Source organism: Ictalurus punctatus, chromosome 7 (assembly GCF_001660625.3).
Source record: "Ictalurus punctatus breed USDA103 chromosome 7, Coco_2.0, whole genome shotgun sequence".
NCBI lineage: Eukaryota > Metazoa > Chordata > Actinopteri > Siluriformes > Ictaluridae > Ictalurus > Ictalurus punctatus.
In genome coordinates this window covers 275,142-419,320 of record NC_030422.2, presented here as the reverse complement: position 1 = coordinate 419,320, position 144,179 = coordinate 275,142, and the positions used below count along the sequence as shown (strand labels likewise).

Below are 144,179 nucleotides of genomic sequence, written 5' to 3'. Positions count from 1 at the left end.
AAGGGGGAAATAAAAATCTGATTTTTAATTTGCAAGCAGAATGTGAAGTGTGAAGTAAACTGGATAATACTGCTTTCCAGTGTCTATTATGAAGTGGAAAATTCTGGTAAATCACAGTTTTAAGTATTGACAATAGATGGCAACATGCACTTACTTTTTGATGATGAAATAAGTCACCTCAAACCCCCTGGTGGATAGGTATTGCAAAAACAAGCTTAGTACATATAGACATTATATATAACATCTAATTGTCTTGTTATGAATGTCCATAACCACTGGGTATGCAATTCTTTGTTATCATCTTCATTATCGATCTGTACCCATGATTCTCGCAAAAGTGTCGCAAGATTAGCATAGCAAGATGACCAGTAATGAGTATTATTATTAGCATAGCCAGATTAACAGTAATAAGTATGAGCAAGAGTAACATAGACAGATTAACAGTAATAAGTATGAGCAAGAGTAACATAGACAGATTAACAGTAATAAGTATGAGCAAGAGTAACATAGACAGATTAACAGTAATGAGCATGAGTAAAATAAATAAAAACATGTTTTTTTAATTTTCTTCTGTGATGGACTGACCTCTAATTTAGGACATATTCCTGTATTCTGGATCCACAATGGCAACCCTAACCAGGATAAAGCTGTTACAGAAGATGAATGAATGAATGAATAATGTTTCTATGCTTTGTTTAAAAACTGTAGCATATAGTCATGTGTGTGTTTGTTATAATTAATGATTATGTTCAAAAATAAATGTTTAATAATAAACATCCAAAGATCACTAATATATAGTAATAAAAATTATATTTTCCAGTACAGTTAAGTTACACAATGAAGTTTCAATACAACTAAATGAAGCAATAAAAAGTGATGTCATTTTTAAAAGTTGTAATTCATTTTGTGTTGTTTGTATTTATGTAATGCAACTTACTGGTGCAGGCTTGGTACATAATTAGCACCAGATTGTGCATGTGCAACCTTTCTTTATGCAAGATGTCATGCAAAAGGTGCATGCATCAGTTTTCCTGTCCTCATTTTTGTCACTACACACATACACAGACACCAACACACATCCTGCCTTGTTTACCTCTCAGCAGAGAAAAACAACCGCAGACGTTTCTGACGTAGGCAGGAAGTCAGCAGTCATTTCTTATTCTGTGCGCGCCCACTTCCTTAGGAAAATAATTCACTGTGGCAAAATCATCAACATATCTCACCCCACTTACCTACTTTTAAAATGACACCAAGATGAAAGTACATATGCTTTAAAGATCTATATCTTCCTTTACCAGATGTGTGTCACTCATCCAAACATAATAATTTAAACAAAATACATAAAAATACAGTATATCTATTATTTAAATAGAAAGTTAAAGTCAAATAAACCACCACTTACATATTGTACATAGACCTCATAGTACACACCTTAAGACATAAAATGTCACCAATATTGAGTAATATGTTGTTCTGCATGAATTCCTATAATTTAACTACATAGATATTCATACAAAATATTCACTGACAAATACAACACGATATAATTAAACAGCACATTTAGATATGTTGAATATGTTGAATACCAAAAACCTCCCAAATATGACAAATGTATCGCCCTAACAGTACTACAATAAACAGTGTATTATGGCAAGCAAGCATTCAACACTTTTGTTATTCCCATTCTAATAAACAGTATATATATATATATATATATATATATATATATATATATATATATATATATATATATATATATATATATATATATATATATCCAGTATTGTGCAAAAGCCTATAATTGGTTAAATAGGCTTATCTCAGATGTTTGTGGCACTTATATTAGAGTGTCAGTAGAAAATGAGCCATTTTGGGATTCAAAGCATTAATTTTCTGAATAAACATTATATGTTACAGAAAAAAGGTGAAGTGAAATAGCTAAAGTGTCCAAAAGAACTGTGGCAGGTTCTGCATGATGCATGTAAATACATGGACATGTAAATGGACAATAAAATATAGACTATTTTTATATGTAAAACTATTTCATTTAATCAATTTTGAATGCATCTTTGCTTTACAGAATTGCTTTCTATGTAATAAAAACTTTTGCACAGTGCTAATTATCATTGTTATTGTTAAGGGGGCAAGCACAAAATGCTTGGAACTCTTTTGTTTTCATTATGATTTTTCTTCTTTCTTCTTCTTTTTTCTCCTTCTTCTTATTTTTCTCAGCTAAAACTGATCATGCAGACCAAACCGTTGGTTCTGCAGACATGAATCGTGGTCAATAGGTGGAAGTCCCTCCTATTACACAGACAAAAGAGATCAGCCTGTTTGGCCTAACTGTGGAGCTATGATGAAGTGTTTATTGTTTTGGCTCATATCTCAGAAACTCATAACTCATACTGTGAAAATTATTTTTCCAATTATTTCTTGGGTTCACCCACCCACAATTTAGATCTGCCCACTCAGTTTGCACAATATGCAAACCCTTCTTTTGAGAATTTGTTTCAGGATTATTGTCCCATCTTCAAAAAACTGGTGTCTGGGGACTCCGGAAAATGCGACTTATCACAAACATTAGTAAACAATATGGCCACCACATACAAATCGCTTCCAGTGAGGTGGAGCCTAATTTACTCAAACATCTCTAGCTCTTGAGTCACACGAAACATAACAGCCATATACAGGACAAGATTTTGAGATTTGGGGCATGGTCATAAATAGGGGGCAGAGCTAAATTTAGATAAACTGTTTCTCAGGAAATGTAAGTCCGATCAAGCTCAAACTTGGTATACTGCATGTCTGGGCTTGGTATAGTGTATTGGCCATGGCCAATCAGGTTTCAGCAAGCATTTTTAAAGGCGCCAATTTGGCAACTGGGGTGGGCGCTAATCATGCTATTGCACTTATAAATAGCTTATCTATTGTAAAATAAGATGTACAGTGAGTCTTTATTTCTTCCCATGCTTTATTTTCTTACACAATAAAAAATTGCCTTTTGTACTATTTAGCTCACTGAGATTTATGATAATTTGCTAAATATGCCAAACTTTTCAATTTACTCAAGCACCTATAAGAAAGGGTTACCTTTCAACTGTCACACCAAACTTGAACGGTATGTTCTTTATAGATCAACTACTAGCTGATGCAATCTCTTTCAGATTAGTTACTTGGGGCACTATTCATGTTTATGAATGTAAAAAACCAAGCAATATCTCTTGTAAAATGAAATAAATTTTGAAACCTATTTTCTTTGTACTGATTCCTTGACTTACTGCATTAAACCTTGTTATTTTAACAGTTTAGCTCCCACATTCAAGTGTATGATGTTTCATAATATGCAAACCCTAGTATTCATCCTAGGATATTTTTAGATCAGGGGTAATCCATAGCATGTGGGGTGAAGTTCAAATGACTGTTTTTCCCATCAAGATGGAATCTGGTGTACTGCATCTTTGCGCTATTCTTTGAGCGTTATTCTACTGTTGACTAGGTTACATTAAAAAAAAACACGGCCAGCATCAGCACACACTTCACAGTGTAAACATTAAGTTACCATCATGAAACTTCAACAGTATGTTCCTCTATGCTTGCATTAGTGTTATATACAACGTGGCCAGAACTAGCCACTAGGGGCATTATATGCAAAGGTTGTTTGTCCCCCACAGATTGCAGACTGCTATTCATAAATTTTTCTTCTTATTATTATTAATATTATTATTATTATGATTATTATTATTATTATTAGTAGTAGTAGTAGTAATAGTAGTAGTAGTAGTAGTGGCGGGCGGCTGTGGATCAGGTGGTAGAGCGGGTTGTCCATTAATCGTAGGGTTGGCAGTTCGATTTCCCGGGACACATGATTCCACATGCCGAAGTGTCCTTGGGCATGATACTGAACCCCAAGTTGCTCCCGATGGCAAGTTAGCACCTTGCATGGCAGCTTTGCTACCATTGGTGTGTGAGTGTGTGTGTGAATGAGACACAGTGTAAAGCGCCTTGGATAAAAGCGCTATATAAGTGCGCCATTTACCATTTTTTTACCATTAGTAGTAGTTGTTGATGTTGATGTTGTTGTTGTAGCAATTCTCAGTTTGGTTTCAGGTCAGTTGTACAAGAATCGGTCGACACAACACTGAGTCACATATTCCTTGACCAGATTCTAGATCACAGAAAAACGTGTCACAAAGTTTAGCGAACATGAAAAAGAAAGTATGCTAATATGGTGTTACAAGAAATAAATGATGTCTGAAAAGCAGCTACTCTCGATATTAGTCATGGAATAAAATGTGCTTGTGAAGCAATCTATCATACACCTAAGCCAACTTGTTCTGGGGAAAAGATGTTCACTGTTCTGATAAAATAATCAACAGTTTAAGTTGGAATTGAAAACATCAAGCTTCATGGCCTAAATCAGTTGTGTTATGAGAAGGAAAAATGTGCAATGCACTGGGGTACAAAACACTGAATCTACAGTATAAAGTACACAGTAAAACTATTTTAGAGTTTATCATTGACATTACATCACTTTTCTGTATATTCCCATGCGACACAGGGATTTGTATTTTCTGCATATTTTACATGAATATCATGCAATTAAGTGCCATGCCTTTAGCATCATATAAATACAAAGAATACTAATACAATGAAATACAATGATTTGTAGTGACCTTCTTTTTTTTTTTATCTGCGGAAGTGAAATCGATTTATTTTAAAGTGCATATTTATAATGGCAGTTATTCCTGCAGATACAGATGGTAAAAATAGTAGTGTTTAAGGTAGCAGTTATTCTGTTATTTATTTAATTAGGAATCCCTAAATCTAAATTTTTATAATTATAACATAAATATATAATCATTACAGAAATATATGATTAATCATTATAACATAAGCTTAAAATAAAACAAATTAAAAGTGCAGAATTATATGTATTTTTTTAAAGTCTGTATTCTACTATTGCACTAGTGGTGGGGAAAGAAAACTTATCAGAGGTTAGTACAAAGATTTGTTCACTATAATGCCATATAAACATATAAATCATATAATTAAATATTTGCATAAAAATAACTTTAAGACTACACAAGCCAGCAGGAAGTGTGTGAGATTTTATTGGAATGGAAAACATGTGTTATGGATGTGGCCTGTGGGCTCTAAGCAGCTGTGTATGAGAAGAACAACATGCGGCACACTCTGCAGCTGGCTGAACTAGAGAGCACAGTTTCCGTTTCAGACACAGCTCTGGTTTTTATACCATGGAAAACACTGCACACTTCCCGGATGTTGTGGGCACAATCAGCATTGTCAGTAACAACTGTTTTTTCTAACATGTTGAAAATGTATAAGAACATAAATAAATATCATTCTGAGAAGATCATTTGTAATGTTTTTGGAATTTATTTTACAGACAGCAGCAGTACACAGCACATATAGAGCAGTAATGTTCTAAATAACACTAACACTAATAAATTCTAAGGCACTAAATAACAAAATAGTGAAAATCCATGAGGCTTGATATTAAATTCATGATATTAAAACAAACATTAAGCGTGGGTTGCACCAATAAGGATTAAATTAAGCACAGTTTAGAGTTAAGATAGGATTTATTGATCTGGGTGTTATTTTAAATCGAGTTGTGTTGCACCATTTAATTTTAAACACAGATTAATAAATCGGGGATTAGAATACTAACCTGCGATTAATACCTCCATTTATGAATAATTTTCTCCATCATGATGGATTTGCCATTGACAGCACTGCAGCAGTGCATGCGGATTTCATAAACGTGGAAATGTATCAATTCTCCAGCAACAATGTAACTCTTTCACTTCCACTTGAGTGACTACAAAGGGATCGTGAACTTTAAAGTTTGAATATTAAAAAAAAATTCAAAGTGCTGTTATTAACCGCTCATTCGCATAAACGATACAGTCTGAGAAAATAAAAAGTTTTAAGAAAAAAATTAAAAATCTGAGTTTAAAGTGATGGAGCAACAAGATTATAGTTAATCCAGGATTATTGTGAAATTAAATCCAGAATTAATGTGATGGTTTAAATGTAAGAGAGAGATGTACTTTGTATATTTTGTAAAAAAAAATATACAAAGGTCTAGGTCAAAGGTCAAGATCATTATCATCAATCCTATTTATTTTGACAGGTCTAGGTCAAAAGGTCATCTGGACAGATGTAGTTAAAGATATTTATTGTTGCACATTCTTTTCTATAGATTAATCATTGATTTTGACAGGCCTAGGAAAAAGGTTAATGATAGTTTTCCGGTGCATTCCATTCCACACATACACATTCACACGATCCTGTATAAAAAAGCAGAGCATTCCGAGAGTCAGGCCTAGGTCAAAAAGGTCATCACCCATTTGAACAGACAAAGTTAAAGATAATTATTGTTGCATGTTCTTATCTATAGCTTTCCAGGAAACCCCGTAAAAATCCCGTTCCGGTGCATTCCACACACACACACACACACACACACACACACACACACACACACACACACACACATACATAAGGCTGATGAAAAAGTAAGTAAATGATTAATAATGAATTTCCATACACATCCAACCAAATATGACACACACACACACACACACACACACACACACACACACACACACACACATACATACATACATAAGGCTGATGAAAAATAATCATGGGGGATGACCTTTTGAGCTAGACCTGTCAAAATAAATATGATTTATGATAATGATCTTGACCTTTGACCTAGACCTGTCAAAATAAGGGTTTACAAAATATACAAAGTACATCTCTCTCTCTAATGTAAGCCTGTTAATTTTTAAACAAGGTTTAAAGTTTGGGGCAATATAATTATTAGATAAACCTTGGTTTAATCTAGATTTATGTTTAATCCTTATTGGTGCAACCCACCCTAAGTGTTACACATGAAAATAAATTATTCACAGAAGCTTTCCCAAGTGTTAATTGAACACAGTCGCCAGTTTTTTTGACTGTTGTCGAAGTGTTGTCTTCTATTGTCATCTTTAATCAAAGCTCACAGACTTAAAAACATAACAATGGAAATGACTAAATAAATTGAGTCACTACTCAAATGTGCTTAAATGTCATATTTACTTATTTGAATTATCAGAACTGAGTCACCAAGCAGATTGTTTGAAGAACCTAATCTGATCGAATGTAAAGCGTTACCGAGAGCAAGCAAGCTGTTTAATTTTTAACGTAGCTCTATAAACAAATGGACTTAATTAGTTAATTCAACTTAACTCAGTACATTTATGTCAGTGTAACAAATAATAAGTTAAGTAAACTCAAATCTTTATAAGTTCACTCAAATACATTTTTTAGCTTAAATGGTTTAAGGCGATCAGTTTCCCTAAGTGATTTGTGTAAACTTAACTCAACTGGTTCTATTATAGTGCATCATATGCTGATATGTTTACCGTAAAATCTTTGGTAAGCCTTACTTTTCACATTTCCCTCACCTCTGTTGTAACTGTAATTTCTTTTTATTTTCATTTTTATTTTCATTTGTAACTATTTGTTACTTTACCATTTGTAAATCAGTGACCTTTTTGGAAAATTGATCAACATCAGCAAGTTCTCATAATTATCACAGTGTTATCAAATTTCGGAAATGAAGTTACACTGATGGGGTGAAGGAACATCTGCACATCTGAAAGGGTCTCTTGGAAAGAGACAATTCATTGTGATAAATATGTTTATGGATATCTTTACACTGAACATAGAGGCATAAAGCAGGCACTTAAGTACTTAAACTGTTCTTATTTATAATCATAGCCTTATACCTGTATGCAAACTGACTATTGAACCTGCATGTGAAAGCAAGCAACACGTTAAATAATTAAAATGTATCCATTGCCCTGCACTAATATTGGCACCCTTGGTAAATATGAGCAAAGAAGGCTGTGAAAAATTATCTTTACTGTATAACCTATATATAAGCTATTTTCTTATAGACACTTCCCATTTTGTAAACTTTTTGCCACAGGTCACAGCTATATTCCCGGGTCTTACCCATTATTATGAATGACTAAGGGAATTTGGCATATGTTTATACTAAACTATACCTCATATTTATACTATATTTTTCTGATATGAATTCATAGGAATGCTAATAATTGTTGCACACCTATATTTAAGAAAGATAAGGATAAACCTGCGGTTTGTTTGCAATTGTTTGACATTCATGAGAGCAGAGTATTTTTGTGAAACATCAAAAGGTTAAACAATAAAGATAATTTTTCACAGCCTTGCTTGCTCACATTTACCAAGGGCGCCAATACTACTGGCATATATATGTGTGTGTGTGTGTGTGTGTGTGTGTGTGTGTGTGTGTGTGTGTGTGTGTGTGTATATATATATATATATATATATATATATATATATATATATATATATATATATATATATATATATATACACACAGTATCTCACAAAAGTGAGTACACCCCTCACACTTGTGTAAATATTTGATTATATCTTTTCATGTGACAACACTGAAGAAATGACACTGTGCTACAATGTAAAGTAGTGAGTGTACAGCTTGTGTAACAGTGTAAATATGCTGTCCCCTCAAAATAACTCAACACACAGCCATTAATGACTAAACCGCTGGCAACAAAAGTGAGTACACCCCTAAGTGAAAATGTCCAAATTGGACCCAAAGTGTCAATATTTTGTGTGGCCACCATTATTTTCCAGCACTTCCTTAACCCTCTTGGGCATGGAGTTCACCAGAGCTTCACAGGTTCCACTGGAGTCCTCTTCCACTCCATGACCACATCACGGAGCTGGTGGATGTTAGAGACCTTGTGCTCCACCACCTTCCGTTTGAGGATGCCCCACAGAGGCTCAATAGGGTTTAGGTCTGGAGACATGCTTGGCCAGTCCATCACCTTCACCCTCAGCTTCTTTAGCAAGGCAGTGGTCGTCTTGGAGGTGTATTTGGGGTCGTTATCATGCTGGAATACTGCATACTGATCATGCTCTGCTTCAGTATGTCACAGTACATGTTGGCAGAGCAGAGCATGATCAGTGAACACAAAATATTGACACTTTGGGCCCAATTTGGACATTTTCACTTAGGGGTGTACTCACTTTTGTTGCCAGCGGTTTAGACATTAATGGCTGTGTGTTGTTATTTTGAGGGGACAGCAAATTTACACAGTTACACAAGCTGTACACTCACTACTTTACATTGTAGCACAGTGTCATTTCTTCAGTGTTGTCACATGAAAAGATATCATCAAATATTTACAAAAATGTGAGGGGTGTACTCACTTTTGTGAGGTACTGTATATACACAGTGGATAAAATAAGTACGCATCAACATTTTTTCCTGTAAATATATTTACAGTGAGGTTATTCACATGAACCTTTCTCCAGACATCAGTATTAACTCAAGAAATCCACAAATATAAAGAATTCACAACATTAAAGTCCATAAATGAAGTCATGTGTAATAAGTGGAATGACTCAGGAAAAAAGTATTGAACACACTAACTGAAATGTATTAAATACTTATTGGAGAATTCTTTGTTTGTAATGACGCTTCAAGACACTTCCTGTATGAAGAGATTAATGGTTGCAGTATTCAGGTGTGATTTTGGTTCATTCTTCTAAACATATTGTATTTAAATTTTGAAGATTCCAGAGGGCCCTCTTGTGAACCTTGAGCTTTAGCTCTTTCCACAAATGTTCAGTCAGGTGATTGACTGGGCCATAATAACACCTTGATTTTTTTTCTCTGAAATCAATTGAGAGTTTCCTTTGCTGTATGTTTTGGGTCGTTGTCCTGCTGGAAGCTCCACCCACGTCTCATCTTCATCATCCTAGTGGATGGCAGCAGATTCTTCTCAAGAATCTCCCGGTAAAGGGCTCCATTCATCGTTCCTTCAGTTATATGAAGTCTGCCAGTACCATGTGATGAAAAACAGCCCCACACCATGATGCTTCACCTCCAAACTTCACTGTTGGTGTAGTGTTTTAACGGTGATATGCAGTGCCATTTCTTCTCCAAGCATGGTGTGTAGTATGACAGCCAAAAAGTTCAGTTTTGCTCTCGTCTGACCAGACTACACTCTCCCAGTATTTCATAGGCTTGTACAAATGAGTTGTAGAAAACTTTAAATGAGCTTCGACATGTCTTTTCTTTAGTAAGGTCTTGGGAGCGCTTGGGAGAGCTCTTTGCTTTTACCCATCATGAGATCTTTCTTGTTTGACACCTTGGTAATGAAAAGCCTTTTTATAGACCATCACTTTACTAACCCAGCTGATATTAATCTGCACATATAGGGGGTATCATTACTTTCTAACTACTTATGGATTTCAGCTGGTTCCTTGCCTTACCTTGTCCTGGTGGAGAACTGCTTTTTCTTAGTGTCTTAAATACTTTTTTTCTGTGTAATTCCACTTTATTACATATAACTTTATTTAAGGACTTTAATGTTGTGATTTCTTTATTTTTGTGGATTTCTTGAGTTAATACTGATCTTTGGTGAAAATTTCATGTGAATATATATATATATATATATATATATATATATATATATATATATATATATATATATATATATATATATATATATATATATATATATAAAGGCAACCCGAGTACAGATAAAACAAAGGAAAAAAACAGTTTTTAAATAATAATCCTATTAATTGAAGCAAAAAAGTATCAATTGGGCCGGTGTGAAAATATATTTGCCCCCATAGTTACTAATTCCCTAAATCTTTGAAACAGCATTCATAATGGGGTTCAGCTGGACTAGACCCAGGCAGGCCTGATTACTACAAACCCTGTTCAATCACATTAACACCAATATAGAACTTTTTCAACAGCATGAAGTTGGTTAAAGGTCTTACCCAATAACACACTATGCCAAAGTTGAAAGAAGTACCACAAATGATGAGGAAGGTGGTGATTCAAATACAGCAGTCTGGGAAGGGTTCACAAAGCTATTTCAAAGGCTCTGGGACTCCAGAGAACCACAGTGAGAGCCATTATATCCAAATGGAAAAACAATAGTTTTTCCAGTACAGTGCACAGTAGTGAATCTTCCCAGAAGTGGCCGACCATTTTAAATTCCTCCAAGAGCATAGCGACGACTCATCCAGGAAGACACAAAAGAGCCAAGGACAACATCAAAGGACCTACAAGCCTCTCTTGAATAATAAAGGTCACTGTTCATGATTCCACTATCAGAAAGACACTGGGCAAAAATGGCATCCATTTTGGGAGAATGTTCTGTGGATTGAGGAGTCGAAAGTGGAACTGAGACAGGGGTCCCATTACATCTGGTATAAACCAAACACCGAATTCCACAAAAAGAACATCATACCTACAGTCAAGCATGGTGGAGAGTGTGATGGTGTGGGGATGCTTTGCTGCTTCAGGGCCTGGGCAACTTGCAATAATTGAGGGGTCTCTACCAGAAAATCCTAAAGGAAAATATCCTGTCTTCAGTCTGTAAGTTGAAACTCAAGCATAACTGGATTATGCAGCCAGACCCCAATGATCCTAAGCATAGGAAAATCCTAGTCCTAGAAATTAGTGAAAGTCTCCAGTTATCAGAAGGGTTTGGTTGCAGTTATTGCTACTACATGCAGCAGGGGCAGCTGTGGCTCAGGTGGTAGAGCGGGGTGTCCTCTTATCGTAGGGTTGGCAGTTCGATTCCTGGCCCACATGACTCCACATGCTGAAGTGTCCTTGGGCAAGAAACTGAACCCTAAGTTGCTCCCGATGGCAAGTTAGCACCTTGCATGACAGCTCTGCTACCACTGGTGTGTGTGTGTGAATGGGTGAATGAGACAGTGTAAAGTGCTTTGGATAAAAGTGCAATATAAGTGTGCTATTTACCAAATGTGGCACAAACAGAGTTTAAGGGAGAAATTAGATTTTCAAATGGGTGTTAGATAATTTACTTTTTTGCTTCACTCAGGTTACCTTTAATGTTTATTCAGGTAGCCATTGTTTTATGTTGTATTTCATTTGAAGATATATATATATATAGAGAGAGAGAGAGAGAGAGAGAGAGAGAGAGAGAGAGAGAGAGAGAGAATGTATATATAAATATATGATATGACTTACAGTATGGATGCTGGAATTCAAACAGAAAGTTGTTTTAGGTCATTCACCCTTTAGATATGGGGTCGGATCAAAACTTGTATCTGAGAAAAATAGACTAAGAATCAATTTCAAACAAAATCTACATTTCAAGTAGATGCACATTCATGGTCACTAATTGTTAAGAAAATTGTTCAATTAAAAAAAATCACATTCAAGCACACAAACGGAAAAAATCGTAATGTAATTCAGACATATACAACGAAATGCATTTATTTTTATGAGTCATCAGGAAATGATCTATGGAAATTTTATGGAGCATCATGAGGCACTACCAGAATTAATTGTTATAAAATTGCAAAGAATTTTAGGCACAGTTACAGTATAGTGACTTGTGCAAAATATTCACCCACAATAAATTTCTTGATTGTTTAATTCTGAGCACAGTCACATACTGCATTATAAACTTGTGTGCACACGTATGCAACCAGCTTATTGTAAGTTAATATTTTTCCCCTAAGGTTTTACACTGTATGATATTCTGCTCTATTTTGCTGCTGCAGGCACAATCGCACATCGTAAAGGATCATTTTCGGTCCTGAGTTGAGATCGGTGTTCTTACAATGCAAAATGTGACATGCTCAAACGGGGCCAATTTAGTGCTGTGTCACTGTGGACCAATTACGGCAGAATTTAGCAGCTATGTCCATTGTTTTTATTTTTCACTTGATTTTTTTTGCTTGCTAAATCACATTAAAGGTGGATAAAGATCTGAAACAATTTATCTTGGTTTAATTTTTTTATGTCCCCAAATTTTGCAATGTCAACAAGGGTGTGCTGACTGTTTATATCCATTGTACATTTCATAGTGTTACATCCTGGAACTGAAATGCACTTAACTGGGATTATATATCAAGTATGTACACAAAAGTGTTTCTAATATTCAAGTGTGGTGAACATTCAGCATAACCTGCAAAATAATTTTTAATAAAAAAATCTCTCAATATCTCTCTCTCACACACACACACACACACATACACACACACACACTGATCAGCCATAACATAAAAACCACTGACTGACAGGTGTTGTGAATAACATTGATTATCTCAGGATCTCAGGATCCAGATGTGCAAAGCATGTAGAGACATATCCCAGAAGACTTGCAGATGTAATTGCCGCCAAATGTGGTTCTACCAAATGATCCCAAGGTGTGATAGGGCAGTGGTAGCTTAGTGGGTAGGACATTGGACTCCTGATTGGAAGTTCATGAGTTCAAATGCCAAGCTACCACTGCTGGGCCCTTAACCCTCAACTGTTCAGTTGTATAAATGAAATGATCGTAAGCTGCCCTGGATAAGGGCGTCTGCCAAATGTCATGATTGAGTGAATACTTATGCATTGCACAAATGTTTGCTTTCTTGTTTAAACTTTGCATCACAGTGAATTATAATATATTCAAATGTGAGACATATTAAATAAATCCCAATTAAGTCACTATGAAATGCAAGACATTGTACAATGAATTACGATTCACACAATGAGTTATGTTAGCATTAAACACACATTTGTGTGGGCTTTTGACACATAATTATCCTTATGAAAACATTTCTAAGCTTTTACGCACTGTAGATATGAATATGAATATAAAATTAAGTTTCTCTATGTGCCACCTTGATTACTACCATAGCAACCAATGGCACTAAAACAAGCCTCTTTTCACTTGTATTGTCAACAGTTAAATGAATTGCCTGATTTTATTTGTTCTAACGATTATATTACAAATTTCAAGAAACCCTTAATGACTCAAAATTTTCCCTCAACAAGTGTGTAACTGTGTGTGGGTGATAACAGGAACTAACTTGTCTTGCAGATGTTCCATAACATTAAATGTGACTATGTAACTATAAATAGTTACATGCTTGCAGTGATGCTCCTTAATAACCTACAAATTGTCATTGCTTTTAGACAATGTCAAATTGCTGTGGTCTAAAGAGGAATTAAACACTTCATGTTGTGCTGGTATAGGAAAATAATAAACTTCAGCTTGGGAAGTGCATCACACCACCCCATCATGGATTCTTTTCTTATCACAGCAAGGCTCATCGTGTTTTATTCTTTAAATAACAGCAGCAGCACTAAATAACTCAGCAGCTGTTTATTAATATGCTCTTTATAATAATTGTTGTATCTATAGTAACATTATACATAGAGAGTTGCATGCTGGATGTTCCACATGAACAGATTTTGATTTTGTAAAGTTTTTCACTGCTTGAGCTTGAACTTAAATTGTATTCTGCCTCAGCTATAGGTTTTAAATAAAGTGTCTGACAAATTAAGAAATTGAAATGGTTTTCTGGAAGTTTTTGAACACTTGGATACAAACAAATGACAGCTGTATAGTACATGTGCATATGTATTAGAAGTTCTATTTACTTGTTTTTCTAATAACCTGCACTTGCTTCTGCAAGTGCTGCATGACCACACATTTAGTGTGAGCAAGAAAACCACTGAAAACATTTACCATGTGTAGAAAAAAAAGAGTGAGAGGAACAGTATACTGCAAGACGGAAGAACACAGTAAGAGTACTTGGTAAAAATAAAAAATAAAAAATTGGTCACTCTTAAAGCTTACAAATCTCTATCCACAATTTTGGTGAAAATGTATATACTGAATGTATACTGTATGTTTGTAAAGTGTCTGCACACGTAACAGCTAAAAACTAAAAGAATGGTGTAGCAGGTTACTGGAGACAAAAAGGGGTACTGACTAATCACACATTACTTACGAACTGTGGCTTTGCACTGCACAATGATAATGAAAGTCTGACAGATTTTTTCCTATAGTGATGTATACCAAAAATACAAGCTCTATATGTGCATTTGTCAGCTTTTTGTGTGCCCTGAAAGATTATTATTATTATTAACACTTTATAAAACTTTATGAAACAAGGTCAATATTATGTCACATAAGAAAACTGATTCATATATTTACAGTCCCCTCTGAAACTATAGGAACAGCAAGGCCGATTAATTTGTTTTTGCTGTAGACTGAATATATATTTGGGTTTGAGAGCAAAAGATGAATATGAGAAGACAGTCTGAATTTCAGCTTTTATTTCTTGGTATTTATGTGTAAATGTGTTAAATGACATTGAACATAGCACATTTTGTATTAGACCACCCAATTTGTAGGCGAGCAAAAATACTGACACCCATGTGTGTCCTGTTAGATTGATTGTCTAAAAAATAAATAGCACTGAAAAGCAACTCTTGGTTTTAGCCTTCACTTTCACCTATGAAGACTTTTGTTATTAAAGATTTTAAGCCAACATGAAGATCGGAGAGCCATTTTGAAGCTGAGAGATGAGGGAAAATCAATCAGAGGCACTGACAAAAAAAATTTAGTATAGCCAGTACAAAAATTTTGGCTGAATGGGTCAGCCAAGGAAATCAACAACAGCTGATCAAAAGTTTTGGAACCAAGATTAACCTCTCCAAAAGTGATGGAAAGACCAAAGTGTGGAGAAAGCTATTCATGATCCAAAACATACAAGCTCATCTGTGAAACATGGTGGAGGTAATGTCACTGGAACATTCTCACTAATCTTTATTAATGATGTAACTCATGATGATAGCAGCAGAAAAAATTCAGAAGTTTACAGGAACACTTTGTCCGCCAATTTACAGAGAAATGCATCCAAATTAATGAGGAGGAACTTTAGCATGCAGCGAGATAATGACCAAAATACAATGCCAACTCAACAAAGGACTTTATCATGGGGGAAAAAGTGGAATCTATTAGACTAGCCAAGTCAATCAGCAGACCTTCACCCAATTGAGCAACATTTCACCTCCTGAAGAGGAGACTGAAGAGAGAAACCCCCCCCAAAAAAACAACAATTGAAAGAGGCTGCGGTAAAAACCTGGAAAAGCATCACAAAAGAAGAAACCAACAGTTTGGTGATGTCAATAAGTCACAGGCTTGATGCAGTTATTGCAAGAAAGGGATATGCAACCAAATATTAAGTGTTATTTACTTTAATTTACTTCGGCTTAATTGTTTCTATACTTTTGCTCGTCTAAAAATTGGCTGGTGTGATACAAAAGGTTCTATGGTTATTGCTGATTGACACATCTAAATATAAATACAAGGGGGATAAAAGCTGAAATGCTAAACTCTCATTTCATGTCCGTCTTTTGAGCTCAAACCCAAATATCTTTGGTGTATGGCACAAACAAATGAATTGGCCTTGCTGTTCCAATAACTTTATAGGAGACTGTATCTCTTGTAACCACTTTATCCTGGCGAGTGGTGGAGCCAGAGCTTATTATGGGAATTACTGGGCTGGTCACTTGCATGACATCAAGCACACACATATACACATTCAAACATTCTTACACCTAGGGGAAATTTAGAGTAGCCAATTGAAAACACCGCAAAAAGAAAAATGTTAACTTGGTAAATAAACATATCATGAAAATAGTCTCATTTGTCTAGTACTTCCTATTATAAGATCACAGTAAACCAACTATAAAATTATTAAACCTATTTCTAGGCATTCTGTCTAATTTCAAGTTTTAAATGATCTTAATATATTGGCAGATCATTCTTCTTCTTTCTAGAAATAAATGCAAAAAAAAAGTGATAAATTATCTGCCAATAGAACAATACTATTTCAAACCTGGAAAGAAATTAGTAGAAAGAAATAGGTTTAATAATCTTATATTTGATTTATTGCAATCTTATAATAGGAAATACTGCATAGATTTGATTAAATCCAAGGTATTTCCACTTGCTAAGATGTCATTTTTGCAGTGCACTGATACAGTATGTTACTACTGTCTGACTGATATTCATTACCCATACATATGTGTTTAAGAAAAAAAGATTTTTTTAAAAATGACAAGAAATCTTTACTTTTTTCATATAATTATCATTTATTTTGATCTGCCAAAAGACAGTACCTAAATATAAATGAACAATGATCTATACATATAAAAACACATACATTGTATATGCATGTGCATGCATCTTAGCATATTCTGTTAATGATTTCAGTGAGATACCTATGCGGAAAGAGCCAATATGGGAATATAAATGATAAATGATAGATGAAGAAAAAAAAGAGAGGATTAGTAACACTGAGTAAAAAATAATAATAAACAGAAAAAACAGACATAACGTGCAGGCAAATGAAAGTAGAATTCAGATTTAACAAACAGTCAAAAGTAAACAGGTCTAGATTTGAATGGTACATTGTGAAAAAGTCTATTGTTCAAAGTGTAAATAAAAAGTATTATGGAAATAAAATTGAATTCTATTGAATAGTAAGTATATTTTTAATCAGATAAAAAGGAAAGCACTATTTCTTAAATGAACAAAGAATTGTATAATATTGCATTTCAGCAACCATGTTGTCATGTTATGCAGAACATTCCACTTTCTTCACATAGGCAGCACAATGTTCATCCAGGTCTTCCAATTTGGGATTGTGTCACCTTAAGAACATTTAAAAAAAAAAAAGATTTTAATATTTCAAACAAAAATATATTATCCTAATATTTGGTTATCTTTATCTTGAATTTTTTAATGATTGCATCAGGCCATTTTAAAAAACATTTAGTGATCAGAGGCACTGACTCAACTGATTGTCTGAACAACAGAAAAAACAACAACACCCCAAGACAAATAGGCAACAATTTGTCATGTTTAATAGAACAGACTGTATTCATGAAGTTGAAAATTTGAAGGTTACATAGGTGATAATTTATGTGCTGTATTCAGATTTGGGAACAAAGGTGTTAGTTATGTGTGATCCTGACTTTGGAATTAAGACTAAATTGAGTGAGTAAGGAGCAGTGTTAAGTCTAGTGCCACTGTCTTGACAGGTTGATGTTACTACAATATGTCACACTGAAATTCATGTTTTGGACTGTAAACATGCTTTTAAAGAATGCCATTAGGGATCAATATTAAATACATAAATATGCCTATAATAATTAATGAGAAGTATTGTCCTTCCATGAAATTAAATCATTTTTTTTCCTCATGGAGGAGACATCTTAATCAGAGCTGTGGTTACAGTACGGGTTACATTTATGAATTCAATTTAAGTGAGCTGTAAGCATAGTAGATGAATGCTTGGTCAGCTTATCCTTCAAACCTTAAGCACATGCAAACAAATTAACAAAAACAGTGGCATTGCTTTATTAATTTGACAAGTTACAATAGCACATAAAAAAGTGATTTAAAAAATTGCCTGAGTTTAATTTAGTATCTTGTGGCCACATTGTTTTGTGTGCTTGAGTAACTGTCAGTTCAAAATAGAAGATCAAGTGTTGTTTTGTACGACGCCAAATAATGAATGTGGAAGCCATGTTGTTAAATTCAACTAAATTTCCAATGATTAACGTGACTCCTGTTAGAAGGTTGTTTCAATGCTTGCTGTCTTCTCATTCGTATATCATCAATTGTGTTTTCTTTTTTTAAATTGTCTCTTGCTATTATGTTACATCACATTAAATTTCACAGAAAAAGAAAAGCAAAACACTATTTCCTTCTTCAGCCCACATTTTCTATCCATGATATTTGTCAGGTATAGAACATTATAGAGAACATTACAGTATAGAACATTATAGAAGTCTAGACGTTATTGAAAAACTACAATTTTATTGTATTAAATTGTATTAAATTGTGCATATTTTTTAATCCATAATCAAATGTGGTAAATGCTCTCAGGCCTTAAATGGATTGTTATTTCTGTTGTGAAAATAAAGACCTGTGTTGTTGGGCTTCATAGTTACTTCTTTAAATATGCCACTTGTGTTATTCTGTGTCTTATCAACATACAAGACAAACTTATTCTGCTATATCAACAATGCTTACCAATTTCAAAATGCACTAGCTCATCCAGACTTTCAGCGTCATCAAGATATTGAACACAATGGTCTTCAAGAAGAGAACCCTCAACCAAAAGATGCTCAGTCCCAAAAAGTTGGTCTTGGCATCTACAGAGAAAAAATTCCAACATTTGTAAGCAAATGTTTTGTATTCTCAAAATCCACAATTACTGATTTATATGTAAGTATAAAAATAAGCAAATCAGAGCAAAACTTCATTTACCTGATTTGAAACCCCCATCTTCACTCTTACTACTATCACACATGGTCTCTATGTATAAAAAAGAATAAAACATTAATAAATATAATGTAATAAATATAAGTTATATTGCAAAAAAGCAATGTAAGCAGTCCAAAATATTTTGTATAGTAATATTCTGTTACAATCATAGAAAAAATCTGAAAACAGTGTAATTTTGTCAGGTGTATGTGTTGTCTATAAAGTCTCACCATTTTCAGGACAGTCCTTGATATTCCGTAAAAGCCTGCTGTAATATCCCTCGCCTTCAAACCGAACTGCATCTTCTTTGTATTCGTTAGTTGGCCAAGTGCCATTGGTAGTATTGTGAACTGTAAAGCGCGTGGCCAGGCAGTATTCTTGTTCATCAGACGGAAGTTTGTAAATTGACGGCTCCCGTTTCTCTTCTGTAAAAACACAAGAAAATGCACATAGAACATAAAGTTAATAAAATGATTAAAGATGAGGATCCAACAGTATATTTCAAATAATGCATAAAGAACATGTTTGATTATGTACTGCAGGAGTACATAAGTGTTATGGTTTGTTGCTAATAACCATTATTAGACAAATGTCTGTATATATAACAAGGGCAGTTTTGTTCATTAAAACATTACATTAAAAGAAGCATTAAAAGAAGCTCTAAACATTGGTTGTACATGCAAAGGTCTTTTATTCAAACCATGCACATCTGAAAGAATGTACTTGAAAGTACATGTACTTGACCTCATTCACATTTATTACACCCATGACTGTATTTAAATGGCAAGCTGTATAAATCTACAGTCTGGGCTAGAAGGAAATGAGCCCCAGCATCTACTTCATAACATTCTATGTATTACATTAATGGTGCTGTTGTTCTTGGTTCCACAAAAGTCCAAAATAATCCACTTTAAGCCTTTTATTAGCACCAAATTATGTCAGAAGTTGAACCTGTAGACCCAGGTTCTAAAGTGACTGACCAATTGTAGCTTGGCAACTGTAATTATGTGCAGGCACTTTGGATGGACTTTTCAGACTAGTAAATTCTAGATAACCTACTTTAAAGTGTACACTAAATTTGATATGTCCTAAAAGTTAGAAAGGAGGAGTGCATTCCTGTTAATACAATTTTGTTTAGGATTACTTTCATCTGAAACATAGGAGTAGAGGTTTTTGAACTGGATTAGACGTGTACACCTGTTTAACGTTATATATGTAGCTAGATATTAGCTTGTTTGTTTGTTTTTTTACAACAACTTTTGCAGAAAATCGAACAAGGGCAACCGTATTCATCACTGGAGACAGGTTAATGAACTGACCTCAGTTCACACAGATATTGATCTCATAACTAAAACTCTAGCTACATTTATCATGTTAATTGTGTGTCTGCCAAAAGATTTTCTTAAAATTTCAACCAAGTAATAATAGTTGTGTCATATTTCATATAGATTTATAAGAAAAGCTAGGATATCTAAAGTTAGGGCATCCAATCTTCTCTTTAGCCTAATTTTTAACACTGCTAACTTTGCAACCTAAAGAAAATGCCACACCGATGGTTTATATAGCAAATGGTTTCTGATATCCAAATAAACACATTTTAACAAAAATAATAATTTAAGAAATCCTACTGGTTTAGTACAGACCTACTGGATGCATAAATTTCTACAATATATTGCATAATTTAAAAGCTTTGGAACTCAAACATCGTTTTGAATGACTTTATCCCTATTTCATTTTTGGTAATCTTAGACAGGCATCCTGCTGATTATTGAAACTACTTGCAATTTTTAAAAATACATACTCACGTAGTTGTATTATTAATTATGTCCCATGGCCAAAGATTACCCTTAAGTTTGTATCTGCACAGTTTAAGGTGTCATTACAAATAGAGTTTCAGTCAGCCATTCTGTATATTGCTAAAACACTGACTAATATGTGATTGTTTCTACAAATATTGGAAAAGTAGACAATAAACTATCTATCCAGACTCAAATAACAGTTTTACATGCAATAAAAGAACTGGCAAAACCATACTACATGCTCATACACATGTTCTATATTAATGTGCTTAATTAACTAACTAACTTGCCATACTTTATTATATTATGTTAGCTAACACTTAGCCTAGTCAATTAGTTTAACCAAAACATAAGCTTGGTGGGCTAGCTAATGGATTAATAACTTATCCACCCCTGCATGTGTAATACAGTTTTTGAAGAAAGACAAATTCTACTTACTTTTTTCAACAGTCACTTTTATACCCGAGCCAAATATTATTCTACTGTAATCATTCACACAGTATACAAATTAAGCACAGAAACCTTCAAAGGAAAGTCTTTCCTTTCCAGTTTTTCCAGAATCTGAAAAATATTTTGTCATCTATTTCTGTGTAAAGCATTTCATATTCATTTATTTTTAAGCATAGCTCATTTATTATATTATTATTTAAATTAATTATCGTTTTGTCACTTAAGTCAGGTTCAAACTTAGTAAGTATGCAAATAAGTACGCTTATTTGTATGTATGTTGAACTTCAGACTGCTAAAATTAAAGGAATTTCTCTCATTTTTAACTCTTTTATTAAGAGAATAGTTGCATCCGTAGCTTATATTTAAATCTTAAACTAAAAACTGCTGTTAATGTTTTACTAAAATTAATGTATATGCATTTAATAGGCATTAATTAAAATAAACAAACATTAATTAATAAATGTATTTTTCATTTGAAAATGATTTTCTTGTCATTCTTGTTATTTTTTCACATTTAATTCTGTCTATTAATTTCTACTAATCACTAAAATATACATGCTCGCTGTTTTGATTTTATTCCTTTTGGAATTCATTATTCTTATTTTTTATCATCATGGGATTGAAGATAGTAATATGTTGTAGGCTATAGGATCAGTGAAGCACATGTTTACAATTATGTAGTTGCTTACTTCAAATAAATTAAAACACCTAACACCAGCTAATTTAACAAAAATAGAACTTACTTGTATGAATAATTACTTCAGTTCCATGTCCAAATATTATCTTATTCCCAGTATTCACACAGACATTGAATGCACAACAAAAACATCAACTGTTTCCCCATAATCCTATTTATACAAAACTCACTTTATTGTGATTTTCATTCTAAAGTTGGACATCTTTTCATCTTTTAAAGATATTTTGTTTGATGCTTAATCATTTTATTGTACAATGAAATTTATTGTTTGATGTAATTAAACGCAATATTTTGTAAATTTTTAAAATTGTTTGAGTTGTTGGTTTATTTGTTATTAAAAGTTATTGTAAAAGTACTCACTAGGTGCAACTGTCATTTTGGTTCGAGTTCCCAATATAACTTTCCCGTTTTGAGATGCCACACATTAGTAGTTCTCTACACAATAATTCCCATATCTATAGTCTGTAGTTGATAATAAAGTAGCATATGCAGTTGACAAAAATTTTATTAAATATAAAAATGTAAAACAAAATGCAAAAAAAAAACCCACTTTAATCCTAGGGATGGATGGATGTATAGATAGATAGATAGATGTACTTCATTGATCCCCAAGAGAAAATTAGTGAATATACATTTTAGACACTTTTCACTATCTTATTTAAGCATAAACAATTAAACTTAGCAAAGTAATACACAGTATGTTGCACAGGAATTCTGGACCCAACAATTACTGCCTTTTAGGTATTTATATATTGATCCAAATTACTGTATGTTACGTATGTTTCTGTGATTTTGTTTCAGCAGTGAACCTCAACAAGTTAAATTACATTTTAATTTTTCTCAAAGATTAAACTTAAAACTAAAAATAAGCTAACAAACATATTAAATTTTACAACTACATACACTTTCACTTAAAATTATATCTGTACATTATTCCTGAAATAGAGAAACTTACTTGTAGGGATAATTAATTTTGTCCCTGATGCAAATATAACTTTCCCATAGCTAGGATTCACACAGCCACTGACCACAGAACAAAAAAACTTACTGATTTCTCTCATACTAAACAAATGTAAGGAAAAGTTTATATACACTACTGGCCAAAAGTTTGGAGTCACTTGACTGAAATGTTTCTCATAATCTTAAAAATCCTTTGATCCGAAGGTGTATGATTAAATGTTTGAAATCGGTGTTGTAGACAAAAATATAATTGTCCCAACATACAAAAAATTTTACTGGATGACTTATTCGTAGTGAAATATTGTGGAAAGCAGGAGATAAGAGTCCAGAATAGGTGAGAACTCCTTTAATACTGTTTAAAAAGCATCTCAGGGAAATTCCTCAAGGAAATCGGGTGAATACATACAATACAAGAATACATTTCTGGAAATTCTCGGCAAAAGGGGTGTCTACTTTGAAGACGCCAAAATATAAAATTATTTTGATTTATTTTGGATTTTTTTTTATCACAACATAATTCCCATAGTTCCATTTGTGTTATTCCAGAGTTTTGATGACTTTATTATTATTCTAAAATGTGGAGGGAAAAAAATAAATAAATAAAAAATAAAGAATGAGTGTTTCTAAACTTTTGACTGGTAGTGCTTATATAAAATCTTATTCTAATAAAACAATTTTGTAGATTTTTGTGGAATGCTTGCTTGCTCATTTTATTGGAATAAAACTAGCTAAGTAAAGGTATCAGTAAAAGTAACAAATTGAAATTAATTTTGAATTAAGTTCTAAAAATTATTAGAAATGTTTTTAGTATTGAAACTTCTAAATACTCACTAGAAGTAACTGTAAATTTATTTCCAGTTCCAAATATGACTTTCCAGCTTCCAGAAGTCACACACTGATAATGTTTTAGTGTAAATTTGCCACATCTATAGTATATTAAGCAAATCAATTAGCATGTGTGTTAATTGGCATACCTGTGGTTTGAAATAAGAATGTAAGACAATTTGGAATATTTTAAACCTAGATTATTCCTGATATATCGAAACTATGAAAAACTTACTTGTATGGATATTTAGTTTTGTCCCTGAAGCAAATATGATTTTCCCATAGCCGTCATTCACACAGCATGACACTATACAACATTAATGCTCCAGTGAATTACAATCCATGATAAGCAAGAAACATAATTTCGTGTGCAATTTTTTGAGCAACATAATGACAAATTTGGCTAATTGTTGCACGTTTTTAATTAAGTAAATTCTTAAATCAACAGCTTATTATTAATGCTGGCTAATTTTTATTGGAATAAAATTAGCTATGCGAACATGTTGAGAAATGTATTGAAAAGAAAATATTATGGTCTAAAATGATCAAAAATAGTAAATATACACTAACTAATATGACTTTCCAGCTTCCAGATTTCACACCTTAGCCGTGCTTTATAAAAAATGTTTAGAATTTTGTCATTTTACTTACTTAACTGAACTGTGAGCCAAGTTCCTTTGCCAAGTATTATTCTATAGCCATCAGTCACACTACCACTGTCATCATCTCAAAAACCACTCAGTATGGTGAAAAAATTGCACAGCAATTTTTAGATATTCATCTGCACATTTTCTTAAAAAGCTGTTTTTTTCTTAAAAGTAATATTATATGTTATACTCACATCTTTTAACAAACTTCACATAAGATTTCACATAGTGCTGTATTATATTAGTTTATGCTAAACAACAGCATATATTTCTTGTGGTTGTAGCTTTCATAATTGTTACCTTTGCTTTTAAAATAAAACATTCTGACAGGGCTGTGAGTTTTAAAGTTATAGAAGGCTAATAGCTGATATGATACAATATAAAGTGTTTCTGAAAAAGCTAATGATACACTTACTAGACTGAACAATCAATGATGTTCCATTTCCGAAGATGAGCTTGTCATTTGCATAATTCACACACTAACAAACACCTTAGCAAAAAGTTACTGAAGTCCAGTAGAGTTCAGGGTCTAAAATATGGGTTTAAATATGGGAATTACAATGTTCCTACTTGCTGAATCATAGATGTTTTTCAGGGGGCTTTTTTTTCATAGTTTGATCATTTGTGGGATATTGAGTATTTTTATTGGAATAAACAAGTTCAATAAATACCCTGTTGAATATAATACATTTAATTTTTTTGTTAAAAAAAAAATAATTAATAAGTACTCACTAGCTGTCACTGTCAATTTGGTTCCAGTTCCAAATATGATTTTCTGGCTTCCAGAAGTCACACAATACTAGTGCCTTAGACAATAATTCATATGCTTTGCCAGAACACTGTACATAAAGATTACGTAATACCTTTTAGGATAATATATGCATGTTCCCTTAAAATATGTACTCATATAATGTTTTGACCATTTGACATGTGATTTACTGTTTGTTCATGTTCATGGAAGTACCATGTTTTAAACCAAAAAGGAGAGAAAAATAATTCAAATTTGAGCTGTTGATGTTCAAAAATCATAAAATTCTTTCTCATTTCTGATACTTCCTTTTTTAATTTAGTATTTACACTAGCATAATTAGCTACATATGTATAGTATATTAATTTAAAACTCCCCTACTAATACACAATGGTATTAGCTTTATAAGATTTTTTTTTTAAATAGGCAACCTGTAAATACAATGCCTGGAATTAATCACAGGAAGACAATTAACTTACGTGCCATCACTATCAGCTTTATCACCTTTCCAAAGATAACATTATATCCTCCAGTAGTCACACATTATGAGACCACAAACCAAAAACTGCTTAGCTAAACAGATAAGAAATATTACTGAATATTTTTGTCTAAGCTTATAGTATACTTTTAAGTTCTTCACTTTACTACATTGTCATTTTAGTCATACATATTCTGTCAATGTGAATTAGTGATTGATTAAATATAAACATTTAAAGTTACCTATCTATTTAAAGAATTAAAATGCAATAATTGCTGTTTTTAATGCACAGTCAATAATAATGCATATAAAATAGTCAATGCGCTTACGTGATTCAATTATTAACTTGATTCCAGTAGCAAACAATAGTTTTCCCACTGCAGCTCCAGAAGTCACACATTATCAAACTACTCAACAAAAAGTACTTTAAGAACACGAGATTGATTTGTTCATATCTCAAACTTAGACATTTAAGCTAATTAGCAGGCTCATCTTATAATACCATGAGTACATTGTATGTGAATTATGAATGAAGAAGCAACAATTATACAATACGTTCATACACTAATATCAAGAATCATAAATGAACTGATAAGTACTTAATGGCATCACTGTCAATTTTATATATTATATAACATTTATTATAGAATGATTATTTGTGTAGATGTATTGTGTTTTATGTAATAAATGTATTTTTATGTAAATTTTATTTCGTATTCTTAAGTGGCACTTAATATCAGTCCTTAATATCAGTTTACACAATTGAATATGATTGATTATTTCTGAGCTTTTTTACATGCTAGAATAATGTTACAAGACAAGAAGAAACATGTTTTTCGTAATATTAGTTATATTCTATGGTAATATTAGAATAGTATGGTAATTAAAATATTAAACAGTATTTAACAAAAGTTCTATAAAATGTCTTGGAAACTGAAAATCTTCTATAGCTGAAAAGGTTGAAATAACAAATCATATTCTTCATTATGACCAACCTGGTGAAATATGCCATGTAAAGTATATTATCATGATAATAAATAAGTACTTACTATAATTAACAGTCAGCTTGATGCCCTGACCAAATATAAGCTTGTTTCCGAATGTCACACAGTGTTATGTTCATTACCAATATCTACCATTTTAGAGAATTGAGATTTTGCAGACCAGTACATCTCAATTTATTAATTTTAAGTTATTAATAATAAATATAAGTGTAGCTAATTATGTTCTTTTTCTTTTGCATTTATGACGTTTGACTTTTACTTAATACATCATAGGTCATAAACATTAGAGAATATTTAAGTTTAAAGTATTATATTTTAAGTTCTTCAGTTACCATTGTAATTTTACTCGGTACAACTGTAGTGTATTAATAGTGCATTAATTTAATACTCCCCTACTACTTTAAAGAAATTTAACCAAAAAAAGCTTGTCACATAATAGGTAAACCATAAATATATCATATAGTATGTGAATTATTGATGAAGCAGTAATATATATTCATGTTAATACAATAATATAACAAATGAATTAATAAGTACTCACTAGCTGTTACAGTCAATTTGGTTCCAGTTCCAAATATGATTTTCTTGTTTTGAGAAGTCACACATTATTAATGCCTTAGACAATAATTTCCACTTCAATTCAACATACAAATTAGCATATGCACTTCTCGTTTGATTATGCGCTTTGCAAAACTGTACCTAAATACTATTCACTACATTTTGATATTATAATAAATACATGGTACCTTGATGTATTGTTTGAAATGTTTTACATTTGACATGCGATTGGTTGTTCATGCATGTACAGTGTCTTAAAAAAAAAAAAGAACAAAAACTACAAAAACGTTTTTGAATTCTCGATATTCTTGATAATATCTGTCTCTTCACATGTTTATCTGCTATTAGCTACATTTAACATATAGCCAGTTTGCATTGTTACAAGTGTATCTATATCTATTAGCATGCAATCTAGATTGTATGCTAAAAGATGTCAATGTAATTTTTTAATAAAAATTTTATTTTGTACTTTTTAAGTGACATTTTAGAGTTGGGTGGTGTACCCCATCGAGTTGAGTATGCTTTTTTTTGTCGTAAAGCTTATTTACATGCTAGAATGATATCACAAGACAAGAAAGAGTTTGGAAATTTTACCACTTACTTGAAGAAATGATCAAACACTTATTTCTCTGATTAGCACTTAACATCTTTGATAGCTGACGAACAACCTGATGAAATATGCCATGCAATGTACATTATCAGGATAATAAATAAGTACTTACTATCATTAACAGTAAGCTTGATGCCTTGACCAAATATAAGCTTGTATCCTGATGTCACACAATGCTATATTCATTAGCAATATCTTTCAATTTAGAGTGTATATTTTGAAGACTCGTAAATCTCAACCTCTTTAAAATAAAAAGAACTATGACAAATGTTTAATAATACTGACTTTTAACTGTAAAAATTGTCATTGAAAATGTAGAACATTCGAAAAATGTTCATGTTCTTACTGTAATAGATGAATGAATTAATAATTACTCACTAGCTGTCACTGTCAATTTGGTTCCAGTTCCAAATATGATTTTCTGGTATCCAGAAGTCACACAATATTGCTGCCTTAGACAATTATTCCCACACACATTCAACATACAGATTAGCTATAGACTTGTTACTTTGGCATTGCAAAATTTATGTACCTAAATTCTACCAATTTAATTAATTTAATTAGTACTAATTTGTGTACTTAAAGCACATATGTTTATGAAAAACTAATTGAATGAAAAATGAGTTACATATACTCATTTAAAACTGCCATACTAAGTCCCAAATGATATTAAATTTAATGGTTAATAATTTTAGGCAACATGTAAATCAAACACCTGAAATTAATCAAGACAAGAAAATTAGCTTACGTGACAGCACTATCAGTTGTGTTGCCCTTCCAAAGATAATTTTCTCAAATCCTACAGTAGTCACACATTATGAGACCACATTCCAAAAATTAAGCTAAACCTAAAAATGTAATAAACATTACTTAGAATGATACTTATAGTGTCTTCCCTTAACTGCATTGCAAATTCAGCTATATATCTGTAAATATGAATTAGTGATTGATTTTATATACATATAATGTATATAAGGTTAACATATAAGTATGTTAACCTAAGCTATTATGTTCTTTACTTAATATGTTATTGCTCCGAGTATAGCAACTTAAATGCTAAAATAGTTACTGCACTTATGTGATTAAATTTTTTACTTGATTCCAGTAACAAAGAATAGTTTACCCACTCCACCTCCAGTAGTCACACAAACTACCCAACAATAAGCACTTTAAGAACACCAGCTTCATCTGCTTACACTTCTATCTATATTTCTCTTACTTTTATAGAAAAATTAAGTTCATTGCTAGCATATCATGCACTATGTATAGCATAGATATATTGTATGTGAATTATTTATGAAGCAACAACATGCATTCATGTTCATACACTAATACCCCACAAGCTGAATTAACTTTAAAGTAATTTCTGTGAATAATACTTTACAATGCCCCAGTCAAGTATAACTTTCCAAATTTGCCATTCATTTAGTTGAAAAAAAAAAAATGTCACTGAAAATTAAAAACTGTTGAAAATCTTACATCGCTGAAAAGACTGAAATAACCTAATGTGCTTCATATGGCCAACCTAGTGAAATATGCAATGCAAAGTATATTATGGTTATGATAAATAAGTACTTACTACAATTAACAGTCAGCTTGATGCCCTGACCAAATATAATCTTAGTTCCTGCTGTCACACAATGTTATATTCATAAGCGATATCTTTCATTTTAGAGAGTTTATATTTTGCAATTCAACTTGCAAAAAACAAACAAATCTAACAAATGTTTAAACATGTTTATGTTTTTGTAGTTCAGCGACGAATGATTAAACTTATTTTCTAATATAAAGTGGTGGGAAGTATAAAAGTACAATCACTGCTAATCTACTTAAGTATGGTTTATACTGTATATTTATGTTTAATTTGTTATTTTCTTATCACAGAAATATGTGACCTAATATACATTATTACAAATGTTTAACTGCTGTTAGCTACATTTTGCAACGTATGCATCTCAAATAATAAAATAGCTAATATAAATAACTTACGTGATTCAATCCTTAACTTGATTCCAGTAGCAAAGATTATTTTACTCAGGGCACCTCCAGCAGTCACACATTATCCAACTACCCAACAATAAGCTCTTTAAAAACACCACCTTAATTCTCTCACACCTTAAACTATTTTTTTAAGAACTGTAAGCTAAATCAATTAGCGTATCATGTAATTTGTAATAAACCAGAAGTATATGTGATTTGTTTATGAAGCAACAACATATGTTGTTATATCTGTTAACTCAGGTTTACATTTGTGAAAATAAGTAACGCTTGCACAGTTAATTCTTTTTTTACACAGCATTTTTGTCATAATTATTTAAACTTTTTTCATTTTAAATGTTACTTACTTAACTGAACTGTGAGTAAAGTTCCTTTGCCAAATATTATTCGAACACTATCAGTCACACTATTACTGTCCTCATATCAAAAACTTACAGCTGTATGTCCTATAATCTTCAGGATTTCACATACCATAGTGTACTGTATTGCTACTTATCATAACCAATTACATGTATAACATGTGGTTGTAGTTTTGGTCATTGTTTTACTTTTGGTTTAAGGGAACTTCAAAATTTATACGGTGAAAGGGCTTTGTATTTTAAGAGTAAAGTACACTAATACTTCATATGGTACATTTTAACAATACACTTACTAGACTGAACAATCAGTGTTGTTCCCTTTCCGAAGATGATCGTATTTGCGTAATTCACACACTAACAAATGCATCAACAAAAAGTCCTCTAAACTTCAGGGACTGAAATATTTTCAGTTTTTCACCCATATTTACTGTATATGCTAGGTTCACAAGAATATTTAATATTAGGAACATGAAATAAAAGTGGTCCTAATTTAATGAATTCCTAAATCTTGATCAATTTGATCAATTGTTGGATGTTGACTTGTTATATTGGAATATAACAAGTTCAGTTAATATCTTGTTGACTCAACCAGAATTGTAAAAGAGACAAATGAATTAGATTTGTACTCACTAGCTGTCACTGTCAATTTGATTCCAGTTCCAAATATGATTTTTGTGTTTCCAGGTGTCACACAGTGCTAGTGCCTTGTACTTAATTTCCGACATCTTTAAAAACACATCTTTAGTCTATTCAAAATACAATTTCGTTTATAGTTTATACGCTTCATGTTCGTTTATGTGCTTTGCAAAACAGCTGTACCTAAGGATTGTTTGTACAGATTTTGTGTTTTATTTAATTGTATTTTTATGTGCATTTTATTTGGTAGTTTTTAAGTGATATCTCAAAACTGAGTGGCATGACAATCCTATCCCTCATAACATTTTATGCCATCAAGTTAAGTATGGTTTATTTATATATTTTTAAGTTTGATTACATGCTAGAATGCAAGAAACATTTTAGTAACTATGCATAAATTCTATAATTAATTAATATGGGCTTCCTTTGAAGAAATTATCTTATTTCTATAAGAATGACACTTATTTCTATAAATACCACTTTGAATTACTCAAATCTGAAAACTGTAGCGAAAATCTGTGTATAGTTTGTCAATGAAAGACAATGAAAAAACAAGAACTACTGTTAACTAATAAGAATAATTTATCATATATCAAGACACAGGTAACAATAAAATCTACCAACCTTTTAAATATAAATAAATTTCACAGATTTATTTCTTGTACGTTTTTTAATCAGTTATTGGTCTGATTGCAACTTCTAAAATTCTAAAACAGTTCATGCACTTACGTGATTCAATTATTAATTTCATTCCAGTAGCGAATAATAGTTTCCCCACTCCAACTCCAGTATTCACACACTATTAAACTCCCTACAAATAAGTACTTCCAAACATATTTACTCTTTCTTTTTTTAAGAAATGTAAGCTAACTACCTGGACATGTACAGTATATGTGTATACTGGACGTGTGTGTGTGTGTGTGTGTGTGTGTGTGTGTGTGTGTGTGTGTGTGTGTGTGTGTGTGTGTGTGTACACCATAAGCATAATTTTTGTGAATTATTTACGAAGCATGCTTAAACATGCAGCCTTGCAGGTGTTCAAGTTCATAAACTAATTCCACCCATGCTGAATTAACTTTAAAGTAAATATAATAGAACTTTTTTTTAACTTTAACTTCAACAGGCAACGTTAACACCTTTATGAATAAATGTTGAAAATAAGAAAACATAATATCTTATAATATCGAATTATAACCAATCTGGTAAAATATGCAATGCAGACAATATTATTATTACAATAAATAAGTACTTACTATAATTAATGGTCAGCATGATGCCTTGACCAAATATAAGCTTGTTTTCGAATGTCACACTATGCTATGTTCATTAGCAATATCTATCTATAGAGTTCATACTGTCGATTCCAGGAGAACAAAATAAACTTTAAAAAATAAACCTAACAAATAATTTGCCAGTTTTTTTTTTTCTTGTACATATCACTTTTAACTTTTATTTACTGCATACCTGGTTATATGTCGTTGTATTTGCACATTTTACATGTGATTTGGCTGTTTGTACAAGTACAAGCAAGTACAGTGTCCTAGCCCAAAAGCACAGAAAAATAACTGAAATCTTAATGTTCAAGATTTATAGGGATATGTGACCTAATATCTATCCTCACACATATTTTTTCTGCAGTTAGTTACTTTTTGTGAATTCCAGTTTGCATTGTGAAAGGTAGCTACTGGCATGCAAGCTAGTTTGTATACTCAGAATTATCATGCTATATAATGTTTGAACGACTCCAACTAGCTGAATGTAGCTATCTCGACTTAATACTTGCCCACACTCTTTCCCACTTTGGCAAAAGGCTCAAAAATGTATCTTTAGTAACTGAAATTTTCCTGCTAATATCTAATTCTATTGACTTTAAAAGATAAAATATCATTTCAGGCAATCTGTAAACACTTAAAATTACTCAAGGGAACAGATTTAACTTACGTGACTGCACTATCAGTTTTGTCGCTGTTCCAAAGATAATTTTGTCATATCCTACAGTAGTCACACATTATGACACCACAAACCAAAAACTGCTTAGCTAAACGGACAATAAACATTAGTGAATATTTAATGTTTAAAGTTATATTATTATAGTTTTAAGTACTCTAAGAGAATTAGGGATTGAATAAATAGAAATGTTTAAAGATATCTCAACACCCTCTACACCTTTAAACATGAATGTATCTTACACATTGTATACATTGTTTCCTTGGTTATTTCTCTGATCGAAAATCCTAAAATAGTTAATGCACTTACGTGATTCAATTATTAACTTGATTCCAGTAGCAAAGAACATTTTTGCCGCTGCACCTCCAGTAGTCACACATTATCAAACTCCCCAACAAAAAGCTCTTTAGTATTCCAAATTCATTCACGCCTCAAAGAATATTTACTCTTTTTTTAAAAAAGAATTTCAAGCTAGCTAGAATTCTAAGCTATCACTTAGTAAGTTCGCCATAATTATATAATTTCTGAATTATTTATGAAGCAACAACATAAGTTCATATGCCTTCACCCATGCTACATTAACTTATATTTACAATACTTTATGGTAATAGGTTTAACTTCAATAGGTAAGAATGTTCTTATAAGCGCAAACACAAACTCATTTACTTACTACTTTCAACTACTTACTACTCTACTACTTACTACTTTTTAACATAATTAGTTCTCTTATAAATTAATAATAATTTCTTACTTGACTCTATGTGTAGTACTGTTCCTTTCCCAAAGATAATTCTTCGGGTCCCATCATTCACACAATGGCGAACCACACATCAAAAAGACTTCTGGATATAATCATCCATTTGTTGTGTTCTACAGCTGATATTGTATGAAATACTATATGAAGAATGTTAGGCATAAAGAAAAAAATAATTACTACTTAGCTTCACTACTTTTTATAGTTCTACTACTTCTTACTAGCCAAACGAAATATATGCTTATTGCCAATTCAATCAAAAGTACATACAATACTTTTGAATGCTGATGACGGCTGGAATGACTTTAAAAGTAAAACTTAAAAATCCGCGAAAACTGTCATGAAATTCAAAAACTATTTCCATTACCTGATGTTATTATATAATGAACCGTTTTGAAAGTTTAAACTTACATTATTCTTTTAAGTTCTTCACTTGATTGTTATCATTTTAGCCATATATGTAAATGTGAATTAAAGAATGATTAAATATATGTATTTAAAGCTACCTCATCTTCAATAGATTTAAATATATATATATATATATACTATTGAATAATAATTAGTCTAATTGTCATTTATCATAAAACAATTTTAACACTAAAATCCACAAATGTTCTAGGTATAAATGATTTTACACATACTGAAATAGTTAACAAACTTACGTGATTCAACTGTTAACTTGATTCCAGTAGCTAAGAATATTTTTCTGAATGAACCTCCAGTAGTCACACATTATTAAACTACCCAACAATATGCACCAGCTTAAATGGTTCACAACTCAAACATTTATTTTACAAATTAAGCTAAGAGCCTATCATGTAACTTTTACCATAAGTATATGTTATTTTTTAGTGAAGCAACACTACTTCATACATAACTTCTAATATTATGAATTAAACAAGTACTCACTAACTGTCACTGTCAATTTGATTCCAGTTCCAAATATGATTTTCCTGTCTCCAAATGTCACACAATGCCAGAGCCTTTGACAGTAATTTCACATCCTTAATCTATTCAACAAACTTATATAAACCAAGAAATGTATACGTTTAAGGATTATAGATGTACTGTATGTGACTTAATATCTATATTTACATGTTCATCTATCATTCCAAATGAACTTAATCAGTTCTCTAATCATTTACTAATCATTTCTTACTTGACTCAATGTGTAGTACTGTCCCTTTTCCAAAGATAATTCGTATTCCCCCATCAGTCACACACTAGTGAACCCTACAGCAAAAAGACTTCTGGATATATTCGTTCATTTGTTGTGTTCTACACATGATATTGTATAAAATACTTTATGAAGTGTTAAGTGTTACCACTTTTTATAGTAATCTTAAAAGCCACACCAAATATATACCCAACAAAAGTACATGGAATAGGAATATCTTACGTTAAAAGCAAGATCTTTTGAACAGGCTGATGATGGCTAAAATTACATTAAATGTAAATCTTTGATCATTGAAAAGAGGTGTGAAATTCAAAACCACTTCTTTTACTTAATTTTACTAATTCACTAATTCTGTGCCCTTTCCAAATATTCCCTTGTCCCATCCATTTCCATTTTCCTAATATCTATTCACAAGGAAGAGTGTTTTCCTTCAGGAAAATACAACTATTAAATTTCCCTGCTGGCAAATGTAGAACATGAAAGACATTTAACAATAAAATAAACTATAAATGGATTTAACAGATCGTAGGCTTTTTTTTTCTAATCAATTATTGATTTTAACATATAATATCTGACATTAATTTATGCACTTAATTATCTAATTCATTAATTTAGTACCCTAATAAATTCATAATAATTTCTTACTTGATTCTATGTGAAGTACTGTTCCTTTTCCAAAAATAATTCTTCGTCCAGCATCATTCACACACTAGTGAACCCTCTAGCAAAAAAGACTACTAGATATATTCATTCATTTATGGCATTCAACACCTGATAGTGTATCAAATCCTTGTGAGGTATGTTAAGTGTGAACAAAATTATGCCATACTTAGTCTTACTACTTTTTAATAGAAATTTCAGTGATCACACCAAAGGTATGCTTTTTTTTTTCAAGTCAATCATAAGTTCATTCAATGGGAATATGCAAGGTCAAAAACATCTTACCTTCAAATGCTGATGATAACTAAAACTACTTTAAATGTAAAACTTTCATTATTGAAAAATGCTGTGAAATTCAAGAACAAGTTCCTTTTTCCAATATTACTAATTCAGATACTAATTCCATGCCTTTTCCAAATAGTCACTTGTTCCATCCAGTTCCATTTTCCTAATATATATTTACAAGTAATTATTTTGAAATTATATGTGGCTTTATCAATCAATGGTATTACAAAATAACCATATGTTGTTTCATACTGTGAATTGTAGAATATAAAAGACATTTAACAATAAGATCCACCAACATTTTAAATATAAATGGATTTTACAGATCATAGACTTTTTAAAAATCAGTTATTACTCTGATTTTAACTGATCTCAAATGTGAAAATAGCCAACACACTTAATTAACTTACTCAGTTCTCTGATAAATTAATAATGATTTCTTACTTGACTCTATGTGCAGTGCTGTTCCTTTTCCAAATATAATTCTTTGTCGCCCATCATTCACACACTAGTGAACCCTCTAGCAAAAAGACTTCTGGATATATTCATACACTTTTTGGGATTCTACACCTGATATTCTTGACAAATCAACAATAAACATAATAGGAATATCTGAAGTCAGAGCAAGTTAAAAAAAACACAATGTGAAGTACTAAGACAGTCTTACTTTTGAAAGCAATGTAATGTAAAGCAATGTAAAAAATAATAATAATAATAATAAATTATTATCATTGAAAACCAGTGTGGAATTCAAAAACTTTTTCCTTTACATGCAGTTACTAATTCAGTTACTAATTTAATGCCTTTTGCACATATTCCCCATCCAGTGTCCACAAAATAAACATATAGGGTTACATATTACACGTATAAATAGACTTTTTAAAAATGTTTAGGTAATTTCTTACTTGACTCTATGTGTAGTACTGTTCCTTTTCCAAAGATAACTTTTTGTCCCGCAACATTCACACACTAATGAACCCTGCAGCAATAACACTTCTGTATATATTCATTCATTTGTGGCATTTGACACCTAATATTGTATGAAATAGTCAGAGAAGTTTTTTAATGCAATACTCAATCTTACTACTTACTACATTTTTGTAACGCACCAGATACACACAAAGGATATATAAAATATCTAGTTTTTGTTATAGTATTTTTTGTTATGTTATAGTATTTTAGATTAGGTTATAGTACTTTAGTACATAACATTTTTCAGTGTTAACGGCTAATGTTCAGTAGTTGTGTTTTGACATATTTACTGTATTCCAAGTAGATATTAATGAACAAGTTCAGGTTTGATAAAGTATTAAATATTGTGTGTAGTAATAGGAACTGTGATGAAGGGTGTAATGATAAATTTAAAAACAAAAACATACTACCTGAATTTACTATCAGCTTTGTTCCTTTTCCAAATATTAATTTAAATCCATCAGTCACACACTGTTACACAACCACACAAAAATATACTTCTGCTGCTAACTGAATACTATAAAGCAATCAAAGGCAGTAAAAGGCAAAGGTGGCATCCTGAAGTTTATAATTATTGAATGTTCTGTCCTCTTATGTCTATTAAACTGGCATTCTTAAACCTACATTCACTGTTACACACAAGAGATTTGGTAAAACTACGCATATTTAGGCTTTTCATCCCACAATTCATTCCAGTGATGTAAATTTAATAAAATAACACTATTTAACTGTGAACTATGAAAAGTAATAATGCATACGTACTTGTCTCAATTACCAGCTTTGTACCTTTGCCAAAGAAAAGCTTAAGTCCACCTCCAGTAGTCACACAATGTGACATTATCTTACAAAAAACTTCCACCAAGAGGGACACCTCACACAATGTGTCAAATACAAGCTGGCCCAAATTGCACTATTAATTTCTATTCTAGCTCTATAGTATATATGGTTATCTATCTAAAACAAGTAATACAATTAAAACACTACCTGATATTACTCTGAGCTTTGTTCCTTTCCCAAATATTAGTTTCTGTCCTCCGGTGTAAGTCACACACTCTTATACAGCCACACAAAAACGTGCAGGCCGACAGTGGCATACAGTGGCACAATATTTTCATTCATTCGTCTTTAGTAACTGCTTTATCCTGGTCAGGGTCATGGAACACTGGGCGCATGGTTGGAATACACCCTGGATGGGTGCAAGTCCATCCATAGCACGGCATCATTGCACAAATACTCAGACAGTAATCTGAGCTCAACTTGAACCAGGGACAATGGAGCTATGAGATGGTGATGCAACCCGCTGTGCCATCGTGCCACCCTTCAATATTTTCAAATAGTTTGAAAATATCCGAATGGCTTTGCAAGCCTGGTCAGAGATCACATTTAAGGGGGCAATTCAAGTTTAGGAATCAGTGTAAACCTTAATTAGGTTCTCTAGTGATGTCTTGCCAAGCAAGTGTCCTTCATCACTATAACTTCCATTATTACGACTAGCACTGTTATTTCGAAATCTAAAAAATTTTCAACAAACTCAAACATTAACACAATATAATTAACTTACATCTTTGACTATCAATTGAATCTCTTTTCCAAAAATTATATGTCTAAGTTCTGTTACAGCATATAAACAATAACCGTTACCAAACATTTCCAAACAATATCTTTTAGGATTAGAAATGCATTTCACTCCAAACGCATGCCTTACCAAATGTCAAATTTACAGGACGTTGCACAACATGTTGTCATGCGACACTGGAAGCACATCTAATATCAATATTAGTAATAATGGTATGTTATGTAATAATCTTTATAGTCCTGTAATGTACACGAATATGTTGTAGCACCTTAACAGAACAGAATATATATTTTTTTAATTCTAACGCAATACTTGTCAAAGACTTACCTGTTTCAACAATCAATTTGGTTGCAGAACCAAAATAAATTTTCGAATTTCCAGAGCTAGTCACACACTGTACAAACCAGGAACAAGAAGTGTGATCTTAAATTTCCATATACTACAATGGTGTATCGAGTTTTATGTATTTCATTGCTAATTACTTATATTGTGTGTCCTTTGATTGGTTTACATTTTTAAGGCATTTTAAATATTAATTAATTGAGATTGGAGAGACATAAAATACATTGAAATGGATTTGTTCGTTTAGAATATTTTGTAATAAAAGTTGTAAGATCAGAACTGTAAATTATACACCATTTAATTTCAGTAACTTACTTGATTGAACTGTCAGCACTACGCCTGTGCCAAAGATCATCTTATATCCAGTAGTCACACATTATGCGGACATGAAGCAAAAACATTCTTGCATAAGAACCCAATCTTATGTCATTATTGTTCTACTTCACCCTTTTGCCTTACCTTAACATTATATGCTGTTATATTTTAGTGTAGTTTGTACATGGTTGTAGTTGACTTTACATTATGCACAGATAATAAGTGGTTGTGATTTTTATGTAATTAATGCGAACAACCATACATAAATCCTAATGTAAAAGATTAGCTTTACTGTTTTTATCATTATTTCATATTTTATTTGAAACACTTACTTGTTTCAGTGATTAATTGGATTCCAGAGCCAAAATAGATTTTCCAGTCTGATTTAGTCACACACCGTACTATCCCTAAGCAATAACTCTTTAGCTACTCTGATACATTTGATTAAAATTCACTGTTGCATTTCATGATAGATATTTACAACTGTTAAACATTGACATATTTATGAAAGTATTTGAATCTAAACAGAAGTTTTTAGGCATTAAACTTTGCTAGTGAAAAAAGTTCATATTCTCACCGCATTCTCATTGTATACGCTATACAATGAGATATATAATGTATATATAATATATAATGTCTCTATGGGGTATAATTATCTATTTCATTTTTAAAATTTTCCTAATTAACGTTAGCCACTTACTTGTCTCAACAATAAGTTTGATTCCAGAGCCAAAGTAGATTCTCCTAACCCCATCAGTCACACACTGTTATTTTCCTGATCAAAACGTCTCTCTTCTAAAGCGGTATTCTAGATATACTTAATCAAATTTGACTTTAAATACTGATTGCATGGTAGAAATGTAAATAGAAGTTGTATTCTTTTACTATGTATTTTTGAGCATTACAATATGTTGATAGTAGATTTGCAATATCACATGCCAGTAGTGTCACATTTCTGAGTTTATTAAGGTATTTTTTTGTTTGTTTGTTTGTTTGTTTAGCCACTTACTTGTCTCAAGAATAAGTTTGATTCCAGAGCCAAAGTAGATTCTCTGGACTATAGTAGTCACACTGTTATTTTCCTGAGCAATACTTCTCAGGTTTAAAACCGTATTGGAGCCATATTTCATCAGATTTTATTCTAAACAATGATTGTCATAACTGATAGAGAGTGTTTAATGTAATGTTTGTTCTACCATTTAACTATCTTTGTAATGTGATGCTTCTCAATCTCACTTAGCACTTCATATACAAAGCAAATCATAAATGCCGCCTTCGTGCAAATTATTTGGGTACTAGCTAAAAATAGCTAAGCATTAGTTTAATCAGAGAACAAAGGAATTAAAGAATACAAAGTTGGAATATTGCTAGTTCAACAGATTTTACTGTCTTTTTGTTCAAAAGCTCAAAACTATAAATGATGCACCAGTAATTATCAGTAACTTACTTGTTTTAACTGTCAGCACTATGCCTCTGCCAAATATTATCTTATATCCAGCTCCAGCAGTCACACATTATCAGGACATGCAGCAAAAACTTTCTTGCATAAGAAATTAATCTTATCAGTCCTTATTGTTCCATTTCAGCAATTTATCTTACCATGTCACTATATATCCCGTATTTTGGTGGAATTTCTACTTGGTTTGAATTGGATAACTTTACATTATGCATGGATGAAACAATATAGCAATTTTATGTATTTAATGTGAACAACCATAACGTGACAATTTGAAAGATTACTTTAACACATTTTAAACATTTTTTCATAATGTATGTGAAGGACTTACTTGATTCAGTGACTAATTTGATTCCAGAGCCAAAATAGATTCTATTGTCTGAGCCAGTCACACACTGTACAGTCCCTAAGCAATAACTCATTGGACACATGACTACTCTGACATGTTTGATTACAATTCTCTGTTGCATTTCATTATATCTATCTATCTATCTATCTATATTATTTATTTATTTATTTATATAATGATTTCCATAAATTTTATGTTGTATGTTATATTATACATATATTATAATGTTATATTATTTTGTATGATTTATGTCAGTGATACACACAAACACACACACACACACACACACACACACACACACACACACACACACACACACACACACACACACACGTGGCTAAAAGAAAAAAGTACATAATAAAAACATATTACATTGTCTTTGAGTATATTTTACCTTATTACATTTTTGTTTTGTTTTTCTAATTTTTGTTATCCACTTACTTGTCTCAACAATAAGTTTGATTCCAGAGCCAAAGTAGATTCTCCCAACCCCATCAGTCACACACTGTTATATTCCTGATCAAAACATCTCTCTTCTAAAGCGGTATTCTAGATATACTTAATCAAATTTGATTTCAAATACTGATTGCATGGTAGAAATGTAAATAGAAGTTGTATTCTTTTACTATGTATTTTTGAGCATTACAATATGTTGATTTGCAATATCACATGCCAGTAGTGTCACTAACTTAAACTCAGTTAAGATTGAGAAAATGTATAGTTGTTTTTTGTTGTTGTTGTTGGTGGTGGTGGTGGTTTTGGGAAAGGTATAATAATAATAATAATAATAATAATAATAATAATGCAATATAACATTTCTGAGTTTATTACATAAGACTTTTTCAAGGTATTTTGTTATCCACTTACTTGTCTCAACAATAAGTTTGATTCCAGAACCAAAGTAGATTTTTTGGACTCCATTAGTCACACCGTGTTATTTTCCTGAGCAATAATGATGTGGTCTGAAGCAGTATTCTATACATATTTAATCAATTTCATCAAATACTGATTTCATAATAGAAATGTAAATAGAAGTTGTATTCTTTTACTATGTATTTTTGAGCATTACAATATGTAGATAGTAGATTAATAATGTACATAATAAAAACATGACAATATCTTTGACTATAGGGTATATTATCTATTTAATTTGTTAATTTTTTTCCCTAATATTTGTTAGCCACTTACTTGTCTCAACAGTAAGTTTGATTCCAGAGCCAAAGTAGATTTTCCCAAACCCCTCAGTCACACACTGTTATTTTCCTAAGCAAAAATTCCCTCTTCTAAAGCAGTATTCTAAGTTTATTACTTAAGATCTGCTTAGCATAAATGCACTTTTTGTTTATTTGTTAAAAGCCATAGCATGCACACTGACAACCATATATGTACAGAGAATGTAGAGAATACTTCTCAGAAAATGTATAGTAGATATTACAGCATATAACTTTTTTAGCTACTTACTTGTCTCAACAATAAGTTTGATTCCAGAGCTGAAGTAGATTCTCTGCAGTGCGTCACTCACACACCGTTATATTCCCAATCAATAATTCTCTGTTCTAAAGCAGTATTGGATACATATTTCAGCAGATTTTATTCTAAACAATGACTACATTGTGGAAATGTCATTAGGGTTGTATCTTTTACTGTGCATTTTTGCAATATATAGATAGTGGATTTTCAATATTGAAGTTAAATTCTGTCCAGTTTCTAGAAGCCTCAATGTTTCTCGTGCAACACTTACTTGGTTCAGTGATTAATTTGATTCCAGAGCCAAAATAGATTCTCCAGTCTCCTGTCTGAGTCACACATTCAAATTTCCCTAAGCAATAACACTTTGATCGCGTGACTACTCTGATCCATTTGATTATGGTGCACTATTGCGTTTCATGATTGTAAATCATTAACATGTTTACTAAAGTATTTTCATCTAAATGGACATTTCTGAGGAAATTTTTTAGCCAATTTATATTAATGACACACTTTCATAATATATACTAAGCATTAGGAAATACAACATTTCAATGCAACAGTCCTTACCTGAAATTTAATTTAGTTTAGTCATGCATAGTTACACAACCACAAAAAAAAACTTACATTTTTGTTACATTTTGATGAAAACTAATTCTGACTATAAATCAATGCATTATTCACCAAAAAATTCATATTCTTATTGCATACTAATCGCATCATACAGTTCATCTCATATGGCATTTAATTTGTGTCACTATCAATGGTTATTGTTATTGTTATTGTTTAGTTCTTTTCGTTTAGTGACATAAAATGTCGAATAAAAAAATCTTTCAGAATTTTAATACAAGCGGTGTATTTAAGATGGGTAACCATACGCATGTTGTAATTTGAAAGATTAATTTAGCATTTTTTAACATAACAGAATTCTTCATAATTAATGTGAAAGACTTACTTGATTCTGTGATTAATTTGATTCCAGAGCCAAAGTAGATTCTATAGTTATTCACACACTGTACTATCCCTAAGCAATAACTCTTTGGTCATGTGACTAGTCTCATACATTTGAGTAAAATTCGCTATTACGTTTCATGATATGTATTTGAAATTGAAACCGATGTGTTTGAATATGTCGTTTTGAGGCACTAAACATTTATTAACTAAACATTGTGTTTCTTTACTAAATATAGATTTATTTGTAGTAGTGACCTGCTCTTACAAACTTCAACAGTTAAGTTTTGAATAAAACTCATTCTGACATTGTAAACTTGGTATTTCAAGCATTGTGCTTACAACTATGCTAACTTTGATATTACTTAAGTATATTAAGCTAACTTAAGTATATTACTTAAGATCTGGTAAGGATAAATTAACTTTTTATTAGTTTTTAAATGTCATATCCAGCATGTATGAAAAATCCTAGATAATGTCTTTAAGATTTTTTTTTTTAATTTTTGACAAAGCATAACAAAATAATTTTTATATATATATATATATATATATATATATATATATATATATATATATATATATATATATATATATGTATATATATTTTTTTTTTCTAGCGACTTTTTTTTATTTATATTTTTAACTTACTTGTCTCAACAGTCAGTTTAATTCCAGAGCCAAAATAGATTTTCTTAGTTCCAGTGTCAGTCACACACTGTTATTTTCCTGAGCAACAATTCTCTGTTCTAAAGGAGTATTTCTGCTTAATTTCATTGGATTTTATTCTACACAATGAGTGCATAGTCAAAATGTAGATACAGATTGCATTCTTCAATAGATTTTCAATATCGGGTGCCAGTAGTGTCATTAACTTAAACATGGTACTGTTCACTAGAAGTAACATAAAGTTAAGAGCATCTTAATTGGTGGACTGTATGATGATATGTTTGTTCCACCATTTAACCATGATCTTTGTACTGTGATGCTTTGCGGCAACTCTCCAAATACAAAGAAAATATATCAATGTTGCTTTTGTACAAATTCTGTTGATACTAGCTAAATGTAGCTTTGTATTAGTTCAGAGATCAAAAGTGCTTAAGAATAGAAAGTTGCTACTTTACCTGATATTACTATCAGTTTTGTTCCTTTTCCAAATATTATTTTCTGTCCAGAATTTGTCACACATTGTTATACATCTGTACAAAAACATGCTTCCTAGTACTAGGAAATAATATTTGTTGCAAGGTTTTCATTGGAAGTATTATATATATATATATATATATATATATATATATATATATATATATATATATATATATATATATATATACACACACACACACACACACACACACACACACACACACACACACACACACACATAAAATTGTATATCATTGACATATATAAGTAACATATATTGAACTCAGCCAAGCATTTCAGAAAGTACTAAAGTTATGTGGACATTCTGACTAATGATACATTCTAGCTTTGTTTTCAGGTCGATGCACTTTTTGTATCATAGGACAGAAATGAAAACTGTAATAGGTAAAATTACAGTGATGTAAATATGCTCATATAAAGTGTTTAGTTCCAAGTATTGTATTTGAATTTAATTTATACTTAAGACATTCATTTGTATTTAATTCCAACTAGAGTTCAGTAATCACTGCAATTAAGTAATGTACTCACTGCAATAATAATTATTAATAATTTAAATTACTTACTTGTTTCAACGATTAACTTTGTGCCTGTGCCAAAGATGAGCTTATAAACTCCACCCTGAGCAATTACACAGTATGTAACCCAGCAACAAGAAGCCTCATGAGTTGCATGATGCATTGTATAATAATTTAATTATTATTAAATTACTCCATTTTTACCTAAATATTTAATGGCACACACCAGTAATTATGTACTACTTAGGTATAACACATCACAGCGTGTACACAAATAAATACAAAGTGAAATTTCTTTTACTCTTTGCACACTTACTTTTTTCAACAGTCAGTTTGATTCCTGAACCAAAGTACAGTTTAAAGCCTCCACCATCAGTCACACAGTGTTCTGACTCTGATCACTAACTCTACAAATCTTTTTATGATATATTCTAGCTACATTTCCTACATTCCGTTTCACTTTATTTAAAATATTATGTATAGTAGACACGTGGACTGTAGGTGTAGCCAAACACTATAATTTTAACTAAAAGGCCAGTCTTACAATATCATGTGCCACTACCTAAATGTACTAAATCTACTGTGTAATATTTTTTGTACTATATTCTAGAATAATATATGCACAGTTGTAACGTGACAACCTTACCAAAACATAAAAATCATTACCTTGTTTCTACAAGTTCCAAGGTTTTGTTTTGTTTTTTATCAATACTCACTTGTAATAAAAAAGGCCAAATCTGTTAAATATGAACAATTTAATGAGTAACTTACTTGTTTGAACTGTCAGCACTATGCCTGTGCCAAAGATAATCTTATATCCACCTCCAGCATTCACACATTATGGAGACTTGCAGCAAAAACTTTCTTACATAAGAAATAGGTCTTATCAAATATCCACTTTAACATTTTGCTTTACCTTATCATTATATACTGCCGTAATATTCCAAATATTAGTGCAATTGGCTCTAGTTGATTGATTTTCCATTATGGACCAACAATAACGTATAGATATTGTGTTTTTTATGTAATAATTTTTGGTAATCCTACTTGTATCACCATTTAACAGATTACATTTTTTCCCCAAAAAAATATATGCTAAACACTTACTTGATTCTGTGATTAATTTGATTCCAGAGCCAAAGTAGATTCTATTGTTATTCACACACTGTACTATCCCTAAGCAATAACTCTTTGGTCATGTGACTAGTCTCATACATTTGAGTAAAATTCGCTATTGCGTTTCATGATATGTATTTGAAATTGAAACCGATGTGTTTGAATATGTCATTTTGAGGCACTAAACATTTATTAACAAAACATTGTGTTTCTTTACTAAATATAGACTTATTTGTAGTAGTGACCTGCTCTTACAAACTTCAACAGTTAAGTTTTGAATAAAACTCATTCTGACATTGTAAACTTGGTATTTCAAGTATTGTGCTTACAACTATGCTAACTTTGATACTAAGTATATTACTTGGTTTGTAAATGTCATATCCAGCATGTATGAAAAATCCTAGATAATGTCTTTAAGATTTTATTTTTTTTTAGTTTTTGACAAAGCATAACAAAATAATTTATATATATATATTATCTAGCGACTTTTTTTATTTATATTTTTAACTTACTTGTCTCAACAGTCAGTTTGTAGTAGTGTCATTAACTTAAACATGGTACTGTTCACTAGAAGTAACAAAGTTAAGAGCATCTTAACGCTATGTGTTTAATGCTAAACACTTACTTGATTCGGTGTTTAGTTTGATTCCAGAGCCAAAATAGATTCTTCTGTCTCCTGTGTTAATCACACACTCAACTTTCCTTAAGCAATAACTCTTTGACCATGTGACTACTCTTTGATTACAATACTCTATTACATATTATTTTTTACTTCATCGGTATATCTCAAATTTCATACTTTACTGAAAAAAACTTAAAATCTTAAAATCTTAGAGAATGTTTATAGAAAATTTATAGTCGCTACTGGTTAAGAAAAAGTACATAATAAGAATACATTAAATGGGTATATACATATATAAAATATGACCTAACAACTTTTTCCCCGATTTTGTTATCCACTTACTAACATTTTGAATGTATTATTTGTTGCTAATTTTTGTTAGCTACTTACTTACTTGTCTCAATGATAAATTTTGTTCCAGAGACAAAGTAGATTCGTAATGTTTAATATAAGGTTTTTGTACCAGTTAACTTTGATTTTTTTTTATTATTATTATTATTGTTATGATGCTTCAGGGAAACTCAGTGTTCGAACTCTAGTCTAATATCTCAGTGATGAACTATACACAAATTATTATAATCAAGTCTTTAAAATACTATTTGTTGTTACACACTTACTTTTCTGAACAATCAGTTTGATTCCCGAACCAAAGTAGAGTTTAAATCCACCATCATTCACACAGTGTTCTGGCCCTGATCAATAATACTAGATACTAGATTCTAGATACTGTTTTCGTGAGCTATGCTTTTAGTTAAATAGATTAGTTAGAAACTATGTTTTTATTTACAAATGTGGAAATTTCATTATCCTGTGTCACTATCTAAATATAACATACAAATTGAATTCTATGTACGAAATATTCAAAACGTTCTATTGTTCGTGGATGATTAATCTGTAATATTCAAACAAACCATATGTCAATAAACATTAGGGTATAAAGATATGTAGTTATGACAGTTCTGTAGTTATGGAATTCAGTAAGTAAAATACCATTAAATTTGCCAATATGACAGGTTATTAGCAAAATGTATAGTTTATATTTAACATTTTGAAATTAATTTTACTTGACTAAAATTACTACATTTCTGCACATTCCTGTACAATGATACAAAAATCATCTAAAAATCATCTGAACTAACACTAGTGATGTACTGTGTATATAATCATAGAAAATGGTTTGTTCCAAGTATTAATTTGAATTTACACTTCATATGTATTCACTTCCAGCTAGAATTAAATAATCACTGTTAAAGTGAATTCACCTTTAAAAGCATACAGACTGCAGTAAAGCTTAATAAATGTAACTTACTTGTTTCAATGATTAACTTTGTGCCTTTGCCAAAGATAATCTTATTAATTCCACTTCCAGTAGTCACACAGTATAAAACCCAGCAACAAGAAGCCTCATAGGTTGCGTCATGTTTTTTCATGTAATTTGAGCCATTAATTGATTTTAAAATATGTAATGACTCCCATATGTAAATATACAGTGGCTAAAAATAACAGACAAAATTTATATTGTATTTTTAAGGCCATAATTCTCAAATTGGAAAGTTAAACATAGCCAACAGGTATGTTTGTTGTTAAAACCGTAGCAGAAATCACAGCCCATTATTAACATTATTATATTTGTTTTAGTTTAATTATGTTCATAATTCTATACTACACTATACTATACTATACTAAGGGGATCTATATTAATGATTTTACAGGTAAACTGATCCCTGGCTAAAAATTAAGAACCACTGTTTCAAGGTATATCTTGTATATTGTGATGAGTTTAATTTTTTATTTTTTTTTTTGCAACAATGCAACCTAGACTGTAAACAAATAAAATTTTAAACAAATTAAAATGCTATTTCTTTACTCTTTGTTGCACACTTACTTTTCTCAACCATCAGTTTGATTCCTGAGCCAAAGTAGAGTTTCCTGCCTCCACTGTCAGTCACACAGTGATCTGGCCCTGATCAATTATTCTATGGATATGGTTTTAATTTTATTTTAACGATCGCATGTATAGTATATATGTGCATTGTAGCCATATCCAAAAACTGCGCTTTAAATGTAAAAAAAAAAAAAAAAAGTAGATTTACAGTCCCCTGTGCCGCTTTGTAAATAAAACATGCAAAATCAGATATTTTCCATTGAACCATGTAAGGAATACATACATTTCCTATTATTGGTGAAATATTATTCTATTATATTCATATAAAGCATATGTTTAAGCCTTATATGTATATAGTATTATTCCCAATTAAACGTATATTATTCAACAGTGAAATGCCAGCTACAGTATAAAATGCATAACACAAGCCAAACAAGTAACAAACCCTGGAAAAGTTCAATGGAATATATAAAGAATAAGCCATTATACTCACTGGAATTAATTGTCAATGCTATGCCTGTTCCAAAGATCAACTTTCCATAGCCACCTCCAGTATTCACACAGTGTTTAACTACATATCATTAAGTCTACAGCAAATTGAATACGGGTAAAATAACTACCTTATTGAGCATTCAAAAATATTCCACTTAGTTTCGTGATATTCTGGTTAAAAAGGTCATTTTCCTGAGCAACAATACTTTGTTCTAAAGCAGTATTCTACATATATTTCATTGAATTTTGTTACAATTAGAAATGTAAATAGAAGTTGTTATATTATGCATTTCTGTACAACTTGTGGATAGTTGATTTACAAAATTGTGTGCCAGCAGTGTCACTAAATTAAACTGGGTCTAGTTTAAATATCGTAAAATTAAGATTGTTGTAACTGGTAAACTGTTTAAGGTAATGTTTGTTATATAATTTACTTATGGCTTTCTGCTATTATGCTTCAGTATCAATCTCACTTAGTTCTTCAAATATAAGGCTAATATGTTGATGCACCTTTTGCACAAATTCTGTGTATACTATCTAAAAGTAGTTATGTATTAGTCTAATCAGGCAACAAAAACCTTTCAGAATAAGAAGTTATATTAATTAACTTTACCTGATATTACTGTGAGTTTTGTTCCTTTTCCAAATATTACTTTCTGTCCTGAGCTTCTCACACTTAGTTATACATCTGCACAAAAACATGTGTCCCACTAATATGATGCATATTAGCGGTCAAATGTATTGGGAATATTTAAATAATAAATACTTTTTAAATCAGTTTTATGGAAATTAAATAAACCTGTTCCTGAATCGAGTCAAGCATTACAATTAGTTATATTTATGTTGACACTCCGGTTAATAACATTATATAAGGTTGTTAATGCAGGCATTTTGTGTCATTGGCCACAAATGAACATTTTTATACTTGGAACCAACACTAGTGGTGTATATATTGTCATATAAAGTAAGTGATTAGTTTAAAGTATTAGATTGGAGTTACACTTACAGAATTCATTTGTATTCCCTCCCAGCTAGAATTTAATAATCACTGGAGGAGTTAACTTAACATTAAACGGCAGTAATGCTAAATATATTTTACTTACTTGTTTCAATTGTTAACTTTGTGGCAGTGCCAAAGATGAGCTTATAAGCTCCAGTTCCAGTAGTCACACAGTATAAAAGCCAGCAACAAAATGCCTCAGGGGTTGCATCATGCATTGTTATTCAATGTACAAATTGAGCCATTAAATCATTGAAAACTATTTTAATAAGTTATATTGAGTTCATATAATTATTATCCTGGTTGACTGATTACTTGATTTGAAAGATTTTAAACAAAAACCTCAATACCTTAATGACTTTTAACTAACATAAACTTGAGACTAATGTATAAATAGAAAGTTCAGGATTGAAAAGCTGTATGGCTCCAATAGATGAACAGATCCGTTCATAAGTCTGTACTGAGGGGGGTGTATGGATTGTTTTTAACTATAAAATTGTAACTATAAACAAGTAAACAAGTTTAACTATAAACAAGGTTAACTATAAAACTGTTTTATAGTTAACGGAGTCCCCGGCTAAAATAAATAAATAAGAACCACTATTGTAAGGTACAGCCTGCATGTTATTATGAAGTCATTTTTCCACCAAGCAAACCAGCACGTAAGCAAATAAAAATGGGTAAGTTTTTAAAATGCTATTTCTTTACTCTTTGCGGCACACTTACTTTTCTCAACAGTCAGTTTGATTCCTGAACCAAAGTAGAGTTTCCAGCCTCCACTGTCAGTCACACAGTGATCTGGCCCTGATCAATAATTCTATGGATATGGTTTTCATTATATATTATATATTATTATGTATTTATTTTAACAATCATGTGTATAGTATATCTGTAGATTTTAACTATATCCAAAAACTGTTTTAAATTTTTTTAAAAAGTAGATTTACAGTAACCTGTGCTGCTTTTTAAACAAAACATCCAAAATCAGATATTTTCCATTGAACCATTATATGCAAGGAATATAAAACATATAAATATGTTATAATAAGTACATTTTAAACGTATTAATAAAAATTGGTGTATGAAGTTAATTAATTACTACAGAGTACACAGTAAGCATAATACCATAATTGACCAATATCACCTGTTATTCATGTCCTAGTAAAATATGCTGTTTATATCTGAGATTTTTTTTTTAAATTAGTCCCTTTGTTGTTGATTGAAATTACTGCATTTAAGTTTGCCTAACCTTTATGGGAAAAAAATACCTTTTGGAACTATTGTGAATGTTCACTAATTTTGAAGATTCATTGTACACCAGAAAAAAAATATATAATGAATATATAATGAATAAGCCATTATACTCACTGGAATTAATTATTAATTTTATGCCTGATCCAAAGATCAACTTTCCGTATCCAGTTCCAGCATTCACACAGTTGAAAACCATAAGACATTAAGTCTACAGCAAATTGAGTAAGAGCAAAATAACTACCCATCTGATCATACCATTCTGAATGTTTACATTTTAATGAATGCCATTTTCCTGAGCAACAATATTCTGTTCTAAAGCAATATTTTGCATATAAATTATTAAATTTAGAGTAGTAGTAGTAGTAGTAGAAATATAAATAGAAGTTATTATATTGTGCATTTTTGTGCATTACAATATGGGTAGTAGATTTACAATATCCTGTGTCATCAGTGTCACTAATTTAAACTAACTACTAAACACTAAATTCTCACTTAGTTCTTCAAATATAAAGCAAACATATTGATGTAACTTTTGCGCAAATTCTGGCGATACTAGCTGAAAGTAGCTATGTATTAGTTTAATCAGGCAACAGAAGCCTTTAAGAATAGGAAGTTATAATACTTTACCTGATATTACTGTGACTTTTGTTCCTTTTCCAAATATTAACTTCTGTCCTAGGCTTCTCACACATAGTTATACATCTGCACAAAAACCTGCTTCCTACTAATATGATGCATATTAGAGGCATGAAGCAATTTGTTGCAAGGTGTTTTTTGAATATATTGGGACCAACTTGGAACCAACATTAGTGATATACATGATCATATCAAGTGATCACTTCAAATAATTAAATTGTCACTTCAAATATTCATTTGTATTTCATCCCAGATAGAATTAAATAATCACTGTAGGAGTTAATTTAACATTAAATCTATACTGACTGTAGTAATGCTTAATAAATGTTACTTACTCGTTATAGTGATTAACTTTGTGCCTGTACCAAAGATGATCTTATCAACTCCAGTTTGAGCATTCACACAGTATAAAAGCCAGCAACAAGAAGTTTCATGGGTTGCACCATGCATTGTTTTGTGTACAAACGGAGATATAAATTAATTTAAAACCATTTAAAGGTTCCCAATATTATTGGACAGATTAAAATAATGAGTTAATATTTGAATAGATGGATTAGGTTCAAATCATTTTACATTTAAAGGGGTACCGGGCTGCAGAAATGTTAAGAACCACTGTTTTAAGGTACATCTTGTATATTATTATGCACCAACCAGTCAGTACACACATAAATGCGATTAATATGAATGATTAGTTTTGGACACTTACTGTTCTCTACAGTCAGTTTGATTCCTGAGCCGAAATACAGTTTGAGGTTTCCACTGCCAGTCACACAGTGTTCTGGCCCTGATCAATAATCCTACACCTTTTTCATTTACAGATACATTTGATTTATGTAATTTCAGTTTATTTTTAAAGGTGTGTGTATAGCGGACATGTAGCCCATAGTTGTATCTAAAAAGTTAAGTAAATAGATTACCAATATTGTGCACTACACAAAAGACACAAAACTTTTCATTGTTAGTGGATACTGGGTATTCATAAGTTTGATCCAATTACACTTATTTTCAAAATCATATAAGAGAAACAATTACTTTAACTAGTCTATGTTAAACATGAATATTTAAAACTGACCTCCACACAAACTGACCTCCACACAAATAAATAGAATTAGGATCTTTGTAATACTTTTTTTTAAATGGTTTTTAGCACACTTACTTTTTTCTACAACCAGTTTTGTTCCAGAGCCAAAGTAGATTCTGTTGTCTCTAGTCACACACTGTTCTCTCTCTTATCGTTAACTCTATTAGTCAACCTATAATCCATTAAATTTTACTGTAAACATTAAGTAGAAATGAAGCCTATACTGGATTTAAAGTATTCTGTAAGCATATCACTAGCGAAATACATTATGCATTATAATAAAGACAAGCAGAATGAAGATTAATTTTCTGTAATAAGCACTGAAGATTTCTGTAATTACCAGACCTATGCACTGTTAATATGAAAAATTATTTATAACCCACCTGAATTTACTGTAAGTGTTGTGCCTTCTCCAAATATTAATTTGTATGCTCCTCCACTCATTGTCACACAGTTTCTTAAGGCTTGACAAATACATATGCAATTTTCGCTTTCAACCATGTTGAGTATATTTGAGTATCACTGTATATAATTATACGATATATAAGACAATAATGGATAATAATCCTCAATAATTAAGACACTATAGTTAATTGAGGGTTATAGAAATGCTAAAACAAAAATAAATGTGTATCTGAATTTATTTGTTTTTCATATTATTGTATTTTTTTCATCACGTGCACATTAAGCTATACTGTAGTATAGGATAAAACCTGCATGACATTTTTTGTTTTTTTTTTTAATTATTGTAAAATAGTTAATTAGAGGCAAATATAGGAAAAAGGAAGTTACAAAATCGATTGAGATTTTCAGACTTACTCTGAAACTTAACTATGAAATTTATAACTGGCAATGAAGTGCATAATCCATGCGTTTCAAAGCTTGAAATGCAAAAAAATTAGTAGAAGTGTGTTTTATACTCACGGGAATTAATTATCACTTTTGTGCCTGATCCAAAGATTAACTTTTGATTTCCACTTCTACTATTCACACACTGGGAAGCTACATAACACTAACTCAGTGTACTAAACGAAAGACAAATAGCTACTTATATAAACTATTAAAATGATATTTCTTACAGAACTAACTTCTGCACTTTCATGCGCTATGAGTTAATCTATTGGATGTAATGAAATTCCTGTAATACATTGTTCAAATTGTTACTGCAAACACTTACTTGACTGTACCAGCAGTTTTATGCCTTTGCCAAAGATCACTTTTCTTGCGTTATTATCCACACACTGCTACACCTCATGACATTTTCTCAGTAGCCTCTATAGCCCTATATTGTTTGTTTTTTTATTGATTGTTTTATCAAATACACTATGCATGACACTCATGCAGAAATGTAACCTATCATTTGAACACATTTCAAAAATATGAAAGATTTTTAAAGTAAGATTTTAAGTAAATCTGCTGTAAACAATATAAGTGGTAAGATAAAGCCGCTAACACTAAAGATGTGAGCTGCGTCATTGTTGTGTATAAACTACTACTAAAATAAGTTATGAATTCATTTTGAACCATTTAATGTAGTGTATTTGTAATTATATACTACTGAAACAAAGCTCGTTCTAAATCTGATACCTGTAGTTAAGGCTCTATCTGGAAGAAGAATATCATGTATAATTGTTTTGACAAACTATCCTTCACACAAATAAACAGGATTAAGAATCTTTTCTTACTTTTTTCTACAATCAGGTTTGTTCCAGAGCCAAAGTAGATTCTGTTGTTTCCATACACACACTGTTCTGTCCCTTAACAATAACTCTTTATTAATCTAGCTATCTCTATTACATTGAATTCTACTGTAAACATTAAGTATATAGTTGAAATGTACACTTGAATGGATTAACAGTATTCTGTGAACACTTTACAACCTAAATACATCATTCAACTAATCTAAAAAGGACAAGCGAGCAAATAATGAGCATTCATGTTTTCAGGAATTACAAGATCGTTTATGCTGTTACTAAAAAAGATCATTTATAACCCACCTGAAATTACTGTAAACTTCATGGCTTCTCCAAATATTAATTTATATCCTCCTGCATCTCCAGTCACACAGTTTTTTACAGCTTGACAAATACATATGCATTTTCTGCCTTCAACAATCTTGAGTGAATTTGAGTATCACTGTCTATAACTATAAAATACATTCTTTACTAATAATAAAGTAATGTTGAAACATGAACAATGAGTATCTGATTTTTTAAAGCTATACTGTAGTACAGATACAACCTGCATACAACCTGCCTGAGATTTGTATTTTAAATTAACGTAAATAGTTCATAATATTAAAGACATTTCTACTTAGGAAGTTACAAAGAAGACTGAGATTTTCAGACTTACAATCTATCCAAATTATTCTGCCGATGAAACGCATAACAGTAAAAACCTGAACCAAAGATTAGCTTTTGATATCCACCTAAAGTATTCACGCTGGGAAGCAACAGAACACTAACAGCCAAATACTACTGATATGTACTATTAAGCTTCTGCACATAAACACACTATGAATTCATGTTGTGAATGTAGTGTGTAGTATATTGTACAAAGTGTGAACCTTCTTAATTACAGCAAAAACTTACTTGATTGTACCAGCAGTTTTATGCCTTTGCCAAAGGTCAGTTTTCCTCCATAGCTATTAGACACACACTGCTACACCTCATAACATTTTCTCTATAAAAATATTACTTCCCACTATAAAAAATTACAAATAAAAAAAAACCTGAATGCCAACTGGGTTATACATTGTAAGCCAAATGAGCAAATGTAGTGGATTATGTGTTATTTTATACTACGTAAGATATTACAGTACTTTACTGTTGTTTATTGTATTTTACAGTATTTTGCTGGTAACCCGGTTGCCAGTAAGTTACTGTAAAATTATGTGAATTTTTTTACAGTGTATGCACTATACGGTTTTGCCTCCTTAAATAAGATAATGTATATACATTTATTAGAATTTAGCATAATTTTGATACCGGTAATATAAAACTAACAAGCACCAGTTCAACTTAAAACATACGTGTGTATCATTCAATATTTACAGCTTATTGTACTAAAGTTTCTATCATATAATCTATAACATCATGTACCATTCCTAAATTGTGTATCCTGAATAATCTTTTATAAAACATGATTTAAAATAAAATAGCTAAACAACACTTGCCTGATTGAACTATGAGTTGTGTTCCAGCCCCAAAGATCACCTTGTTTACATTCACACACACTTACAGTCTATATCAAATACCTAAGCATGTTGTCCTCGTGCAGAAATATTTATAGCATGTATAGCTTTTATAATTTGATTGTATTTCTAAAAGTCTGCATGAAACATGAGTAGAAAATCCCGGTAATGCCAAGATTCTCACACTGGAATTATACTCTACAAGAAATGCAATTCTTCAAAGTGTCATATTATTGCACTTAAGGAACAAAATTTTGCACTTTGTAGTGAAATTCGTGTAATAAATTAGAAAAGCTTAAAAGCCACTTACTTGACTGTACCAGCACTTTTATGCCTTTGCCAAATGTCAGTTTTCCTCCAAAGTTATTAGTCACACACTGCTACACTCAATAATATTTTCTCTATAGCCTCCAGTGTATCAGAGGCAACAATAAGCCTATGGCACAATTGCTGATTTGCATCATTATGTATAAATCGAGCTATTCATTCATTTATAGATCATTTCATTAATTATTCTTCTAATTATATACTACTTAAATGAAGACTATTTTAAATCTAATATTTGTAGTTCTTAAGGCTCTATCTGGTCTATCATAATCTTGTGCATCATAACATTCTGACCTTAAGACAGATAAATAGGATTTGGATCTTCATACACTTACTTTTTTCTACAATCAGTTTTATTCCAGAGCCAAAGTAGATTTTGTAGTTTCCAGACTGAGTCACACACTGTTCTGTCCCTCATCAATAACTCTCCATTAAGCTATTATTTATATTACATTAAATTTGACTGTAAACATTGAGTATTTAGTTGAATTGTATACTATACAGGATTAACAGTATACTGTTAACACTTCACTAGCTAAATACATCGCAAAACTGATCTAATAAGGACAAGCAGAATGAAGCTTAGTTGTCCATAATAAATATTCAAGTTTTCAAGAATTACAAAACCATTTATGCGGTTGATATAAAAAGGTTTCTATCGCACCTGAATTCACTGTGTTGCACCTTCTACACATATTAATTTATATCCTTTTACACTCACAGTAACAGTTTTTTTTAATGGCTTGACAAATTCATGTGCATTTTCTGCTGTCATCCATGTTGAGTATATTTGAGTACCGCGGTAAAACTCTAAAACACATTACTTACTAACAGACAATAAAGCTCAATATTTAAAGCCCTATAAATATTTGATGAGTTCTAGAAACACTATTATGCACATATTGAGTTTCTGAATACATTTATTTTATTGTTACTTTTCTATTTTTTCAGTATGTGCAGCTAAGTGTGCTCTCGTGATGAGAAATTTGCGCCACATTTTGCTCCTTCAGTTTAGCTTGAGTCAATTAGTAGGAAAAGTAACAAACACATTATTTTAAGATACAAAGGTTACCAAGTTTATCAAGTTTGACAATTTAATTTGCATGAAGGAAATTTACATCGCCCGCATTTTGTTATATTCCTAGGAACTGAGCGTGCTGTTGAACACCAAATAGTGATCACACATTTGTGCTTTCTACACTTCCTATGTTGTCAAATATCTTTGTAGCGAAATCATCAATGTATTAATTATAGCACTATATTAGAGCTTTAGGGTGTATTTTGAGTTACACTTACATAATTACACTTACTTCTTTCTACAATCAGTTGTGTTCCAGAGCCAAAGTAGATTTTGTCACCTCCAGAATAAGTCACACACTGTTCTGTCCCTTATCAATAACTCTCCATTAATCTATTCTACACAGTACATTATGTTAAGTTTAAATATAAACATTAATTACATAGCAGAAATGTACATTATAGTTGATTTACAGTATTCTGTAAATGCATCACTACCTAAATACAACACACAACTAATAATATGTTATTAGTGAAATATATGAAATGTTCATGTGAAAGATTATTTATGCCTCACCTGAATTTACTGTAAGTTTCACGCCTTCTGCAAATATTACTTTGTATTGTGATGCACCTCCAGTCACACAGTTTTTTATGCCATCACAAATACATGTGCATTTTCTGCCTGCAGCCATGTTGATTATGTTTGAATGTCACTGTATATAACTATAAAATACTTTATTTACAAATGTGCTAAACATAAGACAAATAACTACTTAGATGTACTATTAAAATTCCACTTCTTAAATAAATAACCTTTGTACTTTCATACACTATGAATTCATATAGTGACTGTTCGTTAAAATTCATTTAGGAAGTTATAAAAAATAACAATTATAGTAAACACTTACCTGACTCTACCAGCAGTTTGATGCCATTGCCAAAGGTCAGTTTTGCAAAGTTATTAGACACACACTGCTACACCTCACAGCATTTTCTCTACAGTCCCTGATTTATGAAATAGACTGTTTTGTCTCCATAAATAAGGTCATGTACTTGCCTGGTTCTACTATAAGTCGTGTTCCAGCACCGAAGATAATCCTGGTATTGCCAAGATTCACACAGACTTATACTCTATATCAAATACATCAAGCATGATACAGTCATGCAAAAATAATGCAAGCTAGCACTTTAACAAGTTTGAGCTAAATGTAATATTATTAGAATTCCACTTCTTAAAGAATTAAATTCTGCACTTTGTAGTGAAATTCATGTGGTCAATTGTACAAATTTCCTTAATTACAGCGAACACTTACTTGACTGCACGAGTAGTTTTATGCCATTTCCAAATATCAATTTGTCCACATTCGTATTCACACACTGCTATACTTCATAACATTTTCTCTATGGACTCCAATGTATGCAATAGACTGCTTTGTCAAATACGCCATGCGAGACACACTCATTAAGAATTTTCAGATCTGGTCATCTGGTCAAAGTACATTATGTAGTATTGTAATGTGAAATAGTATTTAGCATCAATAAACCAGTTTAGGATCTTAACAATGCTTTTTAAAAAGTACACTTACTTTTTTCTACAATCAGTTTCATTCCAGAACCAAAGTGGATTCTATTGTTTCCAGTATTAGTCACACATTATTCAGTCCCTTATCAATAACTCTCTACTGCTCTATTAAATATATATTACTTTAAATTTTTACTGTAAGCATTAAATATATTTGATATGTATTCTAGCGTGGATTTACAGTATTCTGTGAACGTTCCACTAAGTAAATTCATCAGACAATGAATCTAATAAGCACAAGTGGACTCGCTGTCAGTAATGAATATTCACATTTTCAGGAATCACAAAACTATGTACACTGTTAATATGAAAGATAATTTATATCCCACCTGAATTTACTGTAAGTGTTGTGCCTTCTCCAAATATTAATTTATATTGTTCTGCACCTCGAGTCACACAGTTTCTTAAGGCTCAACAAATACACGTGCATTTTCTGCCCTCAACCATGTTCAGTATATTCGAGTAATTAATGTGTCATACAACAGTTGCTGCATAAGTTTTGAGTATTTTAATCTATCAAAATTATACCCAAAAGTTTTTTTGTTTTGTTTTTTAAAGTGTAAAAGTATGTTTTATACTCACGGGAGTTAATTATCAATTTTGTGCCTGATCCAAGGATTAACTTTTGATATCCACTTCCAGTATTCACGCACTGGGAAGCTACATAACACTAACTCAGTATAGTAAGTGATAGCCACTACCTATAAAACTACTATTAAAAACACATCTCTTAATTTAACTTTTTCACTTCATGTGCTATGAATTCATATAGCAAATGGAGTGAAGTTTATGTAGGATATTATACAAAATGTACAAAATCTCTTAATTAAAGCAAACACATTTTTTCTATAGCTCCCAAAGCATGCAATAGACAGTATTGTCTTCTTATGTACATACACTTGTAAAGTACATGTCCTTTCTAGATGTTTGCCTCTTTGTGATTACATTACTATAATATCAATAAGCACTTAAACCACTCTTTATGTTCAACAACAAAAATAAACCTATGTCCTCCAGTATTTACTGTTTACAGCATTACAGAGTACGATAGGAATACTATTGTAAACACTTGCCTGATTCAACTATTAGTTGTGTTCCAGCCCCAAAGATCAGCTTGTTTCCATAATTCACACACACTTACAGTCTATAACAAATACTCATGCATGCTGTCCTAATTGAAATATATCTAGCATATCTAGCAAACATAAATGATAGTTTGTAAACTAATAGTCTGCATGAAATATGAGTAGAAAAAACTGAATAGAAACACTACCATTTAAACACATTTCTTTAAAATGTAATATTACTGAAACCCCAATTCTTCATAAACTACATTTCCACTATATATTTATATATACTGAATGTAGTGAAATTCATGATTTGTAGAAAATCTCTAATTCATAGAAGGCACTTACTTGACTGTAAAAGCAGTTTTATGCCTTTGCCAAAGGTGAGTTTTTCTCCATAGGTATTAGACACACACTGCTACACCTCATAACGTTTTCTCTAGAGCCGCTTCCAAATGTAATGTTAATGAAGTCCCACTTCTTAAAGAAAAAAAGTTCTTATTTACTTATTCACTGTTACACCCCATAACCCTTTTTCTATAGCCTCCAATGTATGCAATAGATTCTTTAGTCAAATACATCATGCACGACAGGACCTTTGTAATGCTTTTTAAAATTACACTTACTTTTGTCTACAATTAGTTTTGTTCCAGAGCCAAAGTAGATTCTGTAGCTTCCAGTAGTAGTCACACACTGTTCTGTATCTTATCAATAACTCTTTATAGTCTGTTATAAATATTACATTAAGTTTTACTGTGAACGTCAAGTATGTAGTTGAAATGTATACTAGAGTGGATTTACAGTATTCTGTAAAACCATCACTACCTAAATACATCATATTCTGTTGAGTATATTTGAGTAATAGATACAACTGTTGCTGCATAAGAAAGGAGTATTTGAATTTTTTTTTTTTTCATTTAATTAATTTTGTATTTTTTCATCATGTGAAGGTTAAGAACATGGACTCATTATAAGAAATTTGTTGATATTTCATATCAAGGTTGACTGAGTCAACTCATAGGAAAAATTACAAATGGATATGGTCAAGACAGTGAGATCAGTTGTTGTTCGTAGCATGTCTTAGAACTTCATTTCAACAAAAGAAAGTGAAATCTAATTTCTTACTGGTCCTATGAGTACGCTATTTAGTAACAAAGAGTGAGCACAAATTTGTGCACTTCAGAAACTGCATTGTATGTTGTCGAATATCTTTAGTGGAGTCATCAATGAATATTATAATACTACATAAGTGCTTTATGATGCACTATGAGCTTTTATGTAGTATTTGCAAAGGATTGTTACAAAAATATATTTAGGAAGCTATGAAAGACATTTTCATACTTATCTATGAAAATTAAACCTGGTAATGAAATGCATGACAAAAAAAAAGATATAAATGTGGATTTTTTACTCACGGGAATTAATTATTAATTCTATGCCTGATCCAAGGATTAACTTTTGATTTCCTCCAGTATTCACACACTGGGAAGCTACATAACACTAACTCAGTGTACTAAATGAAAGCCGATTAACTACTTATATGAACGATTGAAATAACATTTCTTAAGGAACGAACTTTTGCACTTTCACACACTTTGAATTCATATAGTGAATGAACTCAAATTCATGTAAGAAGTTATACAAAACATAGAAAATCTCTTAATTACAGCAAACACTTACTTGACTGTACCAGCAGTTTTATGCCATTGCCAAAGATCACTTTTCCCAAGTTATTATCCGCACACTGCTACACCTCATTACACTTTCTCACTAGCCTCTAATGTATACAATAAACACACCATGTATGACATGTTCATGCGGAAATGTAACTTAGCATTTAAACACATTTCTTCAAAATACTAGATGATTGAAACTATCTAAATCTGCTATAAACAATATAAGTGTCAAATAAGCTTCTGGCACAAGAGTTGAGTTGCATCATTGTTGTTGGCATATTCATCTTCACACAAATAAATAAGATGAGGATCTTTGTAATGCTTTTAAAAATTACACTTACTTTTTTCTACAATCAGTTTTGTTCCAGAGCCAAAGTAGATTCTGCCTCCAGTATTAGCCACACACTGTTCTGCCCCTTACCAATAACTATCTCTTACTCTATCGTATATAGTTCTTTAAATTCTACGGTAAACATTTAATATACAGTCGAAATGTATACTATAATGGATTTACAGTATTATGTAAAAACGTCACTACCTAAATACGTTGTGCAACTAATCAAATAAGGAAAAGGTTGAATGAAGATTCATTATGGATTACTATGTAATTATTATTATTAAGTATCTACTAATATTAAGAAAATTATACTTTGGAAGTTTTATTTTTATTTTGGGGGATTTTATTTAGTATTGTATTTGTTCAGCATGTGAAAGATAATCTATACTGGTGTATGGATACAACTTGCATAAGATTTGTTAAAAAATATTCTAGGTAGCTACTAATATTCAGGACTTTTATACTCACAAAGTTACAAGTGACATTTTCAGACTCACAGCTATGAAATGGATTTACCAGTTACAAATGGATGAGGTTAAAATACAGGGCAAAATTTGGATTTGTAGCATTTCTCATAACTTTGCATGAATGAAATTTAAATTGCTCTCAATTGTTAATATTCTTCTAAACTGAACATGCTTTTTGGTAACCAATAGTACGCACACATTTATGCGTTCTAAACTTCAGAAATTACCCTGTATGTTGTTAAATATCTTTAGTGAAGTTATCGATTCATTAATTCTAGTACAATATTATAGCTTTTTGAGTTTATATAATGCTTACAAAAGATTGTAAACGTAAACTGTAAGCATGGATATATTGCTGTACGGATACAACCTGGGGAATATATATTTTTAAAGATTGTATATAGTTACTAATATTCTAGAAATTATAAATAAGATTTAACAAAAAAGATATCTTCAGACTTATATCTATGAAAATCATACCTGCCTATGAAATGCATCGCAGTAAAAAAATAAATAAATAAATAACACCAGTAAAAGTGTATTTTATACATGCCGCAATTAATTTACGTGAATTTAGATTATTTTTAAATGCTTTTAAAAAATACACTTACTTTTCTCTATAATCAGCTTTGTTCCTGAACCAAAGTAGATTTGGTTTGCTCCAGAATAAGTCACACATTGTTGAGTCCCTTATCAATAAGTCTCTATTAATCGCTTAAATGTATTATGGTAAATATTACTGTAAACATTATGTATATAGCAGAATTGTATATTCTAATTTATTTACAACATTTTGTAAATACAAAATTACACCTTATTATAGCACACAACTAATAATATTTGAATATGAATGATTAATTATATCCCACCTGAATTTACTGTAAGTTTCGTGCCTTCTCCAATAATTAATTTATATCCTCCTGCACTTGTAGTCACACAGTTTATTCTGGCTTGACAAATACAAGTGCATTTTCTTCACCCATGTTGAGTGAATCTGAGTATGACTGTATATAACTATAAAATGCATTATTTACTAATAGATGATTATAAAGCTCGATGGTTAATGCACTATTTTTAACGGAAGATTATAGAGATGTTGAAACATGAGTTCAGTAATGAGTATCTGTTTTTTGTTTGTTTGTTTGTATTACTGAATTCTTTTCAGCATGTGAAAGATAAGCTATACTTCTGTATGGATACAACCTGCATACGATTTTTTTATTTTTTAAGCATTCTAGGTAGCTACTAATATTCAGGAGTTATACTCACAAAGTGACAAATGACATTTTCAGACTCACAGCTATGAAAATTATACCTGCTAATGAAACGCATGGCACAAAACACGTGTAAAAGTGTTTGTATACTCACGGGAATTAATTACTAATTTTATGCCTGATCCAAAGATTAACTTTTGATTTCCTCCAGCATTCACACACTGGGAAGCTACATAACACTAACTCCAGTGTACTAATTGAAAGCCAAATAGCTACTTATATGTACTATTAAAATTCTATTTCTTACAGAATTAACTTTTGCATGTTATGAATTCACTTCAAATTAATGTAGGAAGTTATATAAAATGTACAAAATCTTTTAATTAAAGCAAGCACTTACTTGACTGTACCAGCAGTTTTATGCCTTTGGCCAGGATCAGTTTATAGTCATTAGACACACACTGCTACACCTCATGACATTTTTTCAATAGCTCCCAATGCATGCAATAGACTCTTTTGTTTTCTTATGTACATACATTTGTATTGTATGCTTCAGCATTTGTTGTCTACAGTATTACAGTTCAAGATTCTAGGGGTTTTTTTCACTAAAAACTTTCTTTAAAACATGAATAGAAGAAAATGTTTATTATAAACACTTGCCCGATTCAACTATGAGTTGTATTCCAGCCCCAAAGATCAGCTTGTTTACAGCATCCACACACACTTAAGGTCTATATCAAATACTTATGCATGCTCTCCTTATGGAGAAATACTTCTATCATATCTAGCCATTTTAATCAGTATAATCTATAGTCTGCTTGAAATATGAATAGAAAAAAATGTATAGGTATTTCCGACGCAAACATGATACATTTTTAAAACTGAAAGTCTTCATGAAATATTAGTAGCAAACCTGAATAGAAACACTCGCCTTTTTCCACTATAAGTTGTATTCCAGCACCAAAGAAAATCCTTGTATTTTCAAGATTCACACAGATTTATACACTATATCAAATACACCATGCATGACATACTCATGCAGACGTCACCTAGCATTTAAACACATTTATTAAAAATGTAGTATTATTGAAATCCCACTTCTTAAAGAAAAAAAGGTTTGTGCTTACAAACACTATGAAATTATATAGTGAATGTAATGAAATCCTTGTGAATTGTACAAAATATAGAAAATCTCTTAATTGCAGTACTTACTTGACTGTATCAGGAGTTTTATACCTTCGCCAAAGATCATTTTTCCAAAGTTATTAGTCACACACTGCTACATCTCATTACATTTTCTCTATAGCTTCCAATGTATATAATAAACTGTTTAGTCAACACCATGCATGACACACTCATGCAGAAATGTAACCTAGCATTTAAACACATTTCTTTAAAAAAAAAATTATAGATTTTTTAAACTAGCTAATACTGCTATGTTGACTAAATGTATGTATGTAAACTAAATGATTAATTCATTTAATACCCTTAAATAAAGACTATTCTAAATCTGATAACTGTAATTTTAAGGCTCTATTTGGTCAAAGTACGTTACGTAGTATTGTATTGTGAAACAGTATTTTGCATTAAGGCAAAATGACCTTCACATAAATAAATAGGATTAGGGTCTTTGTGATGCTTTTTTACTTTTAAAATTTCACTTACTTTGTTCTACAGTCAGTTTCATTCCAGAGCCAAAGTAGATTCTGTAGCCTCCAGTATTAGTCACACAGTGTTAAGCCCCTTAACAATAATGCTCTCATACTCTATTGTATATATTCCTTTAAGTTCTATTGTAAACATTAAGTATACTGTTTAAATGTATACTAGAGTGGATTTACAGTATTCATTACAAGAAACACTACCGAAATATATCACATAACTATTCAAATAAGGCTAAGTGGAATAAAGATTCGTTGTCCATAATGAGCATTCATTTTTTCAGGAATTACAAAAACATTTGCACTATTAATATGAAAGATTAATCATAACCCACCTGAATTTACTGTGAGTGTCATGCCTTCTCCAAATATTAATTTATATTGTCCCCCACTCGCAGTCACACAGTTTTTTAAGGCTTGACAAATTCTTGTGCATTTTCTGCCCTCAATCATGTTGAGTATATTTGAGTACGACTGTTAAAACTATAAAAATATATTATTTTGCAATAGATAATAAAGCTCAATAAATTAAGGATTATAGTAATGAACCATAAATAATGAATAACTGAATAAACCTTTTTTTGTATTATTGTATTTTTTTTCCAGCAGGTGCAGGATAAGCTATACGGCAGTATGGCTGCAAAAGAAAATCTTTTGCAGTATATAAACCTGTATTAAGATTTTTTTGTAAGTAGTTACTTATATACAGGACAATTATACTGAGGAAGTTATAAAAGAGATTGTGATTTTCAGACTTATATCTATGCAACTTACACTTGGTAATGAAATTCATATTGTAGTAAAAAAAAAAAAAAAGAAAGAAAGAAAAAGAAAAACTGTCAAAGTTCTATACTCACGGGAATTAATGATCAATTTTGTGCCTGATCCAAAGATTAATGTTTGATATCCACTCCCACTATTCACACACTGGGAAGCTACATAACACTATCTCATACCTCATAGCTTATTAAATAACAGCAAAAAAGCATATAAGATGTACCATTAAAATTCCTCTTTTCAAAGAATAACCTTTGCACTTTCATGAACTATGAATTCATGTAGTTAATGTAGTGAAATTCATATAAGACAAAATGTACAGTATAAAACACTTACTTGACTGTACCAGCAGTTTTATGCCTGTGCCAAAGGTCAGCTTTACGTTATTATTCACACACTGCTACACCTCATAACATTTTCTCAATAGCACCCAACGCATGCAATGAACAGCTTTGTAATGTACATACATTTGCTTGGATTTTGCCTCTTAAAACCAATACGCAATATGAATAATATCTATGTTCAACAACAAATATAAGTCTGTATTTTTCAATATGTGCAGTCTATAGTACTATAGAATACATCATATACTCTATGTACACTTTATGCACTGCAGAATTTAATCTAGTATTCATAAAACTGTGCATTCTCGAGAAAAAAATTATTATAACTTTGTATAAAACATACATTTAAAAAGGGTTCTTAGAAATGCTTGCCTGAATCAACTATGAGTTGTGTTCCAGCCCCAAAGATCAGCTTGTTACCAGCATACACACACAATTACAGTCTATATCAAATACTTAAAGAGCTCTGAAAATCTGGCATTTCTTTCATTTGAAATTTGAAATAACAAAAAGATTTAGAATTCTGAAAAGGGAAATATACAAGATTGAAGATTCACTATGTCTAAGTCAATATTTAAATTTAATCAAATTGGTGCTGTTGACCATATTTTTTTTTCGCAAAACATTTAATTGTCCTTAAGTCTTAACTCTTCCATTTAAATTGCAATTGCAAGTAGGGGACATTCTGAAATTCTGAAAAGTAAATATTTCTAAGATTCTAGTTTTCACTCAAGTTGTTGCTGCAAAATAGCACATTTTAGCTAGTAGTCCTAGCCTTTTGGACCCCACTGTATATCTAGCATTTAGAATTGGTATTTCCGACACAAACACTATACATTAAAACTAAAAGTCTGCATGAAATATTAGTAGAAATGCAGAATAGAAACACTTGCCTTCTTCTACTATAAGTTGAGTTCCAGCACCAAAGATAATCCTGGTTCCTCCAGGATTCACACAGATATATACTCTATATCAAATACACCATACACGAGGCACTAATGCAGAAATGTAATCTAGCATTAATGAAATCTTAGCGATTTAGAAACTAAGAAACTTAACTAACTTAAACTAAATAATATTTTTGTACATTACACCAATTTTCAAAATTGTACCTGTCCCTGTCAGACAACCAGGTAATTACTGGAGGAATTTGTCTGTTTTTAAACCATCAGCTAATGGTCATTGAGGTACAAACACACAGATATCTAACCAAAACCAATATCTCGTATACTTATTTTTTACAAAAGTGCGTGTCCAGAATCATAGCACAAAATCTTGTTCAAATTCTTGTATATTTAGTATTTTATATTCTTACTTATAAAGTAACTTATCAAAGAAAATTTCTTGTTTAAGTTTTGTTGTGAATTTCATTATTAAGACTGTAATATTCTACCAACTGAAGTAGAACAAAATATTAATACTACAGTAAGCGTTTCACAAATTTAAAAATGCTAATGCCACAGTGAATCCTAATAATGATAAGCTGACTTACTTGAAGTTATTATAAGCTTTGTTGCATGTCCAAAGATCAGTTTATTTCCAGCACCAGCATACACACAGTGGAATGTGTCATTTCATTAACTCCAGTATACTCAACAACTATCTTTTTGTTGTCTTAATTGGTTTTACGCTGACTAAAACTAATGTATAGCTTGTGTTTTTGCCTTATGCCTTAATCTATAGAACTCCAAGGAAAGGATTTTGAAATTTGCAATGTCAGAAACTGACAATGCTCACACTGAAAGCTATAACCCTCAAGGATAAATGATTTAAATGTGGATTTTGGTGCTAAAATGTGTACATTGTTAAATGTAATCTGTCCTGCTCTGTCTTGTGCAGATCTTTGTTTTTTAATGGTAAGAACTGAAACAGACACAGCAATGGTCAATCAAAATTTAAAGGCAGTTAACTTACCAACTTCAACAAGCAGTTTAGTCCCTTTTCCAAACATTATCTTGTCAGCACCACGAGTCACACAAAGTGACATGCCATAACAAATACATCTTCAGATTACTCTGAGGCCAGAAACTTTTTATTCCTTATAGTTAAATAAAATATAAATGGAAAAGTGCACCCTTCCCTTATTAACCCTAATTATACCAAACAAACTTGACTATAACATACATAGCTTAAAAGTTGTCTGATTTATTACTAAACACTTACTTGAAGTTATTGAAAGCTTTGTTCCATGTCCAAAGATCAGTTTATTTCTACCACCAGCATCCACACAGTGGAATGTGTCATTTCATTAACTTTTCAGTACACTCTAATCCATTACAAAACATCAAGAAACATCATTATGTTGTCCTGATTGGTTTTACACTGGGCGAAACTAATCTACTGTATAGCTTTACATTTTGGCTTAACGCCTTAATATACAAAACTCCAAGAAAATTAGTTGGGAATTTCCAGTCAGAATATTTCTTCAAATGCTTTCAACAGTGTCAAATCTTCAGACTGTTGACAGTATAAACCGTTGTATAAATTGAAACCTATACCCCTCAAGGATAAATTATTAAAATATAGATTTTTGTGCTAAAATATATATGTGCATTGCTAAATGTAGCATGTACATTATTCTTCTAGGTCTTCAAAACAAATTGATGTCTTCTAATATTCAGAACTGAATCAGGCACAGCTATGTTCGATCAAAATTTAAAGGCAATTAACTTACCAACTTCAACAAGCAGTTTAGTCCCTTTTCCAAAAATTATCTTGTCACCACTACGAGCCACACACAGTAGCACGCCATAGCGAATACTCCAGTTTAGTGTATAGTACATCAGAGTACCTTGACACTACACTAAATTTTCCTTAGAATTTAATCAAATATAAAGGCAAAATGAGCCCCTTTCCCTTTATTAAACTTTAATTAACCCTTCCCTATTCAGTAAGGCATAACGTGGTGTTAAAAAGCAAGTTTAATCAAATGCAGTTTTTCTATTTAATTAAATTACTTTAATTAACATTTAGTTGTTACTAATATACTGATCTTAACAAAATGTGAATGCCACAATGAATCCGAATCACAATAAACTGACTGAGGATATAATATTTCAATATTCGCACACTGGCAGCAATAAACAAATGGGACTATAACATCGTTAAAATATACATAGTTAAAAGTTGTCTGATTTTTCACTAAACACTTACTTGACGTTATTGTTAGCTTTGTTCCATGTCCAAAGATCAGTTTATCTCTATTAGCATCCACACAGTGGAACATGTCATTTCATTAACGTTCCAGTATACTATAATCTATTCCAAAACATCTATATGGTGTCCTGATTGGTTTTACACTGGGCAAATAGCGTTTATTTTGGCTTAACACCATAATATACACAGCTGCAAGGAAATTATTTGGGACTTTGCAGTCAAAAATATTCAATCTCGACTGTTGATAGTATAAATTGAAAGATACAACATTTCACGCAAGGATATAATACTAACAATATAGTTTGTGCTAAAATATATACGTTGCAGATACACTGCTATGTCTTGATAACAGTTCAATAAGAGTTTTTAACATTCTAATATTTAGAAGCGAAACAGACACAACTATAGTCAATCGAAATGTAAAGGCAATACACTTACCAACTTCAACATGCAATCGAGTCCCTTTTCCAAAAATGATCTTATCATTACTAAGAGTCACACAAAGCGGCATGCCATAGCAAATACTCTAGCTTTAGTATTAACTACATTAGGCTACTCTAAGGCCACAAATAATAATTCCTTTTAATTTAATATATGTAAAGTCAAAAGGCGCACCCTTCAACTCATTTAGGCATTCTCTAAGGCTTTAAGCCCACAACAAAAAATTCTTAAATTTCTCAAAGGCATTAAAAAGAACAAAAGAATTACAATTTTGGATTAATTTAACATTTGAATTAACATTTACTTTAATTAACATTTAGTTAGTAGTAGTAGTTATTAATACATAATCATATATGTAGTATGTTACGTTCGCATTCATGAGAAAAACCATCAGAGATTATTTTACATTTGTTACGTATTTCATTATTCAAGACTTTAATATTCTGGAATTACGTTCCTGAAGGGCAGACATATTTCCTCAACAATGGCAATATTTTAATATTCAGAACTAAAACAGGCACAACTATGGACGATCAAAATTTAATGCCAATTTACTTACCAGCTTCAACATGTAGTTTAGTTCCTTTTCCAAAAATTATTTTCTCACTACTAGCAGTCACACAAACTGACATGTCATAGCAAATACTCCAGTTTAGGGTGCATAAATAAGACTACATCAATGCCATAGACTAACTTTTCCTTGTAATTTATATAAATGGAAATGCAAACATTACTGGACCATTCAGTATGCCACAATCTTTATGCACTGTGCATTTGTCTTTATATTTGAGAATAATAATATCTTGTCATACTGAATATCAATAATGTTTCAGTGCATATGATAACTGGATCATGTAGGTACTATTTAAGATTTTTTTTTTTAATCTAGACCTCAATTGACATCTATAGAAAGATTATTAAATAATTTTGAGCCATCACAAATATTCAGGATAGCTTGAATTTCATTACAAAGCAGATAAAGAATTAGCTTTTGTGGTGTTTCTTGGGCTATGAAAAGTATTCTCATGTTGAATTACATAGCAGCATATAAAATAAACTGTATAAGCTATTACCTTATAGTCAAGCCTGGTAGTCAGCAAATTTCAACCCAATTAAACACAAACGTGACAAAAAATGACAACTGAGGAAATAACTTTTGGACCGTAATGCTGTTACTTATGTCATGATAAAATATTTTAATTATTGACCAGTTTTCCAGCACCACCAATATGCATGGTAAAACTATTTTTAATTAGGCAGTCAGGGAGACTATGTATCTCAATGCATACTATAGAACTGGATAAGTGTACAAAACTTACGCAACTCCACAGAAAGTTTAATGCCACTTCCAAAAATGATCTTGTTGTCTCCTCTAGTCACACAAAGCTAAGTGCCTTTACAAAAATTACCCTCTTCAAGTGATCTAATGTTCAGGGTAGACTTTTTTTTTAATAATAATAATAAATTAAATTAAATAGTGGATATCAATAAAGAATCTCTATTGACACATAGAATATTAGAAATATGAACTTTTAACCCAACCATTATGCGCTGCACATATAACTAAAGTTAAACAGTTCTTAAACAATAATCATATTGTGATACACTTCTTACACCTGCAATGACCAGTATTATGTATTAAAAAAATTGTTTGACAACTTACTAGATTCCACTATGAGCGAGATACCTTGGCCAAATATGATCTTGTTCACCCCACCAGTATTCACACTGAGTTAAACTCCATATCAAATACTACCAAACTACAGTAACAACACTGTACTATTCTCTTCCATATACTGTAATAATTTACTTCTCTCGAAAATCACCAAATATGGCTGCAGGTTTGACAACTATGACAGCTAGTTTTATTGTTGTTTATAGCTACATTTATAATTGTGAAGGGTTATAATAAAAGAATGCTGACTAAATCTACTACTGACAAACATATGTAGTTTTGACTAAGTATCTCCATACTTAGTGATACCCTCATATTTAGTGATACAATTAAATGTCTTATTTATAATGTATGTAAAATATTACAGAAACCATAATTCACTGTCAACTTAATTGAATCATGCCTCTGCTATACTACATATACCATTTGTCAATCAAATAGCTATTAATTAAAGAATTTCTTAAAGATTTACATAAAGAGCTGCATTGTTCTTATTTAGAATTGTTCATTTTCTGCATCAATTCATCTAGTGTTATTGTTATACTTTAATGTTACATTTTAAATACAAGTACTTCCCATCAGGTTCTACCACTTTTCTTTCAGCATTAACAGAAACGTGGACTTATTTGAGCATAGAGATATAAATGTCGAACTCACTTTTCTCAATGAGAAGCCTGATTCCATGGCCAAAGATGAGTTTACCATTACCGCTATATGTCACACAATATTACACATCAGTACATTAACCAGGTACACTTTCTCATTCCAAACTAGCTTTATAAACTTTAACTAAGGTATGACAAATAATTCTTCCCTGTAATGATCTTCTGACACTACTGAATGGCACAATTGAGACAAAATGCAAATATAGTGAAATAAAAAATAGCCACAAATCATACAAGAAGAAATGATGATACAAAGCAAGTTAGATTATATAATTCTAAAAGGAAGTGACACATAATCCTAGGTTGCTGCACAAATGCATATTCAATGAATTTACCATAATTATTTTTTTGTCATTTTAAGTCATGGATAAAATTTAACACCTTAACATGCTAATTGGCCAAAAACAATAGTACTTTCTTACCTGCTGCAACATAAAGCCAAGTTCCTTTGCCAAAAATTAATTTGTATTCACCAGCAGTCACACATTCTCAACTTCCATACAAAAAAACTGGAGTTAGTGAGTTTGTGATAGTTTACTAGGTTAAAGCTAAATTAAAAACAGACCATATTTTAGAATTGTATAAGTGTACAAAACTTACGCGACTCCACAGATAGTTTAATGCCACTTCCAAAATAGATCTTGTTGCCTTCTCTAGTCACACAAAGCTAAACGCCATTACAAAAATTACCCTGTTCAAGTCATCTAATCTTTACGAGAGGCAAATATTAAATGATCTGATATCAATGTGTATTTATTCATATAAATATTAAACATTCATTTGAAGGTTGGCATAAATGTAATTATGTTCAAATTTTTCCCTGTCAAGTGCCTAAGATATTTTAATAGTACAAAATACAATTTAATGCTTTTTTAAAAAAAATAAAAATTATGAACACAATTTAAAGTTTTAACCTAATCAATATGCTTTGCTCCTGCAACTTATGTTAACATCACCATGAAATCTGTTTTCAGTTAGCTTAAGTTTAACAGATTAGAAATTTGGTATTGATACACCTGAATTGATCCATAATATGTTACAAAAAGATTTCAAACTTACTAGATTCCACGATGAGTGAGGTACCTTTGCCAAATATGATCTTGTTTACTCCGATAGTATTTACACTAAGATAAAGTCCCATAACAAGTACTCCCTAAATACATCAACACCACTGTACAATTCTCTTCCATATAATGATTTACTTCTCTCAAAAATCACCTAATCTGACTGTAGGCAAATTGTATAAATCAAATCTTACTACAATACATTCATTACAGTAGAAAATCAGAGCATTTATGCATTCCATTTTGCTTGGTAGTATTCTTCTCTTAAGTATCATCATATGGTCATCAACTAAGAAATTCATCAAGAAATAAATCAAATAACATCACCTGATTGAACAAAGAGCTGTGTTCCTTTGCCAAAAATGATTTTGTCCCTGTTGTTAGTCACACAATACAAACCTCCACAACAAAAACTTATTGCATTTCATTCCTTTAAAAATCTTAGCATTTGTTTACAAGTATTGTAAATATGTCATGTTCTATATGAACTGGTTTAGCTTCTATTATAACTACATTTATAATTGTAATTTAATTGTTTTTATAACAAAAGAATGACTAAATCTACTATTGAAAATTCCACAGTTATAACTAAGTATCTCCATGTTTGGTGACACTTTACAGTGAAATGTGTTATTTCTAATAAACTTACTGGTATCCACTGTCAACTTAATGCTGGTCCCAAATATAACCTTATTGGCCCCTCCAGTCACACAGAGGTTTAATCCAGGCCCAAAACTGCTCAACATTTGGGTACTAAAAGTTCTAAAGGTATTTCCTCCATTAAAACTAATAATAGTGCTAATAATATGCTAATATTGTAATATCACAATTCTGTTAAAGTACAAAATGTTACAAAGGAAGCACTCAACTGAAAAATGTTACTTGTTTGTTTTTTTATTTTGATGCCGTTTATAATTTGCACTTGTAATGCCGTATTTACAGCTTAGTATTAAATCTTACTGGTAGGATTGTTTATACTACATACAACTTACTTACTTGCGTGGATGAGCAGTTTAGTTCCATGGCCAAATATCAGTCTTCTATTATCAGCACTCACACAACATGGCATGCTCATACATTAATCTAGAGGTAAGAAGCCTCCAAAACAACACATCCATATTTTGTTTTTTAACTGATGGCAGTTAGGGATTTAAAAAAGGCAGTAACTTCTTACTTATTTTGTAAAGTGCTAGGTGTAAAAGAATACTTCACTTTACTTTTTCACTTTACTAAACCTTGTCTCTGGTATACTAAATATATTTCTTACCAATCAAATAGATTTTAAATAAATAATCACTTAAACCTATAGATAAAGAGGGACGTTGTTCTTGTGAATATTATCATTACTGTCTAATTTTAATGTCACACCTTAAACACAGGCATGCTACAAGTTTCAAAATGAATAATTAACACTAATTAACAAAAGCGTACATATACATATATATGTGAACATATAGATATAAACATATAAATATAAATGTTGAACTCACTTTTGCCAATGAAAAGCCTGGTTCCATGACCAAAGATGAGTTTACCATTAGTGCCAGATGTCACACAATATTACAGATCAGTACGTTAACCAGGTACACTTACTCATTCCAAACTAGCTTTATAAACTTTAACTAAGCTGTGACTTAACAAATTAATATTTTGACTCTACAAAATGTGCATGATGTCCGACATATTAGTCGCATTGAACAATAGTGTAAGTGTGGCATAATAAGTACAAAAATAGCAGAATTAAAACATAGCAAAGATATAAAAGATACTAGATTCTATTTCAAAAAGAATTGAAGCAGAATCCTGGGTTGTTTTGCACAAATGAATGTATTTATTTATTCCATTCTTTTTGTCGTTGTAAATCTCAAATTAATGCACTCCAATTTAAAATTTCAGCAGGTTTGACCCAATACGTTGTGGCTTAAAAATTGGAATATCTTACCTGCTGCAACATAAAGCCAAGTTCCTCTGCCAAAAAGGATTTTGTATTCACCAACAGTCACACATTCTGAACCTCCATACAAATAACATGGAGTTTGTGAATGTGTGACAGTTTGCTAGATTAAATCTGGATTTTAAAAAAATAAAATAAAATCTGCCATAAAAACATTTATTAACTGACATATCATGTTTAGCATTTTTTTCTTTTGTTGATGTATTTTGTTGTAGTTTCTGTAGTATTATGTAACTGAATGTTATGTTCCATACCATGTTTAAGTGTCAAGCTACATAGTACATTAACCAAACAATCATAAAATACTGAACTTACCATGTAAAATTTGCAAGTGTAAAAATGCACAGTTTTTTTAATATATCAAACATACCTGATTCTACTATCAGATTGGCGCCAGTACCAAAAATGATCTTAGTTGTTCCTTGAGTAGTCACACTGAGCAACAAGCCATGACAAAAACTTTCTTTAAAATCTTGCTAAATATTGTCAGCTGCACAGTAAAACAAGAAAACGTGGCGCATGAAAATAATTCATTTCTGATTACAAAACATAAAATAAATTTTATCTTTATCAAAGACTTCAGTGTTGTTCATTAACTCTTTTGGGTTACTATTTTTATCTATTATTAGCTTGTGGAGTTAAAAAAAATATCATGAGCTTTATTTTATAGCAAATAAATGTCATGATTTGTACGGTACTTTCTTTAAAGTAATTACATTTAGATGAACTGTGCAGTGTGAGTCAAGAATTTTGATGTAAGCTGATGCACTGATTATCATGACATAGCTATTAGCTATTTTTATAAAACAGAAATTCAACGGTCAAATGTTGATATAAAAAAAAAAACTAGTCACAGTTACAGCTATTTTCTGCAACAGAATTCATATATGATTCCAAAGTTACATTTTGGCTAAGTAATGTGTCGTACAGTTTAAATATTTAAGAGTGTGCTTTATAAAAGTCTTTAAAAAAAATTTTTTAAAAAGGGCTATACAAATCAACCTCCTAATAATGGTCATTTGTAATAATTTATACTCACTAGATTGAACAAACAGCTTTGTTCCAGCTCCAAAGGAGATCTTGTATCTAGAATCAGAAGTCCACAGTGTCAAACACCCATACATAAAACAGCATCACTGAAGACATGAATCAAGAAAAAACTAAAAAATTTTATTTCTTACCTGTTGCCATGTACAGTTCCCCTGCCAAAATTCATTTTAAAATGAAAAAAAAAAATCCATTTGCATCGATGTTCCTTTGAAAAAATTATCAATGAGACTTGCAACTTTAGCAAAATGTGCAATTGCATACATCACCTTGGAATTGCTCATTTATTGCAGCTTGATAGCTCAAATACCACCAGAAAATAAAAGATTTTAAGGTTAAGGTACATCCCAATTATGTTACCTGAGTTTTTTTGGTTGCACTCTCAACTGGATGTCCGTTGATTTCTACATGATGAATCTCCTAAAATTATATATAAAAAGCAGTTAAATTTGTAAATAAATTAATTTTCAAGACAAATCTGCACAACCATAATACCACTCAGTTAAATGCACAACTCAGACAAAAGCTTCAAATAAGAGATACGACTGTGCAGCAGCCGTTTTGATGAAGATCTGCTCCACTGCCCCACTTCCAACAAATGAACATACCTTATCCTCCAGTAAGCTGTGCACATAAGAACTGCATTATTTTAACACATTATTTTTTTGTTATGCTGTTATACATCTCCATTACTAAATATAATATAACTATTTTCTAGTAGCTTGTATAACCAAGCTTTACCTCTTAGGGCTTATATTGTTCCCAACATAATTCTGTAAGATATAATACACAACTTTGTAAGAGAGTTGTAGCAAAACGTTGAATTTGGGTTTATTTTAGACTATATACTCAGCCTATAGTGGGTTTTTTTTTTGTTTGTTTGTTTGTTTGTTTTGTTTTGTTTTGTTTTTTTCACGCAGAAGCCATGAACAATAGAAATATTTGGATTTAACTTTATATGTGTAGTGGTCTGGAAAACCCATTGGATGTCCCTGTAGCTCAATTCTGGAAAATAATCAAAAGTAAAATCTGTACTTTAATAAAACATAAATATGTTTTGCCCAAACAAAGTGCAAATGTGAAAATGTTTTTATTTAGTCTATTTTCTAAACTTGCCTTGGCTGTTACTGGCTGGTTTTCGATGTAAGAGTGATCAAAGATCAGGGGAGTGACAAGATGACAATGAAATTAAATCAACGTGACAACTCACTGTAAACTTTTAAATTTGGTAGTTTTTTCTTTCTGCAAAACTTTTTTCTCGGGCTGCCACACATCTGAAATTATTGGTCCATATAGGTGTATCTGATAAAAGCTGAATTTTGAATGCATACAGTTACTCATTGTAGATGAGTACAAGAATCAGCACCACCACAGCAGTGACAGTGACTTAGTAGTGTGTGAGGTGCTGGTATGATTGGATCAGGTCTAGCAGCACTGATGGAATTTTAAACTCCGCAATAACACTGTTGGGTTAAGAAATAACCCACAAACAAAATGTTTACTGTAGTGATGTGGTCAGAAACTGAGCTAGAGAACAATTAACACAAATGTGCACAGACTGTACACCTACAAGTTGGACTAACAAGAAAGTGTTTAAAACTTCTGTAGCAACACTGCAGTGCCAGATACACTTAGTATCATAGCAACACCCACTAAGATAAAACTTGAATACCAGGGTCACTGCTGACCACCAAAATACTTTCTGATTAATAATAGTACTATGGTGGTTCATTCCATTAATGGATAGGGTAGAGTGCACATGTGTGGGAAGTGGACCCCCTGGTGGCTAAAAGGGCTAATTGCAATAGGTATAAATGTGTATGCCTAGTAAGCCACTTTATGGGTCAGGGTCACAGTGGATCTGAAGTCTTTTCTGGGAACACTGGCTGCAAGATTGGATATTACCCTGGTTGTTACACGCATATTGTATACCAGGGATGGGAAATACTTGAGTAATTGTACTTCATTACTATACTTGAGTATTTTTCTGTATTTATTCTTAAACTGTATGTTACTTCCATTTTCAATTTTAAAAAATTATTCCTTACATTTTTATTTGGACATTCAGAGTACACATTACACATGATTTCATCCAGCCAGCGACAGTAGACTAGATACCAATTAAATGTGTATTTTATTTACATTTCAGTGTATTGCATCTAGTTAGGTTTATCACTGTAGAAACAACAATCAAGAATAATGTCAGTTTGTCTTTTGCACAGACCTTCTCATGTTACAGCTACAGTTAACACTACACTACTAGTTAATAGTACTAGTTAATCTGTGTGTATCTGTATATGGATAAACTACCAGACTTCAGTGTGGAACTTGGCACTCCTGGCCCTACCTCAGTAAAATGTTTCAGTATGCCGGAGAAAGCAAAGACTCGTATAACAAGATCATTTTTGGAAGTAAATCTAATTATAAAAGCATGATGAGGTATGTTTTGCTAATCTACTAATATGAACTGCCTATCTAAGTAAGATAGCTTTTTTTCTTTGCTAAAGCAGGTTTGACTAGCATCACTTCCATTAGCTAACATGGCTAGGCCACCCGTCAAATTCTACCTAATAGCACATGTTGTTTTTTGCATGATATTTTACTTCTGATTAATTCATTAGCAAACTATTTAGCATTAGTAATGCATATAAAGAGCAAACTCACAGAGATTGAATGGCATTGTTAGGCCAAATATCATACTTGCTTGTACGAGTTTGGTTTCCACATAAAAACATGATATATAAAATATATATATATATATATGTATGTATGTGTATGTGTGTGTGTGTGTGTGTGTGTGTATATATATATATATATATATATATATATATATATATATATATATATATATATATATATATATATATATATATATATATATATATATATATATATCACAGCCAGAGGAGGGAGCCAAATAAACTCAACATCATGATTTTGGTAAAGAGCACTTTTATTGTTATATTAAGGCATACATACCCATCCTTCAGAAATACATATTCATCCCCATTCATCATAGCCCATATACACATGCATCATGATTGTTCTTTTTATTTAGATTCATAGTAGATTCATAAAAACAATTGTTCTTTTTGCCTAGATCCAAATCATTAAAAGCATACACAAATATAAAACTTAATGGAAGGTTATTAGATTGCAGCAATATATTTCTGCTATACATGAAGCCAAAGAATGAGCATTGAATTAAGCATGAACTTGCTGTTGCTTGTTTCTTCATTGCAGACAAAGTGCTCACTTGAGAATTATGCATAATGATGAAACACAGCGTTTCTTAAAATGTGTGCTAGATTGTTATCTGAGCGTGAGGTTTACATCGTGCCTTGCAGGGTTATTTGCTGTTAAACCTGTGGTTAATGCAACAACTTGCATGTTGCACTATTTCTTTTTAACCCCATATGCACACTCTGTTTCATATAGACAACATATCAATAAGAATGTATATAAGATAAATATAGCAAATAGGACAGTTAAAGTAAAGAATATTGAAATTAAACATCATACAGAAATATCATGGGAAATGACTGCTTGTTCAAATATCTGCTTTTTATCAAACTTAACAAGTGTATGAATATAAATTGTACTAAATGAAATATTTACATTTTAACCACATAGTTCGAAATTTATGCATCAAACCGAAGAATATGAATGCAGGAAATAAGCTTTTCAAAAACATAAAATGTTATTTTCTTAGGAAATGTCAATGAACACCTATGAACACTTACAATTTGGAAATTAACTGTCTACAGCTTTCATTTCTGTCCATCTTATATAAACTTATATAAACAGCATAAATGTTAATTTACTGGAGGTTTTGCTGTGTAGTTGAATATCAGCAGTATTAGATTAGGCAGAAGGTTGAAGGGAAGGTTCTGGACTTGTCTAACTTTAGACAAGAAATGCTTTAATTGTCATCAATATATTTATACCAACTGCTTTAGCCAACAGAAGTCTGAGACCAGTCACAATCAAAAGCATGGTGTTCCCCTTAGGATCACCTGGAAAATAAAAAATAAAGTACATATAAAGCAAAACATTAAGGCAAGGCCTTTACAGTCATAATATACATGGTACGTACTCACCAGAAATTTTGATTTTGTTTGGACTGGTCAGATTATTAGAAGTACTGATACCGAGAGTGCTGTTCTGGTCACAGGATGGGATTTGTGCTGTGGCTGAGAAAAATTCCCATGAAGATTTTTGTGAAAATTTATATAATAATATAATATAATTTATCTTAGAAATATTGGCTTATTTGGGAAAAAACAATCAAGATGTTATGAATACTTACGTTTTACATCGTTTTTATCAAGGGAAACATCTTTCATTGCACATTTTTTTATTCCATCTTTGGAAAATGCAGCATAGTAATAAGTCCCAGCTGCGGACATCGCAGCATTTTCAACAGTGTGATTTTCAGGCGTAACATTGTCACCTGTGTACAGAGATACTTCGCCTTCTTTTGGAAAGAAGCCTGCAGCCAGACATGTTTCCAGCTTCTCATTGCTGCCATGAGAGGTTAATATTGATAAAGTAGGCAAAGACCTAGGCACATCCTCTAAAAAAGAAAAGAAAGAAAGAAAACGTGTATAAGTGAGTCAACATATATTTATGGTGTCAAGTCTTAATTAATGCATTGCATGTAAAAATTAAAACAGGCTCAAAATGAGGTTGCATTAATGCCCCTCATTCAGATTTGAATGACAGAATGCTGTACAAACAACTCAACAAATCTAATTCATGTAGCTGCTGAACAACATTTTGTTATTATTATTATTATTAATAATTCGAAGGCATTATGAATCAGCTTCAACTGCAAGGATGTAAGCTCAACACATTCAGAAATGTTTGACTTTATAATATGCAGTCATGGAAGAGGAATGGTTTGAACTGCCAGGATTTTAAATGGTTTCTGTTGTTTCTTTTTAATCTGGTTCCTTTCAGTAGTTTCTTTCTCATCATCGTCAGATTTTTTTCTTCACCTCTGTCGCCTCTGGCATGATGATTAGAGATCTAAATCTATATCTGGATTCCTGTGAAACTGCTTTTTAACAATGTCTAAAAGCAGTATACAAATAAAATGGAATTTAATTGAATTCAAGTTCCCACCATCTAGCCTGTCATATGCATACATATGTTATGGCTATACAAACTATTCATACCTAGGTTTATACTCATATTAGGGCTAAATAAGTCCAATTTAATTAAAGTGCTGTTTTAAATATAGGCGAGTTCTGGAGCCTCATGATGCATCTCACACAAATGTAATATGCTGAAATAACAGAATATGACTGGTATAAGCAAATCCTTCATTCAGATAAACACAAATCTGAAAGAAATTAATCAAAATCTGAAAAGCACTACCAAAATGTATCAAATTTACCTGCCCACAGCTCTCCATACTTGGTCTTTTGTGCATATATGTGGCTATTTCTCAACTGACAAATGTGCTGATTTGCATTCATAAATTACATGTTGGCACTATTTAACCTGCATTACCTACATGTTCCTGTCTGCACAATTATGGTTATTAATGTCAATTCTACAGTATTCTACCAACGATATTTTTGTCAATACTGATATTGATATCGATTGTGGAATGTTATGCCTAAATTTACATGCACTCTGACCAGATGTGAGTTTAATCATACAGACACGGCAAAGACAGAATTGTTTTACAGTCAGATTTGTATGTGTGGGCCTGAATAATGGCCAATGGGATAAGAAAAATAAAACTCCAAAGACCTAGAAAAATAGTAAACATTAATGTTTCATTAAGATGGGGAAAGGTCCAGGAGTTCACTCCCAAAAAAAAGTGTCATTTGTGATGTTGACATAATTTTTGGAATAATCACTATTAATGTTTTATACAGACTTTTTAGAACATTCTGCTTACTTATGATAGTGAAAAGATATTGCATTAAGTACTATATTCTATATATATATATATATATATATATATATATATATATATATATATATATATATATATATATATATATACTATATCAATATTCTGCATGTATGCCTTATACAAATGCTCATAGTTATGAGGTCAGAAACTTTAACTTCCACCAAGCATTTAGAGGAGGAAATGCTGCTGCTCATCTGTTTTAGTTCAAATATTGACAAAAGAAAAGTTTAGATGCACACTTTTTTATTAATTACTGTATGTTATTTTCCCCCTAAAATAGAATGCTTATTTTGCACGTTTGTTCAACAAAAACAATCTGAGTTCTCACTTCTCAGATCTATCATTTAGAATAACTAGATAAAGTAGATAATGATTTAACGGTAAGATTTCTGTATGTTTTTCCACATTTTAGAATAATAATAAAGTCATCAAAACTCCATTTGTGGAGTAACACAAATGGAACTATGGGAATTATGTTGTGATAAAAAAAAAAAATCCAAAACAAATTAAAATAATTTAGTATTTTAGCATCTTCAAAGTAAACACCATTTTTACCTAGAATTTTCAGAAATGTATTTTTGGCATTTTCTCACCCGATTTCTTGAGGAATTTCCCTGAAATGCTTTTTAAACAGTATTAAAGGAGTTCACACCGACGCTGGACTCTTATCGGCTGCTTTTTGGAAAAAATTTTGTAAATAAAATGTTATAGTTTTCTATTGAAAGAAATGAATATGTCGGGACAGTTATATTTTTGTCTACTACGCCGATTTCAGACATTTAATCACACACCTTCAGATCAAAAGATTTTTAACATCATGACAAACATTTCAGTCGAGTGTCTCCAAACATTTGACCAGATGTGTGTGTAATATATATACATATACATGTTCAGGTTCACAAATAGCTTAAGGTACAAATAGGTGTCCAGTGACAAAACAGTGAACACTGACAGTTCAATACATTTTTGCGTAACCAAATGTTAGCACCTTATGCAGATTCTGAATTTGAAATCAACTGCATCAGGATTTTTCCCCGCTGAGGTACATATAGCGTTGACTATAATTACATAGTTAAAGCCAAGAAACATTAGAAACACAGAAACATTATGTCTGTTCACAGACATAATTGTGTCCCTGTCTTAAACACAGTTAACCTGTGATCTGTTGGCTGTAATGTTTTAAAGATTACACAGAAGAGAGCTTTAAAGAAGACGAGCAGGGGGGATTTTAAAACGTGTTCATTGGTTTAAAGTCTACACTGCGCATACAAGACTTTATACACTAACATGTATTACTATGATTATACTGTACTATGATAATACCATAATAAAGTGTTTTGTAAGTTATATGAAATCTCCTTGATGTTATAGTATGCAGCTTAGTCCAGAACAGACATTTCCATATTTAGGTTCTAATAATGACTCAAGAAGAAACATTAATAACCCCCAAAAACAAAGTTACTTCAACTACCAGGTTACTACCAAGTTAGTATCAGTTATGTTGTATTAGTATTAGTTTATCACTTTTTAGCTAATACAGCATAACCTAGTATTTAAAGTGAAATTTATAATGCATTATTTTTTACTATATTGCATTTGTTTAAAATGAACTGTTTTGTCAATTAAAAAGCTACACGATTATTACAATAAAACTTGAAAAACAAGTAACTTTAAGACATCATTTTTCATACTCTACAAATAAGGAAAATGAATTGTGTACATGTATAATCAAATACAAATCTATCATCATAATTAATTCATTATTATAACGTGAATGATCGTGCTAGCATTTGTCATGTTTTTTTTTTTGCAGGTATTTTGCAATTGTCTTTCCAAATATTAGGTTTATTTTAATATCTGTTCCTTGCCATCATTTCTGATAGCTGAAATCTTTTAACTGGAATCTTCTCAGACCCTCAGACCTTTTTTCTTTTCTTTTTTTTTGTTTATCCTTCATGTAATTACTTTAGTGTGGAATTCATCTTTCTAATTACATAAACACATTACATAAATTACAAGAAGTTATATAAGAAAGTGCAAATTCTGTATATTTATATGTTTAAATACTAGATATATTTTCATTTTTAGGTCAATTATATGCATCATACTAAATTTAAGACATGTGTAACTATAATGTACAACATTATTTTAAATATTTTATGCAGGTGTGGCCCATTTTTCACATAGAACTTACGCTGTACTATAGGAGACTATATGAATATGTTTACATTTTGCGCCTGAATGACTATTAACACATTATTGCAGTTTTTGAGTGTCTCTTAAATGTACTTCAGCAATAATTTTGCAGTTTCTCCATAAAAAGACTAAGCTTTATGGTTCAAGTTGTTTCAAAAGCTATCAGTGCGTAGAAGTCCACAGTTTCATAGTCTCTAAACTAAAATGTGACATTACTTAAATCTTGGAACTCATTTTTTCTTTAGTTCAATTAGATTTACCATTGCCAAGTTACAACATCTACCGTTAAACACAGCATTGGCCATTTTCTTTTTTACACATATCACCTAAGAATTATCACAGGTAAGAAAATTTTAAGAAAATGTTTTAAAGTAACAACAAGCAAAATACTTCAACAACAAGCAAAATAAGGTGAAAAATTACTTACTTGGTTCAACGCGAAGAGTTATCGGCTTTCCAAATGTCAGAGGATCAGTGTCACTGTGATTCAAGCCTTTACAAATACCCTGTGCCCCAAGATTGTGTCAAGAGCAAGAGTTTTTAGCATATATAAACTAAACTATAAACTAGATCATCATTAACTGAAAATGTCAGCCTGGTACAACCTGGTATATAAACTATACAGGTTACTTTTAACACATTACATAGAAAATAATTACAGGTAATTCTGAATTCTTGTCCTTATCTAGACCTAATAATGTGTATTAGGCTAATAGAGGTCAGCAACATTTTAAATTACAATTAATCTCTTTACTTACTTGATGTGACGACTGGCTTTCTAAAAGTGTTCTCGCAAAAAAAGTCTTTAAACATATTATCATGGTCTTTAAGCTTCTTATTGAACATCCAGTAAGAATCCATAGTGTAGTTTGTAGAAATCTCCCATTTCCATTTCACTCATTCTCCATGCATGCACTTATAAATCCATAACCCCCCCCCCCCCCCCCCCCCCAAAAAAAAAAAAAAAACTAAAAACCACACAAAATAAGTTCCATAGAGTAATGCAGCTGTGATTTTCGAGCAGTCCTGAGTCTTCAGTTGTTCAATGCATTTCCAAATAAAGAAATTTTTTAAAAATCCAAAACGTGAGAGAATAGCTGGTCAAAAACAGGCGTTAAATAAACTAAACAAGAATCGAACATCGAGGGCAAGAACAAAGTTCAAAACTATGGCACAGAAACAAATAACAATGGCTTGGTATACGGAAAACTCACGCAATACTTTGCACTGAACATCGACACATGAGGGGTTTAAATACCAAACGTAATTAAGGGTGAGCACATAAGGACTAATGATGACACTTAAGGGAAACTACCAATGACAATACAGGGCGTAATGTCTTCACAGCCCCTCAGGTCCGGAGGCAGGCATTGTCCCACAGATAGCAGGCTCCGCAAGGAGCCGAGGAGCAGGCATGAGGCTGGGGCAAGTTCGCCAGGGTCCACAGGCAGAGCGATGTCCTCAGCAGAGCAGGAAGGCAGAGCGTAGTCCTCAGCGGAACTTGGTTGGCCACGTCAGCAGACTCACGTGTGAGCAGAACTTGGTTGATCATAACATTGGCCTCAAACAGGAACATGGCCAGGGAGGCTGCCTCATCAGCCAATGACAGGTACATGGCTTGGGGGGCCATCTCCTCAGTCTTCAACAGGAACTTGATGTGGGAGGTCGCCTTGTTGACCTCCAATGGGAGTTCTGGAGATGAAACCACCTCGTGGGTCTCGTGCTGGAACTCTGGGGACGAGGTCGCCATGTTAACCTCCGACTGGGGCTCAGGAGTTGAGGTCGCATCGTTGACCTGAGATGGGAATTCAGCAGGTGAGACCACCTCATAGGTGGGGAGGAGGTTGCCACATTGACCTCTGGCTGTGGCTCTGGGGATGAGGTCGCTCCGTTGACCTCTGGCAGGAACTCTGCAGGTGAGATTTCCGCTTGAGTCTCAGGCTGGAGCTCTGGGGATGAGGTCACCACGTTGAACTCCGGCTGGAGCTCATCAGGTGAGACCACCTTGTGGGTTTCAGGCTGGAGCTCTGGGGATGAGGACTCCATGTTGACCTCTGGCTGGAGCTCGGCAGGTGAGACCACCTCATGGGTCTCAGGTTGGAGCTCTGCTCTTGCTCTCTTGTGGAGCCATTTGTGGGTACGCCAACTGCTTTTAAAACATTCCTGGGAGCAAAAATATGATCTGTGGATCCCGAGTTTATTACATGTTGGACACTGTAGGTTGGCTTCTTTACTGCAGCCCTCAGACTTACAGGTCAGTGTTACCTCCATCGCCACCCTGTCGACCCTGGGCTGAGCTGTGGATACCCTCCTGTCGGCCAGATCCCTCTTGTAATAGGAGGTGAACATCTGAGAGGGTTCATCCACTAAGCTGGGTCTTCTTAACATTTTCTCCAGGTCAGGTTTGAACCCTGGATATCCGAACACACCTGAACTAAAAGTGTTACCAACTAGGTGACTTGGTTAATCTCACCGGCCCTCCTAGAAATCAGGAACTCAGCCCAACTGCGGGCTGGGCCAGTGAGCCGGGACAGCATGAATCCCAGCCACTGCTTGTCTGTAGGCTGGGGGTCCTCCAAGATTCAAAAATTAAACTGGCATTGTGGTAGACAACATTTGGGATATACCTCAAAACCACTGAAGGAAGCTGGAACAGCCAAGGGGAACCAGTGGGGAAAATGCACGGAATCAAAGGCTGGTATACAGATACCAGCGTGATGCTCTCCTTGCTCTCCTGCTGCTTCCAAGTTGTGCCAAAATGATTCTGTCACGTAATGTAGGTTAGGACGTATGTAAGTGCAGATAAGAGCTTTATTAGAGTAGAGGCAGGCAGACAAATCCAAAATGTGAGAAAATAGTGTGGTCGCGCTTCAGGTTTCAGAGCATGTCTCATGCTCCAGCACTTTTCACGAGAGGAAATTGTGACAGGAAGTCAAGAACACAGTGATACTCCACAGTACAAAAACCCTCTGAGAGTTCAGACTAAATGTAACTATAAAAATGCCCTCAAACAGATATTTCCTGGTAAATATCAAGATCAAGTAATGGATGATTATTCAGAATCCACCCACATTCCTTTCTGGAGAAAATTAAGAAAATCCTTTTATACAAGTCTATAATGATCCATTTTGCCCTTGATGAACTACAAAAAAATTGAAATCTAATAAGAAACAACCTAAAGCAAAGATAAAATCTTAGATGAAAAATATGGCAACATAATGACTTTGGAACATTATAGTACTCTTGTAGCAGGTTTTTGTACGAAGCCAGTATTGAAATGTATCACTGTGACTCCTCCAACCCCACAATGACACAACACTGAACAAAAACTCACTGACTCCCTCTATATGAATATTCCAGAGGAGCATACATGAGATCTTGATTATGCACAATACATATGTATATAATAATAATAATAATAATAATAATAATAATAATAAATCAGAAGTGGCTGGTATAAATGGTCTAGCAGGGTTAAGTCACTGTTTTTGTCAAAGATAAAAATAATTTAAAAAGACAGATATATATATATATATATATATATATATATATATATATATATATATATATATATATATATATATATATATATATATATATATATATACACATATATAAAGAAAACAGTTTACAGGCGGTAGGCAATTAAGGTCTCAGTTACAATAAGTTAGGATACTAAAGGGACCTTACTACTGACTCTGACAATCACCAGAAGAAAGATGCCTATGGTGCCTGCTCACCTGCATGAACATGCCAAAGGCCTGCTGCAGGGAGGCATGAGGACTGCAGATGTAGCCAGCGCAATAAACTGCAATGTCTGTAATGTAAGATACCTAAGGCTAAGTTCACACTATACGACTTGCTCTCATGAAGTCAATCTGACAACGACGCTATCACCCAGAGACTCTAGCTGGTGTCCAGACTATGTCTTGTCACAAAAACACGCGAGAAGTGACACAGATATATGGCGCGAAAACCACGCGCGAAACAGGAGTTGTTTATTTGAAGATGCGAGCTTGGGATTGTGTGTGCTACAGAGAGAGTTGGAGGTGAGTAAAAAGTTGTACAGCTTTTCCCCTTTATGCTTCTGCCATATGTTTTTTGAGTTTCCCTTCCTCACAGTGACCTCACCCCATGCCTTGCTGTCTCATTGGCTGTACCTCATCGCCACAATCGGTGCCAGTGATGACACTTTTCACACCACAGTCGCCCCAACAGCTCCAGATATTTAGCATGCCAAATATTTGTGTCGGCGAACCTCTGCGATGTGTCGTTGAGTAGTTCACACTTAAAGATCGACTGCCGATCGACGAGCGCCGATCGCTCTGATCAGACGGGTTTTGTTGGCAAGCTCAGTGACTTGCAAATCGGGCTTCAAATCGTGTAGTGTGAACTAGGCTTAAGACGGTGCTACAGGGAGACAGGAAGTACAGCTGATCGTTCTTGCAGTGGAAAATTACATGTGACCATGTGTACCCCCAGCCGTGATGGAGAACTTGCAAATGCCTTGGTGGAAGAGTAGAGGAACATCTCACAGCAAGAACTGACAAATCTGGTCCAGTCCATGAGGATGAGATGCAGTGTAGTACTTAAAGCAGCTGAGAAAAGAGGGGAAATCAGTCAGAGCCATGTCACAAGCATTGGGCATAGGCAATACAACAATTTGGAATGTCCTGAAAAATAAACCAATGGTGTACTAACAACAAGACAGGTCAGCCGAGGAAAACCACAGCAGCTGAGAACTGTGTTAAAAAAATAAAAAATATATAACAAATCAGTGACATCAGCAACAACCTCCACAGTGCAGGGGTGAAGGTGTCACAATCCACTGTTCCAGTAAAGAACACAATCCACTGTTCCAGTAAAGAACACAATCCACTGTTCCAGTAAAGAACACAATCCACTGTTCCAGTAAAGAACACAATCCACTGTTCCAGTAAAGAACACAATCCACTGTTCCAGTAAAGAACACAATCCACTGTTCCAGTAAAGAACACAATCCACTGTTCTCTGAGGGAAGAAATATAAAGGACATAAAACAACACGAGGCTTAACATGACAACATGACAATTTAGACAAATCAATTCTCTTTTGGAACAATATACTCTGGGCAGATGGAAGAAAAATGGAAGTCTTTGGCAATAATTTAGCTTGTCATGTTTGGAGAAAGGAGGGTTGTGCATATGATCCCAAGGACAACATAACCACAGTGAAGTACAGTTGGAGCATCTTGATAAGAGGCTGCGTCTCTGCAAATGGTACTGGGGCATTATATGCTATCAAAGGAAACATGAATGGAGCACTGTACCAGGACATATTGGGGGGGGACGTTTCAAGAAGAAAACAACCCCCATCTCCTTTATTTAGGATAATTTTGAAATTGTGAGTCCGTCATAGGGACACTCGGGGCCAGAATTGAAGCACAATGCTGCAAAAATCTAATTTCATCTGACCGTAGACTTATTGAAGATATAAGTACCAAAAACTGCTTCACAACAAAGTACTAAGGTATTAATGTACTTTTTTCCTTTTTTAATACATCTTTTTTTTTATTCATATTTTTGTTAAATATTCAAAAGACATTTTGTGTGTAAATTTGAAATGGGTATGTGCGCTATAAGTATATTAAAAAACAAAAACAATGGTGTCCAAATACTTATTTCCCCTAACTTTAAACGCACACATTTATACAAAGCTTATTTATTTATCTATTTATTTTCGTACTATTATTGATTCACCTTTGACTAATTCTACTTTTAATAATTTTTTATTTGATTTTATTATTCATTAATATTTAGATCCATGTAGGTTTTAAATGAAAGTACAAGTAATTCAAACGTAAGGTTTTGTATACTAATAATAATACAACACGAGATAAAGCTGTAACATCACAGTACATTCATTACAGTTCTGTAATTTCATTACTGTTCATTCCCATGACGGAAAAATTAAAGCAAGCATGTTTTGAAGCCTTGTCAACAAAATAAACGTCAAGGGGATTAAATAACGCAGTTTGAATGGGTTTCATAGGGACATTTGTGTACCCAGTTTAACATAGATTTATGAAAGCAAATGAGGGTGAAAGATTAAAATTCCAATAAAAATGACCAAATTGATGCTGTTTGCATTAACAAAGACAAAATGATTAACAAACAAAAATGAAAAAGACAAAAATGTGCATCAGGACACACAAAGGTTAATCATTTGCAAACAGCATATATTTTTTCATCAGTGAATACCTGCACTTGCGTCCATACCTGCATCATGACAATGATTATGTGTCTCTTGCACACCTTGGCACTCTTGTAGCAGGTTTTTGAACAAAGTCAGCTGTGAAATGAATTACTGTGGTACCCCAAACCACAGTGACACAGAACTGAACAAAAACTCACTGCTTCCCTCTATTTGAATAGCAGTGAAGGATATTGTGAAGAGATCTCATGCATTATTTATGTAAAGGAACATTAAAGACTTAATCTACACTCTCAGCAAGGATGTGTTAATATCCTACACACTTTTTGCGTTATTATTATTTCAACACATGTCGTGTTAAATTATCCAATAAATGTGTTAAAAAATTAAAATTAACCAAAATAATGTGTCTTAAATTATTGTCCAGCCATGTTGCGGACTGCAACGTCATCCTCCAACCCTAAACTCGCCTCAAAGTGAACGTTCATTGCTTTGACCTTTTGACTGTGACAGCGGAGTCGGAGTCCTGAGGTGAGGAAACCAAATGACCACCGGCCAAGTTTGTGATTTTTAGGTTTTTTACAGTAGGGATGAGTGATGCTAACCAAGATGCTCACTTGAAGTGATAATATTGCTGTAGCATACAGCTCGTGGTAATGTTAGATATTCCCATAACCTTTTTGAGACTTAACGATCAGCTAGCATTACAGATATTCACCATGATGTAATACAGAGAGTGGGTTAACTACATTTAGCAACTGTTTTGGACAAGGCAAGCTGTAGTAATTAGCATCAGGAGGATGGGGTAGAGCCGTGTTTCTTCATGTATTTGTTGAATGTTAATGCTGGGTAACAGGTGCAGACAGTCAGTGGCTAACAGAACTTAGCTAGCTCAGTAATGTCGAGGCCAAAAGTTCTTCACAAGGTTAACGTGAAAAAAAGAGGTTAAGGTTACAGTATGTTGTAATGCTTCCCACTATCTCTGTAATGTTGGTTGACTTAATTAGGTTGTGCAAAAGAATTGGCGGTGAGGTGCTAAAGGCTGGAAAATAAATATTCATTTTGCCATAGGAGAGTGGAGGTACATTTCCAAAAATTACACAATTTAGGATTCTGTAACGTAGTTTCTCAGTTAGGCGTTTGTCCGTATTTCGTAGCTAACAACTAACCAACACTCTTTTTGCTCTTTTACAGCTTTTCAAATGGAAGGAAGTGGGACTCATATCTTCCCAAATGGCTGGGAGATTTATAAGAAGATGCATTATCTCCAATTCTCACATCTGCCAAATGTTTAAATGATTTTAATAAACGTCACCTGAATTTCATGCAACTGTTTGTTCATTTATTGAGCATTTTAGTAGAATTTTAGCATACAAAAATATCACATTTTAGGATACTTGTAGGGCAAAAGTACACATCTCTGTTATTTTGTGGGTTTTTAAGACATCTTTGTGTAGAAGTGTACTAACACACAGCATGTGCTAAATACACTAACACACTGACTGTGTTAAAAGCAAAATAAAATGTGTTCTCCTTATCTAGACACAAAGGTGTGTTAAAAATGAACAGATGATGTGTTATTTTTAACACCTGTTTTAAGAGTGTTCAATCACTAATGAATGAATTGTAAATTAATGAGAATAATAAAATGTACAAAAGGGTATTGCGACACACAAAAAAAAAACCCTATACACACATTTTACAGGAAAACATCCCTAAATTTGAATTGATGAATCCTCATGCGACACTCCTTTGATAAACTATTAGATAGGGTGGACACAAATACTGACGGAATCAGTCAGGCTTGAGAAGAGTTTAATGTTGAAATACACAGGTGTTCCATCAATGCACAGCATGCAGTGATTCGGTTCAAAGTAATGCATGGGCTATACTATTCGTATTCTAGAGTATCTCCTATGTGTACATCAGACGGCACCTTGATCCATGTAGCCATGTCCAAAGACAGAACCATTTGGGATGCATATATGTGAATTTCTTTGAAAAGTTTCCATAGCTAACTGGGAGTCTGATCCTAGTGTAGACATTCTGGAAGCAAATGAGTATATCGGTAATAAATAGTACACACCAAATACCAAAAGTCACTTTATTAAACTTGATATTAGCAAAAGGGTCAATATTACAAATGTGAACATTTGAATCTGTACCTACCGAAGTTAATTGTTTGATCTAGATGCAATACATTAATATGAACAAACCAATCATATTTGTGAGAATATGGCAACCAGAGAAAGAATATTTAACTAATATTGGATTATAGTTCTGCTATTTATCTTTTTAAAAATTAAATAACAGTGAGACTCTCACAGAGCTCTGTGTTATGACAGTATTTAATATAGTACAGTAATATATTTACAGACATCAGGGGTTACAATTGATTTAATACCTTTTTTACTCAGAGCTTAAGGGTTTAAGGTAACAATAGAAGTGACTATTGAGCACAAGGAATGGTTTTGTATGGTTTTACTTTTACAGCTACAAATTTAATGAATTTTGATTGTAAACTTTTCAAGGTTAAGTACATATTAAGTACAATCAAATGTCGGTGTTTTTTTTTTTTTAAATTTTTTATAGGTATTTAGCCTCTTACATACACTAGACAATATCATGACCATCATCTTCTATAAGAGTATCACCTTTATAAAATATATATATAATATATAATTTAAAACAAAACAAATACAGCTAATTAAAATATATCCTATAAACGTAGTTGGAAATTTCTTCTACATATTTTCGTAAAAAGCTCACAGAACTTATAGCTGTTAATTTTGTGAGCTTGCCTAGTTTGTTGCTTTTACTTTTTGTTTATGTTAAATAAACCCTGAGGATTGTGGTTCATGTGTGTGGGTTTCTCATTTGCTGATATATTTTCGATGTATCATCATTTTGATCATCACTGTAAATCAACTAGTTATCCTGGTTAAACATTATGCTCCTGAAATAGCTGATAAATGTAGCTCATAGCTGCCTGACAGCAGGCAGTGAACTCTTGTAATAGATAACTCCTTCATAATGTCAAGAGTGGAAATTCAAAAACAAGGTGCATGTTTTATCTTTCTACTAACTTTTGACATTTTAGCTCGGTAACTTGATTAATGAGGAGTAGCGCTGGTGAGATCTAGTCCAGGTTTCTAGCGCTCCACTTGTAAACCCTTTAGATAAAGGGAACGTTGGAGCTGAATTTATGAACACTATATATTGGAATTCCAATATTGACACCATGACTCTTATAGCAGATATTTTTGTACAAAGCCAGTGGTGAAATGAATCACTGTGGTACCCAGTCCCACAGTGACACAACACTGAACAAAAAGTCACTGACACCATCTATACGTGTATACCAGTGTAGGATACACTGAAGAGATCTTGAGTATGCCTTATTTATGACAAAGACATATTAATGCTCTAATCTACAATTAATAATGATTTAAATATAACGAGGATCATCAAAAGTATTTATTTTTTAAAGAAAAGACACATGAGCTATGAATTGGCTAAATTACACAAGTACATTTTTAATCGGGATTAAGCGCTTACAATCCTAAGGTTCTCTAAAAAAAAAAAAATTTCAGAGTTTATGGGCAATATAGGAAAAACATCTTCCACTTGCATCAGCTGCAGTTTATCCTTACAGTAGCCCTGCCTCAGCTGAATAAATAGTTTGAGGATACGCTATACTGATTTCCTGTTGTGATGTGTCCTGATACACTTCTACTGCCATGGCGCTCCGGTTAATCATGATACTTCTTCGGCATGGGGAAAAGCTTTCTGCTCATTTCACCAGCTCACTTTCTCCTGCTGCCTGAAGATAGCCACATGTGTATACCCTGAGAGTCACACTTGCCAAAAATAGTTCATGTGCAAGTCTCGCCCTTTCTTCTGTGTATTTAATCTCACCCGGATTCTGCAGACAGAGAACAATCACTCACCAATTATTTGATATCTCTCAGAAGATGCTAGCGTTACTTTCCTGAGCCTGGTTCCGCTCAAGGTTTGTTTGCCTCAGGGACTTGGGACTTGAGTCATGCTCAATTGGATTAAGGTATGGTAGTTGATTTGTTTTCCCCTGAAAACAAGTGTGTTTTAGGTTATTGCCTTGCTCCATAACGACGTTCCTCCGACTCAGATTAGATACATTTCTCTGTTAACTGGCAGACAGAATGTTTCTGTAGACTTCTGAAATCATTCTGCTGCTACCATCATGAGTTACATCATCAATAAAGATTAGTGAGAATGTTCCAGAAGCAGCCATGCCATGACACTAACGCCACTATGCTTGACTGATGAGCTCGTATGTTTTGGATCATGTACTGGTATAAGTATTTATAACAAACCTGAGGTAAATTCTGACACTGGTATCATATAGTTGAAAAAAGTCGAGGTGCATGTTTATCTTGAGACTTTTGTGCAGTCAAAAGCTATTGTTGCTGCAGGTATTACAGAGCTATGTTCTTGTAGAGGCCTCATGTTGTCTTGCATAACTGTGACCCCCCGTATACACAATGAAATATGTTGGTGCAAAAACCGTTCAAAAGAGTTTACATGAGTAGGAAATAAGATAAGGCAACTGGTGTATGTGGTAAAAAAACCACTCGGGTTTTCTCAGGAAGCTGATGTGGTATCATTTTTCTCTCGGGGCCCCAGGTAGAATAGTTTCAGAAAGCTAGAAATTATGAAATTAGAAATCTATTTCCACTTTGAATTTAAATGTGTATGTCCGTCATGTTAATAAAAACTTATTTATAAATTTGAGATTATGTAAATTAATGTAGCAAGTGTATGAAATTTTTGAGTGCGATAGACTTCCATTACTTGTTAGCTACATTAAACTCTTAGCTGCAGTGAAAAACTAGTCAGTTATCTAAACAAATCTTGGCTGAATGATTAAACTTCGGCTATATGGGGGAAATTGTATGAAATTATTCCTTTTAATCTGTAGCCCTGATGTTTGAGGTGAATCTTACTCAAGCGCTCTGTGCCTCTACTCAAGCAAGCGAGATGGGTCTAATTGGCCTGATGGTGGCACTATAGCACAAGTGTTTATGTTTTGGCCCATATCTCGATTATTCCTACACTAAAAATATGTTTTCACTAATTCCTAATCTCCACCCACTTAGGTTTTTTGTACTAAACCTACTTTGGCAAACTTATCCTTACATTTTTGGCCTATCTTCACAAATTTGATATCAAATGACTCAGTAGAGTGTGAGCCTCAATAATTACCTAAACTTGTTGACATTTGTAAACAATATGGCTGCCACATGTCAATCAGTTCTGAGGAGGCAGAGCCTGCTGTAACTCATGACTGCTTGAACGGTTTCACACAAAACATGAAAGGCATAAATAGGGACAGAACTAAGGTGAGAAACTAATTCTGACAAAACATAAGTTCCAGAGCTGATATTTGGTGACATGTGCTGCATCTGTGTTAATCTGTAAGTAGATTTTTGATGAAGGCCTAATTACAAAAAAAATTACAAATTTTTTTTTTTTAAACTTTGTAATTGGCTAATCAGATTTCAGTATACTTTTGACCAGGTTAACACTGAGCTATCATTACAAAACTTTAACAGTAAATTCAGGTAGGACCCAACTATGATCCATGCGATCTCATTCTAATTGGCCACTGGGGGGCGGTATTCATGTTTCTGCACACAAATCCAAGCATACAGTGCATCCAGAAAGTATTCACAGCGCTTCACTTTTCCCACATTTTGTTATGTTACAGCCTTATTCCATTATTTTCCTCAAAATTCTACAAACAATACCCCATAATGACAACGTGAAAGAAGTTTGTTTGAAATCTTTGCAAATTTATTTATTTAAAAAAAAAAAAAAAAAAAAAAAAAAAAAAAAAGCACATAAGTATTCACAGCCTTTGCCATGACACTCAAAATTGAGCTCCGGTTGAACCCGATTGAACATCTCTGGAGAGATCTGAAAATGGCTGTGCACCGACGCTCCCCATCCAACCTGATGGAGCTTCAGAGGTCCTGCAAAGAAGAATGGGAGAAACTGCCCAAAAATAGGTGTGCCAAGCTTGTAGCATCATTCTCAACAAGACTTGAGGCTGTAATTGGTGCCAAAGCTGCTTCAACAAAGTATTGAGCAAAGGCTGTGAATACTTATGTACATGTGCTTTTTTTGTTTTTTTATTTTTAATAAATTTGCAAAGATTTCAAACAAACTTCTTTCACGTTGTCATTATGGGGTATTGTTTGTAAAATTTTGAGGAAAATAATTCATTTAATCCATTTTGGATAAAGCTGTAACATAAAATGTGGGAAAAGTGAAGCGCTATGAATACTTTCCGGATGCACTGCATCTCTGGTAAAATAAGGTGTGCAGTAAAATATCGTTTTAGCTCAATTCTTTTAGTCAAGCTATAAAAAAAAAAATAGGATTTTTGGCCAATCTTTAGAATATTTACAGTATCTCCAAAAAGTGAGTACACCCCTCACATTTGTGTAAATATTTGATGATATCTTTTCATGTGACGACACTGAAGAAATGACACTGTGCTACAGTGTAAAGTAGTGAGTGTACAGCTTGTGTAACAGTGTAAATTTTCTGTCCCCTCAAAATAACTCAACACACAGCCATTAATGTCTAAACCGCTGGCAACAAAAGTGAGTACACCCCTAAGTGAAAATGTACAAATTGGGCCCAATTAGCCATTTTCCCTCCCCGGTGTCATGTGACTTGTTAGTGTTACAAGGTCTCAGGTGTGAATGGGGAGCAGGTGTGTTAAATTTGGTCTCATCGCTCTCACACTCCCTCATACTGGTCACTGGAAGTTCAACATGGCACCTCATGGCAAAGAACTCTCTGAGGATCTGAAAAAAGAATTGTTGCTCTACATAAAGATGGCCTAGACTATAAGAAGATCGCCAAGACCCTGACACTGAGCTGCAGCATGGTGGCCAAGACCATACAGCGGTTTAACAGGACAGGTTCCACTCAGAACAGGCCTCGCCATGGTCCACCAAAGAAGTTGAGAGCACGTGCTCAGCGTCATATCCAGAAGTTGTCTTTGGGAAAGGGGTGGGGGGGTCAGCCTGTCAGTGCTCAGACCATACGCCGCACACTGCATCAAATTGGTCTGGATACTGATTCAAACAACTGCTCCTCCAGCTGCAGCTCGAGCTGGCCCAGCTGTGACACTCATGAAGATGACCTCCACAGATATTCAGGAGGCCTTCGTGAAGCTCTTCAAGTACTTGGCAGCTGCATGATGGCTCTATGAGTGGGCTCTATGCCTCCTCTCCTTGCTGTAGGGAAAAGCTCCCTTCCAACAGCTCATTCCCAGCAGCTGCAGTCACAGATGGAGTACCAGTCCTTAAAGGCAGTGCTGCAGCAGAAGAATATAGCCAATGTTTCCTGACCCTGAAGCTCAAAGATTTCAACCACCCATTCAACTTTGCACAGCAGCCTAAGGACTCCTGTCAGCAGTGGGTGTTGGCTGAGGAGCGGGACACAGAGGTCATCCTTGATCTAAGTTTTTCACTCAACTCCTGCCAGGAAGAGTGGAGTGGGTCCAGTGCCACTGCCCGGTATCCCTCGGCAAAGCCATCCAGCTGGTGTAGGTTCACCTGACGACATGTTCAGACAGCTCTTTTATGTATCAGGCAGTGGGGGTGTGGTCGAGCATCAGCTGTGGATGGAGAGGAGGCAGGTCAAACTGGCAGGTAACGCATGATGATTCTCACCTGTGCCTTATTAGGCCCGAGTTTACTTGTGCATGTTTGTGCTTTCAGTGCCTCCTGTAACCAACCAACAAACGAGAGCAAGAGAGAGACAGATTGTGAGCCCGCTTGGCAGACAAATTTACACATGCCACAAAACATGAACTTGAACCTGACGGAGTGAAAGCCGTGAGTTTTTTCTTGTTTGCTATTGTGTTTTGAAAGTACGCTGAAAAGCACAGTTTGAATAAACATGAGCCCGGAGCTCAGTTAAAACTCCACCTGCTTCTCGAGTCTTCCTCCACATCTTCACAGACCAGGGTTCTACAGTGAAACTCTAACTCCCCTCTGGTTTCATCTCTGCAGAACCAAGGTGCCAGGGGCCCAAAACTGGCACCTGGGACCTGGTTCTCTCACCTCTTTGGGTCCATGACCCCTAATATCTCCATCTGCTCCCACTCTCTACAAAAAAGGGAACCACTCAGCCCTCCCTTGATTGAGCCAGAATGTACCACATACCAATGGGTATCCATGGGAGTACATATGAGGCCTTGGTGGCCAGATTTTCAGACACTGTTACAGGAAATGTCTGCGGATGGGTCTTGCTGACGCGCCTCATGGGTGCCATCATTCCCACCAGTTTTTATCTTCTCCAATCAAATTGTCTGGTTAAACAATTTAATCAAACATGAAAAAATTTGACTCATAATTTTAAGGGCAAAGACACAAGGCACATAAACAACAGTGCAGGACAAGAAGACAAGTAAGACACATGACAAACTGCACATCAGTGAAGAAACGAAATCTCTCTCTCTCTAAATAAATAAATAAATAAATAAATATCTAGTACAGAATGCACACTGCAATATGTAAGTACTGTACACATTATGTGCTACATGAGTGTCTTGATTTGTGATGTGTGTGCTGTTGGAATGAATGATATGAGAGAAAAGTCCAGGACCACATGTACACGTTAAACCTATATTTATGAGCGTTGGTTGGTGGTATGCATGAGGTGCAATCTCAGGAGTAAAAAAAGATGTCGTGTAAAACAAGTACAGTCCACCGGGACGGCATCTGGACATGGCCATGGCATCGTCCATACTCCAAAACTCATCATATCGAGAGCGTATCAGATATTAATAGATCCTACACTTGATCTTAGGAAAAGGCAGAGAACCATACACTCAAAATGAGGTTCCTAATTGGGATTAATGGCTCAAACCCATTATTTGCAGTACAAAAGTTACCACATGCCTCCATGGGGTTCTCCCCATTCAAATCACCGTGCGGGTGAGAGCTCCGCATCGTCTTAGATATCATGCAGGAAAATTAGGAGGAGGGACCTTCTAACATTCTAAAATCAAAAACTAACACGTTCTAGACCTAAAAGCAAAACTCCACACCTTGCGTCAATTTACACAGGAGAATTTGGGTCAAGTAAATCATGTGACAGGAACTCGAACTCGGCTACTGAAAGTTGCACTAGGAGATAAAGTTCTCATATCATTATCCATGTCATTGCAGGTAAGATCATGGGTCTAATTCTGGATTATTACAAGAGCTCCAGGCTTAGTGTTACCCACAGAGATAATGTGTTGGTCAACACTAATAGTTTATTTGTCAAGCTCCCAATCCAAGATCACCACCAGCAACACTAATAATCTAATAATAAACATGGAGAATATCAAGTGAATGCATTACATCCATCCATCCATCCATCTTCTAACGTTTACTCCTTTTTCAGGGTCTCGGGGGAACCTGGAGTCTATCCCAGGGAGCATTGGGCACAAGGCGGGGTACACCCTGGACAGGGTGCCAGTCCATCGCAGGGCACACAATCTCACACACACACACACACACACACCCATTCATACACTACAGACACGCTAATCAGCCTACCATGCATGTCTTTGGACTGGGGGAGGAAACCGGAGTACCCGGAGGAAACCCCCGCAGCACGGGGAGAACATGCAAACTCTGCACGCACAGGGCCCCGGCGGGAAACAAACCCCCGACCCTGGCGGTGTGAGGCGAACGGTATGCGGCGAACGGTATGCATTACAAATTGTCAAATATGAATACATTATTTTGAATAAACAAATTAACTATACTAAACAGATATAAATACGGATATGAATACGTTTATGGCATTTAGCAGACACCCTTATCCAGACTGACTTACAGTTACTGTACCTCATTCATACATCTGAGCAGTTGAGGGTTAAGGGCCTTACACAGGGGCCCAGTGGTGGCAGCTTAGTGGTGTTGGGATATGAACTCATGCCCCTCCAGTCAGTAGTCCAATGTCTTAACCACTGAAAGCAAAAAAAAAAATGAAGGCATGCCAGATCTCAAATGTGGTTGAGACATTAACATGAATGCGAGTTGGGGGGATTGGAATCCCTTCCAGTTCAGTTTTATATCCAAATCCATATTCAGATACGGATATTTGGAGAATTAAACAGATACAGGCATTGCATTACACCCTTAGTACATATATACACACAATTTATAGGGATCTTCGTTGGCCCTCTGGAGGCACATATAGAACTAGGATGGGTTCCAATTAGAACTCATTTTTAATGGACAGTTGCATCATAGACAGTTATATAACGGACAATCTTATATAATATTGTCAATAACATTGAATGTCTGCGTCGTTTATTTTTATTACATTCAATTACAATTACTCAATTGTATCTATATGTTCTGCTGCCCTTAAAATAACTTCAGTCAGCATCAAATACCTGGTCCAACACGCCCTGGGCTGTGTGCATTTTGTGCAGCTATAAAATACAGAGCAATAAAAATTACATATGCAGAGCCTATAATTTTATTTGCAAAATAGATTTCTTTTTCCCCTAAATGTAAATGCATACACAAGGTTATTTCACTGAATAGCCACTAGATGGTGCATCGTTGATTCAAATACAGTATTTAGGGATCTTAAAGTGTACTCGTCAAATTTCATACGCAAGGTGTTATATGTTGTTAATCCCTAAAGATCCATTGAAGAACCCTTTTTCTCCATGACGGCAAGGTATTTAAGACAATGCTTAAAAATGTCTTGTTTCTGTAGAATTCCTGAGCATTCCCAAAACAGGGAAATCTCGCCGTCTAATAAACGCGCCACTCATCTCCCCCTGAACACACAGGATTAAAACTTGCATTGCACAAGCATCAAAATACATCATCCAGAACATTAACCCTGGTAAAGAAATGACAACAAGTAAAGAGGACATTTTACATTTTTTTTTTTTACTTTATTGAAGGCATAGCTGATTTCAGCATTTCATGTCTGTCAAAAGAGGCAGGAACAATAAATCAAGCCCATTTCAGAAGGAGACATCACCTGGTCTAACCTCTCGCAAAATCTTCTGAAAGATCTGCTGACTATCTCCTTGACTCCGAAATACACAAAACTTCATTTCCCATGCAGATTTCCCCAAAGAGATTTGCACAAAATGTGGATGGGCATTGTGGTAGCTTTCACTGTACAGTGGCTGTAAAAAGCTGGTTGTTTCTTTGACATTTATTGGAATGTTAATATTGCCACTGTTAACGCAGCCACTGTCAGAAACCGGGGGGAGGAAAGGGTATTATTCACATTTAATATGCAGTGACCCGCGGGGCTTCACGAGGAGAACCTTCAGAACCAACTGCACAGTGACCCGAGCGCTGTTGATGAAACTCATATGTTTAGGTGATAACAGGGACAGAGTGACTGCCTGAAGCCTTACTGTGCTCATAGATCTTTTGATACATTATAAAGTAATTATTTCTTTAAAGTTTAGCTTGTTTTATTATGCCACTTTAAATCTTTTAAATACATTTTTAAATGCAACGAGAAGCACAATCACACAGCAGATAGAGATATTTAAAGTTGTCTTCAATAAAAGTCTCTACATGAAAATAAACGTGTGCTTTCCCTTCATACGTGACACTGTCAGTCTCCGAAACGGTCCATCCGAAAAGGGCTGGTACACCATAACCATAAAAAGAAAAGATGATGCACGTATTTAGACATCGAAGCTTATCCAACACTGACCTCTAGCCAGAAACTGTAGGTATTACACAGAGGCACAGACCTAGGATTTAGATCACCAAATTAACACTTTTTTTTGTTTGTTTGTTTTTAAGTGCTACATGTCTAAACTTCAGAACATCATCTCAGCAGATTATAACAGACAGGAACTGAATTTCAAAGAACAAAATCTTCAAACCCCTTGTTTGATCAGACTAGAGAAACAAAGCAAACTTCCGACAGCGACAGTAGGATCAGCAATGGGGGGGGGGGGGGACAACCTCGTAGAGCTTGTCCAGAACCAGCGCTAGCCTAGAGAGCCGACAGCAGAGGACATCCAGAACCGATCAGAGTGCAGCTAGGTCCGTATTTATCCACAATATTTCAATCGGCTTTATACAATTGTTGCTATTTTCAAGAACAGCACAAAAAACTTATAATTCCTTTTTTTAAACAGTGATGGCTGAACAAAAGACTGGTTTCTCTTTAACACCAAGTACCTGGGTGGACGTTACGTTTTCCTCTGATCAGGTTACAGTTAGAGGCGATGGAAATGTTCTCATCCCTTCATTCAGAAAACAGTTCCTTCCGCTTGTGTCCCCGCCCCACCCCCACAATGCTGAACCAGCAGCGTTGATGCTGGACCCGTTTTGTTTAGTTTTTTTTTTGCTAGTTTTTATCTTCGAGACACTGCCAACCATGATGTTGGTGATTCTTTTAAAAAGAAAAAGAGACAAAACAAGAGAGATAGAGAGAAATACTACAAACACTGACGAGACACAAAAAAAAAAAAAAAAAGAGCTGAAAAAAACTGCTTAAAACTTCAAAAGGCAGAACATGAACAAAATGGAGCTGCAAGCAAGTTAAAATGTTGCTCAAGAAAACAAGAAGAGCTAGAAGGGATGGGGAGGATAATATATAAAGCTCCCCTTTAGCAGTAAACTACTGAACATATTAATCCAATATTGTCTCAAAGCTAAAACTGCTACATAACAAGTCACAAAATACAGTATTGTTAAATGCAAATTCTATTGCAGCTAATGATACTACACTCAATATCTATAGTCTAAGCCCTACCTCCGTTTGAATCATTAAGCTATAATATCATGGTGCAGTTCCTAGCAGTTCCATTTCTAGAAGAGCAGATAACAGACCCCCCACCCCCCCAAAAAACAAAAAAAAAAAAAAAAAAAAAAAAAACACTAAACCCGTCCAATAGATGTCCAACTATGTCCTGTGTGCAATCCATAGAGGCACACTCGTTACACCCACTGCAATATACACAGCACTTTATTCTTACTATACCTTTCACACCCTAGCTACAGAGCCCTCCTCCATGCTAATATGTTCAGACGTCAGTAAAAAGTTCATCCTTCTGTTTTGCTCTTCCGCTTCTACCTGTTCGTAAAACACCCCGATTCTTCCCCCTCACAGACACACAGACACATACACACACACACACACACACACACACACACACAGTCACTCTCTTCCATGTGCTGTGAATCAGTTGCAGGTAAAAGCAGGTGGTTTTGACGAGGTCCGGTCCAGCATCCAGAGCCCAAATTAAACAGGAGTACTTTTTTTTTTTTTGTCCCTTAGAGGAAGCAGAGTGGTGATCAGAGCGGGAGTTCCCTCAAAGTCAGCCTCTGTGACCGGTTCTGCAGCGGCTACATGCTGAGCAGTGCGGTAGATCAGGTGCTTTTTATGCCCTCCTTTGCCTCAGAGGCACAGAAAGGCAAAGATAGAGAGACAGAGTTGAAAGAGAGAGGAGAGGGCTGCACCTCCCCTGTCGCTCAGACGAGCGGTTGCTTTGGAGCGCGTCGGTTCACGCCGGCTGCCGTCTCCAGCCTCCACACGCAGATTAACGCCGGAAAACAAATTTCCGATTGGAGCTTGTGGTTTTGCACCTCTTCTTTGACTTCGGTATCATTTTCGCACAAGTGCTTGGCACCCGCTTTGTGTATCTCTTCAGTGCGGCGGGTTCATAGTGCCGTGGCCGCGCTGCTGCTTCTGCTTCTGCTGCATGAGGAGCTGCTCCAGCGCAGAAGGGCCTGGCTGCATCATTGAGCTTGACCAGATAGACTGAGAACACAGAGGCTCGTTTAACACACTGAACTGCTGAGAGAACTAGTCAGAAACAAGAGAAACCCAGCAAATATTATGCTACACTCTACCTAATTACCATTATAGAACTGACTACGAATTTCAGTCTACGCTTAAGCAGATGAACACTACACAAACACACTGCTCATCTTCAAACATTCCATCCTGCAACTGTGGAATTTACCTTGAAGCTGTCAAGTAAGACAGTGGAGGAGTCGTCCATGGGCATGTCCTGGGCTGCCCAGCTATTGGTTGGGGCACTCTGGTGCCAGCTGTTTGGCTCAGGGGCAGACGAGCCAGCAGGCAAGTAGTCCAGCCCAAAGCCACTCACGCCTACAGAGGAAAAGGTGGCCCCATGGTGAATATTTTCATTTAAGCACAGACATAACGGTAATAATTATTGATGAAGCCTCAGTTTAAAGAGAGCTTACCAGTCTTTTCAGGCTTCCAGCGGTCGGCTGTTCTGCGGTCACGGCTGTCTGGTGTTCCGATGGGACCAAAATTGGAAAAGGGGAGAGCACCGTGGCTGTGAGTGGGAGGCGACGACGGCAGGCTGCTCGGGTTGGACGAGTGAGGCGACTGGCTCGCTGGGGTTGAGTGATCTGCAAAACACAGAACAGGACGTCTCAATTCTTCATCATAGAATACGCTTTTTAAGTCATGATTGTGTAAGCGTGGCAGTAACTTTAACAAGATAACATTCAACAGAGATCATTCATATTCAATGGAAGTGATTTTTTTAACATGCGAGTATCAAGTCTGATCAATAATCTGGTTATAAGATAAAACGCTGGTCCCCTAGAGAAAGCAGCCGAGAAAGATGACATACCCGAGCTGGCAGGAAGAGAGGGTGACCATGGAGTTCCTTCAAACAGTGAATAGAGGGAGGGTTCCTGGTGCATCATGGGTACATCAGGCTTCGAAGTGTTCACCATATTTTTACCATATGCCTCGCTGAATATGCTGTTGTTTTGGTAGTTCTCCTAGAAAACCAGAATTTCTTTATCATCGTGAGAGAGCAATGCAGCCTTTAGTTAATAATTTGCTGAAGAATTGGTGCCTCTAATCATACACAGAAATTACAACTTAACTGTAACAAGCTGCTGCTGCTTTCCAAAGACCTAGCGCTATTAATTGCTGACCAAAAATCAAAGCAAGTAACTCTTCTTTCAAAAAGAACTCAAACTGCACCAGAGTAATGGGAGTATTGCTGTGGACTCTGCTGCCACCTAGCGGTACAAACAGTTCTTCGGGCTGCGATAACGTGTGTGTGTTTGGTAATAAATTACATTATTGACTTACCTGAATGGGAAAGACAGATCGGTGTAGTAAAGAGGACTGACCCATTACCTCTGATCCACTGTCTATTCTGGACTGGCTTGATAACTACACAAAAAAATAAATAATAATAAAAATTAGAAGTAAAATGATTATGCTTGTGAGGTAAAATAGAAATAAAAAAAACATGTTCAAGAAAATGTTCATCTCTAATATTTTTAGGTACTAACCCTAGCCATGATAGAGATGCACCAATACAGTAGTGAGATTCAGGGAAAATGATCTTTTCTGAAGCGTTCTACTGGCATTCCTTTATACATGGAACAGATTTTCATTTCGACACAACTACCTTGTACTGTACACCTGCACGTTCATGCGGTTATCTTATCGGCCAATCAAATGGCAGCAGTGCAACGCATACATTTTTTGCATTGCGATGCTGCCACATACTTGACTGATTAAGACAGCTGCATGCGGTGCACAGATGCGCCGAGTAAAATGGACAGTGAGTATATATTAAAGTGATGAGTTGATGGACAACTTGGGGCTGTTCGCATGCAGGACCCCAAGAAAATACCTACAGCTTGCTTCCTCCCTTTTAGCACCAGTCTTTGAGTCCCTTTATGCTAGTAGTAGAGAATTATTACAGTGCGAATGTCCATTTTGGATCAGGATCGGTTGATACTCAATAGATCAATAGCAGTTTCATATTGAAAACAGAAAAAAAGGGACTGATGCATCCCTACAAAATAGCTATAGACTGAATGGTTATGGAATTACCACCATTCTCAAACATTCAACATGATGCATTCTTCTGACTGTCCATCAACACAATCAAGCAGCTGAAGCAACAGTTTGTGAAAAAGTAGACAGAAATTTTTTAAAATCCCTGCCTAAAGAAATAGGAGGGAAAACCACATACAAACATGTTTCTTCCAGGAGCAGAATTAAGAGGGCCGGCCAAGGCCTGGTAGAAATCATGAGGCTTAGAAAAGACCAACTCCTCCTCCTCCTCAAAGTCTGCCAGAGTTTTTAACAGGTCTGGAGGAAGAAGAGGAGAGCTCTTGTTGTCCTAGTGAGAGATGAAGTACACAGGAAAGGAAGGAGACAGAAGAGAAAAAGAATGAAGGAAGGTGAGAGAGAGAAAGAAAAACAGCCCTTTAAGAAACGAGAGCACCTGAGAAAAGCAGCAGTACCCAATGGAGATACTTGCTTTGCCAAGATATTTGAAATTTAAATAAAAATGAAAAATAGACAATGTAAATCAGAAATTGGATTTACATCCAATTGGATTGGATACACTGGGTTGGAAAAGTCAGTCTAACTAACACGTTCATGAAATTTCACCCTTGCAGAGGACAGCTTGGAAAGAATAGAAAAGGAAAGGTTTAAGGCATGCATACATTTCAGGCCTCCAATTAGTACTGAAATACAGAGCTCCATAAGTCACATCAGTATATCTCACCACAAAACACACAAAAAAAAAAGTCCTAAAATCATAGTGTTGCATGCGCACACGCACACACACACACTACTTAAACAGAGTACCCAGGTTATCAAGTCAAATCGCCCAAATATATATTTCATTACATTATTGAACTGCTTTTTAATCCGGAGCCAACACACAGGTCGAATGGTGTAATCTACTGAAAAAGTGGTTTTCAGAATCTGAAACAGGACTTGTTTCTTTAAGACGGATAATCGCAGTATCTGTCCAGAATTGTACGGAAAATCGTGGATTTCATTCTTTTGAATAAAGCTGGGACACCGATTTAAGAGCGACATTCGTTAGAACGAAAGCAAAACTTCCTGACGAAGACATAAACGCAGAAATATGACCATAATTACTGTGTGAATATGCGTGATAATTTCATGAATTCAAGTTAAATGTTAAAAGGAAATAATGATAAAACACATTTAAGTAGTATTGTCGGTTGAGAAATATCCATCATACCCAAAACACCAACCAAAACACAACAAATTAAAAATCAAGTGCTAGCATACCTCATAAGGTGGCACTCTAGGCGAGTTGTCCTGTTCTGGGCAAAAGACTCCAGGCTGGTGTTTTCCCATCCTGTCCACCATGCTGCCCCTGGTCTCAGTCATCCGGTACGGTGGCTCCCAGTAAAAATCCTGCATCTTCACTTCTGGGAAATTCATCTTCTTGTCCATGCTGGGCTGGGGAGGCATCGAATGCTCAAACAGCTTCATGTGGTCCTGTGTCGGCATGAAGAACGGCGGTTTGACGGGCATGGGCATCTTGGACATCGAGGGCGGGGCCTGGTGTTGGCTCCACATTTGGCCAGCCTGCTCAGATACAGGCATGTATGGCTGTGTAAGAGACAGAGATGGCATGGTCATGGAGACTGTGCTCATTTACTTGTATTCATCATACTAGGTGATAAACCTAGTATCCTTGACAACAAGAATGAACTGAATACCTCATATGGAATTGTATCCAGGAAGGGCATATAAAATGTTATCCGAAGCTGGCTAGTTTATTATCTAGAGTCGTTATCAGACGGATATATGTGACTTGGGTACCTGCTGCATGCCAGTGTGGTGAGGTGGACTCTTGCCCAGCTGAGAGTTCTGCTTGGTGGGCGACTGCTGTTGTTGCTGCACCTGAAGCTGCACACTCTGCTGTAGGGCTTGTTTGGAAGGCTGTGGAGGAGCTGGCTGTGGTTGCTGGGGTTGAGGCGGGGCTTGAGGTTGAGGAGGGCCCTGAGTGAGGGAACCAGGGCCAGAGGGTCTCTGCTGGCTGTAGGGAATGTGTGAGGGCTTTCCAGCCTGCACCTGGTTGGGAGACTGAGGATGGGAGGCTGGCTGAAGGAATGAGGTGGCGACAGAAACACCGGTTGGGAAGGTGAACCCAGGGTTCATTGAAAATGCCACAGGGGGTGGGATCACATACGCTGGCGGAGGAAAACCTGGTGTAGAAGAGAAGAAAATGATAAAACACCTCCACTAGAAGAATTTGTACACACATTCAGAAAATAGATGTCCATTAATAAATCCAGGTCAGTTTGACTTTCTGGCCATGGTTACAGAGGTCACTGAAAGTGTGTGTTTGCACCTGGCCTGCTGGGGAGAGGAGGAAACGCTCCCGGGTGATGTATGGGGATGAACTGGGACGAGCACGTTGTCTGTGTCTGCGTGACTGGAGTTTTCCTCGCCTCAGACACAGGGGTCTTCCTCATTTCCACTTGAGTTTTGACCTACACAGAAGCCAGAAGAGTGAATGAGAAACCAAACAGACCGAACCCCACAAGAAGAAATGCACAGGAATAGCAGAAGAGCGATTCCCCCTCACCTGTTTCCCTGCATCCAACGCTTTTTCATGACTGTTCTTTTTAACCTCACTCTTCCTCTTGCCATCCTTCTTCTGCTCGTTTTTCAGCGGCATTCCGTTGCCCTTGCCAAAGACGGCTCGCTCCTTCCCTCCGTCCCTGTGTTGCTGGTTGCGGCTCTGGTCACGGCTCTGCTCGCGAGGTTTGATGTTCTCCTTGAAGGTGACTACAGGCCTCTCGCTGCTGTCCAGACCACTGCTCTGGCTCTTCCCCACGGAAAGTACTGACTTGAGGCCGGAAGAACCATCGTTTGGATTCTGTTCACCGTTTGAAGATTCCTGCAACACAGAAGGCTCCTTCTCCTGTGGCTCCTCTACCGCCAGCTCAGGGATGTCAGTGAAGAAGAGAATAGAACCGTCGCTGATGCGGCACTGGATTAGGCTGTAGACACAGAGTGAAGTGAACATTAAAACAAAAACAATTTATTACATAAAGTGAAACCTGGTCAAAGAAAAGTAAAAGGGAGCGGGGTATATAAATAAATAAATAAATAAATAAATAAATAAATAAATAAACTCACCCAGGGTGGTTGTCTGCCAGCCACTTGCCCAAACTGATGAGCCTTTGATGACGGGCATGAACTATGAAGCTGTCTTTGCCAACTGCGATGCCTTGGTGCCCTTTGGAAAAGTCTAGCAACCTGGAACATCAATTTGTATTTAGGTTACCAACCAAGTCACAGAACCAAAACAGAAGCATAAAGTAGAGGTCTGGCTGGACAACTGGTATGTAGTGGGAACAGACAGAGCAGCAGCTTGATACTTCTCTCTTCATCTTGCACATATTTGCACTTTTTTTTTTTTTTAAACAATCTAAAGTGAAATATATAAATTTGATTAACAAGTACTGTAACTGTAAAGTAACTAAAAGACACATGAAGCACGAGAGAATGAGAGAGAGAGAGAGACAAGCATGTATTATGCAGACGTGAGAAATAAGTCCTGCACAGACCTCTACTTCAAGCTGAGAAGATTTCTAGGTTTTGGTTTAAGAGAGCATCTGATTATGAGAACTTAATAAAAAGGTTACCTTAAAGCAGGCCTCAAAGCCAAAAAGCCTTGGAGTTCAAACTCTTCTGGAAGTGGAGTAGCTGGAAGAGAACCAAAAAAGTTTCAGGAATAATTATACATGACGTGGCGACGAGACATGATAACGCTCCCACTAAGGAGTTCCACATGTTACCTGATGAATTTGACACATCCTCCTCCTTGGGTTGGAAGCTGTTAAGTATGGACACCAGCCATGGCCAAATGCTGTGTGAAGATGACACATACATCACATAAATCAAGATGAGACACGTAATCAAACTCGTTTCCCTGCCAAACACCAATAACCGTTTCGAAATTCATGAGCATGGCAAGGAATGCAAGTGGAGCATCTTTGCGGAATTAATTTCAGACAACAACGATACAGCCCCATGTTGAATGGGGCCCTATTGTTAAAATGTTAAAAGGAAATGGAAAGGAAGGATCATCATACTATTGTCTCTGGTCAACAGCGCTCTCGGTAAACACGCCAGGCCGCAGCCTCAGCCAATCCAGGGACACCTTGACAGCTGGCAGGGGGCACTCTCCCATGATCTCCTCCTGGTTCTTATTCAGTAAGGCTCGGCTGCACATCACACCCAGGAAAGACGCTGGAGGAAAAGCCACTTGCGTTAGAACACAGTCTTGAAAGCCGGTTTGTTTACACAGCACTGAGCATACCAGAGTGCTTAAATATGCAATATTTACAGCATGAGCGTCTCAGTAATCCATTAATCTGATTGCTGTAATCTTGCTTAATGTAAAATGCATGTTGCAGGTAATTGGTCAAATAATTATAAACCCAGACATGGCGTTATAAGAACATAGGCCTATTTTAAATCTAAAGAAAATACTGTTTAGTTTGTAGTTTATATTTAACCAGAAAAATGTCTCGTATTTCACATTACATATTTACATATTGGTCCAAACTTCAGATGAGACCGTATATTAACGCGTTGAAGAGCAACGTTTGGAGGCACTTACTGAAAAGGCCGAGTAGCTGGATCCAGCTGATCATTTGTTCATCCGAGCTGAAGCTTTGATCGTCAGTCTCGTTGCTGAAGTCTCTGAGGTGGTGCAGCTCAAACAGGTTAATAACGGTCATGTGGACGAGCTGCTGAGAACTGAAGGCTTTCTGGAGAATCAGTCGCTGTATTGAAGAAAATGAGACTGACTATACCAACCTTAATAAACTGTTAATAGACTTAATAGACTGTTCCCAACCTTAATAAACACTTGAACCAATAATGTAATATGAGCGTTGAGCTTAGGGCCAAACAAGAGTCTACATGCCATTAACAAACATCAACCTAGTCAATCTTGGCAGGGAACATTATCCAGTGGGCCAGAGCATCAAAATAATGTTTAGTAAAATTCCCCGCATATGAATAGACATAATAGAATGGGAGGCGGGGGGTTGCCTGTGTACCTGAAACTGTTCTTCCAGCTTCTCCCTCAGTGCACCGAGTTTCTCCAGGCTTTTGCTGAGGTAAACATGTCCGTGGAACTTGATGAAGGCCTTGATGAAATCGGACACGCTCCACTTCGTTTTGACCTCGTCGCGGCTGCAGATGTACAGTTCAGAAATTTCACGCCACATGATGAAACCATCGAAATAACTGATACTGATTTCTTGACAAATACAGTACCATCTGCAATACTACAGATATAAATCAAACACCAGAATACGGTGAGAGGAAACGGTCAAGCCGTATTGATTTTTTTTCTTTAAATAAATAATTAAAACGTAAAAAAATACAAACAACAGTAGAACGGTGCATACCTCTCAAGAGCCTTGGAAAGAGCTTTCTGTAAGTTGGTGGAAGCGGCTGGAAAGGGGAATTTGACTGCAATGCTTCTACAGTAGTAGAAGATTGTTGTGAGGTGGTCTCCTTTGGAGGAGGCCAGGATAGCCAGCTGATTGTACGGTTGACCTGATGGCAAAACCAGACATTTCAATATCCTTCTTAAGAAAGCTGTTAGTGTACATGTTTTAATGGTCTAGTATATTATTGCTAACAGTGACCGACCGTTTGATGGAACAAGCTGAGCTGCGTGTCTGTAATAGGATTCTGCCTGGCTTGTCTGGTTGCGATATCGTGCTATAGAAAAGGGAGGAATGTAAATCTTGAATGCAAAAAAACAACAACAAAAAACACGCAAACACATATTTCTTCACTCGTTGGTCATAAACGCAACGATTAATAACCATGTGACAGAGTCGGAATAAATAAAGCAGATGCTATTGAAGAAGGAAAGCACACTGTGTGAGGACTCACCGATGTCCCCCAGGTGGACAAGACAGTGCTGACAGATATAGGAGCAGGAGCTGGGCTGTGGCTTCACAATTGCGCTGGAGTTGCACTGTTTATTGCTGATTATGCCAAGCTGAGATGACTTCACACGACATGGCAAGTCCACGTTGAACACCGTGCACAGCTCCTGCAACAACTGAGGAGGGAGGTTTTCCATAAAAGCGCCTTTCAGAAATCGTTGAAATGCTTCTGAAAACTTTGGATTAATGGATGCTAATTAAAAGCGCAAAACTGCACGGTCATCTTATAACAACGGGCCTCATTCGTCAATCGGGACGTGAACGGATTTATTCATTAAAAAACGTTTGCATCCTACTCGCGCTCTTGAAGGAGTGCAAATTTACCCATAAGAAATTGAACTAGGGTAAACTTTGACTTAATGGACTTCGCAGCACATCATTTGCATGAATCACTGCACTTTTACATACAGAATATACTGCTGGAGTTAAATTGCTCATTTTCGTTTCGTTGACAGCGTTTAGCAGACACCCATATCTAGTCAGACTTATAGAAGTACTTTGGAGGGAGTCTCCATCAGAAACGCATCCCCACGCTAGCTGGCCGTGTCAGCGGGTCAGGGACCAAGGAAGGAATCAGGGAAACTTTCTGAAAACGAGCTGGTTCATTTGGGAACATTAAAGAAGAAAAAAGAAACTGAGCAACACAAACCCATAAATTGAGACAAATAAAACTGATGTAAGGCATGAATAAATGCTTCAGCTGATGAAAAATGTAACCATTTCGTTTATTTATTTATTTATCACCATTTACCGTGATCGTTCATTTTGTGCTCCCAGCTGTCCGTGACAGGGTTTTTGAGCTTTGTTCTTCTTCTAATTATTCTTCTTGTTTATATTATTATTAGAATTATAGAGACCAGTCTCAAGCCGATTTCATCAGAAGCTTATCGGCAACTCACCTGTGTGTAGAAACCACTAGCTGCCTCGAGAAAAAGCGAGAGATTGGCCTGTACTTCACTTCGATTGGGGTTGGCTCTGTTTTTGGCCTGACTCTGTAGTGTTGTTATCTGATTCTTAAATGCATGGTTCCAGCTGGAGAAAGAAAAAAAAGAGTTTGGAAAAGATTTAGAGCTTCTCTACTCATAGCTTTAATGTATGTTACAAAAAGAGACAACCTGTCCTCCAATTGGCTAATTACTGTGGGTACGAGTAACCGATAGGAGTAAGGATGTAATTATTGTAAACATGATTGTAAGGTTTTGCACGTACAGGTCTTGTTCGACTTTCTTGTCCAGAGCATACTCCAGGTCTGTCACCAGCATTTTCTGGTACAGGTCCTGAAGAGCCTGTCGTGATGTCCAGACCTCAGCAGCTCCGAGTTTCGAATCTGTAAAGCACACAAAACACTAAAATCAATTGCGAACACACCTGGACTTCTTCGGGAAAACATGCAATACTTTCATATCACAAAAGAAACTTAAAAGTGGAATATCCTGTTTGTCAGTATTTTACTACTTTATATCTGGATATAATGATTACCAACCATACCTGTCATGTCAGCCTTCAGGGCCTCTGCCTGCCTGCTCACACAAAAACACAAAGACTTAGCAAAAATACTTCACATTCACATGTGACACATCAGGTCATGAGTAAAACAATGCCATCATTTGTATATGATCCATGGGTGTTCATGTTGATCTGATAAGAAGCACAGTTCTGCATCCAGTAGCATAAGGTGTGTTTTGTCAAATTTCGCTCACGCAAACTTAAGAGGTTGAGATAATAATTCAGAGGTCTCGTTCCAGTTCCACTCTCCAGTGAGAAAGTGAGAGGATCCTGAATCAACAAGAAGGCAGGACACAAACGAAACATAACGCGTGTTGTGAGCTGCAGATTTTTCTGCAAAAAGTGAGCCAGAAGAACAGAGCTGCGGAAATACAAAGGGCTCTGGATATTAAATAATAATATATCAAAATAAATGCTGAAATACATTTACATTATATTTACAGTGGAGGTCATAACTTTACGTACACCTTGCAGAATCTGCAAAACGATCATAAAAATTGCACCGTGTCTGTTATTTAGTTCTGCCCTGAATAAGTTGTTTTACATAGCAGATATAAATCCACAAGACACAATCATAACTCAACTTACACAAATTACCCCGTTCAAACGTTTACACACGCTTGATTATTAATACTGTGTGTCGTTACCTGGATGATCCACGACTGTGTTTGTGTGTTGTGAGAGTTGTTCATGTGTCCCGTGTTTGTCCTGAGCAGTTAAACTGCCCACTGTTCTTCAGAAAAATCCTCCAGGTCATGCACATTCTTCGCTTTCCTGCATCTTCTGCATGTTTGACCCCTTTCCAACAGCGACTATATGATGCTGAGATCCACCTTTTCACGCCGAGGAGAACTGAGGGACTCGTACACGACTATTACATGAAGTGCAAATATTCACTGATGATCAAGAAGGCAACACAATACATTAAAAGCCAGTCGTCCTCAGCTCCGGCGTCCTCAGCTCCGGCGTCCTCAGCTCCGGCGTCCTCAGCTCCGGCGTCCTCAGCTCCGGCGTCCTCAGCTCCGGCGTCCTCAGCTCCGGCGTCCTCAGCTCCGGCGTCCTCAGTGTGAAAAGGTGGATCTCAGCATCATATAGTCGCTGTTGGAAAGGGGTCGAATATGCAGAAGATGCTGGCAAGGCAAAGAATGTGCAGGACCTGGAGGATTTCTCTGAAGAACAGTGGGCAGTTTAACTGCTCAGGACAAACACGGGACTCATGAACAACTATCAGAAACTATGATTACAAATAAATAAACGTGAAAGGTTTATGAGAATGTATTTAGCCTCACCCAACCTTTTTTTTTGTTCTTTGCTTCTTGTGTGCAAACAAAACCAAATGGCAGAGTATCAATTTCTCTCTGATCTTTCTATCAGACTCGGTTATCAGATCAAAAGCTGTAAAAGTGACCTGACAAGACAAACCATGCATGAATAATATGGACACAAATTGTCAAAAGCATGGCACCAGCAGGTCTCTGATGTTTTGCATAACTTGGCAGGAGACACTTGCAAAGCTTGGTTAGTGTGAGAATATCAGCACTGTATGAAAAATGTAAAAAAGGGGATGAGTTCATGCCTGCAAAGAAGCTGAAGCTCTGTCAGGAACAGAAGCCGATGCTGATACGTCAATTAACAGATAAAAATACAAGTAGCAGCAACAAGTCAGTATCAGTAAAGAGCACAAGAGCAAAACAACTCTGCAATAAATGGACTAGCATTCGTATTCATAGTGGCACACACACCGAGCTCGTTATTTTTCGGCTAATACACGCATCATAGACAGATAAAACGGATAGTTATATGCTGTTCTAATAAAGATAATCGTTCATCTCTCCCCCGACGTAACAATGCGCCTCATTTATCACGATATATACGGACGGATTGACGCATAAATCGCTGGGAGGTTTACGCAGGAAATTTGGTATGCATGAAAACCCTGTCCTTTCAGAAAAAAACAAAAACATCTGTATCCTACTCGTGCTCCTCAGTCTGTGTAAATGTACACATAAGACGACAAACAAGTGGAAACTTCGCCTTGATTCATTTCAAATCATCATATATGCATGATCACTGCACTTTTATATCTGGAACATATTGTCGAGGTTGAACTGCTACTTTCATCACATTTACAGCATTTAGCAGATGCCATTATCCACAGCAACTTCTAGAAGTGCGTCAGTCTCTACCAAGTTGGGATATGAGAAGAATACCCCGAGTTGACTTCAGTTGCACTGGCATTTGACGTCATGAAAGACACAATCCCCATTTACACTGTGCAGAAAAAATGGTTCACTAATTTGTGCAAAAATACTAACCCTTTATTTTATTTTTTTAATAAGAACCATTGTTTGCACTATCTGGTATAGATGGTGCTGTTAAAATTCTCCAAAGGCCATTATAATAAATAAAAATGATAATCAAACTGTGGAATTTTTAAAATGCATTTTGTAAAAATAAAATATATAAACAAACAAAAACACCAGCGTTTCTGAGACTTTTATAAACCAGGCAGAAAATGTTTGTTTGGTTTGGCTTACACAAATACTTTGACATATTTGCTAAAAGATTGATAACTGAGGCCCGTTTTTAATTTTCTGTAGCAGAAGCTCAGATTAATGTGTGCTGCCAGTAATTCAAATTACAGGTTTCTATTAAACCCATGCTAATTTACAAGTAACCGTTTCTATAGCAACAGCTCGTTCACAGGGACTTGCATGCCAGACAATCCACATAGTCTAATCCAGTTTCAACTCTCTGTAACACGACATTTTCTGCCAAGGGAAAGTCTTCAGGACAAGTCAGCTCCATCATCACAATACAGCACTGATAAACAGTCATGATACCGTATTAGGAGGACTGCATTGATATTACCCGGTATTCCTGTTTGAGCAAAAATAATGCAAAGCTTCTGACCAATCAGACTCGAGAACTCAACCCCATTATATGATGCAGATCCTCTGACGACAGACCTGTGATTAAAGAAAATGTCTATGTTCTGTGCACATCATCACTAAGCACAACGCAGTAAGTGGAGTCCCATTATTTCTATTCAGATTGGATTACTTTGATCAGATGGATGTCTGTAATAATTTCTTACATGCCCCCCTCAGTGATCAAACGATCGCATCCCGTTAGCAAAAAAATTAGAGGTCGACCGATAGTGGATTTTACAGTAACTGATAACCAAGTTGAGCAGTACCTGCCAATAACAGATTAATCAACCGATAGTTTTTAAAACTGATACTGAATGAAAACTGTGAGGGACATTTTTATTTGTAAAAGTTTTGTTTTTGTTCTTTATCTGTTCATGTGAGGATAACGCCTAAGAAGGCCATGTCACTGAGATCAGTACAGAACGTTTATCTGCTTACAGAGACAAACATGTTCTTCTGTTCTAGGTTCATCTAAACATCTTCCAAGATCCTAAAACAAAGCCTGTGTGAACTGCCTCAAACTGCTTCTTATCGGTACACAGAATGATGATATATAGTAGTGGCTCAGCATGAGCGCCTCAGAGCACTCTCATTATTCTATCCTGCTTTATTCCATCCTGTATTAATCATCTTTCTGTAATAAACCTTTTTCCCTTCAGAGGACGAGTCTGCGAGTGTTGTCTAATTTCCACCCCAATTAGGCGTCCCCTGGCTGGGCTGCACGAGTCTTTTCAGCTTTTCTGGACAACAAGCAAACCGGAGGACGCTCGAGGACGAGTTTCACCCTGAAGTCCATGTTGATGTGCAGGTGGTTTGCCCTTTGTTGTGTAGAGCGAAAGCCCGATGCAGCCTCAACACTGACTGGTAGGAATAATCACGAGTTTAGAATTCAGAATTAGAATTTTATAAAGTCATTGCGTATTGCTGTCTGTATGGAAGGGAGTCAGTGATATAAGAAATGCGTGTATTACATTGAGAGAAGTATTACATGGAGCCATTTCTTATAAGAAGTTTGAGGAACTTCGCCTCTGCGACGGCAGAGAGATTGGTGTTTCTTAGATCACAGATTCAAAACTAATATATACCGACGGGGGTGTGTGTGTGTGTGTGTGAGATAGATAGATATATATATATATATATATATATATATATATATATATATATATATATATATATATATATATATATATATATATATATATATATATATATATATAGAGAGAGAGAGAGAGAGAGAGAGAGAGAGAGAGATGACGGTAAAAATAAACGGAAAGTCCGGTTAGAGGAATAAATAAGTAAAGAAGTACTTAAGAAGCGCAAGAGGCGCAGTATTTTTACAGCAGATCATCAAGTGGCATGCCCATTGACTCATTCCATCATATCAGCGGTACATGATATATTTGGCAAATTTAACACACAAGTACATTTTACTGAGATAAAAAAAATTTAAATGTGGACTCGCTCTCACAGGTAAACTCTTACGTTCTTAAAGTTTGCTCTACTGATCCTACAGGTTGTATGATTAATTGAATGTCTAGAGATTTGGCACACATTTTGAACCTTTTCTGTCTGTGCACGAGAACGCATATTCACTCGATTTTCATAGCATGTTAAATTGAATAAAACTTTGAAAGTTATAGAAGGTGTAGAAAGAAAAGAAAGTTAAAAAACCCTTCAACCTGATGAGTGGTGATTCGTACAATATTTGCAAGCACTAACGCAGCAGTCAAACAGAGAGCTCCAGACGTGCCAAATTCTTACACTACATTAAGCCAGGTCCCAGCAAATAGCGAATAGTTTCAGTCCTAGATTTAGCTAATGCGTTTTTTCAGTATCTCTGTTGATAAAGACTGTTTCGGTTCTGCTTCCACGTTCACACGCTTGTGTTAAGGGGATGACATACAACCAAATGCTAAGCTGTCCTTTAGCACCTCTACCACTTTCTCCAGGGCACAGTGTGACACTGACACCATTAAATTGTTGCAGCATCTTGCCAAAAAAGGACACAAAGCCAGTCTCTCCAAATTACAGTATGTACAACAAGAAGTGAGATTTCTAGGGCACGACATCTCCACCAGTGGAACGAAACTCTCAGCTGACAGAGTATCTGCAATCCAGAAGATTCCCGATCCTCTGACGAAGAAACAGGTTCTCTCTTTCCTAGGTATGTGTTCGTATCGCAGATCTTTCATTCTAAACTATTCCATTCTAGAAGCACCACTCAGAGAGATGGCATATGTGACAGGTTGGACAGTTCATTCTCAGGTAAGTTGGATCCAGTTTCCCCCCCGTGTGTACGTGCAGTAGCAGCAGCTGAGAAAGCTGTGGTGGCATCCAGAGACCTGGTAGGTTACTCAGAATTGATTCTCTTGGTTCCACATGAGGTGATGTTACTCCTACTTGAGCAGAAAACCTCACACCTGTCCACCCAGTGGTGGCAGTACCATAACACTAATACTAGACATGCCGAATGTCACTTTAAAACCAAGTACTGTCCTTAACCCTGCTACTCTTCTTCCAACAGAGGGAGATGGGGAACCACATGATGACCACATGACTGACTAATGAACTCTGCTCCCCTAGAGTCGACCTGAAAGATGTTCTATTGGAAAACTCAGATCTGATCCTCTTTGTGGACGGATCTGCGTCACGTGACCCAGAGACAGGTAAAAATCGAGTGGGATATGCAGTAGTGGCCGCACACGCGACGGTCTGTCAGGAAGTCTCCCCTCATACCTGTCAGCACAGGCAGCTGAACTGTACGCCCTCGTAGAGGCATGAAGACCTGCTGAGGGACAGTCAGTAAATATCTACACAGACAGTAGACACTACCTTTGAGGTAGTGCATGATTTTGGAACAATTTGGAAACACAGGAACTTCCTGACGAGTTCAGGAACACATTTAGCCCACCACAAACAAGTCTCTGAACTACTGTACGCAGTCCTACTGCCCAAAACTACTGCAGTATGCAAATGTGATGTACACACTAACAAATTAGACCCTGTCTTCCTAGGAAACACTCGAGCGGACAGTGCAGCAAAGCAAGCAGCTGCATCTATAGTCCCAATATTCAAAAGAAAATAATCACTCCTTCTTTACAGCTTTCAGATACCAAGCACGGGCTACTCGGACGAGGAAAAGGCTGTGTGGCGCAAAGCAGGCTGCATGGTTGTTGACGGAGTTCGGCGATGCCCCCAGGGTTGTCCTTGTCTTCAAAGTTGACGCATGGCAGGGACCATGCGTCAAAAGGGGGAAATGATAGCTGCGAAAAGCATTGGTTTCTCTAATTACTCTAAAAAAAATCATTTTGTTTACGATGTTTGCGCAGGTCATAACGTGGGTTGAGGTTTGAAGGTACAGAAGGCCACGTCCCTACGTCCAAACAGGACTCAGAAGCGGTAGTGATAATGATAATCTCCAGTGATAATGGCACACCTTTTGTGAGCCATGCCCTTGAGTAGGTGGGTGAATATTTGGGTATTGACTTAAAGCAGCACTGTGCATATCATCCAGCTAGTGGTGGGGTGGTAGAGAGAGAAAATGGGACACTAAAAAACAGACTGAGCAAATGCTGTTCTGAAACAGGCTTAAGATGGGCTTAGCCCCTTTGGGATACTGATTGGGAGACCTTCACACACAGGAATTGGACCTGTGACAGCTCAGCATGTAATGATGCAGTGTTAAATTACTGTGCAACCCTGTCCTCTGCTCTGCACTCTATCCACAAGCAGGTAAAAAGCAGCGCTTCCAGCTCCAGCCACGGGTCCGCTGCATGATTTGAAGCCCGGAGAGTGGGTCGTGATCAAGGACTTCCGCAGGACCAGGTGGAACAAGCCACGGTGGTCTGGGCCATTTCAGGTTCTCTTTGTCACTCATTCAGCAGTGAAAGTCAACCAGAGAGCCACATGGATGAGTGCGAGCCACTGTAGGAGAGTGCCAGAGCCGAGCACTGAGCTGGAGAAGACGGGACTGCAAGAGAATTACGGTCTAGTTCTCCCATATCAAGAGGCCTCTAGGAGGACCGTTGCTCACGAGCAACGATCTGCATATACACACCCACACAACAACCCGATACATCAACACACCAATCCCATGCGACTCCATGATAGACATCTTAAGTGGTATCTAGTAGACTGCGAAATCACGGACATGTAGTTTTTGGAGAAAACATTGACGACGTAAACTGTACTATTAGGAGGACTGAACTTCATTGGTGCGTACTATATATCCACGTGACCAGAACAGAGGTTAGACGATGTGACTTTGCTACCGCAGCTCTTACGCCCCAAAGCTCCCTGACCGCAGACTACTGTTGCAGACTAGACACAAATCATTAGACGTCAACCTGCACATCCACTCACACATGCAAACCCATTCCTAATCGTGCACCCTTCTCCTGGTACAGGTGGTATCTGTTAGTAAGCCCTGTCATAGAAATAAACTCACAAATCACTGGGACCGTTCCCGACAACACTGGGGGTCTGGGGGTAGACCCTTAAGCTGGAAAGATGAACCAAAGTGCGATATTGAAGTTTATTGGATGGAACACTTAATGATCAATCACGCCAATCACTTCGTTGCAGCAGAAAGAGTGCATGATGCACACACTTTTACCCAAATTTGTTATTTAGCTGACCGTGGTGAAGGGACTAAGTGCCTAAGGCGACGTGATTTCTGTAGGTCCCACATAAGCCCACAAAGTTCTCTAGTACACTATTGCTGCAGATTGGACGACAATTAGTAGTTAAAAGCCCTTATGCCAAGATATTGGCCGCCTCTGTAAACCGTTCTGTATCGCCTTTCGTTGTAAGAATCATTGCCAGCAGTGCTACTCACACAACGTCACGTCCCCTCGTCACGCAGACACATAATGGCTGTTCTATCGAACACACGCGGTCTGCGATATGCAACCCTCCACAGACTAGCGAGATTGGGCTTGATTGGTTGAACTCCGTTTTCGGGGGCTGGAGGTTGTGGATACTGACCATTTGTGATCCCATAGTCACCGTCATTCCACTTGTCTTAATCATGGCTCCGTGTGTAATTTCCTGCATGCGGGGGTGTTTCCTCCGCTCATTAAGATCAAAGACTGATGACCAAACACTGATGCTAATTAAAAAGTCCACAAAAAGTGACTATGACCCTTACGAAGACCAACCCGAGCTGTATCCTAAACCCGACTAGGAACTAGATTCTGCCAGCGACACCAACGATGACGACCCAAAGACATCCATTTCATGTCAACCGTAAACATGCATTTGACCATGATGATTCTCATTTCACTCTAAAATAAGCTTTCATTATTTCTGTTTCATGATGAATTCAGATGAATCGTGAAAGGATTCTGAAGTTCTGATGTATTCACAGCATAGTAATTCCTCTGTTAATTTTAGCTATCATATTTTGTAACAATAAAAGGGGGGAATGTGAGGGAAATTATTCTTTTTTACTTTGTAATAGTTTGTTTATGTTCTTTTTCGGTTCATGTGAGGATAACGCCTAAGAAGGCCATGTCACTGAGATCAGTACAGAATGTTTATCTGCTTACAGAGACAAACATGTTCTTCTGTTCAAGGTTCATCTAAACATCTTCCAAGATCCTAAAACAAAGCCTGTGTGAACTGCCTCAAACTGCTTCTTATCGGTACACAGAATGATGTCATGCTCTGCGTTTCATATATATAGTAGTGGCTCAGTATGAGCGCTGCAGAGCACTCATTATTCTATCCTGCTTTATTCCATCCTGTATTAATCATCTTTCTGTAATAAACCTTTTTACCTTCAGAGGACGAGTCTGCGAGTGTTGTCTAATTTCCACGACAAAACACAACACTCAGTAAAATATCACTGAACTTCATAACAAAAATAAACAGTACTGACTCTAAAATGTACTGTACTTACAGTAAGTATATCAATATTAATGTATTAACTATTAATAAATATTAAAGTAAATAAAAAATATTTACATCCAAACTGAACCAAAAAGTAACAGACATCCAAATTGAATTTAAAAAATCATTTAAAAAAAACACGTGAAATAAAATGTCAGCGATGGTGTTTATTTCGCCTCTAGGAGCCGCTCTCGGTCTGTACAATGACAGCGGACCCTCCTCAGCCGCTCCCGCAACTGGGAAAACCATCGGTGTGGATTTTCACCGATAAACGATAGTTCTAGTAATCGCCTATCGGATTAATCTGCAAAACCGATCAATCGAGAGAAAAATAAATCGATCAATCAAACCTCTAAATAAAATGCCCACAGGAGTTGTCTAGGAGGAGTTTCTAGAAGGTTGTATTTAGTAACACGCAGTCGTATGATCATGCTTCGATTACAGCATGGCGATTGAAAAAGCACTGGCGTAGAGGAGAGACGCTCTGATTTCGGTTTGAGGTGAACCAAGGTTCAACATTTGAGGGGAAAAAATTTACATGATAAACAAAGTAAACAATAAGTATTTTTTTTGTTTCATGATTTGGGAAATGTTTAATATCTGGGGGGAAACACACGCTGCGAGACTAAATATGGCAAATAACTGCAGTCAAACATGCCATCTGCACTAGCAAAAGTTAGTGCACCCACTGTAATTAAAACATACTGGTGAACAAATTACACAAGAAACCAACAATGCACCAACAGTACTTCTTAAAGGAAAAACCTATGTCATGTTGCGAACACGCCGTCTCCATAACGACGCACTAAACCACGCTCCATGAAGAACCAAAGCATAAAGAATTCACGAGACTGTATTACAGTAACGTACTCATTGTGATGTTATTCACTCAGGAGATCCGGCTTTCACAAAAACAACAGTTTTTGTTGTGTGTTGATACATGTTCAAGTTACTATATAAAATACATGAATATTGGGTTTCGTTTTCGTCTCATCGACAAAAACACCATTTTAGTCAGTGTATTACTGACTAAAATTAGTAAACTTGATGTCACAAAATATAAAATGTAAAGGATATTTTTGTCAGTGGAGAGAAACTATTTGACATTCCAGTGTCTGAATATTTTTACGGATTAACAGTTCATCGCTCTTTGAAAGGGTGTCCTTGCATTATCATGCTATTCATATCATCATTATATCAGAAGCATGAAATGGTCTCTAAGGCTGCATTAACACTGCAGCTCGAGGCCCAATACGATTTGTTAATATCTGATTTATTTGACCACCTTCTTACATCTTCTTTTAAGTGAGCCATATCCACATTTACACTACACGCTTCATGAAACAACCCGACGTAGATGTCACCGGAAAAGTGGGAAAAAATACAGAAGTGAAAACATCATTTGCAACGGATGCAGAAGAAATTATAATACGAGCTTTTGCTTTCCGAACCCTGTTTAAAAGTCAGCAAAAGTCCGGCCTCTTGAGGTAGAGGGAAGAATAAATACATACAATTAAAAATAAGAACAAGAGCGCCCTTGTTGAGAGTTGTGTTTTCATGGTTCACGTGAAACGCCGTTCGCCGCCGTCACTTTTTCAATGACATCAGAATATCCGATTTATCCGCTCACACGGCAGACGCAAACGCACGTATCCGATTCATATCAGATTTATTTCCACATATGAACGAGGCCTGAAACGGATCGGAGAATATCCGAACCCATGTGCTTTTTTTCCCCTCTCCTGTTTACACATTCATTCATTCAGCAGACGCTTTTATCCAGAGCGACTTACAAAAATGAGAAAATACAAGCAAAACGGGTCAGGTCCGATCTGTGCCACATGGGAGGGAGAAATCGGAATCGGGTCAGTGGAACCATGCAGTGTAAATGCAGCCAAAACGACGATAATATAGTCTGTCGCAATTATTTCTGGGACGATATCGTCCGACAAAAGCAGTCACCGTGACAGGCCTAAAATCCAGGCCAGGCGTTTTAAGCTTTATCCGGACCGCCGTGCTGCGTACGACCGCAAACATCACAGACGAACCCGATCCGAATACGGCGCAGGACTACTGGACTCCAGAGAAGTCTTCGAGAGCCAAAAAAGATCTAGTCCTACGTTGGAAAGTTAACACGTCTTGAAGTTATTACATGATATGATATTACACGCAACATAAGATGTTTCAAAAGTATGACGGATCATCCATAAAACTGGAGCTTTTTTTTTTAATCGGTAACTCACTGTGGTATAAAAGAAATAAAACACTTCAGCAGACGCTGTTTAAAAAAAATACTACTACAAAGAACAATAAAAGTAATAATGACTGAAAATAACCCCTCTTCACTTTATGTCAGACCTTATTAGACTGGTACTGTTGATGCATTTCCTGTAACAGCATGCCCTGAGATGATTTATTCCTCCCATTAAACCCAGTGAACACGGGTTCAGGACAGACTCTAAATTCTGTCTTACTACTCATCTAGTTAATGGACTACTAGTTACCAAAAAAAAAAGTATACCCCTCACACGCGTGTGTGTGTGAGTGTGTGTGTGTGTGTGTGTAACAGCTATTCGACCAAACTCCGTATCAACAAGAGCAACACAAAGCCAAGTTACTCCAGCTGTCGCACAGAAATAAACGCGACCAGATGTTTCCACGCGCTCGGCTCGCATCTTCTACACATCTGGGTTGCTCGAAGCAGGCAAACCAAAGGAAAACAAACACGGTGACCAACTCGGCAACGAAGCTAGACAGCTATAGCTAGCTCGCAGGAATGTGACACTGACTCCACAAACAGGAGCAATGTCAAATATCACAAGCCGAACGTTAATGAACGATAGTATTCCCATTAATAGTGTTAAATATTACCAGCATTGGTAACACGACAAAACGGCTCGTGCGAACACCATTTTTTAAATATATGTACACATGCTGCGTCGTTTTGTTTGCTAACGTTAGCTTAAAAAAACCTGAGCGAGCCAAATTAGCTCGGCGTTCTGGCTCAGCACAAAGCGAGACTCAGCAGCTAGCTACACGATATTAAAAAGAACAGCTAGAAACACGTACACATGTAGAAACACATATAAATAAGTAAGTTTAAAGGAATTTGCTCAGTACCGCGACTCGGTTGGACTCCCCAGCGTTGCTATTTAGCTTAGCTTAGCTTAGCTTAGCTTGTGTTGGCTAGCCGGGTACTCGGTATACCGATTCCACACTGGCGCATAAAGCTACTGCAATACAAACGTCAACTCGCGTGGAGACGTTTTTTTATTATTTAAAAATTTTTTACGTTTTCTTACCGCAAATATTGGCCACAGAGGTTCATCCTGCCGGACAATTAAACAACCGCAGGTCCAGAAGCTAAATCTACACCCGGCGCCATATTGTCCATCGCTTACAGCTACCGCTTGCTAACAGGCAGGGGGAAAAAAGCCCGATTATTTTCACACCCATAATTCGACAACATCCCGTCTACTCCTGCTACGATTGGCTGGATGGTCTATCAGTATAACCCATCAGCCAATCACATATTATAAGGCGGGGCTGGAATGTCAGCGGTGGAGTTCAATTTAAATAGCACGAATGGCCCGCTAGAGGGCGCCCGTGGGCTGTCGTCGTTGTCTGGCTGCCTGCCTTCACTGCGCAAGTTATATTTTTTGTTTATAGACTATATTAAAGAAAAAAAATCCGCCCTGAATGACTAATATGTTGAATTTATATTAATATAATATATATTTTTATAATTAACATACATCCAAATTTTATTTTATAAGGAATTGATCTGAACTGATTTTTTATGTTAAACTTCTTTCATCTGCATTTTTGTGTGTTTTCACTTTGAGTAACAGTTTCCTACATTACCCACAACGCCATTTGATTACCTGATGATAATAGTGCCAGTAGGATTTATTTGTAGCTTCAGATTGAATCCTAATAGAGCCGTCAACGCCATCATACTGGTCATTTAGTCAATCCTGGTACACCTATGACAATCCTGCTACCCTTAGGTCTATTCTGTTACCCTTATATCAGTCCTGTTACACTAACGTCACTCCTGTTACACATATGTCCATCCGGTTACATCTATGTCAGTCCTGTTGCACCGTGGGGGAAGTGAGTATTAAACACGTAAAAACAAATTCAGTAAATATATTTCCAATGAGGTTATTCACGAACTTTTCACCAGACATCAGAATTAACTCGAGAAATGTGGAAATATAACGAATACACAACATTAAAGGCAATAAATAAAGTTATGTGTAATAAAGTGGAATGACACAGGAGAAAAGTATTGAACACGCTAAGAAAAAGCAGTTCTCCACCAGGACAAGGTAAGGCAAGGAACCAGCTGAAATCCGTAAGTAATTAGAAAGTAATTACACCCCCTATCTGTGTAAATTAATATCAGCTGGGTTAGTAAAGTGATGGTCTATAAAAAGGCTTTTCATTACCAAGGTGTCACACACGAAACATCTCATGAAGGGTAAAAGCAAAGAGCTCTCCCAAGACCTTCACAACCGTATTGTGGTGAAACATATTGATGGAATCAGATACAGACGTATTTCAAAATTTCTGAATCTTCCAGAAAGCACCATTGGGGCCGATATCCACAAGTGGGAGCAACATCACTCCGTCATCAACCGGCCACGCACAGGAGCTCCTCACAAGATTTCTGAGCAGGGAGTCAGAAGAATAGTCAGAAGAGTAGCCCAAGAGCCAAGGACCACTCGGAAAGAGCTCCAGAAACACTTGGAGGCAGCAGGTACCATCGTCACAGAGAAAACAATAGGCAATGCGCTCCACTGCTCACGCTCACCCCACAAGACTCCATTACTAAAGAAGGCATGGCGAAGCTTGTTTATCATTTGCTACAGCTCATTTGGACAAGCCTATGAAATACTGGGAGATGTAGTCTGGTCAGACGAGAGCAAAACTGAACTTTTTGGCTGTCATACTACACACCATGTGTGGAGAAGAAATGGCTCTGCACATCACCCTTAAAACACTACACCAACAGTGAAGTTTGGAGGTGAAGCATCATGGTGTGGGGCTGTTTTTCATCACATGGTACTGTCAGACTTCATATAACTGAAGGAACGATGAACGGAGCCCTTTACCGGGAGATTCTTGAGAAGAATTTGCTGCCATCCACCAGGATGATGATGATGAGACGTGGGTGGAGCTTCCAGCAGGACAACGACCCAAAACATACAGCAAAGGAAACTCTCAACTGGTTTCAGAGAAAAAAAATCAAGCTGTTAGAATGTCCCAGTCAATCACCTGACTCGAATCCAACTGGACAAGATTTAAAGACAATATGTTTAGAAGAACGGGCCAAAATCACACCTGAATACTGCAACCCATTAATTTCTTCATACAGGAAGCGTCTTGAAGCGTCATTACAAACAAAGACTTCTCCACTAAGTATTAAATACATTTCAGTTAGCGTGTTCAATTCTTTTTTCCTGAGTCATTCCACTTATTACACATAACTTCATTTATGGACTTTAATGTTGTGAATTCTTTATATTTCCAGATTTCTTGGTACTGATGTCTGATTAAAATTTCATGTGAATAGCCTCATTGGAAATATATTTACTGAAAAAAATGTTGACGTGTTCAGATTTCCCCCACTGTGTGTCAGTCCTGTTGCACCTATGACAATCCTGATACTCTTACGTAAATCTTGTTACCCTTAACAAGGAACTAGGAAAAACCCAGCAAGTAAGTAATGCATGATAACACAGGCAAGACATCACAACAAGACTAGAATACAACAGACTATATAAAGACAATCTAATCAAGAGCTAAACACAACACCTGGGCACAATCAGGAAACACCCCAAAGACAGGACTGGGGTGGAGACAAGGCTCAAAATCAAAACAAAATGCACATGGTGAATATAAACAAAACAAAAGAGAGCAGCGAATACTGCAAGAATCCGTGACTCAGAGCTTGTACACTGTCTGACACACTTTAATGCCTAAAATATTACCACAACCATGCCACGGGAAATAAAATGCTTAGCTTGGTTAGCCTTGCACCACACACGATGAGTTTTCGAGTTACCCAGCAGCTAAAAAGTATAAAGATTATTGTATAATACCACATCATGAAACAGTATCAAGTTGAACAAACTCTCTCTACAATTGTTTTCACATGTCCGGTCTAGCATTCCGAGGGGTTTCAGTTTAATGACTCAGCTTTTTTTTTGCATACGTGAACAACAAATGAACTCAAACCAGTCTTAAGAGTTCAAGCAACCCATACTTTAGTCCTCAGTATGGTCTCAGTATGGTTTGCTTCTCGCTAATTTTATTTCCTACCATATTCGTGTCTTGAATTTTTCAACATCAAAAAAAAATGAATCCCACTCCAGCCCACTCCCAACCTACCACAGATGCACTATGTGGCCAAAAGTTTGTGGACACCTGGCTATCACACTCATATGTAGGCCTTCCACAAACTGGTACCACAAAGTAGGAAGTACACAATTGTCTAGAAGGTCTATGCTGTCGCAGTACAATTTCCCTTCATTAGAACTAAGAGGCCTGAACCTGTTCCAGCATGACAATGCCCCTGTGCACAAAGCGAGCTCCATGAAGACGTGGTTTGCCAAGGTTGATAAAGGTGGAAGAACTCTATTGTGCTGCACAGAGCCCTGACCTCAACCCCACTGAAGAGCTTTGGGATGAACTGGAACACTGACTGCACTCGTACGACATCAGTGCCCGAACGCACTCACGAGGCAGTGGTGGCTTCGCGAATAAGGCTCTGGGTTACTGGTCAGAAGGTCGGGGGGTCAAGCCCCAGCACTGCCACTTGAGCACGGCCCTTAACCCTCGCTGTATCATGGCTGACCCTGTGCTCTGACCACAGCTTCCTGACATGCTTGGGTATGTGAAGAAAAGAATTTCACTGTGCATATGTATATGTGATCAATAAAGACTCATTATCATAATGCTCTTGCGGCTGAATGGACACAAATCCCCACAGCCACGTTCCAAAATCAATAGTGGGAAGCCTTCCCAGAAGACTGGAGGTTATTATAACAGCAAAGTGTGGACTAAATTTGGAATGGGATGTTTAAAAAGTATAATGGGTGTGATGGTCAGGTGGCTACATAATGGTCATAATGGGGTCATAATGTTAAAAGTTTTACTTCCCTGCTAATAAACAAACAAAACAAAAAACTATAGAAACCCTCACTGAATTTGTACTGGTTTCAGTGGTTATAATGGGAATTGTATTGGTTTTAATGGAAACTGTAATGGTCCCTGTGGGTCTCTACAGGTAATCTGTTGCCTTCTGTCAGTCACACGTTATGTCAAAACAGTTGTTTTTAATATATATTGTCGGCAGTAAACAAATAATTGAACAGGTTGGTATTTTTTTTTAATGCAACACTACAGTATTGCTGGAAGATACAAACTGTGGATCATGGACATGCCTTAAGACTTGTGATAAGATATTTTTGCCCGACCACCCACTCCTTTTGTCTGATGAAATAATAGATTTGTTTTAAGTAGGCCTATAGAAAAGACGATCAATCGATTAGTCGTTTTTTTAGTTACTGGTCGACAAGCAGTTACCCTGCTGAAAACAAAAATCAACAGAAACCATCACAGACATTCTAGTGTTTTCCACTACAAATACCATTACAAACCATTAAAACCGTTACCATTATTAGTCCTTAATGGTATCCTCTAGACCAGGGGTGTCCAATCTTATCCGGAAAGGGCCGGTGTGGGTGCAGGTTTTCATTCCGACCAAGCAGAAGCCACACCTGAGTCTATTGAAAGCCAAGATCAACTGATTAAACAGGTGGAATCAGGTGTGGCTCCTGATTGGTTGGAATGAAAACCTGCACCCACACCGGCCCTTTGCGGATAAGATTGGACACCTATGCTCTAGACATAACATGCCACCAGAAGGCAACAAATTACCAATATAACCCCAACGGTTTTCATTCAAACCAATACAATTCCCATTATAACCAATAAAACCATTACAAATTCTCTGAGGGTTTTAATTGTCTATATGGCAATCGGGGGTTTACATACAGTCTTAAAATTTATTTGAAATATTTTCTAGGTTTTCTCTATTTTGTTGTATGCAATAGCTCCATTAGGTCGAAAATACCTGAATGGATGAAGGATGAGTGTTGCTTTAAGGCAGCAGGGCAGAGAGCCTATCAGAGCCCAGCACTGCGTCTGGAGGAGTGGAGCAGCTCTGCCGCAGCTGAACCAAACCTCGCCTTTAAGCTGGAACAATCGAAACAAAAGGCCTGGGAGTCGAGCACGCATGTGAAAAGAGCCGAAGTGACGAGCAACATGACAGAAACGACCAAAACGCACGTTATTCTGCTTTCCTGCGGGAGCTTCAACCCCATCACAAAGGGACACATCCATATGTTCGGTAAGAGATGTCTGCTTCCTGAGCGCAGCCGCGGGGAGACCGTACACACCCTGCTTTTCTGATTGCTTCGATTGTTTGTTTGTTTGTTGTTTGTTTGTTTGTTATAAATATATATTTGACTTTGTGGACGGCACATTTCGAGATCAGTGAATTAGGTTTAATGGTTTGAGGAATCACTTGGCGGTGGTCGCTGTCCGAGTCCCGGTGCTGAAATGGGCGACGGCTCCTGACCCGCCGAACAGCGTCCGCGCAGAGGGATCATGTGGCGCAACTAGGCCTAGATGATTTATACTATTCATCATCACTAACACTTAAACGCTTTCCCCCCTGCTTGTTTTTCTCTTCACAAGCAATGAAGTCATTTATCTAGGATTAGAAGAAAAGGGTGGGCTTGGTCCCTTTTGAGTCTGGTCCTTCTCAAGGTTTCTTGCTCATTGCACAAATGTGATTTACACCAAATACAAAACAGATCAGCATTGTTTACAATAAATAATAATAATAATTCAAACCCTATTTTTGTCTAAAATGTTTACAGACCTTAGCGTCAGAGAGGTGACGTTCAGACCTCCCTGGAAATAAAATAAGCCTCCATTAACAGATCCTAATTGATTGATTTCCTCTCATGAGAGGATGAGTTGAGTCGGGTTCAACCGAAAGAGTCTGGTTCCTTTCAAGTTTTGTTTTGTTTTTTGTTTTTGTTTCTTCGTTGCCAGCATCTTACTCACCAGGGACCTAAATGTACCGTACAGTCAGATTTCTGTAAGCATGCCTCGGATAGGCTCTGTGCTTTTTTAAAAAAAAATACAAAGGAGATCGTTTGAATCCAACTTTATCTACTAAAACAAATTCCAAATTAGAAAACGTTGGCGTCACCCAGAGAGAAGTGACGTCCATTCATCACTGGAAATAAAATAAGCTTCCATTAACAGGTCCTAATTACAAGCCTTGGCTTACTGATCTCCTCTCATGAGATAAAAATCAACCAGAAGAGTTTAGTCTCAGTGAACCAGAAGTGTTGACTCCCTTTTGAGTCTTTTGTTGTTGTTGTTTGTTTGTTTTGTTTTTTTCATTGCCAGCACCACTGGCTTACTCACTAGGGAACTAAATAAACTGTACCTTCAGATTTCTGTAAACGTTCCTCGGATAGGTTCTGGCCTTTGATACATACAAAGCAGATCATTTGAATCCAACGTCATTTACTAGAAATTGCTCAAACTATTTTTGTCTGCGATGTTTACAAACCTTTGAAAAGTCCCTCTGTGTCATACTAAGAGAAATGACTTCCAGTCATCACTGGAAGTAAAATAAGCTGCTATTAACAGATCTTAATTACAAGCCTTAGCTTATTGTGTTCCTCTGATAAGATGTTTTTTTAAGAGCATGGGTTTGGGTCCCTTTTGAGTCTAGTTCCTCTCAAGTTTCTTTTTCCTTGCCAGCATCACCTCTGACTTGCTCACCAGGAATGTAAATGTACTGTCCATTTAGATTTCCGTAAACAAGCCTTGGACTCAGTGCTAGGGAAGTGGTGGCTCAGTGGTTACGATGTTGGACTTCTGATCGGAAGGTTGTGTGTTCAGATTCCAGCGCTGCCACGCTGCCTCTGCTGGGCCCTTGAGCAAGCTCCTTTGTATGAATGAGATGATTGTAATAATTGCTCTGCATGAGGGTGTCTTCCAAATGCCATACGTGTAAATGCTGTGATTATTAGCTCTGACCTATGAAAAATACAAAGCAGGTCATTTGAATGTCTGTCCGTTTGAATGATCATACCCTAATTACAAGCCTTAGCTTATTGATTTCCTCTGATGAGTTCGAATCACCCAGAAGAGGATGGGTTCTTTTTGAGTCTGGAGTTCTTCATTTCCAACATCACCTCTGACTGGCTCAGGGATCTACCATCCAGATTTCCAGAAAGCTGCTTTGTAACCATGCAAAATGAAATGGAGTGAAAGGAGAATGAAAGCTGCAGTGGCTACATCAGATGGAAAATGCTGCATTATCCCATCTTACGCCGTATATTCATTAAGGAAACTCTCATCGTAGTTGACCTGGCAGTTAAGATTATGCTGTCGTGACCAGAATCTTGAGATCACAGTCCAGAAATCTCTGACAGTCACCGTTGGTACACTGAATAAAGCTCTCAAATGCTAACTGGATACGATTGTGCCTCACTAATCAATAAAAAAAAACTACAGTTAGGAATTTGATGAGTACTGAGGTTTGGAGTAATATTGAAAGGAAAATGATCTTTACAGCCTGGAGAGTAGATATTTGGAGTCTTACCGTCCTCTTAGAAAAAGGTCAAATCTTTCAATTTTATATGTAGAATCCTACACCTGGAAAACCCTTAACCAAGGTAACTTTCAGAGTTTTTCATGGTAATTCATAGGGAAGCATCACAGCCATTTCTTCAGACAGAGTATTAGTATTAGTATCTTTTTTAGTACTTGTTGATAATGATACTGATACCAAAACAGATACGAGGACCTTAGTATTACTCACTCAGGGGCTTTACGGAACGTTTTATTTAGCTCTGTTTATGTTGGTTGCTGCTGGGTTCTGCTAGCAATGAACTCCTCATGCTGCGTTTTATGTTTATCATTTTATGCCTTTCAAATAGCTCCCGCAAAATCGAGTGTGAGGGCAGATGATGCTGTGAATTGCACCTTAGAACCTGGTGAGCAAGGGGGAAAGGAGGTGCAGGTATCTGAGTGCTCAGTCCTTGCAGAAACAAAATGCTCTCAAATGCAACCGCTTCACTCTAGCGACTAGCTTTGTTTCACGAGCTGATCCTGCTCTGCACACTCCGATCGGCCACCATCACACTCTGTATTAAAGGTACTGTTTAAGCAGTAACCATGAGATGTTTAATCAGCTTATAGGTATTGTAGGATGATACTTCTCTTGATATTTACGCCGGGTTCGCAGTCTGCTTTGCTTTGATTGCCTTCATTAATCATGCAATAAATCCAGATGTCTGCCATCATGTCATCTGCTCTTGAATCTTTAGCATGGCCACACACACTAGGCTTATATTACAGAGTACCACGTGGTATATGATGTTGGCATTGGAGCTTGTTGTTTAAGTAAATAAGCACCGTATTCGACTAAAAACCTATACCAGTATAAAGTATCGATGCATCTCTAATTGTTTTTTGCTGTGCATACTAATGTACTGGGAGTGTTTAAAACCCCCTTTTACAGGTCTCAGCGTGTCAGGTAGAGAGATATTCGGTAGTTGCCATGAAGGAAATGTATTTTAAGAGGCTATTAGGTCACTATACAGACTCCAGACATATTCATATTTCTAGCGAGTGCTGGGTCCTTGAGAAAAGCCTTACTCAGCTGTTTTGGCAGTGAATAAAAGTGTCTGCCAAATGCAATTTAATAAATACATTGCATGTACAGATTGTTTGGTGGAATATTTTGGGAACTAAATATAGGTATATGGTAGCCTAAGAATTATAAACCGTCCAAAATATATTACATAAACGCATTTGAAATGTTTAATGATAATTTGAGTTAAGGCTCAGATCTGAAAGGTCGTAGTCATTATAGGTTATAAGATCACAGGGGCTTGACTGCGCAAGTCCTCGTTCTGTGTTGTAGTTGAGGATCAGAGGGAATGTCAGTACAGCAAGGCCACTGAGTGCCGCAGCATTCATCTTCAGTTTGCGTTAGATCTTCGAAAGATCTCTGACCCACTTTTTAAAGCTCTAATGGCTGTGTACAGTGTAGAAGTAGAATAATTTTGCAGGTGGTTTAAAAAATATATCATATCCAAAGCTGAAGAAATCAAATATGATCAGTGTGCTCATTTACAAAGCACAAAATCTGATCTGGAATTAGATGTAGGGAAGAGTCTTCGTATGATGTAGAGGTCGACCGATTGCTGGAACTATCGCATCACACCGCCCCATGGTGGATTCCTTTCCTATAACTGCACAGCCCCAAGCATTTTATTCCATACTAAAAGGATGATAGCGTTCAACTGTGTTGTACCAATCATGTGACCATATCTGTTTTTCAGAAAAAGCCAGAGAGTTCCTGCAAAAGACAGGGCGCTTTATCGTGATTGGCGGGATCATTTCACCTGTACATGACTCCTATGGCAAAGCGGTAAGTGCCAGCTTGAAACTGAAGCGTGAATCAAATGTACAAAAATGAATCAGTCTGAAATGTCTGCAAAGGGGATCCAAATTAGAACCTTTTTACGGAGCTAAGAACCTTTTAGAAAGAGTGTAGTAATCATAATTCATAACAGTTATTGAATCATATGCTTTAACATGAATTACTAAATAATATTGTGCATCATTTCATTTAAGACCGTATTAAACATACAGTAATTACGCACTGGGTTGAAATATACACCAGTGTTTGATCTAGTCCTAATAATAAATCAAGATCTCTGGGGCTTCATGTGGAATTAATGAAAAGCTTGACCTATTTTCTGTCTCTCTGCGTACCAAAAAAAAAAAAAAAAAGCTTCCAGCCAGCAAAATATGGAGAATAAATGTTTTAGGAAAGAGTGTATGTACCCCTTGTGAGAAACGTTCTGCACTCCTGTTCTATGCATTAATAAGTGAAATCAAATGTGATGAACAGGAATGCACCTACAGACGCTTTGATTCGTTGGCCCTTATTCATCAGGGTTGCGTACGGACAACATGTGATCGTGAAACCAAGCGTGAGCAAATCCCACCGACAGTTCTTATTCACCATTCTCATGTCTAGCGTGTGCGGACGCTCAGACTCAGTGTTCGTCTCGTTAACATTTTCACAATCTGAAAAACGCAAACAAAATCAATATCAATATCATATATCAGTAATAAGTAGAGTAAATAATTAACTACAGTAGTACGTATTAGCCAATAGCGTGCAGATCATCACGATTGTGCGTGCAGGAACCTCGTACTAAAGCACAAGTAATGGGGTTTAGTGTCCGTATAATCTGTGAATGCAAATCAGAGCCTCAGAAGTGGGTCTCTATCACCTCATTAATCGTTCTGTTTAATAAGAGATGCATTTGAGTACAAGAGGTAAAACACACCACGCATGGTTTTATCTCCTGGTCATTTTCGTGGTCTGTTTCTCAGCGTTTGATTCATTTCTAAAATGAAATAAATAAATAAATAAATAGAGTTCTCATAACTGTGAAATTGGAAAAAGATTCAGTTTTCCACCAAATGATAGCCTTAAACTTTAGTACACTCGATTACGTTTTATAAAATAAAACAGTGCACACTTCCAAAGCACCTCCAACTCAGCTCCAGTGAAATGACATTTTATCCCCCGCCTTTTTTACTTCTTTCCTTGGATCCTGATAAGCTGCCGAATGTTGTCCTTGCTGACTCATCATTTGTGAGCGACTCATTGTTGGCTCTGTAGTTGCTGTACAAGAGTTTCATTCATCAGTTTTGCTCATAAGTCATTCCGTGTGTTACTCTTTTTGGTCATGTCATGTGGCGTCACCAGTCTCATTCATTACCGTGCTCATATTCCTGTTCAGAGTCGACAGCTTAATTTAGACCAGTATTTGCATGTGGAATGTTATGAGTATTCAGTGCTGGGTTATGCACCTGTTTAAATTGATCTGGGCTCCCTATTCGCATTTTTAAAATAACCTGAGTCCAGTTCACGCCACCAAGGTCGTCTGATTTTCCTCGAGTAGAAGAGTCCGAGACGGGGTTTTTCAACAGCGTCTAGACCATTGGCTTTAGACACAAGCATTTGCCTGAATAAAAAATGCAGACAATGAAAAAAAATGGGAATTAAAAAGGAATAAAAAAAAAGAAGTCATTCTTTAGTGTTTGCTCTGAAATATAATACAGTGTGACATGAAAATCTTTGAGATAACAAATATCTCTAATTAAGCAAAATCAGACTTGAAAAGGGATAATACTATTAATTAATCAATAGAATTAATGAATAGTGCCATATTTACGTATTTAATATTGGCCTCAAATATCATTCCGTAATCATTTTTTTTTTGTGTATTCATAACCCCAAATTTCAGAATGACGTTCTCAGCACACTCCGTTCACTTAAGAGAGCACTTAAGTCCGTAGTTACGTCTGAGGTCTGAATATTAATGAGGGTATTTTCGCTATTAAAGGGGTCGTATGATGATTTTAATAGAATAGGTTAACATGCTGTAATGTTCAAAAATAACATTATTTTTCACACACTGTACTTGATTGCAGTACCTCTATTCCCAGTCTGCCTGAAACGTTCTGATTGAGTTCCAGTTTCTCCAAAGCTCCTCCTTCTGAAAAGCCCAGAGTGTTCTGATTGGCCCGCTGAACCTTTGCGTTGTGACCTCAAGTGTGTGTCGGAAATGTAACGCCCCTCACCATAATCACGAGCTTCAGCTTCAAAGGCTTCTAAAGCGATTATAAACACGGTTAATAATACACATTAAAGGAAAAGTAAAACATCATAAGCATCATATGACCCCTTTAACTCCTTACTGTGTGCACTTAACTCTGAATACAGCCCAGAGTCTGCGCTTGATGTTTGCTTGCTGTTGCTGTCCTGCTTGTATAATGCTTGTGGGATTAACGTATGATCAACTGTTTCATCCATGTGGTTTCTTAGGGTCTTATTTCTAGCAGACACCGGCTCACCATGTGTCAGTTAGCCGTGCAGTCATCTGACTGGATCAGGTACATGTCAATGAGTCAGAACAACATCTGTTGTGAAGTTCTTTGTATTTTAATGTTTAGTAGATCATTTATGTGAGTAAAAAACAGACAAACGGCACAATACATGAACAAGATGGCTTCCGATGCCTTTCCCTTCGCAGGGTCGATCCTTGGGAATGCTATCAGGACACCTGGCAGACTACCTGCAGCGTACTGGAACACCACCGAGATCTCATGAAGGTCTGTGTCACAATTATACAACACTAACCAATTTATTATACGAACAAGATCATCAAATTAACATTCAACTGTCACTTTCCACTTTAACACTGAAGCGTTTAAACCGTCTCCTTGCAGAGAGTAACGGGATGCATTCTCTCTAATGTGAACACGCCCTCTACAACTCCTGTGATTGGCCAGCCCCAGAACACCACTTCTCCTATCTATCAGAACCGCAACACAGCCAACAAGCCCTCAGCTGGTAAGTGTCTTTCTAAACGCTTTGATTCAATTCATTTTGTTTTTTACAGTCGTTATAAACCGCATGGACAAAAGTTTATGGTAGTGTGTAAGTATACGGATGTGCAGTGTTAGAAGAATAGCATTTAGCAGAGAGTAGGATGGGAGGAATAGGCCGTCCCTCTCTTTGGACTGTTTGTGGAGTGAAGAACGATAGCATTCCCAATGATTTTAATGCAGAATAATTCTGGGGCTGATTTCTTTCTAGCCCAGATTAAGAGTTGTTTCCAGTGACAAAGGGAAATATTACCAAGATTTGTGGATTTCTAAAGATCACTTCGCTGACACAGGTATAACAAGTCCTCAGCAGTGATCGTGAAGAATAATATGAAGGCAGAATGAACAGAGATAAAGCAGATTATTTACTTGAGGACCCATTTTTCAAAATGTCTCTGGAGAAAGTAAAAATAAATAGATTAAGTACACATCGTCCAACTCAACGTACAAATGACACAAAAGAACAAACAACAGAACTGTAAATTTTGTGCTTCTTGATTTGTTTTATCTGTATTTGGATTTTTCACTGCCCATTACTGGCATTAATCAGGTGTATACAAACTGCATGATATATACTGTATGAAGCTGGTGTACGAGGTTAAATGTGGTATTTAAGCAAACAGGCGAAGGGCACCGCGTACACACATTCACTTCAGGGAGCATTGCGCAAAAAAAGTGGGACGTCGGTGCAAAAAAAAGAAGTATTTTTAGTCATATGAGCATAAAGCTCTTATGCCTAAAGCAATATTTATTTATTGTTTTACTTCTGATGGCAACACCACTGAACTGAACAAAACATTTTATTTATACCTATTTTGTCAATTTCACTTCCTCCTTGCATACAAAACAAGAAAAAAGAGGAAAATCCCCTCGTATCTATACGCCAATAAATAGAGGGGTCTGAAAGAGTGCAAAAAAATAAATAATAAAGTGCACTATTAGTAAAGTGTCTTCTTTTTAATAAAGCTTTGACGAGGTAAAAGGATTACGTGACTCCATGAGTTTGTCTCTATTTCTTTGTGCCAAGCAGCTTAAACAGCAAGTGTTTATGCAACACATCTAATTAGTACATTAATGGCTGTTATGTTAAATAAAGTTTATTAATTAAAGCGAAGCAAGTAAACTTACCTGTACACACTGTTGTTGACTCGTCTCTCCTTAGATACAGTGTTGCAATGGTGGCCCTGCACGCAATTCTCAAAACTCCAAAAGCCATTTATCGGTGGATCCGATATTACAAAACCGATATCTGATTATGGAAAAAATGCTTAAATATCGGGAAAAATATTCTAATTCTGAAAATCTCTAATTATCACTGTGCCACATTTTGCCCATTTCCCAAATGAAAAGCAATTATGTCTGTGTATTGCAGTGTACTGTATTTCACATTCTGTCCCTTGCTTCTATTTGGCATGGAATTGTCAACAGAAAATTTGGGCAGTTCTGTGATTAGTTTGTTTTCTGATTTCTCTCTCTCGCTCTCTCTCTCACTCATCCAGTTAAGCTGTGGGGAAAGATGAGTGAGAGTCTGGGCAAAATCTGCTGTGTTCGCCCACATGTGGAACGTTTCACCTTTGTTGGTGTGTACTACAAGATTAAGATATGATAAGATATGATATATATATATATATATGTCCATCCCACAATTATCCTACATTAGTTACAAGAATATTGGAGAAACTGCGTGCACGTTACATGAACATGTAATGACTCAGTCATTTCCACAACTGCTTTTCCTTCCTTTGAGCAGATGAAAACGCAAACCTCGGCACCGCAGTGCGCTATGAAGAAATCGGTGAGTGGATTTGATTTGTATTATCTTGTCTTGTTGATTCTAGATCATCACACAGCACCATAGTGAGTCACTGACACAATGATGATGAACAGATATGCACTCATTTTGCCTCCGAGTGTTCTCCTCACAAAGCAACAGACTTGATCATATTTAGTCTTAGTGTTTGGCCATAACGTGTGTTAGTCTCATGCGGTGTATTACCACTGCCTTCATTTGGTTGAATATATTTTTAATTATTGTTTACTTCTTGACATTATTTATTTTTATTTTTGTTTATTTACTTCATGACATTATTGATTTTTTTTTGTCTGACCTCAAGTATGGGCACTCCACACGAACTCCTATTTGGAGTTTGCCAAAAAGGCATATTCAGTGGAAGATGTTTCTCGGGTCTGATCAGACCAAAATGTAACCTTTGGGCACTGGCACAAAGCATTATGTTTTCTGCAAGACCAACACTGCTCATCACCCTAAGAGCAGCATTCCTTCAGTGAAGCCTGCTGGTGTCTGGGTATCATTTTACTCGATATCCAGACCTTCCTGACTAACTTTTTTTTGCAGATGAAAAGAAATACATGTCCTTACATTTGTGTTGTAGATGAGCGCTTGTGTACTTTTAATAAATCTGTAAATATGTCCTGTAAGTGTGCAAGACCAAAACCACAGCTGTAGGCTTTGGGACAGCACCTTAGTTCAGCTTCTTTAACAGTTAATGTTAGGAATTTACAGTGTACTGCTCAGTGAGTAAACATAAACATATTGTGTTACACAGTGTGACTGTATTGTGCTGTATTGTATAGAGTTGCGTATCCTGCTCCTGTGTGGCAGTGATCTACTAGAATCCTTCTGCATTCCTGGGCTGTGGAACGAGAGTGATGTGAGTGTCGTTAATACCCGCACACAAAAGATAGAGCTATACAGAGATTCAAGGTTTAGTTTTAGCATTTTTAAATCAGACCCTAGACCCATTTTTTTAATCTAACCCTAACCCTAGGTTGTATTGAGCTCCGTTGTTCCTTTCGGGAGGGAAATGCTGTGTCTATTCACCCCTTTGAGCTTTTCCTCATTTTGTAGTGTTTCAGCCTGGAATTGGGTATTTTGTGTAGATTCGTAATAAATAATCCCAACTCTATTCCATTTCCAGGTTGTAAGGGGGTGAATACTTATGCAAGGCCCTGTATTACTAGCTACAATTATACACTGAAGTAGATACATTTCCAGATTGTAAAACATTTTGTACGGGGTGATTTTGCAGATGGAGGTGATTGTAGGTGACTTTGGGATAGTGGTGGTGCCTCGGGATGGAGCTGACACAGAAAGGATAATGAATCACTCCTCGGTACTGCGTAAGCACAAGGTAATGAGCTACAGAAGCTACCTGAACCATCATAAGATCTTCAGACATTTGGGCTTGTTAGAATATTATTTAGGTATTATTCTCCTAAAACTATATACTGTCATAGACTGTCCTAAACACAGTGCTGAAGCAAACTGATGGCTTCTTTCCTATGACAGGACAACATCACTGTGGTGAAGGATGACATGAACCATCCGATGTCAGTTGTCAGTTCAACTAAGAGCAGGTGAGGAATTTCACACATTTTCCTCATCTGGCTTTGCATTAGGCCACACCGCACCACCCCATCATTGACTACTGTCCCACACCAGCATGTCCACAAGTGTTTGATTCTTCTTGTACCACAGCACTGTGGATCAGCGCTGTTGATCAGAACTACAGTCATTGTGCTATTATAAGTCTATAAAGTCTATTTGTCTACAAAAAGACATCAGTGCAAGGAGGCGTGGCATGTTCCAGTTCATCCCAAAGGTGTTCAGTGGGGGTGAGATCAGGGCTCTGTACAGGAAACTGGAGTTATTCCGCTCCATCCTTGGCAATCCGTGTCTTTATGGAGCTTGCTTTGTGCACAGAGGTATTGTCTTGCTGGAACAGGTGTGGGCCTCTTACTTACATGCTACAAAGACATTTCAGACAATTCTTACTTAAAATACCAACTTTGTATTAACAGTTATGCACTCATACACATATGAATGTAATTGTCAGATCTCCACATATTTTCAGCCCTCTAGTGTAAGGTATTGAATATTTTAGATGTCATGGAACCACGAGATTTCATTTGGCACACCTGTAACACATCATCAGCACTGATTGAGAAGGTACATGTGAAATACTGTCATGATGTAATGAAGGAGAGCGAGGTGGATTATTTACTCTCATTCCCAATCCTTCAAAAATGGCGACAGTGTTTTTCTGGTTTGAACGTAAGTGCTGTGTTTACCATTTTTATGTTTACAATGTTTTCATGTTACGTTTACAAGTTTTCACGTTTACAACGTTTGGCATTCAGAGGAAATACGGAATGAACCGGGTAGAGCACTACGGACTTGAAAAAATCGAAATCACAAATTCAGCTATGTGACCTTGTGATATGTTGCATTTATTGTCGAGCTATTGATCGATAGATTTTCAAACCAGCCCACACTTTTGATCGATTGTGATGTCCACCCTCTTTGATTTCCTTTGCAGAGCGTCTGTGTAACTGTATTAGTGTCTACAGTGTAACGTTCACCTTTCTTCTGTAGACTGGCGCTCCAGCATGGAGATGGCCATGTGGCGGATTACCTGAGTCAGGTTGTGATCGACTACATCCTGCAGAACCAGCTCTACATCACCGCCTCTGGATAGGAGAGAGGATGCAAGTGGACGCCTCTCTTTAAGCTGCCCCATCTGTCTCCCTGTGTGTGAATAACAGTGTAATCCTGCCGCACTCTACCACTGCTTTTTCCATATAGAGGAGCATTACCTATCTGTCATCCTTTCTAACTGTATCATAGTGACTTGTCAGGAGTAAGGGTGCGCTGCATTGTGCCGAACGGAGCCACCCTGTACCAGTGCGGTGCAAGGAGATGGAGCAGGTGAAAATAGTGGTCTAATCAGGTGAGGGAAAAGGATGTTTAAAGAACAGAAATCGGAAGAGAGTGTGAGTAACACAGGAAATGTTACCGGCGTGAATGTTGGCCTTGCTGTCAGTTTGATACCGTCTTTTCCTCTAATTGCATGTCTAGTCTTTCTTTTACCGCACGAGTGCTTGAATAGCCTTGTAGACAGTAGTCTGCTGTGACAGTGTTTGCAAAAAAAAAAAACCCCAAAAAAAGTGCTTAGGCGCATCTCATCTCTAACTTCATTTTCTATTTAATTCTGTTTATGACTCCGTGTACAAAGGAATTTGGATTGCTGTCATTTTTGCAACTGGAAATATTATGCTGCACTGTTCTTGTCTTCACTGTATATTCATGCATATGTCATTTGTATTTGGTTGCACATTAAAGAATGGCCTTTCCTTTTGCGCAGTACTTCTAATAAGGCTTGTCTTTGCTTGCCGAAAAAGCCTAAGAAGCTGTTAATACGTTTTCCGTAAAGACAAATCACTGCCGTTACTCTGTATAGTTCGTGGCTGCCATTTTCAACTTATTTTGACTCTGTAAACGTAGACACACCTACAGGCTCTCCTCTTGCTTCCAAACTCTTGAGTTGGGTTTGTCAAAAAAAACAAACACTGGGTACCTGATTCCAACTGGATTTCGATGTCTGGAAATCATAAGCACTTTTTTGAGTCGCTTGAGAATGAGTGATGCAGTGAATAAA

General features: G+C 35.2%; 4 protein-coding genes and 1 long non-coding RNA gene across 6 annotated transcripts in view; 1 reads left to right on the top strand and 4 right to left on the bottom strand.

Moving 5' to 3' along the window:
- Positions 1-647, bottom strand: part of LOC128633117 (uncharacterized) — an 820-nt gene extending 173 nt beyond the window's left edge. Inside the window, exons 1-2 of the long non-coding RNA XR_008396770.1 lie at positions 586-647; positions 1-187 (exon numbers count right to left, since the gene is read on the bottom strand). The exon at positions 1-187 is cut by the window's left edge and continues 173 nt beyond it. This is a non-coding gene — a long non-coding RNA (uncharacterized LOC128633117). The remainder of the gene's footprint in view (positions 188-585) is intronic.
- Positions 648-17,024: 16,377 nt separating this feature from the next.
- LOC108267351 (uncharacterized) lies at positions 17,025-32,993 on the bottom strand (the record flags this gene model as incomplete). The annotated part of the gene is given in 5 exon segments (NM_001329271.1): positions 17,025-17,587; positions 18,975-19,096; positions 19,212-19,259; positions 19,439-19,633; positions 32,919-32,993. Coding segments are annotated over 4 exon segments (425 nt in total), but the record flags the coding sequence as incomplete, so codon positions are not given.
- A 46,702-nt stretch (positions 32,994-79,695) lies between these two features.
- On the bottom strand, positions 79,696-85,720 carry LOC108267350 (uncharacterized). The gene is made up of 5 exons (XM_017471391.3): positions 85,547-85,720; positions 85,216-85,294; positions 80,970-81,236; positions 80,761-80,853; positions 79,696-80,676 (listed from the first exon to the last, which is right to left on the bottom strand). The coding sequence occupies exons 1-5, from the start codon at positions 85,607-85,609 to the stop codon at positions 80,567-80,569; spliced, it is 612 nt and encodes a 203-aa protein (XP_017326880.2). The 5' UTR covers positions 85,610-85,720; the 3' UTR covers positions 79,696-80,566.
- Positions 85,721-103,060: 17,340 nt separating this feature from the next.
- smg7 (SMG7 nonsense mediated mRNA decay factor) lies at positions 103,061-126,588 on the bottom strand. 2 transcript variants are annotated; one of them, XM_017471363.3, is made up of 23 exons: positions 126,441-126,588; positions 114,296-114,327; positions 114,017-114,134; positions 113,707-113,839; positions 112,752-112,923; positions 112,503-112,574; positions 112,256-112,406; positions 111,902-112,037; positions 111,457-111,622; positions 110,927-111,083; positions 110,630-110,700; positions 110,477-110,537; positions 109,968-110,087; positions 109,411-109,828; positions 109,174-109,315; positions 108,642-109,027; positions 108,102-108,428; positions 107,020-107,169; positions 106,122-106,205; positions 105,649-105,802; positions 105,251-105,421; positions 105,004-105,152; positions 103,061-104,798 (listed from the first exon to the last, which is right to left on the bottom strand). In XM_017471363.3, the coding sequence occupies exons 1-23, from the start codon at positions 126,464-126,466 to the stop codon at positions 104,685-104,687; spliced, it is 3,510 nt and encodes a 1,169-aa protein (XP_017326852.1). In that variant the 5' UTR covers positions 126,467-126,588; the 3' UTR covers positions 103,061-104,684. The 2 variants fall into 2 exon arrangements, with proteins under 2 accessions (XP_017326852.1, XP_017326853.1); XM_017471364.3 differs by lacking the exon at positions 107,020-107,169.
- Positions 126,589-131,251: 4,663 nt separating this feature from the next.
- Positions 131,252-143,887, top strand: nmnat2 (nicotinamide nucleotide adenylyltransferase 2). The gene is made up of 11 exons (XM_017471377.3): positions 131,252-131,560; positions 135,591-135,679; positions 138,158-138,225; positions 138,366-138,444; positions 138,562-138,685; positions 140,220-140,300; positions 140,471-140,515; positions 141,316-141,392; positions 141,771-141,872; positions 142,031-142,098; positions 143,117-143,887. The coding sequence occupies exons 1-11, from the start codon at positions 131,293-131,295 to the stop codon at positions 143,217-143,219; spliced, it is 1,104 nt and encodes a 367-aa protein (XP_017326866.2). The 5' UTR covers positions 131,252-131,292; the 3' UTR covers positions 143,220-143,887.
- The last annotated feature ends 292 nt before the right edge of the window (positions 143,888-144,179 follow it).

Bases quoted from the DNA above. Each gene is read 5' to 3' on its own strand.
- nmnat2 (XM_017471377.3), top strand. From the start codon at position 131,293: ATGAAGGATGAGTGTTGCTTTAAGGCAGCAGGGCAGAGAGCCTATCAG. The intron at 140,516-141,315 runs GTGAGTGGATTT...TGTATTGTATAG, and splicing joins AGTGCGCTATGAAGAAATCG to AGTTGCGTATCCTGCTCCTG. The intron at 142,099-143,116 runs GTGAGGAATTTC...TTTCTTCTGTAG, and splicing joins GTCAGTTCAACTAAGAGCAG to ACTGGCGCTCCAGCATGGAG.
- LOC108267350 (XM_017471391.3), bottom strand. From the start codon at position 85,609: ATGATAATATGTTTAAAGACTTTTTTTGCGAGAACACTTTTAGAAAGC. The intron at 85,295-85,546 runs GTAAGTAAAGAG...CTTGGGGCACAG, and splicing joins AAAGCCAGTCGTCACATCAA to GGTATTTGTAAAGGCTTGAA. The intron at 80,854-80,969 runs GTAAGTATTCAT...AATTTTTCTCAG, and splicing joins TGATAAAAACGATGTAAAAC to CCACAGCACAAATCCCATCC.
- smg7 (XM_017471363.3), bottom strand. From the start codon at position 126,466: ATGAACCTCTGTGGCCAATATTTGCG. The intron at 112,575-112,751 runs GTGAGTCCTCAC...CCTTTTCTATAG, and splicing joins TGTCCACCTGGGGGACATCG to CACGATATCGCAACCAGACA. The intron at 109,829-109,967 runs GTGAGTTTATTT...CTGTGTCTACAG, and splicing joins CTGGCAGACAACCACCCTGG to CCTAATCCAGTGCCGCATCA.